The 144179-nt window shown below is 37.3% G+C and overlaps 1 protein-coding gene across 2 annotated transcripts; it reads left to right on the top strand.

Annotated features, from left to right (window-relative positions):
- Positions 1-45968: 45968 nt before the first annotated feature.
- FIGN (fidgetin, microtubule severing factor) lies at positions 45969-142536 on the top strand (the record flags this gene model as incomplete). 2 transcript variants are annotated; one of them, XM_079710640.1, is made up of 2 exons in its annotated part: positions 45969-46047; positions 140282-142536. In XM_079710640.1, 2 exons carry the CDS (start codon positions 45996-45998, stop codon positions 142534-142536), a joined length of 2307 nt encoding a protein of 768 aa, XP_079566766.1. The 2 variants fall into 2 exon arrangements, with proteins under 2 accessions (XP_079566766.1, XP_079566765.1); XM_079710639.1 differs by lacking the exon at positions 45969-46047 and adding an exon at positions 139585-139687.
- Positions 142537-144179: the final 1643 nt, after the last annotated feature.

The raw sequence follows: 144179 nt of genomic DNA, 5'->3' as shown, positions 1-144179 counted from the left end.
ACCTTGTTAGCAATTATATACCAATGACTAAGCATTCTACACTTTAAAGGCAGTAGGGCCATGTGAAATTGACAGGACTAAAATAATTTTTCCTTTATTTTTATGTTTAGCCTGTAGAGCTTATAAGGAAAGTCAATAATGCAAATCAGGATGATGGTGGTCTTTCGGGCCATAAAAAAATTAATTAAATTTGTCCACATCAAGAAAAACTCTAAGACACCCAAAACAAGGTAAGGACTTTGGATGGATTAAAAGTAATCCTATCAGTTTATGGAAGGGACATAATCAAATCTTCAGGTAGATTCACTGGGAGGACTTCCAGGGAAGGAGCTGGGAAGAGGAATAAACTTGGGAATGCACCTTCGTATTCTCCCACACCTTTCCCCACTTTATCTTCTCCACCATTCCAGACCTGATCCAAAACTGGCTCTTGAGTAGAATGAGGACCAAAGATTTGATTTAGGAATTGGAGAGAGATTTCAATTACCAGTGTATCTCCATTTGAGTGTAGTTACCGACATGAACAAAGGTATTAAAACAGAAAGGTAAGAATTAGGCACATCAAAGAAATACGGACTATAATAATCCATGATGATTACCCTTCTAAATTAAGATTAATTCTTTTTTTTAAAATTTATTTATTTTATTTTTTTGGCTGTGTTGGGTCTTCGTTGCTGTGCGGGCTTTCTCTAGTTGCGGTGAGCGGGGGCTACTCTTCATTGCAGTGCACGGGCTTCTCACTGTGGTAGCTTCTCTTGTTGTGGAGCACAGGCTCCAGGCGCGCGGGCTTCAGTAGTTGTGGCGCACGGGCTTAGTTGCTCCGCGGCATGTGGGATCTTCCCGGTCCAGGGACTGAACTCGTGTCCCCTGCATTGGCAGGGGGATTCTCAACCACTACGTCACCAGGGATGTCCCAAGATTAATTCTACATTATTAAAATCAAAACCTAGGATCTCTGGTTTGGTTTTGTTTGTTTGTTTTCAAGGAAAGCTGAGTTTCCAAAAAGGTTATATGGTCATGGTTGCTTTTAAGCCAATGAAACAAACATAATCAGCTCCAATTTTGGTTTCCTTTCTTAGCTGTAAATATGTTTAGGATAAGGAATAGAATGTATGTACATAAATAGGTTATAAATATATCTTAAGTTAACGTGAAGGAGAGCGTGCTTGGAACATAGCATAACACTGAAGTTTATAAAGTAGAATTCCCTATCACGTTAATAGGTTGTGTTGTTAAGATTATATGAGTGCTATCAACCAAAATTGTCAGAATTCTATGTTTTATTCCTTAAGAGAATTAACTTTTATTCACGTTCCAAAGTCCAGTGATTCAGCATTTTTCAGATAGGAGGCCTTGGGCACACTGAGCACTTTGTCGTTGATCCACATCCCCCATGGCAGCCCAGGGATACAGAGAAAGAGACAGCATGTCAGAGATGGGGGCAGCACTTCCACCTTAAAGGGGTCTGAACACACGACATCTGGACGCCAGGATTTCCATGGCAGGAATTCTGCAGCTGCAGCCTGGGGTCACCTTGGTACCCTGTTCTGTACCTCATCCACAGGTAAAAATCAGGGTTTCCTTTTGTAACCTCTAACAGGCGACTTCTTTAAGAAGGGTGAGAACTTATTCTTTCTCTCCCCCCTTTCCACTTTCTCTCCCATTCTACACACATATGCACACACACACACACACACACACACAGAGCAAAGAAGAATAACCCCCCAAAGTCCAATGGTTTAAAAGAAAAATAGATTAAACAGCAAGTACCTCCCAGTTTTAAACGGTCCCACTATTTTAATGATTGACTAGGCATTGCTGGCATATAATTTTCTAGAGCAGCAGAACCAAATACTGTAATCGTTTAATACTAGATCCTACTTGACTTGGATGCTATTTGTCCCCATGAAAGTATCACCAGTGACACCTTTCTTGGCCAGTTTCCGCGAAAGCACCAAGCCCTTAATGAGCATTTATTATTTATTTGACCTTCAGAAGTCTCAGGGTACGTGCACAGTTATAAAGTCATATGCATAAAACCATCTCTGCAATAAATTAAAATTAAACTAACCATGGCAGCAGTATTCCAGGGGCATAGCTTTACTTACTGTGTAGGCCAGGTGGAAGCGATGAGCTCTGCTCCATGTCCTGAAGGTCAGGAGAACTGGATTCTGTCAAACAAGGAAAGCCAGAAAACCGCAGAGTCCAACAGGAATCGCCCTCCAGCCCGTGGCCTGGCAGGAGCAGAATCTAAGCAAGGGGCACCATCTAGTCTGTTTGGGAAGCATCAGGCTCAATCCAAGCATATTAATGTGGGGCTACAGGAGACTTTCAGTGAAGTGCCTCCATCCCCACCAGTTTACCTGTTCTATAACACAGGACAGCCTTCTCCAGGGGTATCTCTACTCCACATACAAGATGTTTTCAGTGGAGCATATCAAAGATGACATTTTCATCATTTGAACATTCTGACAGTGAAGAGCCTAAGATATGCCTTCCCCCACTTAATCAAGGGCTGCTTCTGGGAAGAAAGAAAATGCCTTCCAAGACAAATGGAAAAGCTGAGAAATTAATTGAATGAGCTTTCTGTCATGTATGCACTACTACGTGTGTAATTTAATACTGAAACCAGAGCCATATTACATATAGTTGGATGGTCAAGTGGTCAATTGCAAGGTTAACTTTTCTATGAAAAATAGCCACAAACCTCCTCTTTTGAATCTCAGAGGGAATTCAGGAGCTGCCTCTCCCTACCTTACTTTGAGCTTCCGTTGCCTGCAGGTGAATGGTAATGGGGCCAACAGGATAAGCCAGAAGTAGTTGACTTGCTGAAACACACAGAAATGCCCATTAGTGTGACAGAGAGAGTCATTAAAGCTCTCCATGTAAGACAGCTGATAGAAAAATAGCACAAACTTCTGAAAACTGTTTTCCCAGTGTTATGCTTTTATTGACCATACTAGTGCTCAACTAAGTCAATTTAAGAAGAGACAAGGGAGCCTTCCCTACTTAAGGTATTATTTTAAGCTGGTGCTACAGAGCTATACATTTGGGTTTCTTATCCAGTACAGCAAATGTACCAGTATTTTAAAAAACTACAAGGCTTTTGTCTTTTTTTTGTTTTAACACAAGCATAACAGCACTATGTAATACTTATACCTCCACTGCTGTTAATGTTTCCATTTCAGTAGGTTAGAGTAGTCAGTTAAACAGGCCTGAACTTCTAAGACAAACACAAAGATGGAACTTAATTATCCTGTACAGTTATTCCCTTTTTCTTCTTCCCCTCCTCCAAAATTGTCTAAATACCACACTTCTTAAAATTTCCTTCCAGTGATCAATTCATAATCATCTAGCTCACAAAAGCAAATGCAGAACTATCCAAAGCAGTCTGTGAAGGTAAAGCCTTGGAGAAAGACCATTTGCTGGAGACTTTATTTCCCTGATTTTTTAGGATGAAAAACCAAAAATATCATGCACAGTCACAATACAGTGCAATACAATACATTAATTTTGGAATAACCCTTCATAGTGTCTTGCCCTTCAGAATTAGCAAATTAATACATAAATTAAGAGCAGTTGGAACACCAAGTAAAAAGACACATGCCTTAATTTTTAAAAGCCAGCAAAGCCAAAGTAGTAACAATAGCTATAAAAAGTGGCTACTCATTTTGAGGGTGCCAGAGGTCCTCATTAGTACCTGCAGTCTAGCCCTCCCACTGCATACCCCTTCAGTAAGCTTAGACTCCTCACATCCCCTCCCCCCACACCTGCTCAGCGCCCCATTCTCCATCTTTGCTCGTACACTCTCCATGGAGTGGCAAGCGGGACTTGCACCCTTTCCAACCACCCTGAGCGTCCATTATCTCTACCGTTGCTTTGGCACCTGATTATATTTAGCATTTTAGTATATACTGACTCTCAGCTTTTTTCTTAAGTCACAAGCATGTAAGGAAAAGGGCACTGCATATGGAAATCTCTCTGGTTGAGGGCATGGAATATCAAATCAGACAGCAGAACACTCGAACTTCTTCTCTGCCATTGCCAGCAGGGTGACCCATAAAATGGGGATAGTGGTAGTACTGACCTTGCTGGGTCATTAAATGAGACAATGCATGCAAATCACTTAGCACTAGGCTGTTGCTTAATAAGGATTAGAGCAATTGTAGTGGTGGTAACAATCTAAGCCACTGAAGGTATTATTGTTACAATTATGGGAGACTGGGGCCTGAATCTACTACTAATTTGTGTGACATAAGTATTCAATCTTTCTGAGCCCCAGGCTCTTCATCTGTAAATTGAGAGAATGGGACTAGACGGGCCTACGTTTTTTAAACCTCCAACTCTGTCATTGATTATATATAATCTCATTGAAAGCAAGATTTGTAGCATATTCTTTTGCAATCACCTTAGCACCTAGTACATCACATATATGTGGTACATTATGTAAATGAACTAAAAAAATAGTACCACAATTTTAAATATACATATATACGTGTGTGTATCTGTTTGCATACCCCATATATGTCTGCATGTGTAAGAAACCTTCATCTGTGGAGCATGGAGAACTGTGCATATGCAGAAATTTCCCCAAGGTGTGGTAAATTAAGAGCTATTTGCATCAGAAGGTAACCAAGAAGATTAATCCTCTGGAAAGCTAGCATTCCCTTAGATAAATCAATGTGGTTTGAGGTACCCTACGATGCCCTGGAGCTCCCTGCCCTTAGGAGTGAATAAGAAACTGCCCTACACTCTCTGACTGGGTTCCAATTGACAGGAGCCTGGGAGCCAGCCTGCTCTGGGCCTCAGGACTCGGAAGACCCTGGTGCCATCATAGACTGATGGATCTTGCTCACATTGGTCTCTTCGGCTGTCTAATGGTTTTGATACTCAGAAAGGCAATAGATTTTGGAATGATTCCTGGTGGTTTTGGAGCCCACCAGGAGAGTAGCCTCTTGGAGTGTTATTCTTGTAAGTTATAAATTCCTGGCCATTTTATTTTAATTAATATCTTTGTATTAATCTCAATTTCTTACCAAAACCATTTTTAAAGCAGTGTGGGAAAGTCTGAGAAGAGCATAGACAGTTATTTATTATCAAGCTGTTTGTGTTGTTATTGCCAAGAACATTTGCCTGAAAACAAGCTCTTGGTCGCTTGTGAGTGGTTGGCTCTTGCTGTTTCTGCAGTAGCTGAAGTCATTGTTCTCTATGACATCACAACCCTCCCTACAGCAAAGGAACTTAATCTCAGAGACAGAAGAAGCAGTGAGTTTGATGAACTCCTAAGAGAGAAAGATTATATTTTCATGTTTTGTAATGAAAAAAGATAACAAATGCAATAACTCTCCCAGAAATGATATACATTTATTAATTTGAAATTTAACCAAAGTGAACTTAGCATTTTATACACTTGGCCCTACTTGCTACACACACATCTGTACTGTGTTGTTACTTTTTCTCCACTTCTAGATGTGATACTTCATATGTTTAAAGAAAGTTATTTTGTCTTTATTACTTTATATGATATAAAGTCTTTAAAAAAGGAAAGCAATTCCAAAAATTTTATACATTGTGGCTGATTATATGATAATGACTAAATATGTTACCAAATGTGAAAAAGCTACAAAAAACCAGATTTGGCTATTTGGTAAGCTCAGATATTAATATTGTGGTTCTAATGGTACATAAGAATATTTATCTGAGAGAACTGCCAAAACATATGAAAAACCTAGATATGCAAAAATTAAAATGATTATATGTGAAAGCAGAGAGTTTCTGCATCAGTGAATAAACTAAATTAAAGTATTGGCATCATAATTCAGAAGGCACTCCTACTAATTGGACTATAAGTGAAAAAAATTCAGATTTTCAGTTATTCATATTCTCTAGAATAGATGCTTATAATGGGTTCCAGTTACTTCCAATAGTTTAATTAAGTGCCATATTGAGACATTTTGTTTTCATTCATTTCAACATTCATTCCAAAAGCTTTTTCTAGCATCATTCACTTCCACATTCATTCCAAGAGCATTTCTCTAACATCTACAGATAATATAAATGAAAGTTATTTCCCTTGAGAAACTCGAGAGACAAGTTTAGACTTGAGGGAAGCCAAAACACACAAATACACAAATGATGACTAGTATGCATAAGTAAGCACATGACTGTACATGTTAACAATAACCAATATTTATTGGTTGATTGCAATGTGCCAGGCACTGTGCCAGAAGCAAAGCAGCAAGTTATTTTGTTTCATTCTCACAACTCTATAAGATTGTTACTGAGAGTTTCTACAGTTTACATGGACTAAAATGTTAAATGTCTTACCCAAGGTTAATCCAAGTGTTGGGATTCAAACCCAGTTCATTGACCTCAAAGCCCTTAACCTTGAGCACTCTGCAGGGAAAATGGTTTAGCATTGGGAAAAGCCTGGGATTTAGGGTCAGAAGATGTCAAGTCCACTCTGTGCCACTCACCAAACTATGAGATCTTAGACAAATCACTTAACTCCCTTGAGTCTCCAGTTCTTTTTTAAATAGAATGGGGTAGATGAAGAGGCTTTGTAAGCCCTAAAACACTCTGCAAACATCAACTGCTAATATTTTCATTCCAACCTGAATATATATAGTGAAGGAATACCGTGTACTATATTATACTAATAAAAAGAGACTTCTTAAAAAAAGATGTTTCATTTTGGAGTCATAAAAAATTACTAGATAGGGACTGATGGAGAAGTGTCAGAGTTCATTTACTGCTTAGAACAGTACAGCTCAATTCTCATGGTCTACATGGAAATACACTACTCAATATTTACAATTAAATTAAATTACAGTACTAAGTCTACATACACTTACGCTATTCTGATCACTAGCACTGACCCACCAATTGAGACACTTTGAAATAACAAGAATTTGTTATTAGAGCAGTTAGAAACATATCGGTAATAGTTATGCCAATATGTAGCTCATATCAGAACAGCTAAATGGGAGGGCCTGAGACTCATAGAGAGAAGCACATGCTCCCCACCCTCTGATTTCCAGTTTTCTAGCATTTCATAAGCAGTCTGACACATACAAAGCCCATTGCTCAGATTGTGCAAATGAATTGGGCATATTTAAATTTTTTTATTATTTTTGTTATTATTGTTATGTTTCCTTAGGGTAACTCTTAGTGATAAAAAGACAATGTGTCGAGCCAGACAGTAAATTGATGTGTGATGTTGGTTTCATTGAAACCATCCTCTACTAGTATAGTTCTAATCTGATTTATTTTTATTCCTGTCATAATAATACTTTAAAAATATTAATCAGTGCTGTTTTACTTTAAGCATATTTAAAATTTTCCTAAACTTAAGAAGTTAACATTAATTCAATAATTAATATCATTTTTATTCTCCAATCGAATTAGTTCCCTAAAAGGGGAGCGGTATTGTTTCAATACAAAATTCAACCTATTACCCACGTGAATGTATTTTTCTCCAAATATTGTTGAAAAATTTTTAAAGAAAGATAATGAATTGAAGAAATAATTTCATTGGAACATAATCACCATTTGGATTCCCTTGTCTCAGATTAGCCAGTGGTAGTTTATCAGCTGAATACTTACTCATAAAAATACAGATTTTTTCCCCCACTTTTGTCTGCCTCACATATGAGCACTGCATAAAGCTGAAACAAACCAACATAGACTTAAACTGGTACATGAAATAAAGATGAGAAAAATCTTAGGAAAACAATTAGCAATATAAGATTCTGATTCAAGTGTTTTTTTTTTTAAGTATGTGCCAACTTCTCAGGCTTATTAGTCACATATTGGGCTTTACCTTGAGATGAGCCACACCTGTAAGAAGAAATCACTTTTTCATATTATGTCACAATCACAGAGCTCTGTGGGGGAGGCCCTCATTGTATATTTCATCTCCTCTTCCTCATTCAACAAGCATAAAACTGGCTCACTGGCAATAAAAAAGGGGAAGAATCCAGTCTCAGTAATAACCAAAGCATTTTCTGAACAGCAGCTGGGAGCCCAGTGCCAAATTCTCTCAACTTCACAGATTGTAGAGCTTGGTGGAGGCAGGATTTTTATGCTTTCTATTATTTAACATCTATGATCCAAGTTGTGCAATGATGCCATTCTCATCCACGTTCATACACTGAGTAAATTATATTGCACACAAAAAATGTAAAATTAGTCTCGGATTGCTACTTTTTCTTTTTCATGTGTTTGTTTTTTAACTTTATTTGAATATAAGTCAAATGGAACAATGGCAGAAATCTTTTGGGCACGGAGGTCCAAAACCAATGTAAGCAAATCTATGGTCAATGGCCCCTGACCTGCAGAGGGAGCCATTCTGAATAATTCACGCTCAGATTTTCAATTTGGGGCCCAAGTGATCTGGATCAGTGGTCTTTAATGCCTTAAATCACCAGAAAATTTCTCACCTCTTCCCTGTTCTTGGGCAGCATAAATGTGGTCTACAAATTGCCCTGCTGCTTGTCTGCCCAGTGAAGAGCTCATGATGATGTAGCCCTTTCCAAGTTGGGAAAATTTTTTTTCGCCAAAATAGAGCTCATTATTAACCTCTCCTCAGCAACTCAGTAACAACTTCTGATACCCAAATTTAATCTTGACATTCTCTTCCTCAGAACTGCAATCAGCGGGCTACTAACAGGTGCAAAAAAAAAAAAAAAAAAAAAAAAAGCTCACAACTCTCATTTGAATGATACTGTACAATTCACAGAGCACTTTCTTAAAAAGTGTCGTATTTCACTTGCACAGTAACTCTGTGAGGTTCATATACAAATACCTAACACTATGTAATTTGTTGCCTCAATTCACATCTTATAAATGATAAAACTTAGGTTCAGAGAGGTTATAATTTATTTGTGGTCAACAAAGCCCATGGTATTTCTCCTCTGTCTTGCCACCTGAGACATGGCTCTTGGTGTTTCTTAGAACAAATTCCCAGCAATTAAATACGACATTTTGATAGTGATACAATAAGAGGTACAGGATCTATACCTGCCATTGTCTACCATTGGCATGTTACAGTACTATTATCTGACCAGCCCCTGAGCATGCTAAGTGTTCTCTCCAAGTGTGTTTCAAGCTCTAAAGCTGCATTTAAAATATCATAGATTTCTAGACACTAATACTCAAAAATGACACACAGCCCAGGTTTCTGGCATTTTTATGTCCATCTGCTAGCATGGCATGGTGCCCATTCACAAGGTAATAAGACAATTTCAGGAGGACACAGATGCCAAGCATATCAGGGTTTAGAGTGATAACCTGCAAAATGAAGCAAGCAACTCTTTCTACAATGAGGAGATCCTCCTGAGTCAGAGCACCAAATTATACCTCTGCATCTATTCCATTAGGTGAGATCACATTCATTGACATAGAGTAGATCACACAGTGGAGACTACTGTTACTGGTTCAAAACCTTGACTCATTTCTGTTTGTAGGTTATGAAGAATTAAGGTACAGTCCTAGAGAATAATATCCTGCCACCTTCAGCTCAGCTCAAAGACAGACGCCTGCCATGGAAAGAATGAGCATTGGATGGAAATTCCCACATGCATTTTCCAATGTCAGGAAGCTCTATCCCTTTGTTTACTTGTGACCAATCAAATCACTAGTAGCTCGTGGCTTAGCCCAGCAAGAAGGTTCAAGTGTTAGAATGGGATTCCATTCTCTGTAGATGTAGGTACATTCTTTTATTCACCCATCTGCCTGAGAATATAATGATGAGGAAAATATGGTAAACACAAGTTCCAGCAAGCATCCTGTCACTAGATCTTTTTACATGGAACCTCACTAAAGGTACATGATTCAGTCATTGGCCCTTCTCAGTATGTTATTTGTATATATATTTGAGGTGAAGAATTGTTTAAAGAGCAAGAGGTGTAGGTGAGGGGAAAGAAGAAAAACAGCAGAAGAAACTAGAAGGAAAAAAAATTGACAATATAAATCTGTTAATAACTATCCTACAACTTTAATTCCTATGCCCGATTCTATAGTAGTTCTAAAGCAAACATAATTTTGATATTACAAAGAAATACGTGAATTTGCTTAAATATCCTGTAGTTCTTGAAAACTACATAGCTCTTTGTCTCTCCTTTCTGTATTTATATTTACAAAATATATATCCTGAAAAACTATATGGCTATATATGTATATACACACACACATACATACATACATATATGTGCATATATATATGTATATTCATAAGTAAATGTGCATATGCAGATATATTGTTAGAAACTACATAGACATAGATACGTATCAATATGTACAGACACACACACACACACACACACACACACATTAAAAATCAGATTCCAGGGCTTCCCTGGTGGCACAGTGGTTGAGAGTCTGCCTGCTGATGCAGGGGACACAGGTTCGTGCCCCGGTCCGGGAGGATCCCACATGCCGTGGAGCGGCTGGGCCCGTGAGCCATGGCCACTGAGCCTGCGTGTCCGGAGCCTGTGCTCCGCAATGGGAGAGGCCACAACAGTGAGAGGCCTGTGTACTGAAAAAAAAAAAAAAAAAATCAGATTCCACACTATAGTGGGGTCATCTGAATGGTATATAGTAGGTAGTTACTTTTATATAAGATATTTTCTCTTTCCTCAGTTTAAAGAGGATGAAATTAAGTGTAAGATGTTTCATGATAAAGTATTAAAGAAATACTTGGGTGTGAATATGTGTAAGTATACGTGCTTAATAGCATCAGTGTGTTTAACAGAATGTGATAATCCTCATGGTAAACTGAATTTAGTTACATTTCTGAACAATTTTTTTATCGGTTTAGTATTTATTCAGCAGATATGTATTGAATACCTACAGTGTTCACAGATAGGTTTCCATTCTCAAGGAATAATAGCTATAATTACAGCAATACAAACTTGCTTTTATTTCAAATAATTAAATTTTTAATTATTTATTCAAGAGATTTTAATGAGTAACTACTGTGTGTTAGGAATTGTTTGGGGCTCTGATCACATCATAAAAAATAATATCTGTTCTTAAAGTGTTTGACCTGTGAGGTAAGAAAGAGACTACAAAAGATACTAACATACTGTGTTTATTGGCAATACAGATCTTCCTTGACTTATGATGGGGATACATTCCGATAAACCCATCATAAAATGAAAATATCATAAGTCGAAAATGCATTTAAATACATCTAACCTACCAAACATCATAGCTTAACCTGGCCAACCTTACACATGCTCAGAACACTGACATTAGCCTACAGTTGGGCAAAATAATCTAACACAAAGCTTATTTTATAATAAAGTGTTGAATATCTCATGTAATTTATTGAATACTATACTGAAAGTGAAAAACAGAATGATTGTATGGGTACAAAACACTTGTAAGTGTTCCATTGTTTACCCTCAGGAGCTCACTGCTGCTAACCAGCATCACAAGAGAGGATCCTACCACATATCACTAGCCGGGAAATAGATCAAAAATCACAATTCGAAGTATCATTTCTAGTGAATGCCTATCACTGTCCCACCATCCTAAAGTCAAAAAATTTTACATTGAACCATCGTAAGTCAGAGACAGTCTGTATAATGGAGTATAAAACATAAAAGAGACAACTACTTCAGATTTGGTGATTTGGGAAGACTTCATGGGGTAAATGATGTCTAATCTGTTTATGTGGAGGACTACTGATATTTAGCCAGAACTGTGTGTGAGTATGATGTGTGCATAGGCATAAACAAGGGTTACCTCTGAGAAGACTGAAGATCATTAAATAGGGGATCTCCATCTCCACCAGCCATGTAATCCATGTCTAGCTAAGTATGAAGGATAAAAAGATGTAGGTATCAAAACAGTTAATAATAAGTATATATCATTTTAAATCCAGTTATTAAATGCCCTGATAAAAGATATAATGGTGAAAATAAAAAGATATAATGGTAGGGCCAATATGTCTCTTCACAGTGGTCCCATGCATTTTATAGCTCTGTGCACAGTGGTGGTGTTTATGAAACAAGGGACAAAAAGACCTTGAGAAGAGATTAAGAGAAGAGCCGCTAAAACAAGAAAGAACCCATAAAGAAGGAAAGGCTTAGCTTTTGAGGTGCCTTGAGGTGTTGCTGGGTGTAAGAATGTGGAGGATCCTTCCATACTCAAAAAGGGCAAAAGGAATCAATAAGTTTCAGGAAGGAGGGACCGTTTTCTGCTAGCAGCTAATTCTCTCTCCATCGTCTACATATCTATCTATCAATATATCTATACAGAAAAGACGGAAGGGAGGAAGGAAGTTGATAGAGGAAGGAAGGAAGGGAAAATAGATTGAGTGTAAGTGGATTCAAGCTCCTTGGAACTTTATAAGTGTTTCTAACTTGAAGGTGACGGTGGTCTAGAGCTACGCCACAAGGAAGAAGTCCTCAAATTTAAGTATGTTAAAGAATCATCACAGGGGCATGTTAAAAGTAGATTCCATGATTCTCCCCAAAAGATTCTGATTTGGCTGGTCTAGAATAGGATCCAATAACCTCCCCTAGATGAATCTAATCAGGGGGTTGAGACCATACTTTGAGAAATGTTGCCTTTAGGAATATTACATTTCCCTTCTAGTCTTATGATTTATCTGCAGATGGAGATTTAGTCCTACAGTTCTACATTTGTTTTGGTGGAAAAGTAGAAATGCCTACTTTTCTAAAGGACATTACATTTACCAAAGATCTTAGAAACTCACTTTGAATTTGTGTATGTATATTGTAATACATTATGTAAACATATATAATTCTGTTTCAATTTTAACCTCAGACCTGAATGAATTCCACATTGCATATCTGTATTTTCTGGAAAGGATAACTGTGATTTAAGGGAAAAAGTCAGTTATAGGAAGAGAAAAAGGGAAAGATGTAGAAGAGGGAACAGAAAAGCTATCTATGAAGAAGTCACTCTCAATGTGTATCATTTTTAGTTTAGCAAAAGAAAGAAGTGAAAACTTAATTACTAAAAATTTCACATATTTTGAATCATGAACATTTCTCAAACAAATGAAAGAAAATGGGCATTAAAACATAGAAACACATTTGGCCTGACTTATTGTCCCCTCACCCCCATCAACTTAATAAGCAGTTGACATTTCAGAAAAAATGTAGTGGAGAACTACCGGTTTAACTGAACAATGAACAAGAAGAACTCCACTGCACAGTGTTTCAGCTCTGCTTTACAGCATGAGTGGGTAACTTCAAATCTAATTAGGATGGGAAATTTTGCCTCAACGAGTCTGAAAAGTATTGAGCAATTTCCTTGCAGTCATGACACTGATTCTGGGTGTGTACACACTTCAGTGATGTTCGGCAAGGCACAGGGGTGTAAAACACCACTGAGAGTGAGCAGGACAAGAGCTAGATGTAATAAAAATTGCAAAGACTTGGAATAACTGGGTGTAAGTGATAGCTCTGCCATTCACTGGATTTCTGCCCTTGGTGCAAGTTATTAATCCTCTTTGGGACTCAGTTTTCTTACCTAAAAATAGGGATGAAAAGAACTCCTTCCCCAAAATGAAATAAGTTAGGTAAAAAGCTTACCTCGGGGACTTCCCTGGTGGCGCAGTGGTTAAGAATCCGCCTACCAATGCAGGGGACACGGGTTCGATCCCTGGTCCAGGAAGATGCCACATGCCACATGCCGTGGAGCAACTAAGCCCATGCGCCACAACTACTGAAGCCGGTGTGCCTAGAGCCCATGCTCCGCCACAAGAGAAGCCGCTGCAATGAGAAGCCCGCGCACTGCAACTAAGAGTAGTCCCCGCTCGCCGCAACTAGAGGGAGACCCTGCTGTGCACAGCAATGAAGACCCAAAGCAGCCAAAAATAAATTTATCAATAAATAAAGCCTACCTCGGTGTATGACCCACAGCAAATTCAAGTTAGCTCATCCATAGATTACTTTTACAATGTTGAAGATACAGCCAAATAATCAGCAGAAAATGGAAAAAACATAATGGAGATGTTTGTTATGTTCAGTACTGCTTGTAACTGAAATATCAATTGGTTCTAAATGCCATGCTGGCAAAATATGTGGGAGCAATTAATACTTGGCTATTTTTCTGAGGGGATTGAGATGTTTCTCTCTAAAGATTTCACTCTAGCAAGCTAATAATGGTGGGTTAATACGATCGTATTTTGAGATATTAACTGATCTTTCTTACCCTGGACATCCTCCACATTACCCTTCCCGCACAATTCATCATCTTCCCAGTGAGGGATTATACAGATAAGGAAGAAATAAGAGTCGAAATCTCAGCTTTGAGTTCCAAGCATAGAGACAAATAATCTTGAAAAAGAAAGAAAAGACAAAGGATTCTGAGAGAGAACTTCTTGAAAATTACAAATAAAAAGCCTTATGGATGTAAGGGAAGAGAGTTTCTACCCAAAATAGCAGAGTTGGAAAGGTTAAAATATGAAGTAAAAATTTATTTTTCCAATAGAAAAAAAGGTCAAAAACTTCATCTGGATTGAAACAAGGGGAAGAGATGGATGAGGACAGAGGTGGAAGGGGAGGGATTTGGTCATTCAGGGAGAGCAGACTAATAGGGCTGAGCTATAGGTATGGGGTTCTTGCTGGTCGCTCCCCATTCTCCCTTCTCAGAACAGTTTGTGCTAATTATGGTGTCCCTGTGGAATAGGAACAATGAGTGAGTAAGATATCTACAGGATTAGGTCTGAGGACAGACTCTCAGAAGGCAGGCACCAAGCACGGTATGGGAAAATATTCAAAGAACCTTTAAGAGGGATGCAGAAAAGCTGAGAGGATTTCAGTGGACAAGAGGAAACATGCTTTGGAAGCTGACCAGATGCCACTCGGATCGTACAAGCTGAAGACCACATGATAAGACCACAGGTACCGACTACAGATGTATCCGAGAAAGGTTGAAGCACCAAGACTGAGAATGAAGTAAACCTCAGGGAAGACAGGGTGTGGACCACAGCCTCCATGTCAAAAACAGGTCCTAGAATGCCCTTCACAAGAAGGAAAAGATGGAGAGCAGAGGAAGATTCCTGAATTAACTGAGTGCATCTCCAAGAGACTAAGAAAAATTGAAAAGGCTGAGATTATCTTGAACTAGCAAGGTGACTAGTTTGCACAGGAATCATAAAGTTCCATTGGTTCCTTATAGAGTTTTTGTCTATATTTGTTGTTCTCTAATACTACAGCCACTGTGACACACAACCAACACCAACCTTGTGGAATATTGTTACCATAAAAGTAGATTTAGCGCATGTGTAATTATAGAAATAGAAAAGAATTAAGACTATTACAGGGAAAAATGGAAAGGGAAGGAAGGAAAGTTGCTATCGCTATGGTAGCAGACGCACAAATGGCCTTCATTACACAGCATCTGACATGAACATGCTGCTCAATTGTTTAGCTTTAAAAAGTATAATTATAGTCATTAAAAGAATGGTTTTTATTTTTGAAACAATATAGGTAGGTATTTCTTAAAGTTGAAGTCATGCTTCTATACACTTTAAATTATTCAGTGTTTATACTCTTCCCTCCCCCGCCTCCAGCCACTTCCTTCCCCCCTTCCTCCTTCTGGGAGGTAAACATTGACAGTGATCCTATAGAAGATTATTTCAAGTGAAAGCTGTCATTCTTTTTGTCACTGTCAATGCAATGAAATGATATTTTATAAGTTTAACTTCACTCTCTCTACTTTGTCATCACAGGCAAAAGTTGTGTTTCTTCAAAATCCTCAGATTCAGTAATGGACCTTGTTAATGCCCCAGTGCTTGACTTCTTTTCTGGTGCAACAATGTCTATCCCAAATCTTTTCTGTTGCATTTTTTAATTCCCTCTTATCTCCGAGGTTCTAAGAATGGCTAGTTGGACTCTCAGGGAGTGCCTTAATTTTACCTCTTTGCTGTTTCTTCTCTAGGTGGGCTTAACTCCATTCATTCATTCAATCATTCAACAGTTGAGTGTCTCCTATGTGCCAGACCACAGACTTTTTTATTTTAAATTCTTTAAGAAAGTTAATATTTGAATGCTTTCATTCATTTTACTATTATATTTAGCTAATCAGCATCTCTATTATTTGCTTAAGTTGGAAAACATGTAAATGTTTTAATTCATGTTCATAATAATAGTGTCCACATCCCAGGCTCCTGATCACTTCTGAAATCATGGCTGCTTACCTGTGCTATAAGCCATTGAAACTTAGGAAAAGTAGGTTCTTAAAATAAAGATATGAATTAGATCATAAAAATCTGATTCAGAACCATACCACTGGGCTAGAAAATATGGCAAGTAAATTAGACTCTATTTGTTGTTCATATACAGGTTGTAATGTGCAAACACTTCAGTTGTGCAATGCAACAACTCCAGGGGGCACCATTCACAGCAATCATGGTAAAAATGGGATTCCTTGTATTATAAAGAATGGTGGACTTGCACAGCCATTCTACAAACTCTGCCACAGCGACCCCTTCTGTTTCTTCTTTCTTGAGGAGAGAACTTCACATTTGTTTCTGTGTTTATCAATAGTTGACCCCTTCCTCAGCACAGGAACCGATTTATGATTAATTTAAGCCAGTCCCAGTGGTCTCACTCCCCTGTCAGTCATGGTTTAAGTAAAGAAATGTGACCCAATAATGGTACGAGTAAATCCCCTGATGGCTTCTGAAAGGGTTTTTCTTAGAAATTAAAAGAGACATGTAGAATAACAGTCCTCTTCTTCTATTGGATGTAGTCTAGTCTCTAGTGACATCTGAAGCTGTAGTCCTGTAATGTAGAGGAAATATCACTATCAAGACAGTAGAGTAGACACCCAAGAACTTCCCTACCCACAAATTTCTATTGAGAGATAATAAATTGCTTAGTACTTAAGCTACTGTTAGTTGTTCCTTCTTTTATTTGCAGCCAAAAGCATCCTTAATGAAATTATGAATTTGGCTACTCCACTCATCAATGTGGAAAAGGTGGAATAGAAAGGCTCTGTAACTTCTTGTAGTTAGTGACCAGGAAGTATAAAAACCCAGCTTTCTGATAATCCCACCCATCTCATAGGGGACTGCAAGTCAATGACTCTGAAATTAGCAAAGACATAGTTAACATTCAGTGTTCACCAGATATTGTGGGGGAGTGGAGAGACTTAGTAAATAAATCAACTTTATTGGGGTTTTTTTGTTTGTTTATTTTATTGTTTTTTGGGTTTCTTTTTTGTTTTGTTTTTTATTGTTGATTGATTGGCTGTGGTAGTTGGGAGACCAGAATATAGTCTGGTCTCATGTACCGTATTTGATTCACATAATATCCCAACCTGCATCCAAGGGTTTATTCTTTCCACATCCATAACTAACATCCTGTTTACTTATGGTTCTCTCCACCCTCTCTTCACCCAGATAGTTGAAAATCCAATTGTTCTTTAAGTATGACACCTCTTTAGAAAACAGAGGACAATATTCATACATATTCATGGTAAGTATTAAACTACAGCCCAGATTTCTCCTATGCAATACAGCCCAAACTTGCCATTTTTGGAAACTGTAATAATAACAGCAGTGACAACCACATTGGAAGCAGACATTTTAGATAGCAATCAGTTTATATTTAAAGATGCCTTCATCTGATTACCTGTATACCTATGCTAAGGGGAAAGAATGACTAAGGTTGCAGTCCGTTTCTATGATTTACATGATTTGAGAGCCATTCTTCATATCTTTTGTCCCCTAATAGAAGCGAGTACCAAAAGGGGGGGGCTTTTGAGTTTTAATGCCCTAGTCAACAGGCACATCAGGTCACTTGATAATGGTTGGCCTGGCAGGGGTCCAAGGCAGGGGATACTTTGTAGGTATCTGTATGTCCTCACTCCATTGATGACCGTGAAGTATGGTGGAGCATTTGTGTATCAGCAAGAAGAAGAGGGAGAAGAGAAGTATGGAAAAAAAGGGAAGGTGAATGAAAATTACTGTCTGGGAAAAAACACAGTATTTAGTGTCCTCAGAAGAATTTTATTTTTCTTCTTTTGAATTAAAAAAAACGCACATGGCTTGTGGCCTTAAGGAGAGAAGCACAGGAACAAGGCTGCTTTTGTACTCTATTAAGGTTGAGATTAAAGTCCCTACTGATAAACTGAACATTCTTTAAAAGTGACCAGAAGCAAACAGTGTCTGTTTGCTGCTACTTTATTACAAAGACACCACTGAGAATAGCTAAGAATATACTATTTGATCTTTAACAGGTTGACCAAATGATTGCAGTTGGCTCCAGTACATGAGATGCTTTCTGCAAATTATTGTTTCTGGTTATAAACCTTTATAATATCTCAGAATGAATTATGTATGTATTTCATGTTTTCTTTTCTGTTATCAGCCTTGATGTTCTCATTTCAAGTTTCACCCTAGCCTCCTAATAATGCAATATTGAGGCCATTCAGACACTAATTATGCCTCCGTGGCTTTTTTGAAATGACTAAATCAGCATCAGTTCTATAATTATCATTAGCAAGTTTGTATCAGTAGCTCACATCACTTGAAAAGCTCAACGTAAATGATTTGTGAATGTACTCATCTAATACATCGAACAGTCTCTATAGATAAACACAGGTGCATGCATATTGCTTTATGCAAAGTAGAAAGTCTGTACATGTATATTGTATGAAATATATTTTCAATGCAATATTAAAACATTATTTCCATAGCTTGAAATATTAAGCTACGCAGAGACATCCGAGATACCTGTGCTTTCAAAGCTCAGTTGGGATGAGCAGTGTAAGGAAACAGAAAACTATTACTCATACTTAAGGCTAGATCTGATGTCTTCCTCATTTTCCAAATGTTCAAATAGGAATCTGGCAAAGATGATTGACAGGAAGAAGTATCCAAATGCAATTCCTCTGTATTTTCATTGTTTCTGTTCTTGAATTATTGATATTGCCAGTAGTCATTTGCCATGAAAACAAATCAAGTATGTATGGTAAGCACTTCCTTGAAAGCAACACTTTTATTTTATTTAAATGTTTATAGTATGCCATTTTTATAATTTAACAAAATGGCAAACTGATGGGGAAAATAACTACAGCAAAATAAAAGTGCAGTGTAAATTAATTCTGTGGCTAAATACACAAATGCTGTGTGGAAACATATTATGGGGTGGGGAGTGGGCAGCAAACACCAGCTACTGAGGGAAGCTGAGGAGATTTCTTTGTATCACTTAAATGGGAAAGACTCACCTCAAACAGGAAAACCTGATAAGAATTTCTGAATTTGGGGCTCTTTAGGAATAGTGGAACATACATCAAAAACTAAGCCATTGTACTTCCCAGTGACGATCTTTTTTTTTTTTTTTTTTTCCCATACCACCTAATACTAGTTCCTTGTTTTGTACAAAAAAAACTTGTGCCAGGCTGTAGTATTTTATGACCTACATTATTACCCTCTGGGTAGTGAAATGATGGTGCCAAACTAATTATTGCTTTGTCTAATTTTAAATCCAGGTCTATGGAGATTAACAGCTTGCACATTAATTCAAAGCACCAACAGCCCACCTAACCTCATGCCGTTTTAAATGAATTAAAAATCCTGTTTAGGAAACTTTAATATACTTTAAATGAAGGAAATGTGCATCTATACTTTTATACGGTATATAAAAACCAAACTCACTTTGCTTATTTTGATTGCTCACACATACTCCAGGGAGGAACTTTTCTTATCTTCAGGCATTACTTCCCTTGAAAATGAAATACCTGCTAAGCTAAAAGCACAGGCTGAGTGGAACTAATTGTAAAGTGGCAGTGGTGGCGGTGGGTAGGGGGAGGTGAAATAATGAGAAGAAAGACCATGTTCAGGTTGAGGAAGGAAAACATTCCGTTCCAATGTATTGTACCTTTTTATATCTTTGACATTAAATGAATGCCTTTAAACACACTGACATTTTGTTATATTACAAAATGAACGTGTAGTATTGAGCAATCAAGACAGATAGACCATCTATAAAAAAGGCAAGGAATCATTTCACCAAACCCTACAAGAAGGATTGACAGTTTGAGGGACCAGAAAATGATAGACCATTGCAGTAACTTCCCAGCCGGTCTCCCCATTTCCAGTTCTATTAGCTACATCTTCTTAAAGCAGGTCTCAGACCTCATAAATCTCTGGCTTCAAAACCTTCCAGAGCTTCCTATTACCTACCTACTGAAATGCAAACCTCTCATCCAAGGACAGAATGAAGTTCCTCCATAATGCATCCCCCATTCTCATTCCCATCCTTTTTCCCCCTTTGTGCCTGTGTACAGCAAAGGCTCAACCAAACTAGATTATATGTTGTTTCCTGCAAAGGCCCCAATAGTTTCCTTCCCCACTGCCTTTGTGAATCCCTATTTCCTCTACTTGCCAACTCATTAATTTCCTCAATTAAACATTTAATCACTAAATGTTTATTGTCGCTATTTTAAGCACTGGGGGGGGGGGGGGAAACAAAAGCAAAACCAAAAACAAAACAAAGATGGAAGTTACAATGATTGCCTGCCCTCCAGAAGCTTACAATCTAACAGAGGGCTCAAACACAAAGATACTTTTTAAATGATGTGATAATGCAGAGAGAGAGAGAGATACAGAGTCTGAAAAGAGCCCAGGGGAAAGATACTGAAGTGCCCCTAGGAAGGCTGGGAAGTCTCCTTGGAGGAGATAGGTGCTGAGAGTCTGCAGGGAGTTAGCTCACAGAAGAGGAGGGCAAACCAGGTTGCACAATGAAAAACAAGGCACAAAGGGAACTGACGACATGGTATATGCAAACTACAAGCGGTTTGTTGTATTGGAAAATAAAGATTAAGACTACAAAGTCCAGGAAAAGTGCCCTCTCCTTCATGAAAGAACCCGTATCTTCTGGACAGAACCTCTTTATGAGTCACTTATTAATGTAGTTCAACATTCACTTTGAACTATATTTATCTGTGCACATCCATAAAATGTTAATGTCAGTTTTCTTTTAAATCCTCTGCAAGTTTTAGTGCAATACTTTTAACCACAGTAAGTGTTCAGTATGTGCTTCCTAAATGAAACAGAGTCATGCAAAATCAGGCAGAGGTTGCAGCAAATATACAAAGTACCACCATTTAAAGAGTGAATGAAAAAATATTATCCTCAGGTTACTAGAAGAAGACACTTGCAAAACCAAGAAAATATCTCTGGTGAACCTATCACAGGATTTTCCGGTTGTCTCTCCACTGTAGGGTTAGATCATGGAGGAGATATATGGACCACTCTATACTATTTGACAGTACCTGTATTCAAGTGTAATTCTAACAAATTGAGTAATTTCACAAAAATGAGGTCAAGGTCTTCACTAGTTTTTTTTTTTTTTTTTTTTTTTTTTTTTGAGGAGGTGGGATAGTGCATAAGAACTTCTCAGTAGTCTTAATTGAAGTGCAAATGAAAATCCTTAAACTGCAATTTTATGGAAACATTAAAAAGTTATTGTGCCAGTAATTTGCATTATTGTAAGACTAACTTCAGATTTTGTGAGCAATATGAAAAAATTATGTAGGTCTAGTAAACAGCTCTAAGTCTTGGAATGTTTTTTGAAACAGTAGTTTGGAGGAAGATATAACTGGTTTAATGTTTTATTAAAATAGTTAGCCCTTGACTTTGAAACTAAAAAGCAGTTTTAAAAGTTAAATTGAATTGTGTTGAGCATTTCTTAATAAACCAAACATTATAGAAACTTGTTTTTCTCTGTAAAGCATCTTGTCACCCTCATCTCCCTCATCTTCTCTACACTGTCTAACCTCATCTTTTCCTTTCTCTTTCCTCTCCCGTCACATAGGTAAAGCACATCTTTGTGTTTACCCTGGGTCAAATTATCCTTAGTCCAGTGCAGGCAAACACATGGTCATCTGCAAAATCCCATTCAGTATCACCTTGCTTATTTCCCTACCCTTCACTTTGATTGTTGTTTATATGTGTAGTGAGAATACGAACAGGAAAAAGTAAAAGAATTTTTCCCTCTGAATTAGCTTGAGAGGAACACACACACACACAAACACACACACACACACTCCTGAAGGAAAAAAGGATACTTACGTTTATTTTTCTTTTGATTTTCTTGAAAAGCCCAAGTCAGAATATACTGTGTATTAGAAATTCATTATATATATCCTCTCTACATTAAAAAAGTAAAAGAGATAAGCAATGTATGTAATGCAGTGGGAAAAAATTAGCACAGTTTTTCACTGAATTAACTGTTTCCTTGACTAGTCAAGCAGCTTTCTTTAAAGACAATTTTTTGTTTTCATGGCATCACAAGAAAAGTTTTGTAACATATGTTATAGAGGTAGGTATCAGTTACGACCAAAAACATTTCTTCTGAATAAAACTTTAAAAAATATAGATAGAATATAGCGACTATTAAAATGTTACTTAATCGTATTACAACCTTACAAATAGTTTCATTAAGACAACAAAAACTAAACGTTGTATTAATTTTGCAAACAAAGAATGAATCTTTTCGAAAAACAAAGTTTCATATTCCTCTGCAAAATGTAATTGAAGAAAAACAAGCTTTATACATACCTAAAAAGAAAGAAAGAAAGAAAGCTAGAAATAGTGGGATGACAAACTCCACTGTGGATTTTATTAGTCGTGCAAATCCCATAATATTTTATTATATAAGCCTTTTTTTCCTGGGAGTATATGTAATTTTGGACACTTTGGAAACTCTGTGTAAATACAAGCAGTGCTCTTTTGAATAGATTCCCATTCTTTGATTCCAATTAATTATGTTCATTTGTATGTTGAACAATGGATTTTATAATCTGTATTTCAAATGAATGTATAAGAGAATTGAAAAAAGTACTACTTATCTATTAATAAACTTCTGGGAACCACACTTTTCCTGCCCCTTTTTAAAAGTAAGGCTTATTTTGTTGTAAATATTGAAAATGAATTTCTTTAAGTCGATCATCAAAATACATTGTTTTTTACTCAAGTGGTCGTTCCATTATTTCTATTTTATTCAGTATTTTGGTTTATATGAGGAACTGTAAATTCAGTACTAGGAATTTAGTGTTAAAGGTTGATGAGCTTTGAACTTTTTTTTTTTAACAAACAAGGACAGAGCAGTTTTGCTTGAATTGCACAGAGGACTTCTCATCAGCTTTCTCCACGTGGGCAATAACTGAAATTATAAATTCTTCACAGTTGTTGTTGTTTAATTCATCTGTACTCAATCCAACAGTGACCCATAGATACTTTCCTACACTTATTCCTTTGTGGTGAAATCCAATGGGCAACTTCTCATAATATCATTTTCAAAGCTATCTTGTAAAATATAACTAAAGGGGTTTCAGTGTTCTCTGTTAGATCAGAATAAAGTTCTTCTGTTGTATTTTGAAGCCTGTTTTTTTTTTAAAACACAGAAAGGTCAAATCTATTCCAAATAGAGATTTCATTCCCTAGAAATATTTAGTAAGATTTTGAATCACCTTTTCTCATCTTTTAAATTCTGTCATCTACTTAGATTTAACTAAAATCATTTTTCTTTCTCTTGTGTTAGCTAAATGCATCCATTCAATAGCTGTCCGTAAGGTAAGAAAATCACAGAAGGAGAATGAAATTAATTTTGCAGTATATAGTTGGTATATTTTAAAAGCTGCATTTCATCATCTGGAGAGCTGTAATTTAGTCTATTAAATCTATAGCTGAGAAGCGGGGGGAAATGTGAATACCGTTCGTTATGAGGAGGGTCAGCCCTAAACAAGTATATTTTCAGTTCCAGCCTTCACAGATAACATTTTCAGCTTGATGGGCTCCTGGTCCAATATTTAATTTGTCTCTTTCATTCTTAGCTTATTTGAAATATAGAGGACCGGATGTCCACCAGGCCAGAGTATAAACTTACCATTTATCTATTAAAGTCCTATTTAATGTAAACGAAGAGAAATTATTACCTCACTCACTCTCTTTCTCATTACAATTTCCAAAGAACTTTGCCGGGCACATTATCTCGTAGACTTCATGATCAAATGTTATTGTTTTGCTTTATTATCTCAGTTGGATGGTTGGCTAGTCTAGAATGAAATAGGTTGAAGGCAATACTCGCAGCCTAGAAGTCTGAATGAGGTTCCCATTCAAATGATTCTGGTTGTTTGGGGGTGGGGCGGGGTGATTAGTAAACCAACTGAGCTTACACTGCATAGTAAGCGTCTGGATGCAGCACATTTACATCTAACAAGAGACCCCAGAAAACGTGTGCGTGTTTCTTAAACCTTATGTTCCGAACAAAAGGCTATCTCAGCAACAGACAATCAGCACTGCACCGCTCCCTGGGATGCAGCAACACACTCAACTGCACATTTCATTCTTCTTCAGCTCCCAGCGCCACAAAGCCCCTACTCTCTTCCCACTCCTGGGTCCCTAGATTGTTCCATAGAAGGGGGTTGGGAAAGCAGAAGCCTAACGTCTGTGCCTGCGCACCAGCCGCCCGCACCAGGGGCCCCCGGGCGCTGCTTTCCCCTGCCCGAGCCGCCTGGGGGAGGTAGGGAGGGGAGCCAGAGAGCAGAAGAGTGGACCGCACACCTAGCCACTCCGGATTTTATTGATTCACAGGGCAGCGGGGGAGGGGAGCTGGGTTAATTCGGATTCCCGCCCCCCCGGCCCCGAAGTTGCCTCCTCTTGGCAGATAAAGTCATTTTCTGGCTGGTGCTGGGGGCCCAGGGGAGAGTGCGGGCGAGGTCCCGGCTCTCGGGGCCAGATCCCGTCCTGTGCGCGAGTCTTGGGGGTGGGGAAGGCTGAACCGGCCGCAGCTGTCGAGAGGGCCTGGAGCGGGCGGGGAGGGGCGGCGTGCCGGAGAGCCCTTTAAGGCGGGTTAGGAGCGCCAGGGCCGGCCGGTCACGCGTGGGAAAGAAAGGCCCCTTCCCTCCCGAGGCGTCGCTCCCCTTTCCCCAGGTTGGGCCGCCTGAGAGTGCGGGCCGGCAGAGCTCCCGGTCCCCGCGCTTGTAATCATGACCTCGGGGCCCCCTCCGGGCCGCGTGAGCGCGTTGGCGAGGCTGGGCGGCCGCCGCGGCCCGGGCCGTGTAACATGACCCGAGCGGCCGGCCGGCCGGCGCGGCGCGGCCATTGAGCCCTCCCTGCCCATGAATCTCTGGCGCGTCTCTAGCTCGCTCGCCGCTCGCCTCCCGCCTCCTTTCTCCCCCTCCAGCTCCACGGGCTCCGTGCGCCTCTCCCTCTCCCTCCCGGTCCTGCCGCTGCCCGTCTCTCTCCACTGCCCGCCTCTCGCCACTGCCTCCCGTCTTCTCTCCCTCACGGCAGCCTCCGTCTCTTTCTCCCTCTCTCCTTTGAAAACTGATCTTTGGCTCTTAGTGTGAAAGTGATTTGAATTTGGCTCGGCGGCGCTCTGCGCCTGCGCCCAGCCTCTGGCATGCTGGCTCCTTCCAAGCAGCTGTTTTGGGTTTGAAATTCCAACATGGCAGAGGCTGCAGTCCGTCTTCCCTTCAAAAACTTGGAATGATTTCAAATCATAGGCACCTTCACTTAACCCTAGCTTCCATTCATCAGCAAACACATCGGATCGATGCTACGCTAACCTATCGGGTTTTCGCTCCGCGCGTTCAGGTAAGAGGAGCTTCGTAGTTTTCCACCAGCTGTTTAAATTTGTTTTTGTTTTTGTTTGTTTAATTTTTAAAGAATATAAATAAATCCAAGACCGTAATGAAAAGAGATCTTCGAGTTGTGCCGTAAACATTAAATTTAATTTGCACTCGTTTCTATTCTGTACGCCAACCTGCTGTCTAATTTCTCTGTACAAAGTAGCCCCGAAACATTATAATGCATATTTTTGCTGCTTAATCATTGTAACAATAGTGTGGGATTAAGAGTTCGCGATTTCAAGAATCTCGTTTTCCGCTATATTGGACTTATTTATTACTATCTTTTTTACTTCAAAGATAAAAAATAAGAAAGCGGAGCCATAGGGTGGGGCTAGGACTTTCTTCGGGAACTAACTTCTAAGTAAATAAGAAGTGTAAATAAGAATCTTGCACACACAAAAAGTTGAGGTTAAATTACAATCTCGTGGCTGGAGGAACGTGAATATGTCAGAAGATCGGTTGCAGAAAAATGTAAGCACATCATCTTGGAGGGGGTACAGCGTGGTGGGCGTATTGTTGGCAAGGAACGGGAGAGAAAGATGTATAATTTAATGGTATATACAATCCACTGATCCTATTACCGTCCTCCCCGGAGCTCTTGTTAGTTTCAATGGGAGTGAGTGAAATTGACATGGACTTGCATTCCTGGTCATGTGCTTTTTTTCCTTTCTTTCTTCTCCTGTGATCTGAGATCCCCTTTTTGTTGATGTTGCTTTCCCCCTTAATTATATGCATGTAGGTTAAATGAATACCTGACGAAAGGGCCCACGTTTCAAGGCAGTGACATTTGATAGCTGAGAGGAAAAGTGGCTTTAATGAAAAGCAACCTTTGGAATTCCTGCTTGTGAGAAATCCAATTCAGCTTTTTGTGCTGCCAGCAAGAAATGATCAGTAGCACCAGTGTTTATGGTATGTCAGTTTTGGAATTTACTTCCTTTGCATCTAAATAGGAAAGACAAATTAAATAGCATGATAAAACCACTGAAGACTCTGCTTGGGAAGGAGCTGCTCATGATATATAATTCCTTTTAAAATATATATATGTATAATGTATATTTTAATCTGTCAAAATGCTTGTTTGCTTTTGCTATCGCTTGTTTGTATATTTCAGTTTTGATTAATAGATTGCTGGAGTCCACCTTTATCGGTTTTAGCTGTAATCCCAAAGTTGCATGTTACTAGTAATGCACTATATAACCGCTGAAGTCAAATGGTATGTAAATTAGTTAAACTCAGTGTGCAGTTTTTTTGGGGAGGGGGCTGGGTGGAGAGGGGAGAGGGCGGGAGTGCGGGGAAAGACTGCTTACTAATGAAAGTGTATGTATATATGTACACACAGAGAAGTGGATGAAATTTTTTTTTCTCAATCTATTAATGCAATTTGACTCTCTGCTCTCTCAATGATTGCACTTTGTGGAGTAATCACTTCTTCTGAGTGTGTTTTTTTTGGGGGGGTGGGTGGGTGAGTGAAGGGATATCTTTTACATGAAAATAAAAAAAATGTATTTTGATTGCTTAAAGTCCTGAATGCCTTTTAAGGAACAGTGGTAGGGTTTTGTTTTGTTTTTTTCCTTGCCATTCACTTGTCTGCCTGTCAGCGCTTTTTACTTTTAACCTGTGACAGAATTAAATAAGCAGGCACTGAAATTGACTTTGTTTGAAATCTCTCTTTCCTCTTTCTTTACAAAAAAAAAAAAAAAAAGAGGTCAGATAAATGGAGTGAGAGGGGGTTTTCAATAGCTCTTGTGACCGTGTGTACACTTTGTGATATTCAATTAAGACTAGGAGGAAGCAACAACAAAAAGATGTTAAAAAGTATTTTGCATAACCAAAGGATATGTGTCCACTTTAAAAAATTTTTTGTTTTTGTTTTTGTTACATATACCCCACCACCATGCATTCACCCTGAAAAGAGAGAAAGGAGGAAAGGGAGAATATGAAAGAAAGAAATAGCAGTGGGGATAGCTGCCAGGGGTCTGTAATGTGGCCGTGGTTACTGCTCTCTCATAACACAAATGTGAATACAAGGAAAGGGACTATAAGAGCCGATGCGCGACAGACACTTCTGGTTGGACTCTGGTGACTGTTGAGCTAAACACACACCGCTCTTACATGATAGGAAGGATTTGATTGAATTTTGCATTTGGAACTTGTTGACTTTGAAGCGATCAATAAGAAGACTGTTTATTTTAGATGCACATAATTTGCCCTGAGAAATGTTTTAAGGAGGAGAGAGCACAGCTTTTTTCCCCCGGAGCTGTTGGAGCGAATGGGATTGCCAGATGGGCGATTTCCCTCTGTGATGTTAAAGCTGTAATATATATTCAGAGCAGATTGGGCTGCTGCCTGTGATGAGGAGGATATTACATTTATAAATTTTAAATCGGAGCTCGGACAATGTGCTGAGAACAGAAATTGGATGGTTTGACTGTTCACCGTATTGATACTTAAATGTGATTTCTGGGTAGTAGTAATAGTAATTATTGCAGTAATATGTAAAAAACACGTTGGGGTAGGCAATCATATAATTCACGACATTTAACAGCAGATTTAAGTGTATAAATTACCCCCCCCAGTCTCTGCTTACTATTAAATAATAGTCACATAATTTATTTCCCTCTGTGTTTAAATGCCCAGTTGTGCAAGTGATATTCATTCAGGAAGCTTGTTTTTATACACTAGAATTCTGCAGAGGCAAAGTTTATATATAATCTATAAAGTAGACACTTGTGCATATGTATAGAGTGGCATAAGTGGCTCCTGTTTTGTAATTCTGTTACTCTGATTATTTTTAGATTTTGTTTGTCTCAAATGTGTGGCCTATAGGAACCAGAGCTACAAACCTAAAAGGCTGGAAAGTGGACAAGGGTTCACACTCTGGCAGCTCTGCTGTTGCAAATTAAAAGTGTGTTGTGGTCAGGAAATGAAAGCTACAATGTCTCTTTTGAACAAGTCGTTTATCAAGAGAAACATCTATCAGGGACTGCCTTGTCACATTGATCCTCTAAAAGTTAGGTCTGAGGTGGAAGCTGCTTTGATGTTTTTGATCCTAAATTTAATACAACGGGAAAAAAAAGCAAGGATATTTTGACCAGAATAGATTTAAAAAAATGTTTCCTGGGACCAACAAGATCTATTTATTAGTATTGTACTTACTATGTGTGAAGTTTTTTGGACCTAACAGTTGAAAGGCTTAAGAGGAAACCCCAGCCTTTATAAATTGACAGTTGTTCAAATACATATTTATAGTACATTCAGTTATGGCCGGATTCTTGGTTCACATGGACATTTTGAAAATGATTGTTTTAAAGGGAAAATTATTTTGAAACAGTGTTTTAGAACAATATACAGAGAATCAGAGTTTTCATTCACTCAGATTGTAGAGTGCCTCTCTTCTCTTCGTGTTGCCTTTTAGTCCTGTATTTCTGTTTCGCATCTTCATTACATGTGTGACATAATAGCTTTTAGTGGGGGAAGAAACATTTTTTCCTATGAAAACCATTTCCCAAAACATGCTTGCTCACATCATCTTTATTGTTTATTAACTGTGTGTGTGGATCATTATTAATATAAACTATAGGAACTCACAAGTCTTTCAGAATTTCAGCTTAAAAATTTAGGTAGGTAGCAGATTAAATATGCCATGTATTCTTAAATACTGAATATGTTGCATGCATTATTCGAATTTTAAATTGTATTATTAAGAAAATGACCAACTTAAAAATTTTTTTTTTTTCGTGAAAGCAGTTAAAAGCAGCTTGTTTCATTTTGGGAGGCAAAGCTAGGCGAGAGGTGTTCCTTCTTTGAAATAGAGTTTTTGGATACTTGTCTTTTACTGCTGGTGGCTACTTGCTATTTCTCATGGGTCTATCAACAACTAGGCTGATGGATCACAAAGAGTGTGGTGGGAGTTTTGGGAAGTATAATACTTGCTAATTAATCATGTCTGAAATGAAAGAATCATAGCAGGGTAATAAAGTCTCATTGTTGTTTTCCTGGAAGAGGGTAAGACTTCTGTTTGGAAGCTGTATGTGTGAGTTGACTTTCTTTTTTCTTCTCCTAAAAAGACAGTTTATAGGGTCACTTTAGAATTATTTCAGGAACCATCTTTTTTGAAAATGGAATATTTTTCTTTTTCCTGACTGCACCAAATCAGTGAAATTCTTAAAAATGTCTCTGAGTGAAAACATAGAGTTTTTTCCTCAGTTATATTAAAGACTCCTGCGGTTGAGTTTCCAGTACTTTTTTTTTTTTTTTTTTTACCATAAATAGAAAATCTTTCTATTGTTTTTATTCATGTCAGGCAGGAACTTTGGAGGCTGGTACTTCTGATAGGCATACAAGAGAGCAAAATTTTTGTTAATTACTTTTAGCTAGTACAAGAGTGTGACCAGAGGGGAGAAAGCGAGTAGTACTTCCAAGAATCTAGAGACCATCTGTATTATAACTTGACGTTTCTAAGGTAGTTTAAAATATTAGCCACCTGAAAAAAAAAAAACAGATGAGCAGTATCATTATAGGTAAATTCTTTTTTTCCTGAGTTTTGGCATGTCACCTTTTAGAATTTAATATTTTGCTTAGTTTACGCATGGGGACAGATCCTGAAAGTTTAAGTGTCTGCAACATTTTTCAGAATTTTCATCTCAAGGTGAAGACGGCTATGCTAATAATTCCCTGTTTTGGGCTGTGAGTGTTTGGATGCCTTGAATGATTACCTAATTAAGTAATCAGTTTTAATGGTCCAAAATCAGCAGAATTGCTAGGTGTATTTGAAACAATTGCAGGCTTTTATGTTTTGTACTTTCTAGTTTGTTCTTAGAACCTTGGTTTGATAGAAATGTTTGCTGTTTTGCTTTTGATATTCTTGAGCACAAATTTCATGTACCTCTTTTGTAAAGTACATTTATTTTTGTAGAGCTAATAATTTTAATTACCAGGAATTTAAATCGATTTATAAATTTTTGATTGGGAGAAATTGTTCTGCAGACATTTGTGTGAAATACTGACGTATGCTACTGATCGATAAGACATGATTAATCAGCATATCTGCTTTTTAATCTTTGGTCACTGATAAACTAGAATAAACAAGTGGCACAGAAAACAATGCAGTTTTTTTCTTTCAATTAAAAAAATGCAATATAAATGTCTCTTTGGAGATATACAAGAGTTAATGTTTTAAAATCAATTGAACTTAGATATTCTTTTGGGGTACTACTTGGAAGACTTCAAGTCCAAAAATTATTCCATCTTTCACTTAACTCTTTCTCTTTCTGTCTCACACACATAACAGATTATAGCTAATTTTTTAAAAAATCTATTAAAATGAAAGACTTTTTTTTTTTTAAGACTGCAAATAAATGCCTGTTTAGCAAGTGCTTTTCATGGTTGAATTTTGTAATTTTCTTCCTTTTTTTCCTCCTAAACTTGAACTTTTATCAGCTTTTTCATTTAACTTATGGTAGAAATTTCAAGCCTAGCTGCTTTGAAACATGATTGCTGATTACTGATCCTTTTGATATTTTTGATGTTATCATTTAAATGGCAGTTGTACTTGAGGGATGCTTACTGCAAGAAATGCAGATAGTGGAAATAAAAGGTAGGCAAGAATATGATAAAAATAAATTGTACTGATAAGTTGGAAGCAAATCAAAAGCAGGTGGGTATGCAAAGTTTCCTCAGGGCAGCAGCACAGCTGCCAACTCAGGAGCTCTGCCTCAGCACAGCACAGGAGTGCGCCGTACCTGTTGACGACAGTCTTAGTTAGGAGACTGAGGAGGCAGAAGAGATAGGTGATCAGAAACCGTCCAGACATGAGATATCGTATGGCAGTTTCTGTTAATAATATTTACATACGTTATGCAACAAATCTGCTTGTTGTCTTGTTACTTGAATATTGACACTGTGCTTAACATTGCATATGGTGGGCTGGGCTTTCAGAGTATATTAGAAGCAGTGAATTCAAAGGAGAATTTCAATGCAGAAGTATTTACGTTGAGTATATGTATAAATGGATATGTTTGCTTATATTTGAGCTACTATGACTTTCACAAAGCATTGACAGCATTACTGCTTGCAATCATTTTTGAAACTGATACATCTTGAAAGTAGAAATGCATGATTTATCACATGAAGGCCCAAGGTTAAACTTTTTTTACCCTGCAACCTGGTTTCAGTATTTATACTTTTAAGCTGGGAAATCTTTTTTAGAAAGTATTTTTAAAGTAAGATTGGAAAGTTTGCTTCTTGTTAGATTTTGTTCTTATTTTCATATGAGTAAGTGATATATAACTTACAAAAAGCATTTTCTTACTGTAGAAAACGTAATGTAAAATACTTATAAAATTTATGTTTTCTTTTCCCCAATATCTTAACATTGAGAATACCTTTACCCAGTTCCTTGCTTATGAGTTTTTATTTCGGCTGGTAATTTATACATTTATTCCATTCCACTTGTGGATATATTGCAGGCAAGAGAACAGAAACTGAATTTTACTTTACTCATCAAAAAAAACCCCACAAAAACACACACCTCCCCCCCATCTAATGTTTGCCTTATGTCAATTGGATGCTTTTTAAGCAACTGACAGTTGATTAAATGCCATATACTTGTGACAGTAAACTCATCTGAGAATGAGTGACCTCTACTTTCATGCTTTGGTTTTAGGAAATATTATTCATGGAAACAGTAACATTCAAAATAATAATTTTAAAGTAGTATAATGTACAGCCATGGGTTTCTAGATGTTGCTGTAAACTTTTTACAATTCTTCTGATTTACGATCCTTACCGTCAGCATACATTGTCACCTTCACCTAGGGCTGGCTACATAATTTCTGGGCTTGGTGCAAAATTAAAATGTGGGGCACCTTGTTCAAAAATTGTTAAGAGTTCAAGACAGCAAGAGCAGAAGATTAAACCAAGTGCAGGGCCCTTCTCTGTGGGAGACCTATGGGTCTGTCCAGGTCACAGGGCAATGAAGCAGGCCCTGCCTTCATTACCCACAAACCTTGTGGAAGTCACTGGGTTTCCTACGTGGAGACTGACCAGTCCACAGTGATTCCACGTGCCTCTGCCTAAAGAGATGCTAGTGGTTGTTGAGTAAGAGCCTCAGTGAGAAAATTGGACCATTAGGTATCTTCTGCTCTTTCTATATGTGAACTGGTGACTGAAATCTTTGCCTTTATCTTACGTTGCCTTTTGCCTAATGTGCTCCCATATATCACCTGAATTTTTGTGCAGATATTCTTAAAAGCAACTCTGTTTTGTAATTGTTTGCAGGCAGGTACATACTTAAATATGTGTTCCCCAGGCACAGAACGATTAGGGTGGGAGGATTTTAGTAAGATTTGAAATAGGAGCCTGAGAGTTTCTCTGTTGCTTGGTACCGCTATGCCACCTAAGTTTCAAGCACAAGTGAAATAAGTATTTTTAATGTAGAATCTTAAGTTATCTAAAAATATAGAAAATTCTGACCATTGAGAAATAAAAGCACAACTCATTGAGTCAGGGAAGATGGTCAAACACAAAAATAATTACCTTGTTATAGTAGCAGCGATATTGATATTTTGACATTAGGAAGTGGTATTGTAGCTGTATAAACATGTGGTGACAGCTGTGTTAAAGATGGAAAGTAACTCTTGCAGTAACATTAACTTTGCAGGATGTTATATTCAAACGGTGAACTTCGTTCCTGAACTTACACCAGAACAATCCCCTTCCCCCTGAAAAATGTAGTCACCATCTGTGACTCCTTTCCGCCTTGGTTTGAACAGCCTACTTGATGGGTGGATAAAACGTTTACATTGTTGCTTCCCGAGATACTTCTCAATGAGATCAAGCTTCATATTCAGATCCCTAAAACTAAATTTTGAAGTCAAGCGGCTTTTTCAGATACGATGGAATGTCCAGCAAGTAATGGATCTGAGTGCACTTGAAGTTGCACCATTTATTTTCAAAAGATATTTCCCACATCAGATGACTCTGCCAGGAAGAACAATATCAAAGAGCTCAGAAAAGTAACTATTCTTTTATGTAATCCAAGACTGATGGAGGGGAGGGAGCTTTAAAGATATTTCTGAAGAAAGAGAAAAACCTAACTTATTTTGAATGCCTCGTTAGTCTTGGTGGAGAGAAATCCTATATATGAGACCTAAGAAGAAAAATCTTTGCCCTGTGTAATAACAAGGCATTGCTCTCTCAGTTGACATGTACTTTAATGAAAGGATTGGAAATAACTATTACAACAGTGTCCCATTTAATTATAAATTCACCCCACAGTTTAGAAACCTTTTGCATTAAAGACATTGTAAATTTGAATTTTTTAAGAGGTAGTTAGCCACAATGCATATGTGTAAATATTCTATGTTGTATAACCTATCTACAAATTCTAGTAGTATAATTTAATTTGGGAACCGTCGTTTCCCACCTTACTTCTATCCTTTAGTATGTTGTGTTTTCATATTAGTTGTTCAGCTTTAAAAAAGATTAAACTAGGAATCTGGGTAAATACGTGGCAATATTAGTGCATCCTTGTGCCCCAAAGAACTGTTTATTTCCCTTTTATTCACTTCTTCTCCCTTTCCATTTCAAATTGAAGTTAAGATTATAAACTCTTTCTCTTAGATCATATACCTGAATGATGCTAAATTATAAATCTTAATTAGGTATGATTCACTGATTTTAATCTTACAAGATAATTATTCTGAGTAGGATAAAAGGTTCCTTTAGGATTGAAGGCATTTTCATTACAATACCCATTTAAGATCAAACAAATACCATAAAATAAACAGAGTCCTATTAGTCTTTTAAGCTTAACAGTTAATACTTTTGGATTTAAATATGTGAAGAAATAAGGATATGAATAGGACAGTCTTACTGTTTGCACACTTTAAGTGCTTGTGATAAATTTTACTGCCAGGAATTACATGGATCTAAAAGAGTCTTTTAAGTAAAAATTACAGTTTTGATTATCTAAATGGAAGATGCTCTTGTGCACGTGCACAGATACATTTCTTTGTGAAGGTATTGATGTCAGGGACGCTTTTGGTATTTCTTTATGAGTAATTAGGTTAACAGGGTTAGTTAGAAAATGTGTCCTTTCCTGGAAAATGAAAAATTACATTCAAGCAGAAGCAACAGAGTAGAACATAATCATGACTTTAAGTACTTAAAAAGATATTTTATGAGTCATTTTTAAAGAATAATACTCAATATGTAACTTGTTAAGAATAATAGCCATTTTTACTTTTTAAAGCACATCTGTATTAAAAGTGGCTTTCCTTTCATGAGTCACAAATCTGGAGTCAATTTTCGACCCCACTTACAAAAAATATGGGTCTAATCGCCACCCCCTCTTACCATGGTGTTCCACTCCAATCGTGTTGGTATGAAGTTCTTTAAACAGAGATCTTCGCTTGCATTATTCAGAAAATTAAGCAACATTTTTGAGGGGAATACTGATATGACCGAAATGTAGACACTGGGACCCTGCCTGGCCTGAGTCCTTGTCTGACAAACGAGAAGGACCTTTATAAGCCTACAGCACTTGTTCTTTCTATGGGAAGATTTTAAATGTACTAAGAATTGAACAGCACTTGTTCCTTCTATGGGAAGATTTTAAATGTACTAAGAATATGTGTTCCCTAATTGGAAAAATATGTTTTATGTAATTCTAAGAGTACCAATCAACTAATCAACTAATTTACTTATGGATGGTAAGATAGTAGGACTAAATAATCTTATTCAGAAATAGGTATTTAGACTGAGTAGTAGTATCTTTCTAGAAAGAGAAAAAATCTGTACGTATGCAAAATCCTTTTTGGGATTTTTTGTTTTCTTTTCTTTCTTTCTTTCTTTCTTTTTTTCTTTTTTTACTGTGAGTGAAATCTCTATCAATAATGTTTAAGCTGTAAAAGTATTAGGAAAAAATCTAATATTGGAAGTTCTTTATTATGCTATGTTCTTTTAATAAGTCCTCAATGAGTGCATACAATGCACTAATACTTGTTTTGTTTGTTTTTTGATTTGTGTCTTGTTTTATTTTGTTGTGGCATCAAATAAAAAGACCTTACGGGAAACTATTTTGTATTGTTTATTTTTAAAAATACTCAGAATAGTACAACCTGTGGTATAGGTTTGTTTATAATGATGAGCAAAAATCCCCAATTTTACCCCAATATAATTCCGTTTCCTTGAAATCTACACTACTATATCAAAATGCCACTACTACTAAGTAACAATCTAGGAGGTGTTGCTGGTGTATAATTGTAATGCACATGTGTACCTAAATACATATTTTTAAAATATTTATCTATAAATTCTAATAGCCAACTTTGCAGGTGTCCTTGCGCTTGGGGCCAGTGGGGGAATGGTTTTCTATCTGTTTTGCTGTTTGCAAACTCACCAGAAACCTTGCTGTCTCATCCATCTTCCTGCTCCTGGAATTCATTCTTACCCATACCTGTGTACTGTTTTGAGGGGCTGAGATTTTTTTCTCTTTTTTTTTTCTTTCTAGTATTTATCTGTAGGGCTGTTTATTACTTGATCAGCTGGAAAATCAAATTTCACTTGAGCCACTGGAATATGATATTTAGATCATGAGGAGGTAGCTTGAATTAATTAAGAGGTTATTGGGCTGTGTACTAGGAGGAAAGTGTAGCAGCGTTTTTTGGCATGGACAGAGGGTGAAAGACCACTTGTAGGAATGAGGAAATAGCTAAAGGCAAAAAAATTAGGGATGTTGTTAAGGAAACTAAGGGTAAGGGCTGTTTTCGTGTAGCTGTTGCTAAAAATGAGGTTGGCAATTTAAAAAACTCAAATCCTAATATAATTATGTGAGAAAACCTCATTTGTTAGGAATTAGTGACTAGTGCATATTAATTAGCACACAGCACTATCTAAACAAATTATATTCTTCTTTTTTAAAATGGAAAGTTCTATACCAAATATTGGATGTATGGGATTTGTGATAACCGAAATTAAAAGAACTATACCCCCTTTTCTTCCTTATAATTTGAAAAAAGTGTAAAAAGTATACATGCCTTTAAAGATGATTCATATTACTCTTAGACTCTTTCTTCTCCCTCACATACTCAATTTGGTTATGTCTCAAATGAAGTTATGGAAGAACATCTACTGAGGATTAGGATATATCTTTATTAAGACTTCTTTTTGGGAAATAATGAATTTATTGCCATTATAGAAGTCAAATCATTAAAGTAGACAGATATATGATTTAACTTGATTTGAGCATAGTTTGATGATAAATTCTGTATCTACCCTGTAAATGCTAGCTGTACGTTAATGACCAAAACCAAACCAAACCAAACAAAATTTGTCAAAGCCCCACCTCAGACCAGTTAGATGGAAGTTTTGGGGGATGACCAATTTTTTTTTTCTTTTTCTACCCCAGTGATTCTAATGTAAAGTTAGGATTGAGAATCACTTCGCTGAACCAAAAATTTATACATTTCATGAACTCTTACATTTTTTGCTTTAAGTTTTAATTTTAAAAACTTCATTCTTCCTGGTTTGAAGTCACAAAAATAGAGACATCTATTTAGAATTGAATGTACTCATGATATGTACTAGAGATAGTTCACTATCTGGCTAAAGTTCAACAACAATCTATGAAGAATTTTAGGAACATTGCCACCATGCTGGTAAGAGTACCTCAGGAAAGTGACAATGGTGACAGCAGCAGACGCCAACAGTCTATCATATTTGTGACCTTAAGTAAGTCCTTCAGCCTCTTTGAACCTCAAAGGAGGGTTCATCCAATGACTCTTAAGATTTTTTTTCCAGTTCTATATAATTCATGATTGCTTGGTCATTGACTAGTGAGCTTGAGTCACTTGGACCCTTGCTGGTGGCCAATGGCTGAGTGATTTTTTGTTTCTCTTTAAGAAACTCCAGAAATTGTCTCGGAAATAATGAAGGGAGCTCAAGGACCATTTATCACTTTGTTAAGCCCTTCAGGAGGGATGGTAACCATTCATTAAATATGCTTACTAATTGGTTACAAGCAAATGTGTCAGCAATTCTAATACCTTGAGAGTTGATGAGTATTAGTTAGCCAGTGCTTTCTCCCTGTAAGAGATATAAATAGACTGACAAGCAGATTAACTTAAGCACTAATGGATTTAGGGACTTCAGATCTCTTTTAAAATATGTCAAAATTATAGATCAGTATGAAAGTTGGATGTTTATCAAACTGGAAGCAACTCCATCTTTTTTTAATTTTATCCCTAACTAATCTTTGTTCGTCTTCTTTTTACCGCCTGGAATGCTCTTCTCCACCTGTCGAAAACCTACCAGGACTTTGACATCTAGCTCAAATGTTGCATCATCTATGAAAACTTCCTGAGCCACCCTAATGAGGATCCATTTCAATGTCTGCTTGATATTCCTTAATCACTTAAAAAATCTCCTTTCAATCATTTGTCATCATTTTTCTTCCTCTATAGATTGCTGGGCATTTGTGTTGCTCGTTTATGAAACTGTAAACTCCTGAGAGCAGACTACATCTGATTCATTTTTTATTTTTAATCTCCTCAACATGTGTATACAGAGCAGGACCTATAATAGGTGTTCAATAAATGTTTGGTGAAATGAATTGATAGAAATGTAGGAGACTGTCACTTGGTTCATCTTTTATTAATCTTACTTAAAAAAAACTGGAAGGTGCTTTTAAAAGTACTTAAAGAACAGATATATTAAAATTGTGTATTTCGTTAAAAAATGAAATTTCTGGGCTTCCCTGGTAGCTCAGTGGTTGAGAGTCCGCCTGTCGATGCAGGGGACGCGGGTTCGTGCCCCGGTCCGGGAAGATCCCACATGCTGCGGAGCAGCTGGGCCCGTGAGCCATGGCCGCTGAGCCTGCGCGTCTGGAACCTGTGCTCCACAGCGGGAGAGGCCGCAACAGTGAGAGGCCCGCGTACCGCAAAAAAAAAAAAAAAAAGGAAATTTCTGTATTCTTTAATTACTAAAGGAAGACTTTACAATCTTCTTACATTTCTGAAAGAATAGTTATATAATTATATACCTAAGAAAGGGCTTACAGTCATTTATTCTATTTTCTCCTATATCTCTGGGTAGGAGAGCATTTAAACTATTTTATAAAAACAGAACATTATAATGATATCTTTAACAAAACTCTGTAACCTATTTTGATTACAGGCAGTAACACATGGCTTCAAATCACTATGTTTTACATATTTAAATATTTTTTCCTTTTGTTTTTGCAGTTACAAAAATTCGAGGGTATAGAATCATAAAACATTAGATGTGGAGACTTCCAACTTCTTGACAACATAGGGTTGATTGACACTTGGTTATTCAGCCTTCGGTTGAACATGGGAAATCAGCATATCCAAAGGCATTTCTTTGTATTTTGTCCTTTCTCTGATAAACAGGCCGTGTGCAAATATGTGCCTGGTGGTACTCAAAACATTTCCTTGGGAACATGATGGCACTTAGGGTGATAAGAAGTAAGATGGATGCAAACTAGCTGATCTACAGTTGATATGATAACTTTCATTGACTCTGTAGTTTGTTAATGTCTTTGGTTAACACTTTAATTGACATACTTTTGTTTCGTATTTAATGTCTGACACTATTCATTTATTTTGTACTGAGTACTGGGCAGTAAACAATTTAGTTGGGGTTACACCCAGTGACCCCGTCTTCTAGTGGTTCAAATGCATCACCCGCTCAGTTTGTGTGTTTGTGGAAGGGTCAGTTTCTTTCTTAAACCTGTCACTAATGTTACAGCATATAGCATTACAAAATTTTCTAAGGGAAATTTAGTTTGAGCAAATGTTGAAATTGTAATGTGTTAGTGAACAGTATTTTACAAAGTTTCTATTTTATATTTGTGTATTTGAACCTAAAGATAGATGTACTAGAGAAAAGCACTTGTTCACATTGCTTCATGAAAGAACTCAGAAAAAACAAAGGCTCTATTGTCATTCTTCTAAAAACACAATTTTACTAAGGAAACCTATAACCTTTACTGAAAGCTCACTGGTTTTCTTCCAATTTGGTCTCTTCCATCTGAAAAGTTCTAGATGCTATCTTACTACTTCATATTGAAATCTATGTTGATCTCATATACTCCATGTAGAAGAAAATATCTGCAATGCTGATTGTTGAACCTGAATTATTACAAAGATACACTGTTAAGTGAGCCACAGTGGACAAATGTTGTTTGGTCAGTTGAGTGAAAACACTGCATCTTCAGCAAAGAGCTTCAGTACTAAAGAACTATAGTTCATTAGAGGTAGAATAATAAAGATTGTGAAGCAATAGGTTAAAAGTAGCAAGAGCATTTTTGCAGTTTGACTGCAACAATCTATTTAGTTCCTTTGTTAAATTAGCTTTTCTGGTTTTCTGGAAACCAGAACTCTTCAAGCAAGTTAAAATTGCTTAACTATAAGTTGAAATCCATGAGATTGAGAGTAACGACTATGAATTGTAAAGCCATTATAATGGTGGCTTGCCAACAACCAAACTAAATCAAGGGAGGATTTAAAAGACATAGGTTTAAAATTCTACCTGATTATAATCAGGAAGTTGGGGGGGGGGGTTAAAGTAAATAAATAAAAATATCCATGCAGATTCCTCACACCTAAAATATCAGCCATTTTTCCTTTAGTTCTCTCGTAGAAAAAGATAGGGTGATTCCCCAGAGAGGGTAGTAATGTAAGTTGGTGGTCACTAAAGATGAGCCATGGTTAAAAGTCAGTGGTCAATAGTTTATTTTATTGCTGTTCTTTTTTTTCTCTTGCCTTCATAAGCATAGCTGACAGCTGTCAGTCATTGAATTTTTTGTTAGGTCTAGACATGGCAATTCTTGAAGAATATGAAGCTATAATTGTCCTCTTGGATTAAAATCCGAAATAAAACAAAATTATTTCAAGTGAATACAGCTGTGTGTGTGTGTGTGTGTGAGTGTGTGTGTGTATGCATTCAGAAGAGAAACCTATGAAGCAGCTGACAGCGTCGATAGCTCTTTCATTCTGAATGGGCCAGTTAGCAGCTCCATACAGACACCATCTAAGTGAGCCAATTTAAATCTCTCCAAATTCTTAACTAAGTGGCCCAGGTCTATCTGGAAGTGGTACTTATTTGTCCCTTAGGTGATAGATTTGGCATGATATTCAGTTGAAGACTCAGTAAACAAGATTTATGAGGAATTAGTTAAAATTGAAATTGAAAATGGATATTGAGGTATAGTTCACCCTAAAATGGCTTGGATATATTTGTCAGATGTGCATGAAGAGGATTTTTTAAATGGATTCTTTGGATTAGAATAAAAACTAATCACAAATTAAGCCACTTAAAATTTGCTTGCCTGATATGATTGTTTTCTTTGACTGACCACGCCTTCTTTTAGCACTCCCACCTTTGTCCAGGGTTCAGTTTCGTGTCATGCACATGTCCTTGAAGAAATGCAACATCTTTCACAAGATTTTGTACGAGTGAAATCAGATACCAGTTTTTATTGCAGAACCGAGGCTACAAATGTTTCTCTTTAAAGACATTTTTAATAGAAACAGTAAGGTATAAATCATTTAAGCAATTACCTGGACATTGTGGAAATGGGGCTTGGCTTGTTCTGTAGCCCCAGATGTTTCCAGATTCTAGTAATAACCCAGCCCAGATATTTACAGCTTAATTTTCTGTGCATGTGCACTTGTCCACAAATGGCTCCTATTTCCCATGTTTCTGTTGGACAACTGGGCCACTTAGAGGTAAGGAAAGTGATCTCAGCGTGGGTGATGACAAACATTAATGGTTATAATAAGTTGCTTCTAGAAACTTTGATCACTTAAAAAAATAGGCTAATTCTTAGAGGATTTTATACTAAGAAATAAATTATTAAATGGCATTTTCCTTTATGGATGAGGGTGGGGGAAATAACGTCTGCCCATTCGTCCAAATTATATTTAGCCTCGATCTACTATGTGATAAAAGTAATTTTTTAAAATGTGTCTTCTGGCACTGGTTGGGTTATCATGCAGGCTGCTAGTTTTCTTTGCATCACTGCTCCACAGTTTCTCTTGTTCTTACTAGAAACTAAACAAATGGAAAATAATGATTGGTAACCATCTGCTGTGCAGAAATTTCACATATAGCAGTTAACTCTATTTTATAAAACAAGACCAAATGAGTGAATTATACTGTTGCCAGTAAATAGCAACATGCAGTAGAGCGTTCCTTTGGACAAAGCAAGAGCATAGGGAGCCAGCATTTATTATGGGAAGTCAGTTGGGTGGGCTGTGGGGCTGAATGTGGCCCGGGTGTTTATATGTGTATGTGTGTGTATGTGTGTCTGTGTGTGTACTGCATGTGTGAAGAGAATGGTGGTTTCCTCTCCACCTGTTCCTTGTGTCTCCATTCTCACCCCCAGGTTTCCAATCAGGTAACTCGAAATAATGTAGATGCAAATAAATCAGTTCAGTCACATCTTCCTCTATCTTTTTATTTGCTTAAAAAAGAAAGTCAGAATCCATAAAGCCATACAGAATAAAGATTTGTAAAAGTATGTAGGCTTCAGATCAGAATCATGTTTTTTCCTAAGCTGTACGTATTATAATGAATAGAGACTAGCCAATTTAGCTTTAAATCATTCTCTGGCCTTATCCCCTGCCTAAAGAATACTGGAAATTAGATTGAGTATATGTCCAAAGGATATTGACAGGCAATGATTATTCATATAGTTGCTACTGAAGTGTGCATGCTATACTGAGGGAAGACATATAATGAAATAGACAGAAGTAAGTGGTTACAAAGAATTTATTCAAATGGACCAGGTAAGGTCTGATTTTATAGTTGTCCATATAATCAATCAGTCTCTTTCTCTCCCCCTCTCTATATCTATAAAATCTGTTTAGTCCATCAATGTACTTAGACATTCAAAACATACATGTTCTCTCTAACTTTCACTTATTTGATACTAGGATTTTGCCATACAGCAAGAAAAGTTGTTTAAAATGGGCAGTATATTGAGTTCAAAGGACCCATACAGTTCATAAATTCTCTGGTGTCTACTGGATTTTTCATCAGGGAGACTTCCAATAAAAATGATCTATTTTAGAAATAATATTGTTTAGTAGGTTGAAATGTGGTGTAATAAAATTAGACCTTCAGTCTTCTAAAGTTACTACTTAGATGGCACCCTTGGGATGGTAAAATGGCTGTATAAGCAGATGAATCAGACAGTTCCACTGATGGGTACATTTGTCAGTCTCTGTTACAGATATAATATATTCTTATATCTGTAATCCTGACACTGTTACATCCAAATGAAATCAACATGAGGTTGTCATCTTTAAGCAAATATGTTAAGTGTTGTCTTTTGTGCTTTGGATTTGAAAGAAAGGGGCCCAGGGGAGGCCGCATCATGCAAATGGAACAAATCCCATTTCTTCTGAGCTGTGCTGTTTTCCCCTCCATGGCAGCTGGCTGTGTTATCTTTGTGTGTTTCTCTGAGCGCTGACAATTCTTTCAGTGATCTAAGTTAGGGCACATTAGAAAGTGGAAGCAGCTGTCTGTCGCTATACTGAGAGACGTGTTTGCTCTACTGCAAAGATGAAGGACCATGAATCCTTGACACACTCTCCCCCCGCCCCCCCTGTACTTTCCACCATGATCAACATTCAGACGCACAGATTGTCTGCTTGGACAGTTTTTTGTTCTGACTGACAGCATCTGGCATAGACAAATTTAAAAATACATAGCATGCCATGCTTGGAATTAGAACATCCCTTCTTTATTAATCTTCTCATTTAAACCATTCATTTACATTTCAAGAAAGGTTACAGCTTGATATGGTTGAAACGTTGATTTTTAAATGAATAACCTTCTAATGAAATGTCTTGAATGAGTACCAAGCAGCTAGTGTTCATTAAAAATTACACCCGATTAACACAGCCTTGAAAGCCTGAGAGGAAAGGGATTTCTTATTGTTTTAATCCACAGTGCAATCCGGTGTTTACCTTTCTGGCACAAAGCGAATAGAAATGATGCCTGTACTCGCAACACTTCTGCATTGAACACAACTATGATATCACCCTTAAGCTGACAGAACACTTGGCCTTGTTTAATCAGCTTTCTTTTCCTCAGAAAACCCCCAGAGTGTTAAAAAAAAATTTAAACGTCACCAAAATATGCCTTGTTCAGATCCTCTCTCTCTCCATGTCCCACCCTCTCCCCACCCCAAAATACTATGTCTCTATGCCCAAATCAGAAAAGAAAAAGGCTGATATATTTTCAGATGGAAAAGTGGTAGAAAACGCTTTTAGATTAAACATTTCCTCTGACCCCAGGATGGTGGATACACATTTGTTTGTCTGCATTACTTTAGTAATAAAACATAACAGTGCAAAAATTGCTGTTTCTCTGCCTCACGTAACTCCCCCATACATACTCACATTTCTTATCCATTTTCAATTCCACAGCCAACCTTAGCAACATGCTTGTCTAGCATTTATGTAAAAATAATATGAAAAGTGGCCATATCAGTCACTCTGTGGACTTTGAGCCCAGAGGACGGGGGTGGGATGGGGGGAAAGGAATCCTCCTTTTATCCTACATTTTAGACTTTTCATATCACTGCAGATTTCAGCTATAACTACTCAACCGCAAGTGTGGCTGCAATAGTTCTAAGGGGTGTATGGAGGGAGGGGTGGTACAGAATTATATTTATATATATTTTAGAAAGGAACTGTTCAGGTGCTAGGTAGTAAATATGTAAAGAAAGCACACTGGTTAACTTGGAAAAATAGGCTTCAGAGAGAAGTTCAATTAACAGTTGTAGGCAGAAGAGGTGATGTATTTCTTCAGCATGTGTAAGAGGTCATTTGCTTTAGGATAAATTTTGACGAATTTGAGAGAAATAGATGCTGAAATAAAAATGAAAACAGATTACAGCTTCGTATCAAAGGCACTTTTACATTCTTGAATATAAGAAGGGAAAATGACACGTTTTTATTCCATGGATTATATATTATTTTAAAATTTTTCTATTTTGTGTTTTGTGAACTTATTTCATTTAAACTGTTCATCTAAACAAAATAAATCTTGGAAGTTAATGTTATCTTTGAATCTGGAATCAGTTTATTGCTTCACCCCTCAACCCAGACCTGGGCTCTAGAAATTTAGGGTAGACACTTTTTGGTTGCTGTTTTTCTGTTTTCTTTCTTTTTCTTTTCTTTCTTTTTTTCTTTTCTTTTTTTTTTTCAAGAAGCTAATGGCAAGGAATCAAATCAGAGTAGATCTGGTTCCAGCATTTTGATTGCCAGTTAATATTTTATAATCAACACTTTAAATATAAATTACTTTGTTTGTTATTTTCCATTTTGATTTTTTTTAATGACCAGGTTTTAAAGGTGGTACCATTGTGCATCTGTAAGCAAACTGGGAACGGGTTAGAGTACACAATTCCCTCGTGTAAAAAGCCAGGTTTAGCAGTAATGCTTTTAATCTGGACTTGTAGGGGATTCAGAAGCATCCATAGATCTGCTCCAGTAATTATCATACCCCAAGTGGCACTGGAAGAGACATTTGCCTAAAAACTTGATGTCTTCATTACGCTGTTTACATTTTAATTAGAAACATGAAAATTACTGATTCATACAGACAACTGTAGTTTAAGTGGTTTCGTTCACCATCCAATAAATATAAAAAAAAAAAAACACCACAGTTGGCATAAATAGTTTACTAGGAATCATTCATGGGAATAATGTGTTGGCACTATAACCTGCTTAAAATATGTTTTTATTTTACCAGAGGTAGAATTTGCATATAAATTAGAGAATGGCATTTTAAGTTGACAGTCATTTATGCAGAATACCACCCACATGCAAATATATATATGGGTGGGTGTGTATATTTTCTGTGAGTTTATAGAGTTTTACAGTATTGTGGATGTGCACGTGTACACGTCAGCCTAGTCGATCAGTTTTTAAAATACACATCCTCTTTTAAAATCCACTCAGAAATGCTGTGGGTGTTCTAAATATGCCCATCCACAAACACAGCTTTTATCTGTTGGGCAATGGCAACTTTGCATTCAGGAAAAATGTTTATTTCTTGTATGCATATGTCTCAAAAAGGAGTTGCTGTTGCATTGGCTCCTTCCTTCCCTCTTTCCTCTCTTTTCCATTCTCCCATAACTTTTGCATGTAGCTGTCAATGCTGCTGCCCTAAAGTCGCTCCCACTCAGAGCGGCTGGACTGAAGCAGGGTGGCTGTCAGAGTCCATTCCTGAGTCAGCAGCACGCCCATTGCCTGAATCTTGCGACAGTCACTCATCCAGTTTTCCCCTCCCCAGGGGATAAGCGTCCTCCTCATCAGTGAGGAGGAATGACCCTTCTGTCTGGCACGCTCAGAATCCCGAATCTCCCCACTTCGGTGTGTGAGTTCAAATCCCCTCGTCCTGGAGGCAGGGCTGGGACTCCAGCTAATGACTCCAAGATACAGAGAGGGTCAGCGCACTGGCGAGCTGGCATACTGAGGCATCGTGCGAGCTGAGTTGTACGTTTTCCCCATAATTGTAGACTCCTCTCCATCCCCTCCCCTCCCCTTCCAAACCCTTTACTATTGATCAATATTATGCAAAAACAAACCAGGAAGAGCCACAGCCATTAAAAGCCATTTTTCTTTTCCTCATCTTTGTTAGAAAGTTATTGACCGTGGCCGAAGGAGGCTCTGTTATTGTTTTTTGTTTATTGTTTTTTGGTTGAACAGAAGCAGACAGTAAGTGAACATTTACATTATCTCACTGTAAAGCTCACATTTTAGGCCCATGTTTATTTTACATTTTAGGCCTATGGGCTATAGGTAAAAATGAATTTAAAAAATATTACATAGGAGGAAGAGAAAACACATAGGTTTTCTACTTGAAATGTTAGAGCAGTCATTGTTTTAAACTTCTGAACGTGAATGTGTTACATAGATACTCCTGCTAACTGCATGATGTGATTTCTGGGAATTCAAGGGAGTAAGACGAATTCTCACGAGGTGGCTTCAGATGATAGATTTTGTGCTTCATTTCTGCATCTTTTGGTGTGTGTTTTTTAAAGTTCTAGGGGGTTGCCAAAGTTTTGAGATGCTAATCAGGTGTTTTGTGTAGTCCACAAAATTTTAGATTTTAATGAAAAGTCACTAGGATCATTTTCACAGTCAATGAGGTAATTGGTCCAGGTAATCAGACCGGGACTTTTAAAAACAGTTATTAGTGCTTTGCATTTACCAGGCAGAGTCCCCAAGCACATCAGTTAGGGGAATAGTGAATTCACGGGCATATGTTCATTGGTTTGCTTTGCAGTGCCTCTGTTTTATGGGGGCGGGGGCAGGCAGGGCACTTATTAGGTCTCTGTATTTCCTAGATGCGATTAGACACAACAGTCGACGTCTGTAAGGACAGAAACATGTTGCTTCCTTGTACACATGGCAAAATTCAAATAGTTCTGTGCTGTTTGGTAAATCCTGTCTGCTTTATGCAGTGTGGCCCGAAGCAGTTGTGTGGTGAGGGAATGCTGGCTGCTGGCCAGCCATTGACTATGAGATCCTGGGTACCTGAGAGCTTATCAGTTCTTTTGCTCTGTAAAAAGAAAAAAGTGATGAAAATGTTGGTAAACTGCCATGAAGGTTTAAGGCTGCTGGAACAAGGAGCCGTGTAATCAGATTGGAAAATGGAGCTCGAGATTCTCTGCATGGAGAGCAGCCGTCTGTGGACCCCGTGAGCTGCTGTGCGAGTGCCCGAGCTGACCACTTTGTTAGCAAATCAGCTTGTTTGCTGCAGCAGCAGGGTGGAAAAGACCAGAGCTGGTGATGGTATGTAACGGAGGGAGAGCTCTTGCATGGCACAATCTAATCAGCTTGCAATTAGCTTGGGCTCTACAGTCACCTTAATTTTCTTCTTTCCCCCCCCCTTTGTGTTAATACCATGCACTTTAAACAATTAAGTAAGGGAAGTAATCCTTCAAGCAAATCAAAGCCATCCTTTAATTTTATCACCCTGCTGAAAAAGTATCAGGTGGTCCACTGGTCTTCATCAGATGCTGGAAATTCTCCGGCTCACTGTAGCATAGAGAGGGGCTTTAACCAACTGATTTTTAAGATGATCTTTCACATATCTTGGCAAAAGGGGGCAGAAAACGGTGCATCATTTAAACTAGCATTAAAGTTAAAATTAATGTGGGGGGGGATTACAAATACCTTTTGGTTTATATACAGTACTGAATCTATTTTATATTTTTAATAACCAGAGTCAGGCTCTGGGTGTGTGTGTGTGTGTATGTGTGTGTGTGTATGAAAGAGAGAGATCTGTATGTATATATCTCGTCTATAAAATCCTTTATGCTGCTGTTTATTTAGGCGTTTCTGTACAGCACCTTTCTGAAGGCTCTGATGACACAGCCACTTGTACTGATAATTTCACTATTTCACCTTTAGCAAACTTGATTCACTAAGGTTTAAAAGAACAAGGATATCATTGCCGATCATATGTGTTACTTGTTAATCCTTTAAAATAAAATTCAGATCATGTGGGGGAGAGGTGAGAAGAGCAAAGCATAGGTTTGCAAAATCGGCGTAATAGTTTTATATAGTACTTAATTCAAGGACAGCGACTTCTGAGATACTGCTTAAAAAAGACCTATTTATCTAAATAAAATAAATCATCTAATAACATTACTTAAGCTACCTTATATCAATTTTCCTCTTCCAGAAAGCTTCTGTAAAATATTATCCATGATATGATAGGTTTTATTAAGAGTTTGTCGTGAGGTGGAAAATGGGAGTTATTTCATGAATGTTTCCTTTAGAAAGCAGCATAGAGAATGATGATTAGAATTTGCTTTTAATGGTTATTAAAGAATTAATTAGAGTATTTTAAGTGATATTGCTCCAAAATAGTAAATTCCTTTCTGGGGGTTATTTGTGTTAATAAAAATGAACATAGTCATAATATTGTTGATATTGGATTACATTAGTATCATATTTGAATTCTCTCCATGTTGTCAACATACAAATTTATTTGCCTTTATTAAATGACTCAATACTACTAACAAACTCTCTGTCTTATTTTTTTCCTTCCGCAAAAAAATGTAGCAATTTATAACCAATCATTTGGATTCAGGATTTTTTTTAAAATTTAACACACGATTCAAAAAGGTTAACTGTTCATGTACTAATGCTGTGTGAAAGATATCATGACTTCTGTTTTGCTCTACTTATTTGATTATATGTCTTTTGTTTTTGGAGGAATGAATTCAGTTTGATAGAAAGTGAGAATAGTTACTATAAAGTGCATTTAAAATTAGGTAAGCTTCTAAGTTTGCCTCGGGGTTTTGCTGGTGTTGCATCAACGTGTTCTTTTTGTGTGTGTTTTGAACGCTTTTTTGTCTTTAATTTAAAAACTGGATTAAAAGAAACATACATCATCTACACACATCTTATGCTGCAAAGATTCACTTTATATTCTTTTAGAGGACAAACTCCATTAGATATGCACTTACTGTACGTTGGATTGTAAATCTTAGAATTTAATGGTAATTCAGTGAGCAGTTATTGCTTCAGTGGCCTTTTTTCTTTCTTTTTTGTCCCATCTCACTTGTGAAATAGGGTTACCCTTTACAAGTGTCACATCCATAGATTCATCTTTTGTACTTTGTAGTTGTTCCTGGTACATCATTCTTAAGTTAAAAAAAAAAAAAGGCAAAGCGATGATGGAGGAACCATGCGGTGGGTGGGGAGTGTGTGTGTGTATATGTATGGAGGGTGTGCGTAGAATGAGGGGTATCATACCTATGCCACAGAGACAGACAGACAGACAGAGAGACCCAGAAAAATACAGGAACTCTAGCACCAGAATAAGCAGGACCGTTAGCATCAGTCTCACAGATTAATCTCTTTTTCTAAATATGCATTTCCTCTAACCTCATTCTCAATCTAATGTTCAGTTTTCCAAAACAGATGGCATTCTGCACTTGAATTCCTGGAAGTAGAAATGGTATCTGATTGGTACAAGTCTCTGCCTTGCTTACACTGTTAATATTCTTATCCTTTTTGGACCCTGAAATACTTTTTTGGTAGAAACAATATATACATTCATAAAGAAATTATAAAGGGATTCTCCTTTTGAAGATAATGAGTTCTTTTCAGGAACTGCAGGTTACATGGCCCACAAATGAGCTCTAAGTGGGGGGATTTAAAGTCCTGCTACAGCATTTAATTTCTTGAGGAAAGGAGTTCAGTTCAAGGTTAGCCTGTTATTGTGGCACTGGCAACTACTTCTCACGTCCCCGTTCTTCTGCCAGCAGTTCTGCACAAAAGGCAGTCATTTTTATTTAATACACAGGGAGGTATTAATCACTGCAGTATTTTCTTGCAAAAATTTATCTTATCATATTCATTGTTTCACTACCCATGACAATAATAGGTGTTTAATTACTCAGTAAGAGGCGTTTATAGATTCCATTTTTCCTGTGAGCTGGACAAATGGTATTGATTTTGTACTTTGATGCAACACGAAACTGTATGAAACACAATTAGAATTCCAAGGCTGGTAAAATGTACATTTGTTATGGTAACTGGACTTGCTTTGAGAATCGGCAAGTATCTTCTAATCCAGGCGATGCCTTTGGTATAGAAAGGATATTTAATTTTATTGCTGCTCTGTGGTTAAAACAGAATGCTCTTTTTTCCTCATGTGTGTGTGTGTGCACACGTGCACACACACAAGTGTGTAGATTTTAGTTTTAGTGAAGCAATAAAGAGTTTGTATGAAACAAAAAGGTTTGAAATGGATGGTTCTTTGTAGTCAGACAAACCATAGTGTACAGGTGAACACTGACTCTGTGTAATCTTGTAATTATGTCTCTTTAGCTAATGCTATAGGTCTTTATTTTACCAGTAAATAAGTTATTACCTGGGGTGGGGGTGGGAACCGTACAAGATGAAATGGCACCTTCATCTCATGCTGGATTCTGGTTTACTTCCTTTTAAGGTGATGAGGAAGACCTCCAAATCCCTGTTGTGTCATAAGTTAAACATTGGGTTTTGTTAAAATTGGCACTAAATAAAACCTTTCATTTAGCTGACACTATTATGTCACAGACAGGCAGCATGAGATCTTGCACAGAACTAAACTCAATTCTGTTCTACAGCAGTAGTGCAAGTCTGCCTGGGTTTTGCTTTACCTTGCTTTTCACAAACACATTTCCACCTGCATTTGGTACATCTAAAACCATAATTTGAGAGGACTCTCTTGTTGGTCAGTGCATTAATTGCCTATGATTTTCAGCTCCATGCAGATTTATTTCCTGTAGAGGAAGGTCATTTAGCCTTACCAAAATAAAAAGCAAAATAAACCAAGGACAGTCCAGAGGTTGCTTAATCTTCATATTTTTCACTAATGGGTAGCTTGTATCCTTGCTAAATCTTACTTTATATTTCTTTCTAAATCTTACTTTATATTTCTTTCTAAGGACCATAGACCTCCAAGCTGGAATTTCACAGTTTTGGAGAATTGTATGGATGACTTTTATTCTTAAGAAATGGAGATTGCTCATTGACACAATTGCTTTCTGCGTCAGGAGGGTATTTTATTTGTCAGAACTCTAATGATTACTACTGTAACATTAACTGATCTCACTACACTGGCACAGAATTTTAAAAATTTGTGTAGCAGACACACAACTTTAGGGAAGATTTTACAAATACTTATCATTTGCTTCATAGTACAGAAACAGTTGCAGTCAATTGTGTATTAGTTTTAATCGAACATTCCTTATTCGGTTAATATTTGTATTGTTATTTTCCTTATGGGCTGTCATATGACATATGTTAACATTTGTAAAGCAGTGAGAAAATAAATATAAATAACAGTTTACATCTGGCTAGTGTATTTCTTTTTTTTTTTTTTTTTTCTTTTCCTCCTGGAGCTTCCAAGAGTGAGAGAAAAAATAAATTGATTGGCCTGACCATTTTAAAACACCATTCTATTTTTTGCTCATAGATATGAGAAGAAAGCCAACTTTCATTCCAGGAGCATGTGTTCTATGTTTATTTTGCTTTATTGGGGCTGGGCACATACTGGCAAGAGGGGGCTTCTCGGGTAGTGGAATCTGAGGTCTGTAATGTCCTGTGCAGATAGATCCTTGATCACGTAGCAAATCGCTTCTTGGGCTCAACAGCTCAGTGGGGAATGCTGTAATTTGTAACATGGGATCAAGCTTTGGAGGGAATAAAAATAATAGTAATAATTTCCAAACCTTTGGCCTTTCTCCTATTAAAACTAAGGTCCTCTTGATTCTCTGACTTGGGTCCTAGGTGCCTAGTGATTTGTTTGTATCCTTTCCAAATGAACTGTTTTGTGTTTTATATTTCTCCTTAGACAAATCATTCAATTATTGAATAATGTGAGTGTAGTTTCAATTAAGTGAAAGGTGATCACATGTAATTAGCTAGTTGCAAAGTGGATTACATAAAGAATTGGTATGGAAGCTGTTTATGGCTAAATACTACTTTTTAGGAATGTTTTCATTGCAAAGAGGAGTGCGTTGTTGCTAAGGAGTGTCTGGATTTGGATTTGGGCTGCACAGCTCACTTTACTGCAAGGTGGATGTGTTCCTTCTCTGTATTTGCCAAGGGCCAAGTTATGTGGTGCCAATGGAAATTTGGCTGTATGAGGAAGCCGAGTCCTCAGTATGGCACCCTGATTGTATGAAGATTTACACACAAGCATACATATACAGAACAGCCATCTCCATTTTCACAGTCCTTTTTCTCAAACATGTTTTTCACTACTGTTTAGAGCCTTCTCACTCATATTTAAGGTAAGGTAGGAGCCTGGGTCTGATGATCTTTTGATTATTTCTAGCTGTAAGGTTTCTGATTCCATAATGTGTCATGGAAATCATTCATACATATAAAAATATCTGATCTGCTTTATTTTCAAGATGACAATAGCAAAAATGATACCAAAAATGGCTGTAACAGGTTTTATCTCTTATTAGCAAGAAGCTCAGTCTCTCCTAGTGGGGGAAAGCTAGGCACACAAAACAAATGCATTTTCTTAAAGCTTTATTTATGCTGGCACTTAACAGTATCAGTCACACCTGTCCTGAATCAATTGACCAAGTACTTGACCAGACAAGCCAGTCATTTCAACTCGAGGATCAATTGGAGAGACTTGTATAGGGAATATCTTGGAATCTTCAGGAGAAATCTATTTTGAGAACTTTACATTTGTCATCTTGTCCCATAGAAACTTTCTATATCCCTGTGAACAATAAATATAGTCAATGTGCAGCCATTGCTTTTTAAGTGTTCATATCGTAGGTAACTTCTGAATCCTTTTAGCTTTTTTCCTTTGGGGCAATGTAGTCTTCTGTTTGTGGAAGCATTCATTGTCTCCAGTGTGTTAATACATCTACATTCTTTTACTTTTTCTGCCCTTGCACAACTCGCCCCCCATCCCTCCAAACCTCAACACTGCCCACTCTTCGCTACAGTCAGGCAGCGTCCTCCTAACCTCACTTTTAGCTGTTTGAATAAAAAATCGATAAGGCTATTAAAGCCATTTGGAACTTTTTAAAAAAGAGAAATAATATTTTAATTACTCGTGACATGCCAGTTTGAAGCCCATATCCTCCTTTATGACAGTTCAGTGTAGAAACTACATTGCTTCATTTCAGTAACTTTATTACCGTTTGGCTCAGAGATTGCTATTTCGCCTTGGCCACAGATTTCATCAGTTGCCCGGTTCACCTTTGTCCACACTATACTTGTGAAATGACCTCGTCCGTTAGTGCTTGTCAATAGTAAATTGCTATATTCTGCACCTAGAAACACACCAAATGACTACAACTCTTTATTGAATAACTGAGTTTGTACTTAATTTTTTTAAATTAAAACTTAACTGGCATCGTCTTAATTACTGCTTAATATCAGTTAATTAAGGCACTGGTTAGGGTCGGCTATCACAGACATTATTCTTATTTGTAGTAGGAATGGTGAGCACAGGGAAGTGTGTGGGTGTCTATATGATAAGTGTGTTTTCTTTGGTGTTTCCCCCACCCCCTAATTTTCTAACTCATCTATCAAAATAACAGGGTAAAGTACTCAAGGTTCAATTATTCTGATGACATCATATTAATTTTCTTTTCAAGAATTCTCAGGGACTACGTCATGTCTTCACAGAAGCTCTTTTTAAATGCTCAGAAATCTGTGCTGTTATAATATACAAAAAAAAAAAAAATAGGATTCAATATCAAAATGTGGCCCTTTTTTCCTAAAATAATTTTTAAAAGAATCAAATATATTTTTCTTTTAAATAAATGACAACAATGTATTGGGGAATACTCAAATTTATGATTATATCAAGACTAGATATAACTCTGTTGAATATCTAATTTTCTTAACCATAAACATATACTTTACTTCCCTATAATATTTACATGTAAAGAGAAAAAAATGTTCACTGCTCACCTCTTTTCACAAATGGTTGGGCTCTTTTATCTCCTTAGGAAAGCTTCTGCCATAAATAGGTCACTTTTAAGTTGCCTGAAAATTAAGTTAAAATAAAAGAGCAGTATTCTTGGAAATCTCATTTTTATGAAATTTACAGTGATATCCAAATATTACTGTTATTTTCCAAATATTGTTTGACATGTACTTAGTTGTGACTGAATAATTCCACAAAGATTTTTTTAATCTACTAAAAACACTTAAATTCCGGATTCTATCTTGTCTGGGTTTTTAATCTTCTTTGTTTTTGTTTTGTTTCTCTATTTTTGAAATAAGCTGGTATCAGACAGTTTCCCCACTAAAATAAAATGAGGTATAAATTGTTGAAGATAGTACTTCTGACAGATAACCATGGTAAGCCTGGTTGTTTTCATAATATTCTTAATGACCTGAAATAAAAATGATTGAAATTTAATTCCTAAATAGAAATTAAGAATAATTGTATAATAATTGCATCATTGAGTTGATATTAAGCAATGAAGACAGGAAAGAAACATTAAGATTTCTCCTTCCAAATGCAACTGATGTGAGGCTACCATTGCTGTGACATTCAGGAATATGAAAGTTTTCATTAGTTTGTTTATACCTTTGGGCTTATTTGCTGTGTATATATATATATATATATATATATATATACTATATGTAGTGTATATATATATATATATATATACTATATGTAGTGTATATATATATATATATATATATATATATATATATAGTTTAAAATGAGATTAGTGTTCTAGAAAAAAACTTAATAAAAACCTGTTTGAAAATAAAATTTTGTCAGATTTTCAGCCACAAAGATTTCCTCAGTGATGCACAGTAACTAATATTTCAACACAGCTTTTCTTCAAAGGCCATGATTTTTAGGTTGCATGTAGCTCAGGACAGAATTCTATCAAATCAAAAATATATGCAATCTAAATGCAGTTTGTTGGGAAGATATGCAGAGAGTAGTACTGTGAATTTTTAAATAGTGTATTTTAGGTTCGCCTTACAAAAAGAAAAATAGCATAGTCTAAACCTGAAATAAATACAAACATTTTTCATCTGTTAGAATCATCCTGTTTAGGTTTGTTTTACTACATGGTACTTAAATTTCCCAGTAAGTGCAACAGTCACATTTAATGCACAATCTTTGAATAGATTGTTTGTGCCTATTCATAATGTCACAGTTTAAATAATTAAGCCACCACCTTTTACATCTTTGGTTTTACCTTGTTGAATGTTTGGGGCAAAAGTTCAAGGAATTTATTTTCATGTACATGATCAGTAACTGCTATTAAACAAAATCTAGTTCTTTAAAAAAGAACTCATTTAGAAATAATAATGGGTAGAAATCACCAAAGTGGACAATTAAATGAATTATGGGTTCAAATTTACTGATAGATAAGTTAAACATTAGAGCCATGAAGTGTAAAGTTTGTGTAGCATTTAACAAGCCTTGGAAGAGCATTAAAAGTAGCTTATGTGTAATATGTAATACTAATAGAGCTTCACAGAGCCCCAGAGGAAGCTGCAAATGTAATTCAGCATGCCTTAGGCTGTCCGAGATGTTGAGATTATGTTCCATGAAGACCAAAATAAGGTTTCAACAAGGTTTTCCTGCAAGCATGTAAATTCTCCAGATGAGGAGAAACGAAAATATATTTAAAATTCCGGCAGCTTAAAAATGCACACATTTATAAGTGTGATGAAAATAGATTTAAAGTTTTTATTTTCTCTGTAGTGGTTGGCATATCTTAACTGGATTTTATGTTAAACCAGTTATGTTAAAAACATGTACAGAGCACCCCTATTTTGTCACTGTATTAATGGAAAAAAGGTTGAGGAGATAAAGAAGAGAAAAAGGAACCATTACAATAAAAGATTTTGAGTGCTGCTTGAGAGTTGTGGGAAGCAATCTTGCATCATAACTGTTAGGATTGACCAAAAAAATAATAATAACAAAAGCCAAAAAATCAAAAGAGTTTATTATACAGTGTTCTTTTCTTTTTTAGAAGTGCCCCATATTGTCAGCTTATATATTTATACACATACACATATACACACAGTGGGCTGTAATTAAAACTTTAAGAATTGAGTTCTACCGTTATCTGGTAGTTCGGGAGGTGAAAACACTGCTTCTCTGGATCTCAGTGTTATTCTTTCTAAAATGGATAACTTGCATCGAAAGATTTCTAAATACTCTTCCAGCTCAAAACCACTATGAGGACCTAAGTTTCATTTTATGAAGTTCCATTTGAAAATTTTTAGGAACGTGGAAGCTGATTGTGCTGCTCAATTTTTCCTAGTGGATATCACCTGTGCAGCAGAGTGTTGAACAGTATGTTATTTCTTAGCTTCTGGGAGAGTGGTTCCCACACTGAGGGCTGCAGACCTCTGAGGAGTCTTGAATTTATTGCAAAAGTTTCTCAAATTCACATGTGCACCACACATACGATTGTCACACGTATGTTCTAGTTTTTTTTTTGATGTGGTGTCTTGTGATTAGAATAAAAACATATATCTGTTCAGACGTGTCACAACGGTGTCGCAGAATTCACTGTAGTTCTTAGTCATTATTTTCTCCATCAATGGATGCTAAAAGGTAAAATCAATATCTTGAATCTATGAGGTTTTTTTTTTAATGTTAAAAAGCGTAGAAACCAGTAATTTGAGATGAACATGTACTCACTGGGAGTACATTAATTGCATATAATGTGAACTATTAAGCATTACCCTGGAAGTTGTGCCATTAATATTTTTTCCAAGGGCTTTGGCATATTTTATTCCATTTGAACACCTAGTTAGGGTTATGGCTCCATTTCCTGTCAGAGTACTTGAAATATTCCATTAGCTTACTGTTAGCAGTTGTCTTATGAATTCCTCCTAATGGTGAATAATGACTGCCATTTGTTGAGTGTTTACTAGGCATCCTATATGTGTGTGTGTGTGAGTGTGTGTATGTATATATAGTATGTGAATATTTTTTCCATTTCATAGGTTATAAGGCAAAAAGATTTTGTCCAACTCCTCATATCCATTGGCAGAGATGGGACTCATAGTTGCCCTTTGCAACGTCATTAAAGCCCACACAGTGCCTGTGGCAGAAATTAATTTCAGATTTAGCTTAATGGCACATACAGACCCCACAAGGAAATGCCTGACAATACAGTCCACATTCTGAAGCACTGGTGTCATCATCATGACAGAATTGCCTCTTTTGTGCCTCAGTTTACCCAACTTTGAAGTAGAGAAACATTTTATCATTTATTTTTACTTTTCTTGCTAGGATAATGTGTGAATTAATTAATGCTTATAAAGAAGTGATTTGATGAGGGGAAAACTCTATCTAAATGCTAAGTATTATTTATTATTCATGTAAGCATATTACTGTACCCTTCAATCACCTTTTTTTGGATGTTTCAAATGGGCAATTACTGTCTCTTTGTGTAAGGCTTTTAAAATTTTTAATTTAAATTAAAAGTTAATCTGATTTAGGAAAACTGCCAGCTGGAAAGGAACACAGATTTTTTTTTTTTTCCCTTCCTTTCCAAACAAAACAGCAATTCAGAATAGACCCTTTTAATATAGTAATGTGGGTAGGCTTTTCTGGGCTAGTGGTATTAGGAAGGAGGGCTAATTAGTGATGGCTGCTTTGTAAGGCTGGTAATCTATGTGTTAGGATTAAAGCTGATAATAGATCTGATTAGGTGGAATTAACTGATATTTAGAAGGATGGAGATTCCTTTGTTTATGAAATCTCCAGTTTGGGGGTACAATGTATAGCTGAAGTGGCTGAATCTCTGAAATCTAGTTAATATGGTTTTTCCACAATACAGGGCCCAAATATGACTAGGGTCAGGAAGCAATGAAGGTCATTTGAGCTCAAGAAGACCTTTAGTTCTTAAGACCTTATACTAAGGATGCTTACAAATAGTGAAAATCAGAGTTCAAAGATCAGAAATGTCAAGTATCCTTTAAATGGGGAAGACATATTTACCTCAGCTCTTCAGTTAATATCTAGCAATCCTTGATGGGAAAATCCTTCTATAACTCTCTCCATCACATGTCTGTTGACTCAAAAGTAACTGGTTTTCATTTTAAGATAGAAAGTAAAGATCATACCATAAAAAAAAAATCACTGTTTCCTTAAATTCTCCCCACACACAAATTTGCATATTCAACTTTCCTTTTAAAATAACCCATTTTAAGTATTCCCTAGCACTATTAAATTTTAAGGAAGTATGCTTAGAAATCACATTATTCCCTTGCACAGTTTCAGTTGCCCAGCAGTATCATTAAATCCTCTGGAGTGATTCCAGTCCCATAAAAATTAGGGACCCCTTTACATTGTTTCCATCTTCAAATGGAAATCTTTTTGCAAGTTAGTAATTGAAGTATTTAACCTCTCTCTCCCTCCATTTATTAGTAAACTCTTTTTTCTTTATTTTTTTCAATTACAAAAAAACTGCAAAAGCCAATCAAGCATTTATTTTGATAAACCTCTTGTAACAGTCTCAGCTAAATTCTGCAAATACAAAACAAAAAACAAACAAAAAAAACCCTAAATTATCACCCTGAGCAGATTTTGCGGAGACCTTGCTCAACCTGTTCAGGGATAATTATGCCGAGCTTTTAGTAGGGGGCAAAGGAAAACATAAAATTAAGGCATGAAAGAAAGTCTACCTATTTTGAGAAAATACTGGGATAATTGGTACTCCTTTTATTACCATTTTATTATAGAAAGATATTGTCTTGCCATGAAATATCAGTTTATACAGCAATGAAATAGTACCATGTGAGGGTAGAGAGAATTTCTGTGTTAGATGGATTGATTTAAAATGTAATAAAAATAGCAAATTGCTAAACAGTAAATTGCTAAATAGTCAAATTAGAGTTCATTATTTAAATGACTTCTTTGTTTTTTCTTTTTAATCATATGATGTTCATAATTGCTTTGTTGTTGACAAGTACATTATAGGGGCCTTTTTTCTTGTTTTCTTGGTTTTTTTTTTTTTTTCATTTTTTCTTTCAGGGTAGCCTTTGGTTTGGAGCTATGACCATAAACTTTTTTTGAAAAATGGAAACATTAGGAATGGTAGCATCACATGCAAGGGCCTAGAAGGAGAAGACAGTAGACAGAGTCACAATGTTATAAAAGGTGGTGATCTAAAATGTGACCCTGATAATGGTTATGTGGTCCTTTGGAAATTTACCTCTTTGGTATGTGAAGGTGACACTGAAGAGTATGTCTGAACAGAATGTTGTGTGATCTGTAGCTCTTTGTATATTGATTATCAGGGGTATATCCTGGTTTAGTAGGTCCTGAAGCTTACACACATGGGGCCCTGTTTTGAGAATAATAGTACAAACTAAAAATATAAAACTAGGTTCAGGTGTTGGAAGGGGCCGGTGCTAATGAGGATCCCTTAAACTTTAGCTTCATTAAGCATCATGGTGGACCTGCCTCTTCTGATTCCATATGTGATACCTGAGAATGGGTATTTGAAGTCTTCATTTTGACCAGATTTGTTAGATTTGTTTTGATAGGTATTCATGCCTGAGAGGACAGGATTGGTTCTATTTTTAGAAATGTTAATAAGCACTACTCGGACTTCCCTGGTGGCGCAGTGGTTGAGAGTCCACCTGCCGATGCAGGGGACACGGGTTCGTACCCCAGTCCGGGAGGATCCCACATGCCGCGGAGCGGTTGGGCCCATGAGCCATGGCCGCTGAGCCTGCACGTCCGGAGCCTGTGCTCCGCAACGGGAGAGGCCACAACAGTGAGAGGCCCGCGTACCGCAAAAAAAAAAAAAAAAAAAAAAAAAAAAAAAAGCACTACTCTCTGTATTTCTGGCACTAATGTTAAATATTACACAGATTGGGGGTGAGGTTACAAAATTTGAATGACTCAGTTCCAACAATTTAAAAATTGTATGCCCCTGTTGAGACACTGAGCTTACACCTGAAGGTGCTAAACTCTGATTAAATATTGAATTGCGTGGAACTCGTATTAAAGAAGTCACCCAGGCAGGAAAGAGCAGAGTAGGCTAAAACTGTTCACATTAGTAAAAATAATTAAGGCAGGGAAATGTTGGTTTGTGCTGAGCGAATCTAGTGGGAACTGAAAAGTATCCATAAAGGAGGTGACCTTCATCTGGCTGTCTTCATTTCCTCAGTGTCACAGCCCCAAAGGGGCTTCCCACATGCCTCTTCTTGATCTGCTTGGGAGCCTGCCGGCCAGAGCTTCTAGTACCTAGAATGGCTTCTCTTGTAGCACTTTGGTTTCCAGGGAATCATCAGCAAGTGCTCCTGATTTGTCAGTATTTTCACACTTGTAGCATCTAGTTGGACCAGGCATTCATCTTTGGTAGTCGTTTGGTGTGTGTGTGCTCTCTTGTGTCTGGATTATGCTTTGCATCAGCACATATTTATTGAGTAACTGTAGGGTATACCAATACGTTAAAGATGATAATAATACCATCTTACCTTTGGATAGCTGCTTACAATTTATAAAATATTTTTGTGTCCATTCTCTTGTTCCTCACAATTCTAAGAGGTAGGCAGAGTAAATGCTATAATTCACATTTTACAAAAGACAAAGCCAAGGTTAGGGGACTTGCTCTGGGTCATACAATTAAGTGGCAGAATGAGGACTTTAGCCCTGAGATACTGACTCAATAGAGATTTTTTTTTAAACATGCACACAAAGCTTGCAATTTATTGGAGAGATGAGAAATGTAAAAAAAAAGTTCTTCTTAGATGCATATACATCTATATATAGATATATATTCTGCTAGTAACTATACTATAAGAAAGTGTTAAGAAAGTGTCTAAATAAAACACCCATTGAAGAGTTGTGTATCTAGTGAGTGTTTCACAAATAGGAATTAGTTGTGCTATATATGGTATACATATACACACACATATACATATACACACACACTGAGCGCCTAGAGAGTGCAGGGTACTGTATTAGAGACTATATTAATTGATGATCATTGCTGTATGTGGTTTGGGGCCATACTTTCGTGGGAAGACAGAGCTATCTGCAGAAAAGCTATCAGCGGTTTTAGATACTCTACTTCTCTGCTTTCGAAAAATGCCATCCCAGACTCAGAAGCATTCCTTATCCTCAAATGGAACGTCTTCACATACCACGCTGTTCCGTTTCCCTCTTCCATTTGCTTCCATTGCTTGTAACCTTGGCTGAACTCTTCCCTTTCTGCCTTCTCTATAAATCTGCTAGTCACCACTTCCACAATATAGCCTATTTATGACATTGCTGCAACCCAGTCTCTGAATTCTGGATTTCATCTTCTCTCATCCGGGCTGATGTGTTCTGAAACTAGAGCTTTTTCCAGACTCTGAGTTCTCTCACTGTGGCCACTCCGCCGCCAACTCTGCTTCTTGTTATCCTATTAAACTATATTTCAGAACTCTGCCCCAGCGTCCCCTTCCTCCTTTCTCTTCTTCAAGTGAAACTGCTCAAGACTTCATTATTCACATGCTTCCAAATCTGCACCTTTAACAGTAGTATTCGCAATGACTCGAACAGCCTCCCTTTTTTGTCAGGTAGGAAAGTCTGCCTCTCTGATGTCCATTTGGTGCAGTTATTTCCTCAGCATATTTTGCTTTGAAAAGAACAAAAAGGATTCCCCTAATTTACAATTAAAAACAATACCAGCTGCTTATTAGGTGCATGTCTTTTTAAAAATGAGAATATAAGGAATGATGGCACCCCTATGTTTTAGAATCGGTTTCAAATCCCTATGGTCTGGTTTTAAAGTCCATATATAACCCACATTGAACCCAGTGTCTTGTTTTTTTTTTTTTCTTCTACAACTCCTATTTTCGCTCTTTTTTCCCCCTTTAATTTCATACAGCCAAGGGCTAATACCTAAAAATAGCATGTTCCTAAGAGTAGATGAACTCACCCTACACACTTGAAAATTCAGTATATATAAACCAACTTAAAAAATATATCTTTATTGAATATGTTACAATATTGCTTCTGTTTTATGTTTTGGTTTTTTGGCCACGAGGCATGTGGGATCTTAGTTCCCCGACCAGGGATCGAACCCTCACCCCCTGCATTGGAAGGCGAAATCTTAGCCACTGGACCACCAGGGAAGTCCCTAAACTAACTTTTAAGTGGATGACAGAGCATAGTTATTTTACAAATGGTTCATGAATTATATAAAAAAAATTTTTTCATACAGTCTCCTGAGTATCAGGTATCTCTAGTGTACTAATATTATCTGATTTACTAAAAATGTTTATGTACAGCTATTTGGCACAAGATGTTCTATTCAGAAATGTGCCGCAGACTATGTTAAGGTTCCTTCCTTAAACTAATATAAAAACTTTAATTGATTCTTAATTCAATTTCTCCATGAATAGGATTTTCTTAAATCCCTGTTCTTAGGAAGAGGTACTGTTAGAAAGAAATAATGAAATTTTGCTTCATTGTTTTTGCTTTGTGTTTTTTTTTAAGTGTTCTAAATGTAAACCATATGTAAAACAATATTAGAAACAACATTTGTGTGAACACATAATGACTCCAATACACTCAGAATACCCTACATTTGAGAAAGCACTAATTTAAAAGTATATTGTTTTGTTTGCTTGACAATTTTTGAGGTTTAGATCACATATTTCTAAAGGTGAATTAGATAGCTGTGTGGTTCTGAATGTGTACATGGTTGGCATGTCATTTTTTTTTTTAGAAAAATCTGTATCAAATGGCATCTTGGGTTTTTTATGGTTTTAAAAGGCTATCCTGGTTTTTAAAAGTTCATTTTACTTTTATAAAACTGAAAATACCTGACAAAACCAATTCTTCATATTTGCTTTGTCCTGTCCTAACAACTAACTTTTCTTTTTCCTTCTTTCTTGATTTGTGCTTTGTAAAATTTGTGTTCACAAAGGTCTTTCATTTAGCCATTTCCCAATGCATAACTATTGTTAAATTCTGTAGATGGTGCTTTAACTCATTTATTCCTGAAGGGCTCTTTGTGGCAAGTTTAGGTACATTCCTGCTAGAGGCAGGGGACTGACGGCCTGACCTCTGGAGTGCTTTCTCCTCCCTAGGGCTCCAGAAAAACTCTCCATTACTTTGTCAACATCAGGCTGCCTCTACTACAGAGACAAAAACGAACCAAAATTCCTTCAGTGTGTTTTGCTTCTTCTCTGATAAAACAAGAAAATTTTATGTGCAAGGCTCCTTCTTCAAAAGCATCCTTCTCGCTGACAGGAACTTAAAATACCTAACATTATTTTAACTACACAGTACTGGCAGGCTTATGTGAATGTTTGGCATGTTCCAAAATTTGTCCGCAAGTGATTGAAAGGTAGAATGCAGGATCACACAGAAATAGTGGTTCTCTTTGTGGTCAGGGTTCCTGTCCATTCTACAGGAGTTTTGTTTGTTTACCTGTATTATGGTATGAAGAGACTTTACCATCTATCATAAATTATGTGCATTCAGAGTTTCAAATTAGCAATTAGCAAGCAGGGAATGTGGCCTCCTTCCACTGTGTAGCTCGGGTAACAGGAGGGGAGACTCTGACTGGCTCTGTCCTTGGTGGGGTGAGGGCTGGAAATAAGGCCTGCATTGTCTCAGCTTCAAGGCCTCCCTATCCTGGGGCAGGGATTCTGAAAGTGGAGTCAGGGGAGTGGGAGTGGCGCCAGCAAGGGGGATGTGGAAAAACGGGGATGGAGGGAGGGTTAGGTAATGAGCACAGGCTGTCCATGCCTTCTATCTTTCTTCGTTCCCTAGTTTGCCATCCTCTTGCAATCCCATTCTTTCTCAATAATTTATTGAAAAGGTTCGGGATGAGCTGTTAGGGGACCTCCCAGGGAAGACGGAGAGAGGGCAAGAATAACATTAATCCTAACCAAAACCCCTATATGTTGGGGGAATGAACAGATCCCTTTTATAGAACTTGAAAATGAGCCTCCAGGAGGTTAAATAAGCTGCTTACAGTTTCACAGCGAGTAAGGGGTGAGGCAGGATTCAAAAGCATGTCTTTCTCATTCCAAAGCTTATGTTCTCTCAGGCATACGAAAGGGCTTTACACAATGAGCAGGAAGGGAGTGCCCTTTTCCATCCATCTCCCTTATTCTTTATCTCTTCTAAAGAAGGTGGGAGGGAAATGGAGTGACAATGAGATAGAGAGATTGTGGGGGAGAGGTAGGGAAAAATACCAACAATAATACTACTTACGAAGCCTATATGATTTGCTCGATACAATTTTAAGTGCTTTACTTATGCTAGTTTGTATAAAATTACCTCAACTCTGTGAGGTTCAGCAATTGTTGTTGGCTCCATTTTGCGTATAGGAACACTAAGGCTTGGGGAAAGGAACTTGACCGCGATGCCACGACTCGTGTTCGGTACAGCCATCCTCACCACCCAGCTACAGGAGATTTCAAAGCCTGTGTTCTGGTGCTGCCCTCTTCATACCCTTCCCTTGTCCCCTATCTCTGCCAACCCAGACTAGAAGATGACTGGGGACAGGAGGGGTGAGTGCTCAAGAGGAAGGTTTGTGTGTTTGTGTTTTAAAAGGCAGCACGCTCTCTTTATTCCCTGTTTAATATTTTCTATCTTTTTCCCTCCTGCTAAAATCCAGACATCTTGACTTCCCTCTGAGAGGACCACCATGGCTGGACTCTGGGTGGGAAGTCCACCCAGTGCCTGGAGGTTCTTTGTGTATGAGAATTATGTCTGTGGTCGGGGCGGGGGAGGCTGGCCCATTACTAGCAATCCTAATATTTTTGAGATACAAGCATAAACAGAGATGGAATCAATCTGTCATGAACAGGACCTAGATAAAGGATGGGTGAAGGTAATTAGAAAGCTGGGATTATAAAGTAATGGGTCTGGTTTTCCTCTGTACTTTGTGAAATCTAGCTCATTACTTAATAAGCACATCTCATAGGGTGACACAAAGGGACTTGGGAGGATAGACTCCAGCGACATGGGCATTAGATATTAATAAACAAACCAATGAGATCTTAAATAGTTTTACATTTGAGTCTCACAGTTTAAGATTCTTAAGATGTTTAAATAAATCATCCTTTGCTGATTCTAAGTTGAATGAATCCAAACGCTTGCAGTATGATTTGCCTGGAATTCATTCGACAATAAAAGCTACCTTCTTGTCAGTTACAAAATTAAGTATTCCCTGGCTTGTATGATGCTCTTTTTAAAGCATATCAGTGGTCAGATAGCTTCTATCCACGTACTCACGCTTCCTAGCTATTTGTGAGTATCTTCTGTGTCCCCAGTTCCGTGCCGCAAGCCGTTGGGAAATAGTTTCCCTGCTCATTGGTCCTGGACTGGTTTGTGGGGGAGACAGACAAGTACATGATTATGACACAAAATATGCTTAGTGCTGTACTGGGGAATCATAGGGCTTAAGCAGAAGCCCTAAGGTTGGTTACAGGTGCCATGATTTACCTTGCATCTTGAGGAATTTTCTTAATCTTCTCTATCTAGTTCTTTATCTCTAAAATAGAGTAATAACAATTTCTCATGGGGTTATTAGATGAGTTAAATGGCGCTGTGTATGTGAACACTTCTGGCACTCTCTCTGACACACGGCAGATACTCAGTAAATTACTGAATCTCAACCAAGTGCTCTGGGAGCATGAAGAGGAGGCAGGTCACTACTTGGATAATTTGAGCAATATCTCAACAAGAAATTGCCATTAAAGGTGGGCCTTCAGTGATCGGTAAGAGATTGCCAGGTGGGGAAAAAGACAGAAAAAGGGAGCTAAGTTACAAGCCATTTATTTGTTTTCTCATCTATTTCAAGGGGTAATCAGGAAATACTCCGAGGTTCAGAAATACCTCACCAAATTTCATGCAGATTTTGTTGAAATATAAGATTGTGGCATACTACTTAACATCTGTTCTTATTAAGAAATTGTTCCTGCTAAGGAAACTGCTATTATCATTAACTGTCTTCATTTTAGAAGACTGCTTCTTTTGATATCTTCCTTTGACTTGATTCATGTTAATACGAATCTAAATGTGCTAAGCATCATGCTGGGCGGGAAAAGGTTTCTGTCCTTGAGGAACTTGTAGTCTCTCGGATATAGAGTAGATGTGTGAACAAGTAGCTTACAATATGAGCTGGTAAGTGCCATCTTTATGGTGACCGCCCCTCCTGGTTTGCATGGGATGGCAACAGTTTATACCCGTTGTCCTGTTATAATTCCTAATCATCTATCATTCTCAAATGTGTCCTGGTTGAGCAACAAATCGTATGGTCACATGAGTTAAAATATGCATGTGTATAAGATATTTTGCATGTACATTGAAGGACGTGTGACAGACTCTAAGGAGTCGAGGAAGACTTTCTCAGAAACGGTGAATTTTGAGCAGGGTAAGATGCTGAGGGCATTGCTACTCAGAGGAGGTAGTTGGAGGGGAGAAAGAAGCATATTTTGCATAAGCTAGGGATGCAGGAAGGCATTAGGTATTCAAGAGACAATGGCAAACAAAAAGTTCCTTGTGGCTGGAGCATTGTGGGGTGTGAGGTTAAGTAGTAGGGACAATTTTTAGGAGAGTAGGGGAGAATGAAACCAGATTTTAATCATTAAGGGATGAATGAAAGTTGAGGAAGTTGACATGTTAAATATAGACACCTTTTTAAGGAATTTGGCAGTAAAGAGAAAGAGTGACTAAGGTGGTAGTTTGAGATGAAAGATAGCACTGGGTCATTGTTAAAATTGGCGGTGAAAGTCAGAAGGGAGGGGGAGAAAAGCACAAAAGAGAAAGGGCTAAGTGAGGGCATGAGATCCCAAAGGAGGTGAGAAAAATGCAGTCTGGTGCCCAAGAGAAAGGGCTAGCCTGTGAAATGGGCTGTGTCATCTCGGCCAAATGGTTTTACTTTTCTGGACCTTAATTTCTTCAAATCTAAAGTGAGGGATTAAAGTGAAGCTTCTACGTTCCTGTCTAATTATGGTTCTGCATTTTATCAAAATGTTAGGCTAAACCAGTTACTTTCATTCCCTGCACCCCAACCTGCCTCATCCTGTGAAAGAGAGGGTTCCACAGTCAGATTAAAGTCTGGGTTACAGTTAAACAGATTTCTTTACAATAGGACATCTCAGAGCCTCTAGAATGCTAATGTGTATTAAGAATCTTAAAGTGGGAGTTATAATATACAACAATCCTCAAACTGATTTAACTATGTAATCTAGCATTCCATGGAGCATACTGTGGGAAACATTATCTAAGCATTTACTCTCCCAAGTAATTTACAAAAAATTTTATCCCAAGTTAACATGGGCTTAATGGCCATTGTCCCTTGTGAGCATGGATGTTTGCTTGGAAATGATGTATTTCCTTCCAATATTAGAAGAAGAAGAAAAGAAGAAAAAACCGCTGGGCATATAGAAAATTAGCAGAAATAAAACATGCAGCCCTGTCTAGGCATCATTGCTTTGAGATGGTGGCAGAGAGCTGGACCCTCAAGCTCTTCCCTTGGATAAGCTGAAAAGAAAGCAGTATTGGCTTACAAAGCTCTTATAAGGAAGGCCAAGAAGACAGGCGCTGTGTTACCTGCATGATTTCAAAAGTTCCAAAACCGCTAAGGAAAGTAATTATGGAGTAATGTGCCTTAGTTTGCTTATATGGTATTTAGTTCATTGTAGTTAAAATATCATCTAACATCTTTATTTCTTATCACTTCAGATACATTGTAATATGATATTTAGTATACCGTTTAAAAAAGAAAAGTACTTACTGGCAATATTGGGCCTCCCAATAAAATAAAATAAAATAAAATAAAACAAAATAATGTTTTCTTTTTAATAGTATCTCCTAGTATGGATGTGTTCTTTTTCAATTCTTTTCTTTAACTTGAACAGTTGTTTCATATTTATGTGTTGTATCTGTAGGGTTTCTTTATTGACATAACCCCTCTGATTTTGGTTGCTTTAGACTGTGATCATCATAAGCAAGCAAACTTTTTCCCTGCTAAAGGGCACATGCAGTTTCCACAGATAGGCCTTTTTATTGATTCATTCACCAGTCTTTTTACTGAGCACCTGCTATGTGCTAATCAGCACAGTGCTAGGTGCTGGAGAAAGAGAGAATGGGACACACTCTCTGGCCTGCCTTTTCGTGTTTTCATTTTTCTTGCTCTTGGTGATTCTTCCTCAGGATTCAACCCCTTCCTTTTCTTCTGGTCTCCTTGGCCACCCTCACTCCACTGAACATATAGTCACAGACAGACAGACAGACACACTCACAGTGTCACACACTGACACTCCTGATTAGATAAAGGGACTGTGCCAGCTGTGGAATCTGCTTCGAGCTGAGACAAAGTCAGTGGGATTTGCTTTCACTTGGAAACTGGAGGCGTGGTTTCAGCTGGTTTGTGGCCAGTTCGCAGAGCTCTGGTTTACTCTGCCCTGTTGATTTGAGTTGCCTTCGGTTTCCTTAAGTGAAAATGGATCATGGAAGAAGCTGAAACTTCGGTTAAAGGAAGTACTGAGGGGCTTGGCTGCCTCCTTTTAGAACTGGAGTTCTTTCAGGGACAGGGCTATTGAGTAGACGTTCAGTGGGATGTTGCACTTCTTTTACTTTTTCTTCACAGATTCTTAAGTTGTGTTTGTCTTCTTGTCTCCCTCACTCTCTTTGGTACAAAGGTCGTAGGTTTCATTTGATCACATTTTGGTTCTCTGTCATACTAGGCTGGGTCACCTTGCTCCACATAGCTATTTAGAATTTGCTCATTTGTTTTCTTTTTTTCTTTTCTTCTTAACATGTCCACTGTTAAAAGTTAATGGTCTCTCCTTTTATTTCCACAGATTAGATGTCAGAGGACACAACATTAATTGAAGTCTGTCTCCTCTATTACCTTTCAGGAATAGACTTTCAAACCCCTTTTGGAATGACAATCTTCAGTGGAAAGACATGTAGAGTAGATTGGCTTTTTTTTTTTAACTTCTTTTCGTAATTCGTTCATTGCTTTGTATTTGGGCTGTTTCATTTAACTGAAGAGGTGTTATTAGTCTCCTTGGCAGGTGTAAACATAGATTATATTTAAGAATATGAGGTGCTTCTAGCTCCTTAGAAGAAAATACATTGGATATCATATTGCTATGTATTGTTGAGCTTGTTTCTAACACCACACTTAAGAGCACAGCTATAAATAATTTTGCCTTATGAAAGGCACCAACATCTCCTACTGGTACTTCTAATTAATCTCTTGGATGTGTCTAGAAAGACCAGCCCTATGCCTGCCTTTGCTCCTTATTGAATCAATTCTCATGTGATAATCTTTTTATTTGAACAAGTAACTGACAATATAAAATCCTCCTTTTTAAACACGGTAGAACTAAATGCTAAAAAAATTCAATTTATATCTTTTTAATTAAAATTTTATTTTTCATAAATTTCTGTAATAATGCAAAACAACATTTTATTTTTGTGAAACATAGCCTTGTTAAGACAGTAATGTTAGAATAGTCTTCCCTAGGTATAACAAAACAAATGCTTAGGATGAATTTGAGTGAATGTTTAAAGTTTTTGAACAAGAGCTCACTTCTGGGTCTTCACTCACTTTGTGGAGAGAATCCTTGGAAACAAATGTAAAAGCCTTTGATTTGTCTTTTCCTTGTACAGAACACTGTGTTCTTTATGTAATTGGAAATTCCTCTGGCCCTGGTTGTAGTACATATTTCCTTCTTTCCTTATTCTGCAACTCCCACTCTGTTTTTGTTTGTTTTTAATTGTTCCCAAAAGGGGTTAATTTTCTCCTCAGTTCTTGAAAAGAAAAGAAGAGTTGATTGTCACTAACCTAACTTAGTGTAGGTAAAATGAAGTATTTTGGTAACCAAATGAAATCTGGCTAGATTGAACAACTTCATAACCACTCATTAAAGGCTGCCGCTCCCTGACTTACTGGTGTTAAGTTACTCCTGGATTAACTAATATGCTGTACTATATTCCAGGCATACTAAAGTCACTGTTTAAAATAGGTCACATCATGTAGCAAAGTAAGACCGTGTCCACACTTATAAACCAGGGACAGCAAACTCAGATGCTTCCTAGGACCAGATTGGTTAGAAATGAATGAAGGAGGACAGGATAGCAAGCTCATTCCTTCTTTGTCACCACTGAGCACTGGCAGATTGCTGACTTGGGAAAATAAAGGCACAGCGTTGCCAGATTTTTTTTCCCTTTCTCTTCTGTTTTTCCTTGATATACCAGATATTCTATTTTATGTAGATTTCATCAATTTTTAAAAATTATTAGATTTTACAGACACTGTAGAGTCTGCATTTTGTACATGGTCTGTCAGTTTGTGACCTCTAGAAACCCCATCAATTTGAAAGATAAATTTAGTGTTATATTAAAAACAAAGTGCATAGTATTCCTAATTCTGTGGTCTGTGGTCAATGGTCAGTGGTGCACTTCTTTGAGAAAAAGTTTATTTGTGAGTTCCATGGTCCTGACTCTAAGCAAAAGACTGAAAGCCAGTTTGGGTTGATAATTCACCCAGAAGCATGTTGGAAAGTGTCAGGAGTTGTTAGTCAATTCCTAATATTGTCTAATGAAATCTTCAGTCTTAGTCTGGACTGAGTCCACAGTTTTAAAAATCATAGATTAGGGTAAGACCTATTAAGAACTCAAAAGAATTTTAACTTTTGTCACCTATTTCAATAACTTTAAAATTTATAAAATTACATTTTTTTGGTACAAATCTATCTTTGTAACAAACAATATTCTTTTTGTTCTTCCTTCTTTAGAATGTAAAGCAACTAAATACATACAAAATGATCTTTTATATATTCAAAACTCTTGAACCAGACTTCAATTTTTACTTCACTTTTTTCTGTATTTTTTCCCTAGAAAGAACTGGTATTACTAATAATCATACCAAACACCAAAGAATTATATAACTGCTTTATTATATTTTATATATTATATATATTTATCCAGATTAGATATGCTTTTTAAAAATGGTTCCATTCCAAATCAGGATTAGTTTTTGGTTCTTCTCAGGCTCTACAGCTGTGTTATCCATTTGTTTCTGTTGCTAGAGATTGCTGTTCCACTGTATTTTTTCCTTTTGAAAATGTATAATCTTATCTCAGTCCTTTATTTTCAAATTTATGTCCATGATATAACCTTTTGTTTTGAATTCCAATTATGTCCATTCCTGAGTCAGCCACACCAGCTATCCCCAATGTGATGTCATCTTTGAAATTAAGTATCATGTGTTCTTTCTTTATTGAAGGCAGTTAGCTGGAGTGTTTAAGAAATACTGGCCTCATCCTTGGGGAGCACTGCAGTAGGCTTCCTTGACATTGAATCATTGGTAGCTGTTCTTTCATAGGCCCAATTTGGCCATCTGATTTATGTGCTATGTATCTTAACAACTGAGGGGTAGTAACATACTGGAGAAAAAGTGCATGTATTTTAATGTCTGGGCCATCCAAACTGAGGACACCTTAAGCTGCCAGATTGAAATTATTTGTGATTTTGGACTTATTTTATAGAACCAAATACAATTATTCTAGTTACACTTGTGGTTTTAGAAAGTATTTCCTTCTTATTGGGATTCTCAAATGCAAAATATAACCCTGTAGCATATTATGTGGGTTTGTGACACTCCCGTGGGGCCTTTGGGCTCATAAACCAGCGAATGGATTATATAATGCTGCATAAATGCTGTATTTTTCATCTGATGGACATAATCTTGATCTTATATTTTTATGTTACCTAACTGCTTTAGAATACGACTTTTGAAGCAATCCATCAAAATGGAAATTGCTTCTAAAACATATAGCAATAAATATTGGTCAAGGCTCTGTGTAATTCAGAGTGACTCAGTACTTGAACAACAGTTGAGTGAAATTCTCTGTTGTTTTTAAAAAAAGGTTGATCATTTCCATTTTATGGTATTGTTTGATCCCTTTCTATATTAGTTAACCATATATATATTTCCCTTCTTTTAGTAAAAATTTTTTTCTGATTGAGAGTGAATCAAGCATAAAAACAGGCATAGATAGAATGAAAATCCATAATATTGAGAATTTATATGGTATGGAAATTTAAACTGTATATGAGATCAAGACACATATGTGGGACTCATAAAACCAGATATGAAGGGATGAACATCAAGTTGAGTTTGCTGAACAAAACTAGAGCTTTGTCTCTGCCATGTTACGTTTGAAAGGCTAAGAGTTCTTTCTAGCATCTCATAATCTTACTGTTGTTATCACTCATTTGATAGGCTGCTTGCTTTCTCTGCTTCTCTCTTCACCAATAATTGTTAGACGTACTTGTCCTTTTCTGAAAACATGAACAGGAATTTCCTAATATTTGCTATCCTGTTTGGTCGAATATAAGAAGATTCTAGAGCTGTCAGCTCTGGCTGTAGGTTCTCCTTCCTCTCAACCCACTTTATCTTATCCTGGCTGAACAGTCAGGTGAATGCTACCTTCACCATGTCTACCTCTTTGTCAGAAGCCTTCTGAAACTCCCAACTTTCACTGCACTAAGTCTGAATTCCCCCTTACTTCTAAGGCTACAATAACATTGTCTCACCTTCCATTCTAAGCAGGGTTTTTAAAAATAACCTTCTCCTAGACATATTATGTACACATTTCTCCATTTTTACCTTTGTTCATGCGTTCCAAATCCTCATCATTCTCTATAGCCAGTATCAAGGGTCTTCTTATATATAACTGTTACTAAGCTCTGACCTCTTTCAATTCTAATTTTTTTTACCACTTTATCTATAACATTCAATTTAGTTCTCAGTTATATTTTTGTTTGCTATTTTACAACCTGAATGCCAGACCTAGGACCATGTCTTTTATTACCAAGTTCCCACGTGTTATGCACACAGTGGTATCATTGGACACTTCATTGGTGATTGATCTCCTGGCTCTTTCACATGAAGTGTCTTTTATAAGCAGGTGTGGGCATAAAGACATGGGCTTTTAGAATGCTTTTTACTTCAGTGAGAGTGAATACTATTAAATATATAAATATCCTCTCTCTAAAGTGGAGGTGTATGCTCAAGTATTTTCTGACACATTTCATTAATGAAGACTGATATATGAGAAATCCTTAGGGATTTCTTAAACATTTATTTTATAACATATAATAGGTACATTATGCAGTTTTCACTAAGTGGGTTAATACCTGACTTTCTAAACCATTTGTGCACTAACTCATAACTTACCCATCTGGGATCATGTCTCTTTGTGGTCTTTTGGTTAGGCATGTTGGTCTTCCTGACGGAAGATTTGTAAGGACTCCCTAGCCTTGATTTAACTCTACATGTTACTATTCACTTTTTATTTCTACTTTGAAAACAGGACTACTGCTAAACACAGATCATGAAAAACTAGTTATCATGTAATAGAATAAAGACTTAATATACTGCTAAATTTTAAGTTTGCATTGTTAGTCTCAGTGCAAAACATCTTGTTCCCTAGGTAGACAGGTACTTAATCAAATGGTAAGTGGAAAAAAGTGTAAGCTAATTGCTTTTGTGACTAGATTCTCTATTCTTGACTCTCTTTCTCAAAGAGTAGTGCTTTGATGGGAAGTCAGTTGACCACTCTCAGTTACCTCATTTTGGAGTGAAGTCTAGCACTCTGAAAAGGAAAAGATAAATTATTCTTTGGGGAGCAATACAGTTTACCAAGCTGTGTATGAGGCTGGGGGGGGGGGGGGGTGTCAGGTGACCTGACTGTGTACAAATTGTTGTGAAAGCCAAGTGTCAATTGACAGTGTGTTCTGCTCTCTAAACCAGCGCTTAAAGACTAGTGGTTTGGCTTGCAGTTACCATTCCTACCCAACTGGTCTAACAGAAGACGGTTTTTGTTTGTCTGGCTAGCTTAGCCTGACACTGGTTTAAAATGTTTAGATACTGCCCCTTCAATATTATATCTAGAGAATCTAGGGTGGGCTTCGAGGGCAGGGAAGAGGGGTTAGGGAACCTCTGACATAGTTTCATCGTTCTGAATATACCATTCTCTTTATTTTCTCTTCTAAACTTTCCAAATGCTTCAGAGAATCATGACTTAAATCTTGCCTATCATTTTGGTAATATCCTTATTCTTAACCAAAAGAGCTCTCTGGGAGCATCTAGCTCTGTGTGTGTGACACAATGTCACAAACATCATGATATGAAATTTGTAACTGTTAAGTAATGACTGATGATTTTAAATTATAATAAAATTTCCAAACCTTATTCAACAAATACAAATCCGTATTCTGCCTCTCAAAACACATTTGTCCTTCCTGCTTAGGAAGTACTTTATGTCCCATGCCACCTTCTTCCTTCTTCTGATTATCTTTAGTGTTGGCAACACTTATCCCTTAAAAAAATATATGTATATATATGTATATATATATATATATATACATATATATATATATATATATATATACACACACATATATATATATGATTTGGCAAAATAGCTACATGTCACTTGGAGCCAAGGCTAGTAAATAAAGCTGAGAACTGATCAAATGAAATGGATAATATTTGGCTTTAAAAGAGTTGTAACTATAGGGCTTCCTTGGTGGCGCAGTGCTTGAGAGTCCGCCTGCCGATGCAGGGGACACGGGTTCGTGTCCTGGTCCGGGAGGATCCCACATGCCGCGGAGCGGCTGGGCCCGTGAGCCATGGGCGCTGAGCCTGTGCGTCCGGAGCCTGTGCTCTGCAACGGGAGAGGCCACAAAAGTGAGAGGCCCGCGTACCGCAAAAAAAAAAAAAAAAAAAAAGAGTTGTAACTATAAAATAAGCCTGATTTTCTTGTATAGTTCAAAACTAGAAATATATATGTAATGTTGTAGTGTATATAAGGCAGCATCACCCACATTTCTCACTGCTTTTCAGTTCCAAACTCCACTTTACGTACCAACGGAACTTCAGGTGTGTTGTATTGCTCATCAAAGTACCACTTTTAGAAGATTGTACTTGAAGGGTTTTTTAATAGCTCTACAAAGACTGCTCTGCCATGCCACAGAAAAGCTTTTCCCTGTGTTAAGTGTACATTTAATCAACATTATGGCAATTATAGCTCTTCTAGAAGTCCTTCACCCTCTGTTTTGTGGCAGGAACTTTGTCTAGGATAAAACTGCCATGAGTAGAGGTAATTTGAAATTCATCCTTCTTCTATTTATGTCAGGATAAGTTAGGAGGGGGGCATGGATACCCCCCCTTTTTTTTTCTTGGTAATTGAGGGAATTAGACTTGAAATCTATTCTGAACTTCAAAGATAAATTGTTAGAATCTCCACCACTTAAAAATGTTGTGACACTATTTCTCAGTCATTGCTTTTGCACTGTTTTAATAATCTCGTTGGACATACCAATTGAGAAGTTGTTATGAGGCTTACTGCCAAATTGAAGAAGTCCAAACTCGATGACTCTCTCAAAATAATTTTGCGTCCTTGATAAATATTTTAGATGTGATTTTTTTTCTATAAAACTGCTTAAAGAGGAAATATTGTCTTTATATGTTTTCATGATGCTCTTCACTTGGTAGTTTATACTGTGTCTTTAACGCAGTTCTGCAAACCCACTGCGGCAGAGTGATGTTTTCCTTCAATAGTTTCAATGAATACCCAGACTGTCAGGGAGCATATCCTGCTTTGGCTTCCCAGTTATCTGTTCAGTAGCACTGTATTTCATGTCTTAGGAAAAACTATTTGAAGAGCTCAGATATACAAATTACTCTTTCACCTACTTCAGATAATGATACTGTTGGATCATTAGTATTGACCTAGAAGAAATGCAGGCTCAGCCTTCCTATTGATCAGTCTTGATGGCTGTGAAAGCTAACACCACTTTCATCTGAAATCATAGGTCCCTATCGAGGAAGGTAGTAGTTTCTCTGAACTCTACATGGATCATGTCTCTTTCGAACTCATGGTTTAAGTCCTGAAGTGCCTATATGCCAAACCTGGATTTTATCTAGAGGATGTTGTCAAAGAAAGTAAATGATCTTGAAAAACTTCTGCTGTTTTAAACTTTTTTTTTTTTTTGCGGTATGCGGGCCTCTCACTGCTGTGGCCTCTCCCGTTGCGGAGCACAGGCTCTGGATGCGCAGGCTCATGGCTCATGGGCCCAGCCGCTCCGCGGCATGTGGGATCCTCCCAGACCAGGGCACGAACCCATGTCCCCTGCATCGGCAGGCGGACTCTCAACCACTACACCACCAGGGAAGCCCTGTTTTAAATTTTTAATGAAACTGGGAAAACTTGGCTTGGAAATAGGAAGAAATACTTCAGGGAAGATATGGTAATAGTTTTTCCTTATTTGAAGAGTTGTTTGCCATATAGAAACTAGTAGACAGGTTCTGCATGCATCAGAAGAGGGTGGAACAAAGAGTATAAATTAGCTTGGAAAATGATATTTCTGATTCTGAACTAAAAGACTAACAAATCTGTTAAAACAGAATATAGCAATGAGAGAGTCAATTCCCATACCTGGTTAAGAACATGAAAGTGTGTTAGGTGCTTTGGGGATAGGAAATATGACTCTTAGACTCTTACATGGACCCAACCCTCAAGAAGCTTATAGTACAATAATGAAAATAAGCATATTTGTAACTATAACAAAGTAGAAAATAATGTTTTTATTATATTGTACTGATAAAGTCCTGTGGGACATAGATACTAAGTCCTCATCACTTTTGAGTAGATGAACCATCAGTCTCTCCCTCTTAGTGCCTGTATCAGTGGTGTGCACCTGGTAACTGGACTGTTTGCTTGAGAGAAGCTATAGAGGACCGATCTAGGAAAGGAAAGACATGAGATTTAATGGGTTAAATTCTGCCACTGGGACTCGGGCATGTTACTAACTTCTGGGCCTCCACTTCCTCATCTAGAAAAAGAAAACTATAGTATCTCTCATGATTTAATAATAGAACTATTGTTAGGATCCATCTGGATAATGTTTGTAGAAGGGTTTTTTAAAAACTCAAAAAGGCTATGCAAATATTAGGGATTGCTATGACATAAAATTTCATTTATCTTGCCTTACTATGTTTAGGCAAATTAAATGCTGAACTGTGTTGACTTTTAGTAATACCCTTATAGAGACTAAATAGTATTTCAAGATAAGAATGCCTGAATAATATGCTGTTTATAGGTCTCTGCATTCTGTTTGTGTGTGTGGGTGTGTGTGTGCATGTGTATGTACATGTATGTTAAAGAAAGACAATTTTTGGATAGCCATCATTGTGATCTTGTAACAACCATCTGTTGCAAAGGAAAACTCAAGTGATAGCATTTACACACATACTAACAGACCCACACACATTTCTTGTTAGTGGAAATATTTTTCATTGATTTTTAACATTGGAGAAACATAGACTGGTGTCCTTGGAAATACCATAGAGATGTGTTGACAGGATAATATAGGGGAAAAAGTGCTATTACATATAACTCTGTAGTTATATGGTTAGTATTTAACATTAGACAAAGACAATGGAAAAAAGTCAACTTTAATAAAAAATAATTAGCTGGACCATAAAAATAGCAGTAGATAGTTCATTAAAGCATATTCTCCAGGCCTTCCATAACTCTCTGTCCTTCTAATTCAGTGGTTCTCAACCTTGGCTGAGTAGTAGAATTACCTGGGGAGCTTTAGAATCCCCAATGGCCAGACTGCACCCCTAACCAATTAATTCAGAATCTCTAGGGGTGAGAACCAGTTATCAGTATTTTTTAAAGCTCCCCAGGAAATTCCAGTGTGCACCAAGTTTGAGATCCATGTCCCCATATCTGTCCGTAGTACCATATTGGATTTATAAACTGGAATGCTATTTTTGACTCTTTCTTTGTCTCCTTCATCCTTATTTAATCTTACCAAGTTCTGCAGATTCTCCCTTAGCTGTATTGGTTTGACCCTTACCATCCCCAGTAATGCTAGCCTAGCCAAGGCCTTTATAGCTTAATATCTAGTTTTCTTCATCCAGTCCCTCCTAAATGGCATTACCAGACACTTTCAAACAAGTCTTTCAAACAATTTAGTCATTTTACTTAAGACCCTATACTGCTTTGGCATCCTGAAATCCAGGATCCTTTCTAACCAAACTTTATTTAAACAATTAATTATCTGATTGCTTATATTTCCTATTGTAACACTTTACAATTGGGAGGGAATTGAAGGATTAGGAAGATGAGTTATAAAACTATTTTCCCTTGTAATCCTGGGATTCTGCAGAGGAGCCTTGGGGCAGGCACCGGGGAGGGAGAAGGAGAGGGAGGTGCTGAACAAGAGGCATACCTGGGTTCACTTTTCCCCCAACCACAGCTCTTAATGCAACTAGAGCAGGTCCATTCTGGTTCCTTAATATATTTGAGTTAGGCTTAAGATTTCATTAGAACCAAAAAGAGTTTCACTGCTAAAAGAAAAAAATAAAAACAACACTGAAAACCGTGAAGGCTGATCCTCTCATTTCACATGACAGGAAACTAAGGCTCAGAGAGGTAAAGTGACTCAACCAAAGTCATATAGCTGAAATCTACCCTTTGTTCTGACTAGCGTGATCTCTCCACTCTCTCTGAAAAATAAGACACGTCATCATACTAGTTCTTGACACAGGGCCTTATATGTACAGGTGTTTGGCAAATACTTGTTGAATGAACACTTGAATGAATGCTATTTTGCACTTCTCCGTTTCTGTTCATGCTGTTACCATAAGCACACCTTTTTGTTTAATCTCCCTTTCACATGTAAAAGCAATCCTTCAAGGTGTATCTCCTACTTCTGCCTCAAAGTCTTTCCCTACACCCATGATTTGTAAAAGTAACTTATAAGGTTATATTTTAGCCTTTTCTTTAATACTGTCTTGTTCTCTAATTATTTTCTTGCTGTGTCTCCTCTTCTCCATAACAAGAAGGTACCTATGTACCTTGAAGTACAGATCCTTGCCACATACGCTGTTCTGTTTCCTCCAGCATAGTCAAAGCTTAATACATACTTGTTGGGTTGGATTGCTGGATTGTCCTGAAGCGATACCCTAGTCTTTATGCCCCTACTAATAGTAATTAAAACCCACTAGAATCAAATATCCCAAAATATGAAGTTTGAATTTTTACTCAGTATCAGAAATGCCCTTTTTCTTAAGGAATAGAACAAATGGAATTTTTATATCCACAAAATGCCTTTCCCATTAAATTAAACTCACATTCTTTTCATTTTGACCTCTCTCTCTTGTGTTTTGGGTTTTTTGTTTGGTTTTTTTTTTTCTTTTAGCAAAAGATTGCAACAGGAAAAGAAAGAAGATTAAATAATTTGTTGTCTGCCAGAATTATTTTCCTGAGGTCTCTAAGTACTCACAGTCTTGGTCACTTAGCAGACTAGCCCCTAAAAGCAAGGCCAAACTGTAGCTTTATGGGAAAAAAATTGGGAAATGTCCAATCCAGTGTAAGCCAACTCACAGTTGCCTTCCTTGTTCAAAGCCACATTGGCTGGATCAGCTGGAATTTTCTTTTGAAGAAAAGAGTGTTCCTGGATTGGTTTCAGGCCCTTTTCATCACAGGAGTCATTCTAGCATTCTCCACAGAGTTCTTTATAAGCCAGTAAGAAAAGTGATTCTATCATTTTCCCTGTAAAAGTATTCAAATGTATGATGTGTCCCTTACAAATTTACTTTGATGACCTTCCCACTAAATGTCCATCTTCTTCCTTAGAACACTGCAGTCTATCCAGTAACATTCCATGACAAGCAGCTCAAGCATTTAGAATTCTTGGTATTATTTGCTTTAATATAGTATTCTTTTCATTCATTCACTGACATTCATGCACTAGTTTATTCAGTAACTATTTATTGACCCCCTCAGAGAAGCAACAAAATACTTAAGAAAATGGACTTCCCTGTGAGCTCTTGAACTTCATCGATATTTGAGCATAGGCACATTGCTTACCTTCTCCAGATCTCAATTTTATAATCTGTAAAGTGATCATAATAACAGCACTATTGCATCAGGTGATTGTGAGGAATACATAATTCCTATGAGTACCTTAGCATAGTGCCTGGCACCAGGTATGTATTCAAATATTGTGTTATTCTTATGGCACATAAAAGTTCTCTACTAGGCAGCCTGCTAAGGATACCAGAACCAATAAGGCATGTTTCTTGCTGCTAGGGAGCTCAAAATCTAGTGGGGGAGACATCTAGGTAGGTATAGTGTTACTATATAAAATAACAAGTACCATAATTGAGGTATATGCAATGGACTGTGGGAGCCAAAAGAGGGTACCTCTTAATCTGGGGACGGGGGAGTTGGGGAAAGCACAGAGAGGTGATGGTTTAATCTGAATTTGAAGAACACATAGGCAGTTGCTAAGTGACAAGGTATAAGGTGAAATGAGAATGCGTAGCACGGAAGCCCATGCAAAGGCACGGAAGCATGAGAGCAAATTACGTAATCTCGGAAGAGCAAGTCTGTTCCATGCTTGGCAGTGTGCGGGACGATGGGAGATGAGATTGGGCTTGTGGTGGTGTCAGCCTGTTCCCTTGACTGTTCTTCCAGACTTGTTACCTGTTGCTAAGGAGAATTGAAACCACCCCACAATGGGAGTCCAGAGGTAGTTGGCTGCAGTGAAGAAGTGAGGCCTTGTACTTGGTGTGTGGTGCCATTACCACAACTACAAAATGTAGATAGCAAAAACCTCAAAAGAGGATGGAAAGACTGGGTAGAGGGACAAAAGGTATTAAACAGTATGTGGAAGGAGACTCTTGTACCTTGATTTTGGAGACGTACTACACAATTTAATAGGTACACTCACTACTGCCTTATTTTTATGCCCATAGAGTCCATACTTGGTCTCAGAAGTCAGACCATTTTAGAAGAGTGCTCTTGGCACTTTAGGAACTAATTCCCTTTGGTGAAACTTGCTTTCAATGAAACAAAGAGGCCATGTAGTGTAGTGGAATCATTCTACACTTTAGACTTAGGATACCTAGGACCTGGAATTGATTCTTCTGCTGACAAACGTTCCTAAGTATTGGGCCTCAGATTTCTCTTGTGTCAAATGAATGGCATATTACCAGACAATGTAGAAGTTGATTTCAGTTCTTAAGCTCTGTCATTCAAAGTTTCTAAAATATAAGTTGTTTTTAAAAAAATGGCATGTTGGAACTTTTAGTGAATGCAGAAATTGAGACAGATAATGCAGGACAAATACTATCTTTTTGTTAAGGACAAGTTCTGAGAAACTGAAGCAAAGAGGCATTTTAAGAGGGGTGGGGAAATAGCCTTAAATTATGTTCAGTAAAAGCAAGGAACCAAGGAAAACTGAGGCTTTAAACCACCTTGCTCCTCATATACACACACCCAGTAAGTAACAAGGAAATGTTGGTTTAAAAAGATAAAACAAAACTATTATAAGAAGGTAGAAAGTTAGACTATTATCAGGAAGGGAGTAGGTTAGACTAAAGCTGGTATATTTTAAAAAGTGGGATCCACAAGTTAGCTCAAACAGTATACATTCTAAGATGCTTTTATAGCTCTCTCTTTATCCAAGAGCCAGTAACCCATTTTGTAAATTATACGGAGATCACAGGGTGGGTGACACTGTATGTAAGAATTTGAAAGCCATTCCTCCCTCCTTCCATTAAAATATATTCTCTTTGTCATGTATATGCCATGAGATACTGTGTTTATAAATACACGAAGTTTTATGAAAGCTCACTGTTTAACTTCAATGTATAAGAATATACTAACACAGTTATTGAATTGTTATTTGCAGTGGTATAGAATAACACAAATCACTAAGTAACCTAGACTAGTTTTTTTTTTTTTTTTTTTTTTTGCGGTACGCGGGCCTCTCACCGTTGTGGCCTCTCCCGTTGCGGAGCACAGGCTCCGGACGCCCAGGCTCAGCGGCCATGGCTCACGGGCCCAGCCGCTCCGCGGCACATGGGATCCTCCCAGACCGGGGCACGAACCCGTATCCCCTGCATCAGCAGGCGGACTCTCAACCACTGCGCCACCAGGGAGGCCCCTAGACTAGTTTTTGAAGAACAAATTATTCCAGACAAATTCAATTTCCTTTCATGGTAAAAATGACAGGCCATGTATTATATGTAGGGGTAGATGGTGAGTTGGGATAAAATAGTACAGTATCTTCAATCTCAGATGATGTCATCAATGAACTGGACATAAAATTCTTTATTGTTGGGTTGATTTTTACCCACTAGGGAGTAGCCAGCATCCTTGTGTAGTTAGCCATGATTTACTTGCATTTAGGAAAGTATACCAAGGACATCTTCCACGGTCCATGGTGACTGGGGTTATTCGTAAAGATCTCTGTCAAGGTATGCTCACCAGGCTTTTGGGTGAAGTACTCTCTCTTTGATCTTGAAATTATTTTTAGACTTATTTGCTCAGCTATTGGCACTCAGTCATAAATTTGCCCCACCACAGTGATTCTAATTAATCATCAGTTAACAAGAAAGTGTGAAAAGCTCTCACAGCCTAGAGGAGCTTAAGAAGACATGAAAACTAAAAGCAATACGGTATTCTGAATGTGATTCTGGGACAGAAAAGGAACATTGGGTAAAAACTAAAGAAACCAGAATAAAATATGTACTTTAGCTGATTATATTGTATCAATATTGGTTCACTGATTGTGACAAGTCTATCATACTAAACTAATGTAAGATACTAACAATATAAGAAACTAGGTGTGGGGTATACAGGAACTCTGTACTATGTTTGCAACTTTTCTCTAAATCTAAAATATTCTAAAAAAGTCAGCCAATCCTCCCTCCCTCTGCCCCTCACACAAACCTTATTCAGTACATGTTGCATCTTATTTTGGCTTTACATATCTAGAAAAATGAGAAGTACAGAAAAGAACAGGAAAAGTAAAAGAAGATGAGGGAAGATAAAATGTCTAAGTCAGTTAAACGTACCTGGTGTAACAAAGAGAACAGCATGTGGGGATTCTGAAAATTGTTTCCAATTTTATGAAAGGTATTCACAAATATGTCACTGAATAGAAGACAAAAGGAAACAGACTTGAATTATAGAGAGAATTTAATTTAGAAAAATAATTTTTTAAAACAAAAGGTTGATTTAATATCAAAATAGCTTGATAAAAGTAAAAGCAAATGTGGGAAACTTTTTTAAAAGAAAAGGATTATCTCCAATGTTCTATACAGTAGCCACTGGTCACATGTGGCTATTTAAATACAACTAGTAAAATAAAATAAACATTCAGTTTCTCATTTGCTCTAGCCATATTTCACATGCTCAGTAGACATATGTTGCTAGTGGTTACCATATTGGACACTTCCATTTACACATACAGTATGATTTAAGGGAGGCAGGAATGGAGAGGGAAGTGAGAAAATCAGGATTCCAGTTTGGTGCTTAATAGCTGCATTCATCCATTCATTGCATACAATATCAAGTACCTCCTATGTTCTGGACAATAATAATGAGAATGTTATTAATAATATATTAATATATAAAACATTAGCTACGTAAGGAGGCACTATTTGATCATAGTACTTGTATTACTTCATTTAATTATCCAACAGTTTATAAGATAGATACTATCATTATCCCTACTTTAACAGGTGAAGAAACTGAGACTCAGATATGGTAAAACAACTTTTTTGATGGTTACCCACCAAGTAATTGCTAGCACTAGGCACTTGTGCTGCAAGCCAGGTCTGTCTGACTCCAGACTCCAAGTCCTTACTTGCCGTGCTATATGGTCACTACACTACACCATGCAGGGCCATGAAGTTACAATGAAGAAAAATGAACACCATCCCTGCCCCAGAGAGCATGTAGTTTTAACCTATCTGAGCCTCAGTTTCCTCTTGCAGGCTGGGATAAGTTAATGGCACAGTGTGGCTTCGTTACTAGATCTTTTATAAATCCCAGGCAATTAAATGCAGGCTTTAATGAAACTAGTACATGTAATTGCCAATGTAATTTTTGAACATCTCCTCTCCTTGGGAAAGGCATAGTAATCTTGGAGAGTTCACTGAACTTGAGCTCATGCACTGGAATCTTTGGGAAAGGCATCATCTAGGATAAGATGAAGACAAAAAAAATGAACTATGTTTATATTCTTGGCTTAAAAATTCCCCTTGTCCAGAGGAGAATCAGCTGTCAGATTCAACTTAGAACAGGAAACAGTAGAAATGAAGTCTGTTTCTATAGCTCTCTCCCCTTGGGGACCCAGTGTCTCACAACAAGTATGTTTCTATTTGAAGATATCCTTAAGTGAATCCCATATCCCAAGGTAGATGTTTATTTATACTTTCCAGATCCAGTTCCATGGCTCCACATTTAGGGCAAGTTAATTCAAACACTGCCTACCTACATCTCTCCTAAATAAGGGACTTCTTTTTATTTTGAATAATCTTTCCTCATTATGAGCTACTTAGTTCCTGCCCTCCCACACATATTTATATTTCCTAAGCAGAAATTCTAAGCAGTTATGTGTTGGCATTAAAAATACATCAATAATGTAAAGTGTAACTTCGTGGTCCCCTATTGTACTTCGTTATATATTTTTCCTCTTTGGAAAGATACAGGAATCACAGTTTATAGAAATTAAGGTAGAATGAATCTCATATCCAAGGAAATGTGCCAAGTGAGAGAGGGTAAAACAGCTTATAAAACAAGTTACAGTTTCCTCAAAATATGTGGTTGATGCAAATAAGATACTGAACTGAGGGGTCTGTACCCAAGAGACAAGCTGTATAATTATTTGACTCTGAGTAACGGATGAGTTTAAACTCAACTGTACACATCATCATTGCTCTTTGTCATTGTTACTGTTTTTGTTGTTTCGTTATGCTGGCAGAAGCATGGAAGCCAAACAATGACTACAGCACTTTGTTTTTCACATAGAGGATTTCTGCTTGGATTTCCATGAGGTCATATATGGATGCTTCTTCAGTAAATCAATCCAAATATTTGTGAAGCACCTACTGTGTGTAAGACACTTACTAAATCCGTGTAGGAGCTTAATTAGAGGAGACATAGGATATACACTTCAAAATATAACTAAGGCATTCAAGCCTTTCTTACAGATTCTTAGTAGCGGGCACTTCATCCTATAAACGTGCGTCCCAAGCTCCTCCTTTAGTATCTTAGCTTTCTCTTTTTCATAGATATGAAAAATTTCCATAATAAATCTTGGTAAGCAGATTAAGAATTCCCCTCTTTAACAAAACTAATCATGTAGAATTTTTTTAAAATGTTACATTAGAACCATTGAAATAACTTCAGTTATCTCATTGTTAAATATTTTCTTAATTCTACATTATGACTGAAGAGTCATAATGAAGGGAAAAAAAGGAGAGAGGGAGATAGCTCTGACCTGGGAACAAACCCAATAGATTGTTAAGGAACTTCAAAGTAAAACAATTATCTCTGTAACACGGATGATTTGGAATCTCTTTGTTAGCTATTTATGACAGATGTGTAATACTTTGACATTAATTTAGACACTGGCATTTCTAGAGTCTTGCCATATTGCCAGGATATTTCTGTCTCAGTAATATATTGATTATATTATTGTAATGAGTTGACCAATGACTCACAGAGTTATGAAGAAATTATACTAAATTTATCTGAGAGAAGTAATGATGAAAACTTTGGAACTATTATATGCATGTTTGACATCGTCATATTAACACTCACCTATTGTGTGACTTGACATCAGCCTATGCTTTTTTTTTTTTGCGGTACACGGGCCTCTCACTGTTGTGGCCTCTGCTGTTGCGGAGCACAGGCTCCAGACGCGCAGGCTCAGCGGCCATGGCTCACGGGCCCAGCCGCTCCGCGGCATGTGGGATCTTCCCGGACCGGGGCACGAACCCGCATTCCCTGCATCGGCAGGCAGACTCTCAACCACTGCGCCACCAGGGAAGCCCCAGCCTATGCTTTTTAATGTGAATCAGAAGCTGTGAGTAATTCTTTGATGTTATTATAGTACTTACCACATTGATTGGTGCTTAAAATACAGTAAAAATCCTCTCCAGTTATTAAGAAAACTACAGGAAAAATTAGATACATGAAATTTTGATTTTGGTTGCTGTCCTGAAAATGTTCATGGGTGCTCAGTTTTAAAAACTTCATCAGTTACCTTTCAGTTGCGGATACATTGACCCTGATACGTAGACAGGTGAGAGGTAACTGTATATGGCTGTAAATTACCAATCTGTTCTTAAATCAAGAGGCAAACAGTGGGGCAGTTTGTCAGGAGGTAGTTCAGACTGCACATACTGCCGACACTAAATGCTTGTTTGGGATGTATTTTCATGGTCATAAGTTCCTTTTTGGCATGTTTTGTTCGTTATTGTCTGTAGCATGTAACACATCTGATAGCACTACCCTGTATCTTACTTGACACCTCCAAAATGCATGATCCCTTCAACCACTTTAAATGGTTAGTACGCTATGGAGGTTGATTCCCTTTTGTATGCCTTTTTTGTTTTTTTTGTTTTTTTTCAGTCTCCTATTCATAAACCCCCCACCTGTGCTACACATGGAATATTTGCCAGTTGCTAAGGTGTAGAAAAATGGATGATGGCAGTTTACATGCCACGCCTTCACTCACAGAGAAGGGGCACATTACATCTCCAGGCGATCACAAGCTGGTGCAATATCCTGTGAAATACTGTTTGCCAAGTCATGCCAGCTGGGTAGATAATGTGAGTCATCATGTGATCTAGCAGTTCCTTTTCCAGTCTGATCTTTTTTTTTTTGCTGTACGTGGGCCTCTCACTGTTGTGGCCTCTCCCATTGCGGAGCACAGGCTCCGGACGCGCAGGCTCAACGGCCATGGCTCACGGGCCCAACCGCTCCGCGGCATGTGGGATCTTCCCAGACCGGGGCACGAACCCGTGTCCCCTGCATCGGCAGGCGGACTCTCAACCACTGCGCCACCAGGGAAGCCCTCCAGTCTGATCTTGATGTTACAGTTGGTTAAGTATTACTGATGAACTAATCATGTTCCTAAAATAAACCAATAGCATTCCTTCTCCAAAAAATAAACTGTACTACAGATTACAGTCTTGTCATAAAGGCCAAAAGTCTTTTCTCTTTTCCAAACTCGTTTTACTGTACTGTGCATATATATCAGGTGTTTAGTGTATTTTGAAGAAGATATCAGTTACTGAACATGCTTCATTCATAAAAGATAAGCATTCATGGTGGCATTGTTATTCTATATACCTACCACGAACTTGAATTAGGTAGTTATTTTGTACAACTAAGGAACTTGTTTTTATGGGTTTTGTTTTTGTTTTGTTTGCTTCTAAACAATCAAGACCTATTTTAAAAAGCCATCTTACTCTTATTCTAACCTAAAGTTGCCAGCCGACATTATGTGCTATAGTATTAACACTGCATCATTTTAATATTTGAAATAATGCTTTGTGGCAGCTAAAATTTAAAAGGGATCACATTTATTTTAAGATCATTATAAAATTATTGTAGTGCACCCAAGCAGATCACTCTAGTTTTGCTAAAGCCAGGCTTTTCTGTCCATCAGAATTACCTTTTGGCACCTTTTTTTCTATCTAATAAAAGAACATAAGTCTTGTGGTCATAATTACTTAGATATTCCATTAATGTACAAACTGTTTGAACATCCTTTGCTCCCTATAAGAGTAGGTATCAATACTTCCTTCAACAAACACTAGAAGGTTATGAGTGGGAATTTAAGTTTTCTTTTCTTTTTTTTTTTTTGCGGGGGGGTGGTGGTACGTGGGCCTGTCACTGCTGTGGCCTCTCCCGTTGCGGAGCACAGGCTCCGGACACGCAGGCTCAGCGGCCACGGCTCACGGGCCCAGCCACTCACGCGGCATGTGGGATCTTCCCGGACCGGGGCACGAACCCGTGTCCCCTGCGTCGGCAGGCGGACTCTCAACCACTGCGCCACCAGGGAAGCCCTTTAAGTTTTCTTTTATTAAATCATACATGTCTGTGTTGTAAGGATAACCATTTTTAATCATAGAAGTCTTCAGCAATTAGAAGGGAACATTTTTGTCACTAGGGAGGTAGAGGCTAATACCTTGATGTACATTAGTTTTGTTTCTTTGAGAGTCTGCTCAGCAGATTATAACTTGTGAAATCTTTGTCATCTCTTTGGAAGAAAGCCTCAAGAATAACTTGAAATGTAGAATCCATACAAGGAAGTAGTCTTATTCAGCCTTGCTATGACCGACAGTTTGATTGTAGAATGTGCCATTTCATTGTATCTTCAATCTACAAATTTTAAAATGCATTTTCTTTTTCAACCCATGAATATACTATAACAATTAGAGATTCATTCACACAATAATTGCCCTTATGTCTTAGTTTCTAAAAGCAGAAGTGAATGTTTAGTTCTTATTAGGTGTATGGATTTATAAGAGAATGTATCCCAAAATGTGAGAAAAATGACAATCATATTTCAAGTGTTTTTTGACCAACTGTTTTTTCAGTTTAGAAAAGGAGTGGTTAAATTGATTAGTACAACAGATGCCTTTCCTTTCCTTTAAATATGTGATAGGAGGTTTGTTAACTATGCTGCTAGAGAATTCTTCCTGAAGTCAATCCTAAATCTCATCTACGTTTTACCCAGTTTTAAGCCTTGCTTTAACTAGAAATAGAAAAAATATGTTTTTTTCTAATCACTGTGTAATATTGATTTATGGTTTCTTATGAAGAGCTGGGATTCTACTCGAATAAGGTTTCATTCCTATCTCTACTCTTAGAGTGTTCATCTAGCTAACCAGTGTCCTTGGGTATTGCTAATTAAACATTTACCTTACTTGACCTTTCAGCAAAGTTCAACAAAGTTGACCACTGCCTCCTTTTTCATATACTTTCTTCTTACGGTTGACCATGATCTCCTGGTTTTCTCCTTAGCTTAGTAGTATAGCCTTCTCATTATCCTTTACTGGTTCTTCTTCTTTTTGAACTCTACATGTTAGAGTGTCTCCCAGGGCTTGGCCCTTCTTTTTCACCTACACACTCTCTATACATGATTTCATCCTGCCTCATGGTGTCTTTAAATACCATCTTCAGGGGAGCTAATGGCTCCCAAGTATTTTTCTCTGGTCACGATGCCCTTGAAAGCACCAGATTTCTGAATCTAACTGCCTACTGGACATCTCCACTTAGATGTCCTGTAGGCATCTACTAACTGAAGAAGACAAATGGGTAACTTTTGTCTCCCCAAATTTGCACCTCTCCCAGGCTTTGTATCAGAGTATATAGCACTGTTTACTTGGTTGCTAAAACTAAAACCCTCTGAGCTATCCTCTTTTTTTTTTGCGGTATGCGGGCCTCTCACTGTTGTAGCCTCTCCCGTTGCGGAGCACAGGCTCCGGATGCGCAGTCTCAGCGGCCATGGCTCATGGGCCCAGCCACTCCGTGGCATGTGGGATCTTCCCGGACCAGGGCACGAACTCATGTCCCCCGCATTGGCAGGCGGACTCTCAACCACTGTGCCACTAGGGAAGCCCCTGAGCTCTCCTTGATTACACTCTTTCCCTCGGTTTGAGCTGCTGCTAATCATCAGAACAATAGCTGTTCTCTTGGCAAAGCATATGAGGCAGTTCTTGTCATTTGGGGTTAGAAGAAGCCTTTCCCGACCATGAGAACCAGTGTGGATACTTGGTCATTTTCCATTGTATCGTATCAGTTTAATTCTCTGAATACCTCTTATCTCTATCAGATGTTTTTCTTTTTTGTTCATTTAACTTGCTTATTTTTCTATTTTCTTTGTTATTTGTGGAGGTTATTTTGTTGTTGTTGTTTCTTTCTCAGAACTCTGTGAGACATTTAGTAAAATAGTCGTTGAATAAATGAATGTTTGCTTGTTTGTTCATTCATTCATAGTCATAAACACATACTGAGCACCGTTCATGTTCCAGGCACTGTGCATGTTCCAGGCACTGTGCTAAGGATACAGAGTTGATTAAAATGCAGTTCTTGCCTTCAAGGGTTTTACATTTTAGTGGGGCAGAGAGCCACACAAATAAACAATTACAGTACAGTGTGAAGAATGCAACAGCAGAAGCCTGTCCAAGGTACAGAAGCAGCTTATAACAAGATGTGGTTAACCCTAAAGGAGGATATGGAGTTGGAGGGATCCCAGTGGAAGGAGGATTTCTATGAGTTTTTAAAAATGAATGGGACTTTTAAGTAAACAACAGGAAAAGAATAGGGATTTCCAGACTGAGATGCTAGCATATGCCAAGGCACAGTGGTATGCAGTAACTGGGAAATATGTGCCAGTGTCTGTTCTTGCTAAAACATGGAATGTAATTGGAGAATGAAGGGAGTCGAGCTGGAAAGGCAGCCATAGGCAGAAAGGGCCTGGTTTTTCCTACTAAGAAGCTTAGACTTCATCCTGTAGGTAAACTAATGAATTTCAACCATTTTTAAGCAGGTAATAAATATGTTTACATTTTAATTTTAGAAAGATATATATTTTTTAAGCAATGGTATGGGGGAGGGATTTAGAGGCAAGGAGACTAGTTAGGAGGGCAGAGGTGAGACAAGAAATAAAGGCCTGAATGATGCAAACATGTTAGGGATGAAGCAAAGAATACAGAAATGGAGAAAGAAGTCAGAGGTGAATGCAGAGTGGTTCAGAGTGGGAATGAAGGAGAGGGGATGAAGCCAGGGTTTCTATCTCTGGATACTAGGCCTCTGGGGTGACACTAACCAAAAAGAGGGTACAGAAAGGAAAACAGGTTCATATGAGAATACTACTTTTTTGATAAATACAGTATATATTGAGTGATTTATATATTAGAAAGAGAGACAGAGAGAGTGTGTGTGTCACTGTGCTTGGTACTCTTTTTTTTTCTTTTAAGGAATTTAGATTTAGACTTCCTAAATTGGAGAATTTACAGAAAACCCTCTGCTGTGTAAAAAATGATCAGAATTTGTTTTCAAACCCCAAAGTCTAGAATTTTGCCAGTAGCTAACTGTGTGATTGTGGCATTTCTCTGTGCTTTTTTTTTTTTTTTTGTGGTACGCGGGCCTCTCACTGTTGTGGCCTCTCCCGTTGTGGAGCACAGGCTCCGGACGCGCAGGCTCAGTGGCCATGGCTCATGGGCCTAGCCGCTCCGCAGCATGTGGGACCTTCCCGGATCGGGGCACGAACCCGTGTCCCCTGCATCGGCAGGCGGACTCTCAACCACTGCGCCACCAGGGAAGCCCACTCTGTGCTTTTTTATTTGTGTTGGAATAAGCATCGGAACCTAGAACTCCTAACTTCTAGTACACCATCTTGACCTACCTCTCAACATAACGATTCACATTATCCCCAATTCTGACTCTCCTGTGGTCCTGAAAACCCATATAACTTTGGGCAGTTGGAGGAGACAGCTCCTCCTTTGCTGACTTGTCTCTTCAATGCATAACTCTGTTGGGCATAGGGTTATGCTGTGGAAGGGGGAAGAGAGAAAACCAGTGCCCTCTATCTCTGGTCCTTTGGAGGATTCAGCACAAGATAATGTAGCGCTTGGTGACTTGGGATTTGCTTGAGAGAGACTCTGCCCTTTACTCCTTCCTGTGTTCACATTCTTTCTACTACACTCAAGTTTCAAAACCAGACCCAGATGTAGTAATGTGTGATTGTAAAGGAAGAGGGTCAACTTCAGTTCTGACATATATTTGCACATCCTGGGGTTTTAAACAAATAATATGAGTGTTCATTGCTGATTCATGTTTTCCTTTTGGTCCCTAGATCCTTTTCTCCTGCAGTCACGTGGCCTGCACCATGGTGGCTCTCATCATATAATGCATTCTGGGTTCTCCTAAATCCTAAAGCACTTTGTAAAAATAAAACCATAGGTCTCATTTTTCTGATGAAGAGAGCAAGGCATACAGAGGTTTTACAAAGTGATACAACAAATAAAGGGGGAAAAAGAATCCAGGATCATTTTTTTTTTCACTCTCCATTAAATGATACTCTCTCATGCTTTTCTGTTGTCAAAAGCCCTCTCTACATTCTGTATTGTTAGGTCATCATCTCCTATAGTTTGCACAATATGGTGTATTATGGATTGCTCACAAAGCAGCAGATATGAATTCTTTATAATGGATTTATTCTTTTCAATTTTTTGTCATCTTTGGGCTTAATAGAAATAGTTCAGCATGTTATATTGTGTGATCTTTTCCTAAATAGATAAAAGATTTCTGTGTTTTGAAGGAAACATTTATATTGGTTAATTTGCTGCATTGCCTGCAGGAATGTTAGTCTGTAGGTGGAAAACAACTGTTTCCTGACAAGATTTTCTTTAACTCTGCTAGAAACTCTTATTTTCACAGTAAAATAAAGAGAAGGAATCCATAAACAATTAAAGAACGATATCTTGAGGAATGTTTACCATCCCGCAGACAGAACATCTAAGAATGTGTCACAAAGATGTCTTTTCTTACATGAAGAAAGGCTTTTTCTTAATTCCCTTCCCAGCTTGTAAACCATGACACCACGGATGGAGTGAGCACGCAAACATGAACTAGACATTTTCTCCCTGGATAGAAAGTTCCCTGCCTGCTCTTTGGAAAGCAACTAGTCTAACTATAATAGAAAAAGAGTATGTGCTTTCCTTAAAGAAGTTAAACGCCACTGTCCACAATGTGCAAAAGACTGTGAAATTGAAAGTGTGTCCCAGGAGTGGATAAAAAAATAATAATACGTGGCAACTCAAAAACAGACCACTGGCAAATAATCAATTATCTTCTGAATTACTATACAAAACTACAGTTCATTTTGCTGGCCCATTGGGGAAACAGCTCCTACACAGGAGGCAGTCAGTTTAGACTAGGGAGTTATTTTCAATTTTACTTCCAGGGTACCTTCCTGTAAACATCCACTGTCCGGCATACTGGTGTGACGCAATGTTAAAGCTCACATGATTGGTTTGCAGAACTAACCATGAAATAGCAAACTCATTCAAAAAGAAATCTGTTGCCTGTTTCATCTTTGTGGTTTTAGTGTTGACTCACATAGCTTAATTTTTAAACCTGGGGTAACAGTTAAACTTTCCTAAAGATTAAAGATACGTTAAGTAGAATTTTGCTGGGGTAGCACTATTTAGTGAACTCGAGTTGAATCTGTTTGGTCTACAGATAGATTTAGAGCTGGTTTAAGCATAGGAAACAGGAAAAGGAATGATGTTTTACTACTGGCTACTCATATAGATAAAAATGGGTAGAAATTTAGACTGTTTTGGAAGGACAGCTATGATGAATAAATAGGGGGGAAAGTGCTAATGGCTTGCTGGCTGGGGTTTTGTGTCAGTGAAAATTTAAGTGAACCATAAAATGTACATATTGGAGTTTAATAAATGATACACATTTCTGATAACTTTCCAGAAATGCAGGCCCATAGAAATGTAGAAAATTATCCAGCATCTCTCTAACTGAAGAAGAGTATCATAGATGAAGCAGCGTTGGAAACCAGCTGAAGGAAAGACTGTAAAGGAAGGAAATATTGCAACAGAGAAATCTTCACTTCTCATTCCTTTTTTAAATGGGGAGGAAAATTTACTCAAAATCTTACCAGAGTTTAAGTCCCCCTAATACAGAGTGCAAGGGATCCATTAATTTAGTCATAAGACCCACTCCTCTCCCCCAGGTAGTCAGCCCTGATTACACCCAGCCTGTCCCCTACTATACACAGACCCACATGCACATGCGTATAATTACACCCATTTATGGATGAGGACATAGATGCTAATTGCCCACAGACAGACAACTAATAAATAGCATTACTGGGGTTTATCAAATCATGTTTAGTCATTAAAGTGTCTTTGTTTCAACTCCTAAGTCACTTTGTCTATAGGCCAAAGAGTAAACTCTTTTTTTTTTTCTGACATTTAAAATTCAGAATAGTTCTTCAACAGCTTGCTAACTTACTCTGTCATAACATACTTAGTCTTCATCTGTTCTCCAGCCATTCTTAAAAATTTTTTTCATATGTAGTTAATACATACTCATAGTTTAAAAAGAAGAAAAAATTCAAACAGTATCAATACAAAGGAGTATATAGTAAAAATAAGTCTAATTCTTCCCTGCGCTGGGGTATCCCACCTCAGGGGTACCCATCTTCCCAGTATTGTCCCAAATCAAAGATCCTTTGTATACGCAAATGTTTACGTATATATCCTCCCCCGCTTTTCCGGTTTACATAGATGGTAACACACCATCCACAGTTTTGCTTGTTGCTCTTTCTTACTCCAGCTATTAGCAAAATCTCAGTCAGGTCTGATTAGTCCACCGAAGGTGAAATTACTTGCTGTGTTGTAATATAAGAGGCTGTATGAAATGAAGTCTTTGACTTGGCTCTTTCTCAACTTGTAGAGGATAGAATATTCTCTCTTTGTATCTTGCAGGCATTATTAATTGATATGTTGTCAGCATTTCCATAAATTTCTATGCTGTAGTGATTTTTCTCATTGAAATGCACGCTGTGACAATTCAGCATATTTCTCCACCTATTGGAGCAGATACGATCAGTGAGAAGAGAGTGAAGCAACTTTTTTTTTTTTTGATCTTGGGGTATTCTTATTTATTTATTTATTTATTTATGGCTGTGTTGGGTCTTCGTTTCTGTGCGAGGGCTTTCTCTAGTTGTGGCAAGCGGGGGCCACTCTTCATCGCGGTGCGCGGGCCTCTCACTGTCGTGGCCTCTTGTTGCCGAGCACAGGCTCCAGACGCGCAGGCTCAGCAGTTGTGGCTCACAGGCCTAGTTGCTCCGTGGCATGTGGGATCCTCCCAGGCCAGGGCTCGAACCCGTGTTCCCTGCATTAGCAGGCAGACTCTCAACCACTGTGCCACCAGGGAAGCCCGAAGCAACTCCTACTAGGTGCAATTCTTTCATGCCTAAATTACATTATGCTGCATTGAATACTATTATGAAAGTTTGGGATTGTATAGCACTACACAACCATTTAGGCTACCCAGAGGCCTTGAGAAAACTGACAAATCTCGAAAGAGGGAGTTGACTCTTTTTATACGATAAGATCAAAACCATGACAAGTTATTTTCCCCTTAATCCATTTTTAAAAATGTATTACAATATTCAGCCTCCTTTATTGGTAATTTTCTTGCTCATTTAATACATCAGCAGTTGCATTTATGAGTTCTGAAGCTTATTTTTTATATTGGCATTTAGATAACATGACTAAAATTGGGTTTTATCACTGTGCACAGTTGTTAGACATACCAGGTGTTTCAGTGACAATCTCTGCTAATTTAGGAAAAGGAAAAAAAAAAAGATTCATCTGAGTTTTGTCCCCCAACAAATAATAACAATCTGATTACCATTGTAAGAAATGCTTATAAAAGAGCCTATTCTTTTCACTTTCTCAGAAGCCAGTTGATTTCTCCCCCTTCATAAAGTGACCAAAATATTTCAGGCCAATTGAGATGATGCTCTGGGATTAACTCAAGAAATGGATTTTCATTAGATTAGCTTTAGAATTTCATTCAGTATCTGGGGATAGTCTAGGTACATTCCTGCACTCCTTGAGGGATCTATCTGCCCAGGAGTTTCTGGATCACATTTTCCAATTCAGAAGAATATGTAGTTTGATTTTGCACATGGAAATGCATTTGGTAATGCATTTAAAGAATACTTTGGGTATTACTGAGAACAGAATTTCCTAGTAATGTAGGTTGGCAATTGGGGTTAGTACACTAGTTCATCTCAAATTATTGAACAAGTAATAGCTATGACAATAGAGCAGTGTACATTCCAAATTTCTTCTGGGGGCATTTCCCCAAAATATTTTTTCTTGCTTTGTTCCATTTTGATTTTCATCTTGTTTCTCATTTTGTTTCTAAAAAGTAATTTGGGTTTTTAAACAAATCTGTTGGACTTATCATGCCTTCTTTAGATTTATTTATTTTTTTTATTTTTATTTTTTTTACATAATTACTGTAGAATTTCTGGGTATTTAGCAGGCAAAGAATACATTTATGGTTCCCTTAGAGGGTTGGGTATAGGGAAAGATTCATTTGTGCATACAGGTGATATGGTTGCTTTTATTCTTTTCTGGCTATGAAACCATGTGTTAGGTACAGGGAGTGGTTGGATGAATGTTCAAGAACACTCACAGCATAATGTAATTTAGGCATGAAAGAATTGATGCACCTAGTAAGAGTTGCTTCACTCTCTTCTCACTGATGGCATACAAGAATAAGTGAGGGAAGGAGGCGATGCTTCCCAAGAAGGGCTGCTTGTATGTGCTCCCTCCTCAGTGTGCCCACTGCAGATCCTGGACTGCCACAGCCTGGGTCCTAGCCCTCAGTCCCCTTCTACACAGGCCAACATCCCACAAATGCTGCTGTGAGATGCCTAGAGGGTTCCTCTACTTTTTAAGGAACCACTTAGCTACCACAAGCATGGGCTCCCTAAGACTATCCAGTAATATCTATTCCCCCAAGGACAAATTATTCCTCCCAAGAAAGAAAATATCAGGATTTTTTATTAAAACAGCAACAAAAAGGTCTGACGATGACTGCTTTCTAGTCCTTTTCTCCTCTTTCCCTTTAGTAGCTCCTACTGTTTGTTTTCTCTCAGGGACTCCCTGGAATAGGCAGATACTGTTGTTATTCCCAGCTTGTAAGTTTATATTAAACCTGGGAAAGTAAGCTCTAACTACAGTTTTCACTTCATTCATTTTTCAGCTACCAAACACAAAATTAACATATATATCTAAAAGTTTCAGAATCTTAAATTGAATACATTGTGCACTGTACCTTCTATTACATACTTCTGAGGTCTTTTCATTGAAGTATGAATAATTCTATTTTTTACACTATTTGGCAGGACATACTAAAAATATGTAATAAGGGATTCTACCTCCCTCTTACCACCAGTCTGGCAAAGCGAAAGAACTTGTTGCTGGTTACATATAGGCTTCTTTTTTTTTTTTTTTTTTTTTTTTTTTTCGCGGTACGCGGGCCTCTCACTGTTGTGGCCTTTCCCGTTGCGGAGCACAGGCTCTGGACGCGCAGGCTCAGCAGCCGTGGCTCACGGGCCCAGCCGCTCCGCGGCATGTGGGATCTTCCCGAACAGGGGCACGAACCCGTATCCCCTGCATCGGCAGGTGGACTCTCAACCACTGCGCCACCAGGGAAGCCCTAGGCTTCTCTTAATTACGCTAGTCTTCTAATTTGTATTAAGTGACCACTCTAGAATTCCTCTTGAATTTTCAGCTTCACTCAGGCAACTTTGGGCGAACCCCAGACTAACACACATGCACACACACACACGTGCAGACGTACACTCATCTGTCTGACATCCTGATCTTTGACATACGCCAACATTCTGCAAGGATATACCTCTTAAGGCACATTTTATGCACTTTATGCCCAAATGTTGCATTGGAATTTATCGATGTTTATGTCTCTGGGTTAGTCATGTACCGTTACAGAACCTATTTTATCATCCCTGCTGATTAAATTTGTTGAGAGTGCGGAGGCTTCCTAAAGCAGAGTTCTATGGTGGCTTCAAATTAAGCTGAATAAAAATCAGTGAGGATTAGGGGAAGGTGCACTTGACATCAAAATAGCATTATATTTAATGTCCTTATTGGAAATATTATTTCTCTTTTGGAACTTTTCCTCCCTTTATCATCATAAGGAATGAGATACGCCTTGGCACTATTTGTGATTTTTTTTTTTTTTTTTCCTCCTGGAGTGGAGTCTGGTAGAGCCAGATTCTTTGGATGGACAAAAGAAAAGTACAGGTTTCTTACTGTTTGCTTTCATTCAGTTGGACTTTTAAAGATGACCTTCTTTCTGTTTTCCATTTACAGTGTATACCTGCTTATCCATATACCTTCAGAGCAATAAAAGAGTGGATATTGAAAAGTATCTGTAGTAGCCAACAGCTGGAATCATGCCGGGCAACTTTACAATTTAAATTCTTCCTAAAGGTAGATGAGATAGATGAGGCCAACTTTCCTTTTGACTCAGCAGGCAAGTTTTACTATGATAAGAGTATTGCTATTTTAAAAAGCAGCTCTTGAACAATCTAACTCCAGAAAGCATTCCCATCCTGTGAAATAGTACAGAGGCGCCTGCTTCCTTATTGATGAAATAGTGGAAAATAATGCCTGTTAGAAGCAATTTTAATCATTTGATAGTTCAGCTTCTGACTCCTCAGTAGATTTCTAACCCAACCGCTCATGCCAGATCCAGTGTCCCAGTTTTTCTGATTTAGCAGGTGGAGGCAATCTAATCTTCTCAGGTTTAGCACATAACAGAAATTTGACTTGATGAGCCCCTCTAGGAGTGGGGCCTGACTTGGTTGGCTACAACTAGGGGCTGGAATAGTTCTAATAAGCACAAGTTTATTTAGCCTTTCAAGTTTTATGCTTTTATGGGATACCTTCCTTTTTTTCTTACTGCTTCATTATAACCATATAAATTTCATTTCTAGTAAGTTCTGATTTGGGGTGACATGTCACCGTGCTTGTCTTAAAGCTTCTGGATATTTAGAACTCTTGATATCCAATAAACAGTATAAGGTGATCATTATCAGCATCAACAAAATATTTATTCAGCTCCCAAATTATCTCTGGATATCTCTAGGGAAGAGTCAGCAACCAGGGGGTAATATTCATTCATTCATTAATAATCTTACAGATTTATTTATTTTTTACATAAATAATCTTGGGGAGATTTAATATTTTGTTGTTAACACTTTTTATGTATCTGATTATTTGCAAAAGGAAAGCTACTTATTCCAAATCTGAGTCATTTGATTTAAAAGTGTTCTTAATCTAATTTGACATTGTTGAAAGTATTGTTATAAAAAGCTACTGAAGAAGCAATGAAAGCTTATCTAGCTCAGGTCACTTATTCTGTAAGTACCTCCAGGATCTTAGTAAGACCCAAAATTTCTCTGCTGTCTGGGGTGTTTAGAGACGGAGTTACCTTTGCAAATGTAGATCTCTCTCTCTCTCTCTCTCTCTCTCTGTGTGTGTGTGTGTGTGTGTTTGTGTATTGTAGTGTTTATTTCATTATAGGAGACATTATAAACATTAGAGCTTAAACCACATTTTTCTCTCTGAGAAACGAAGCTATATGTGGGAGAAAGATAACATCAGCCTCAAGAGTCTGGAATATATGCTGATTTTTCAATACAGTATATCAAAATGGATTCATCAATCATGAATTATAAAAAATGTGATTACCTTTTCAGTGAGGAGGATGTGATTGGGTACAAAAGCTGCTGGTACAATTTGATGATAGAAACTAGGAAACTAGGAACTAGGAACATCAAACTAGTATGATGTTTCCATACTGTGTATATCGTATTTCCAGTGTCAACTGAGAAACTATCATGGGCTATAAAACTATTGCCATCTTTTTCGGTCACATTTCTTACCACATTATCTAATAATTAATTGTGATCTTGTCTCCAGCACTGGACTATGAGGTCCTTAAAATTATCTTACTTCTTTGTCTCTGGAACCTGGCAAAGATTGGTGCTTAATATATATAAGGTTTGTTAAATAAATGTCAAGGAGCCATTTGGGCTACCAACTGTATCCAAGTCATGGCTTGTCAAGTGTTGGCTACTTCATCTTGAAAGAAGGTCATGGCCTGAGATACCATATTTCCTAGTTGAAAAGCAGTTCTTAGAGAAGAATAAAAATCTCTTGAGTATGTACTGTGCAAACATATACCTTGTTTTAACAGAGGGTATGTTTTAGCATAAAGTCTTATGATAGCAGAGCTGATAATCTCACATTAGAAGTCCCTGGTTCAACTTCTCATCTCAGGCTGGAATGTCCTCTACAGTTTGTCAGTCTTCTGCTAGAACTCTCCTCCTATGTGAATTAATAAAATATCCCCACATCTTTCTTTTTTCTTCACATTTTTAAGTAAATGATTAACTGTGAGGGCCTGAGAAAAATAACTAGGCCTAGAGACTAGCACGTAATGTACATTTATTCTCTTGCCTTTCCCCTTCCTCTTAACAAAGCAATTCTAATCCATTTTATGCTGATGCACTTGGTGCTTAAAAGTTAAATACAATACTGAGTTATACCCTAATTCTTATTACTAAGCTTGAAAGTGGGTCAAAGTCCCAACTACCCTAAAGAAATAATTACCTAGAGTCCAGCATTAGCGCTTTTGAGGATGAGTTAACACCTGATTAGTATGTCACCATCTTCATCAATAACCTATCTTTTCTTAACCTGATTGGTGCTAAGTACTGTGCCAAAATTAAAGCCAAATAACATGAGGCTCTTGTCTATAAACAATTATAATTTAATAGGCACTTTTCATCATTCCAATATGCTCTCCATCCAAATACAGATGAATTACAGTATATTAAATATTGCACAACATCCTGTTCAGGATGCAGTAATACGACCTCTATGATAGTTATAGAAATGGAATGAAATCAATGATAGGAAGTGGAATAAAAAAATAGTTAATGAAATTATATGGCAAAGCTCCTCATTTTCCACCTTTCTTCCAGTCTTCAAGATTATTCGTACGTCAAGACTTTCACCTATTCAAAATGAGACCTATGGACACCATAGCTTTCAAATTCTTCATATATTCATATTAGGTCTTGGCTCCAGTTTAGCAAGACGTTTCTATAACTTAAGTCCACAGCCATATACTGTTTAGATAACATTAAACATAGACCTTAAACACATCCTGCTGCCTTTCTATTACTTTCAGAACTAAGGAAAAAGAAAAAAGTGTCCATAAAAATGTTTCTAAAATACATAGTAATAAAACTTCTTAAAAAGAAAATTTCTGTTGTACAAAATCTATTTTGCATTTTGCACTGATTTCCATCTTATAGAGATTCATTGGTGAGGGGGAGGAACTGCTCCGAATAGACTAAGATCACATAAATATTTTTGAATTGCATACTTAAAATAGATTACTTTCTGATATAAAACATTAGCAATGATATTTTTAAAAATACTAATGCTTTAAGCTAATCAAGAAATCACAAAATAAACAAGCCATAATTTGGTTCTGGAAAAATTGATAGTGTTATTGTCATACAATTTTATCCATAAAACCAGCAGAAAAATATGAAGTTTTAAATAAAGCTAAATATTGCCTTCAATTTTTGAAAAACCAAAATACTGTTGTTGTTGTTTTTTAAATTTTAGTTTGTTGTTTTTTTTAAACTTTTCCCCATTGTTAAAGTCTATTCATTCTCTGGTAACAACCTTATAATATATTTTAATAGAAGGAAATAATGCATAAAGCTCTAGGACTAGACTTAATGTCTAGCAAGGCTGAGGACTGTGCCTGTTTTTTATTTACCATTGCATTCCTAGTGCTAGCACAGGGCCTGGAATATGATATAAATAATTAATATTTATTGAGTGCTTATTCTGTACTAGAAATTGTCTAAGCATATTACATATAGTAGCTTGTTGAATCTTCACATCAATTCTTTGAAGTGAGTTCCACTTTAGAGATGAGAAAATTGAGGCCAAGATTGGTGGATTATATTGCCAGTAAGTAGTAGAGTTAAAATTCAAACTCTGGAAATCTTGCTCCAAACCTCGTCTCTTAATTACTATTATGCTATACTACTGTATTAGACAAAGTTTAAGTGTTGAATGAATAAAAGAGTGGGAGTGACTAAACACAAAAATCTTTTTCTTTTTTTTTTTATTTTTAACATCTTTATTAGAGTAGAATTGCTTTAGAATGGTGTGTCAGTTTCTGCTTTATAACAAAGTGAATCAGCTATACATATACATATATCCCCATATCTCCTCTCTCTTGCTTCTCCCTCCCACCCTCCCTATCCCATCCCTCTAGGTGGTCACGAGCACCGAGCTGATCTCCCTGTGCTATGCGGCTGCTTCCCACTAGCTATCTATTTTACGTTTGGTAGTGTATATATGTCCGTGCCACTCTCTCACTTTGTCCCAGCTTACCCTTCCCCCTCCCCATATCCTCAAGTCCATTCTCTGGTAGGTCTGCATCTTTATTCCCATCTTGCCCCTAGGTTCTTCTGACCATTTTCTTTTTTTTTTTTAGATTCCATATATATGTGTTAGCATACGGTAGACTTACTTCACTCTGTATGACAGTTTCTAGGTCCATCCATCTCACTACAAATAACTCAGTTTCATTCTTTTTTATGGCTGAGTAATATTCCATTGTATATTTGTGCCACATCTTCTTTATCCATTCATCTGTTGATGGACACTTAGGTTGCTTCCATGTCCTGGCTACTGTAAATAGAGCTGCAATGAACATTTTGGTACATGACTCTTTTTGAATTATGGTTTTCTCAGGGTATATGCCCAGTAGTGGGATTGCTGGGTTGTATGGTAGTTCTATTTTTAGATTTTTAAGGAACCTCCATACTCTTCTCCATAATGGCTGTATCAATTTACATTCCCACCAACAGTGCAAGAGGGTACCCTTTTCTCCACACCCTCTCCAGCATTTATTGTTTGTAGATTTTTTGATGATGGCCATTCTGACCGGTGTGAGATGATATTTCATTGTAGTTTTGATTTGCATTTCTCTAATGATTAATGTTGTTGAGCGTCCTTTCATGTGTTTGTTGGCAATCTGTATATCTTCTTTGGAGAAATGTCTATTTTAAGTCTTCTGCCCATTTTTGGATTGGGTTGTTTTTTTTGTTTGTTTGTTTGTTTTTTTTTGTGTGGTACGCAGGGCTCTCACTGCTGTGGCCTCTCCCGTTGTGGAGCACAGGCTCCGGACGCGCAGGCTCAGTGGCCATGGCTCACGGGCCCAGCCGCTCCGCGGCATGTGGGATCTTCCCAGACCGGGGCACAAACCCGTGTCCCCTGCATCGGCAGGCGGACTCTCAACCACTGCGCCACCAGGAAAGCCCGGGTTGTTTTGTTTTTTTGATATTGAGCTGCATGCATTGCTTGTATGTTTTGGAGATGAATCATTTGTCAGTTGCTTCATTACTCTACCTTTTTCTGTTAGTGTTCATCACCTCAAGGTTTTCAAAAGAAAGTATGATAGCACATGACACATATATTTAAAGCAAGGTGGGTATGTGTATGTTTGAGAGGGCATGTAGGAAGATATGCAGCTTGAGTGAATTTAGGTCTTTGTGAGCTCTTCAAGGTCATTTATTTATATAATTTTCCAATATTCATTAAGCTTACAATGAGCTAAGTACTGTTTTTCAAGAACACCTTTCAAATTAATATATATGAGTTACATATGAGAGACCAATAAAAAGAGCAGGCCTTAGCAAGAAGGAAAAAGAATTGGTCAAAATATTTAGGTCTGAGGCAAAATCAATTAGTATTCCTTGCGCTATAGTAATTGGTCAATTCCTACCTGCACTAAGTATGTGTTTTGTTAAAGTCATTCATTTCCTCCAACTTCTAGTTTTCTTAACTTATAGGACAAGAAAGACAATTAGAATTGAGTTTGTTTGGGAACCAGTGAAAATTACTCAGCAAATATAAAACATTTTGAGAAATTATGGATGATAGGGTCATGAAGTTCAAAGAGTGTTTGTGAGGCCTAAGAGATAGGAGTGGGAATAATTCATACTTTTCTTCTTAAACAAGCCAAAGTACATAAACTTCTTTAGCAGAACATCTGCTAACTAACCTAAGCAAGAATTTTACCTGTTTAATGTTTAAATTGAGATATTATATTATTGCCTAAATTTGGATGAATATATTTGCTCAAAGTAATTTCAGAATAGACAATTTATCAGTTTATCTAATTTTTTGGTAAAATATATTAAAACAATGTAGAAAAATCCTATCCCTAATTACTAATTTCCTAGGCTAATTTTTAACATTTTTATTGGTGAAAGTGTGTGTGACCGTGTGTGTGTTAGTTAATGGATCTTTTCCTGTCACCTTCCCCTCTTTTGTGGAATTCTCTTCTCTGAATTGCCTGACACTAAGTGATATAAATTTCTAAATATAGGCAGAAAAGCTGTTATTTTTTATTTAGCTTTTACTGTGTAATGGAATTTGTGACAAGATTATTTGCTACAATGTTATTTTGTATCTTGATTAGTGTTCTTTGTAAAGGACCCTGAGATATGTGTACAAAAGGCTCAATATGAGCAGTGAATGGAGGGGCAGATGACCTTCATTCAAACATAGTCATGTAGTCATTACCAAAGTTTTAAGCAATTTGAACTGCCTACTGGAGGTATGACAACAGTAATTGTGGATGTCTTTAAACGATAGCTATACACATTTTGATCAGTGAATAACCTAAGTTCACTTTGAAAGAAGCAACTATAAGTAGGTATAAATTTTGCTTGAATTAAGTCCTTTAAAATTGGCATTTTAGAAATTTCTTGGATAACCCTAAACTGCTGAATGTCTTAACACTAAAAATAACATGGTCCAGTGTTGTATATCGTAAGTATGTTTGCCTGTGATGTAATGACTTGCTATCAAGTCTTTTATCTCCTAATTAGAATGAATTGAGCCTAGAGGCGCTGCCAGTATTGTAGCTGTTTGAGTCCATGGTGGCCACCAGCAGAGTATCAACAATGTAAACTTTCTCTAGTAAAGGTTAGCTCTCATTTTTGGAAGCATTATATTTCTTATTGCATACAGAACATAAAAATTGGCAAAAATATTTAAGATCCCTTGCCAGGCAACCCCTCAACTCTGTCACCCCTCCTTAACCACAATGCATCTCCCAAATCACTGATTTTCAAAAGCATTTGAACAGTAGAACTTTTTGTTTTCAAACCAAGTCAAACTCAGAACCCCAAACTATAAAATGGTTAAAAGCAATGAAAGAATAGCTTTAGGTTTTTAGCATTTGACAGAAAATACTTAATTGCAGCATCTGTAAAACATCTTTTGTTGGATTGGTGCAGACCCCTGGGTTTCCACTGAGTCCAATTTGAAAATCACCAGGCTGTCCACAGGGCTTAGAGCTCTTTAGAGCAGAAACTATTCCTTTAGTTCTTGTACAAAGTCACAGTGTTGCAAGGAATTCAGCAGCTAACTAAAAACTTCCTCATCTAGAATTTACTTATCCAGCTACCGTAAACATCAAACTTTACGTTAGAAGGTACATGCATTTTGTTTATAGGAACCTGCAAGCTCTCATCTTCTCTTTTCACAAATATCATATAAGCTTGGTTGTCCACTTTTTCTGTGTCTACAAGAGACAGCCTAACACCAAGAGAAAAACAGAAAATATTTGAAAACCAGAAAGAGGAACTAAAACTTATCGTGGCATTTTGGGATCATTTTAATATAGAATCAAATAATCCTACATGTCTCCAAGTATATATTATATTACAGCACATTGCAGTTGCAATATAGGTATCAGTAATAATGATGCTTAGTCATTAAAACAGGTTAAATAATGGTGGGTGTATTTCTATTTTTAAAAGTATGGATATGCTTCGGAAAGGTTTTCATCACAAATTATTAAATGTCAAGCCTCTCTCTGTGTGTCAGTCTTCTCCCTTCTTCCCTCCCTACCCCTTCACAGACTATAGGGTGCAATGAAATGAGTACATTGAGGCTGTGAAAGAAAATCTGTGTTCAACCTCTGGCTCTTCCACTTTTTAGCTCCATGACCTTGGGCAATAACGTTGCTCAAACTCTCTTTGTCAGTGTAGTGATGAGGTTTAATGAGATGAGTTATGGGCAAATTAGTTAGTACTTAATAAATGTTTTTCTTTCATGCTCAACAGGGATAAGCTCCAGTTACTTACACTTTATCATCTTCTGAATTTCATCTTGTAAACTCACTATTCATGCCATCCCCCACTTAGCTTCAGTTTTATCTATTGCTGCTTAATGAATCACTCAAAAACTTAGTAGCTTACAACAGTAACAGTTTTATTATTTCTCATGGTTATGTGGGTTGACTGGGTGCAGATGAGCAATCCTTCCAGGTGCCGTTGGCTAGGGCTGCAGTCATGGCAGGACTCATGTGCTAGAATGGCCAGTATGGTCACTCAGATGTCTGGTACCTTGGTACTAGGGGCTGCAGGGAGGCTAAGAAGCTCAGCTGGGACACTGAACAGCTGGGCCTCTCTCTGCCTTAGTCTCAGGGCCCCTCCCTTTAGGTATGGCCCCTCCATGCGGCCTCTCCATGGGGCCTCTTCAACAGGGTGGCAGACTTCTTACATAAAAGATCAGGCCTCCAAGAGTGTAAAAGCTGATGACAGAACTAGCTTGGTGCTGCTTCTGCTGCATTCTACTGGGGACAGGGAAGCAGGGTGTGACTCAACTCACTGTGGGCAGGGACTAAAGAAAGGCTGGGAAGTGTCGTTCCTTGGAGGCCATTTTGGAAACTAGCCTACCACAGCATTGGTTTTCTAATTCTTAATCCCTGACTTGCCCCCACGACCCAGGCAGTGATGTACTTCAGCAGTAGAGGAGAGTCCTTTTTATAATTCTGCTTTAATTTGGAAGCAGAGAACACTGGAAATTTTATATGTATCAACATATGAGAGGGACTTCCCTGGCAGTCCAGTGGTTGGGACTTCGCCTTCCAATGCGGGGGGTGCGGGTTCGATCCCTGGTTGGGGAGCTAAGATCCCACATGCCTCGTGGCCAAAAAACCGAAACATAAAATAGAAGCAGTATTGTGACAAAGTCAATAAACTTTAAAAAAAAAATGAGATGATTGCCTTTGGTCTAGTTTTAAAACACTGTTTGTTTTAATGTTGATGAATAGAGCAGCCCATTAAGAATACACTTGAATTAAATGCGGTATATTTTATATAGGGTTTGCTTAAAAAAAAAGCCTACCAATTTGGTGTTATCACTAAATCACACCAAACACCAATGAATTTAGTTTTAAATTAAGCCATGGTTCTTTTAAAATGAAATTCACTTTCTCACATCATATTTATAACTAGAGTTCCATACTAAAAGTGGCTGGAGCAAAAATGGGAAATATTTTGCAGTTAAACTCAAAACAAAAAATGTGTAAGGTGTGGGAGCACTGAAGATTGATTACTGTTAGTTTTCTAAATTATTTACTTTGTCCAGATTATTCAGGTAATTTTTGATGTACAGAAAAAGTGTGTATGCCTTTAGTCTTTCCACACACTTACAAAGCAGTGGCTCAATATTTCTGAGTGAGGGATCTCTGAGAATCAGATCCACCCTCTTTCTAGAAAATGCACCCATGCTCTAAATTTTGCATACAATATCAAGGGTTTACAGATACAATCAGATGCTTCCATGAATCCCAAGTCAAGAACCCCATGCTGTAGAGGTCATTAAATCCCTAATGACAGGAAAAAGATGTATTTCTCTTGATATTTTTATTTTCCAAGGCAGAACTTCGCTAATGGTTTAAAAACAGAACTGCCTCTTTCAACCATTTAGACAATAGCCATTGCTTTGATTCTATCAAGATGATTCCACCCATTCCATTCTAACCATCCTACTTGGAGGTAAGAGTTGGGGTGGGGCTTGAGGCCAAAGTCAAAGAGCAACAACCAAAAACAAAATTAAAGAGTTGTATTATAATTCACCTCTGCTTTTGTGTGGAGCCTTCCTTAAGGTTCGTGGAAAGAGCAGGGCGCTTTGGGTTTCAGTACTGGATTTGAGGTACAACTCAGACAAGTACTGGTTCTTTGACCTTGGGCAAGTTATTTAAGCCCTCACTGTCTCTTCCTTTCTGCCTGCCTGTGCCTGTGCCTGTGTGCGTGTGCCTGTGCTTGTGTCTCTGTGTGTCTGTCTGCCACTTTCTCTGGCTTCTGCACTCACTCATCTCTCTTTCACATTTTCTTGTCTCCTACCTCTGTCTCTCAGGCTCCCACATGCCTTCTCTCTCTCTCTTAGTCTCTCTGCATGTCTTTCTTCCATTTTGTCCCTCTTTTTACATATCTACATATATAGGTACATATACATCTGACATAAAAATATTTCTGTGTACCTCACAGAGAGCTGGTGACAATCAGAGATGATTCAAATGCTTTTGAAGTACTCTATGACTTTTACAGTTTAAATTTATCTAAATGGCTGTTCTTGTTTTATAAGATTTGTTACTGAAAAATAATCAGCTTATAGTGGAAAAACACAGAACTGGGAGTCAGGGGCCTCAGGTTCTAGTGTTGCTCATTCACTAACTTGCTGTGTGACCTGAGAGCAGGCTGTAAACCTCCTGGAGTCTATGTTTCTTCAGGAATGGCAAGCAATGGTTACACTAGGTGAGTTAGGGGACCCTTTTCAAGCTCTGTTTTTCTTTCTATTTTTATCTCTAATTTAGTGGACTGGGGAGGGGTGAGGTTTTCCTTACTTTGGTCATATTATGATACAATTCTTAGATGCTTTGATGCCAGTAGATTAAATATGCCTAATTAATGTCATAGATGAACCCTCCCTGCCTCTACAGCTGGTCTCATGGGACAGTTACCTGAGAGAACTAGACACCTCACACTGTTTATTTTTCACAGCCATCAAAATAACAGCTTTAAAAAGCATTTGCAGATTACATTCCTCTGGGGCAAACTTTCCTGATGTTTGTACTTCGTTTTAATTGTGGAAGGAAGACTTCTCTGTTTGACTAATCTATCTGATATACTGAATTCACCCAAAACAGAGGGGGCCTTTGTTCCAGCACTTTGGCAAATTGGCTCACGCCATTTTGTAACCTTTAGTGCTTTTAGGTTGTTAAGTTGGAATGCTTTCTGTGTTCTTATTGCTAGGTTGGTGTTGTCTGGGACGCTGTATCTATACCAAAAGGAAACTGGGCTCCCGTAATTGTGGCAATGTTTACTTCTTTCCATCAGTGTATCTGCTCTCTTTTCTGAAGTAATCACTATAATTACACTTCTTCAATGAGTTTCATTCTATTGTGTCACCCGGCCTATCTGCTAAACATCACTGTGTTTTTCTTATCTGACTGCGCTTAAATGGGGAAAGTGAGATGTGTTGGCAAGCCACCTTCAATCAAATTAATGTGAGATCAATGTATTGTCAACAGAGATGGTGGTGGGCCCTATTTATCCTGTTCCAATAGGATGGTACATAAACTGACTTTATGTTTAAAACGAAATGTTTATGTGGCTGAGAGATACATATATATGCTAATCCTTAAAGAACAGTATTAAAATTTATTTTCTCACTACTTTCACTTTAATGTCATTTCATTGAAACATGCTATAGCTATATATTTGTAAAAAAAAGAAAAAGAAATGAAGTAAAGTCTTCAGATTTATCATTGTAAAATTTTGGACATACCGGGAGGAATGTGACTCCTTTGACTTGAAAAGTAAAATGTTGGTTATCAACCCCTAATTTATTTTTGGCCTATTATCTCAGTGAATGTTTTCAATGAAATGTACAAACTCTCAAACATTTTACAGTTTAGAGTCTCTCTCATAAGAGTTTAATAACATAGCAACAATGACTTGTGACTCTAAAATACACATTACAACACTTAAGTAAATTTAGTTTTAGTTAACAAAAAAGGAGATACAGTAGAACAAAGGTATTTCATTATATAGTAGCCCTATATTGAGTTAGTCCTCTAATACAGTTGAAGATTTTTGAGCAGATTCATTCAACTAATATTGCTCCTGATTTGACAGAACAGTAAAAATTCAATAACCAGAAAAAGAAACTTTTCTTTTCCAAAAGCCATATATTCCAAATTACATATTTATTTTAATATTCTTATGAACAGAAGTGATGAAAATAATTTTCATCCTTAATTTGTACTGGAAATTGCTACATGATGGTGATCAATTTAAATATGCAAATACAGTCCATGCTCTGGATTTACTAATGGCTTATTCTTACAGTTGGAAGTCTGTAGGATCACCTCACATGTATGAGGAACTTTTGTCTCCCAATTTACAGAAATTGGATAATGACTAACCTGGATATATACTTTCTATTAAGTAGCTGTTGAGCACTGGGTCCCATCCCATGTGTCTTTTAGGCATATATAGTTATAACTCAGACTTCATATATCATGCAAACAGTGCTTTTAGTGTGCACAAGTGTAATGCTTTTTGTGAGGTACTTATCATTTTGTAGACTCACCTGCAAATATAGCCATTGCACTTAAAATGCTATTTCTATGAGAAGATATTCCTGACCTACCAAATAGACCCTTGAAAGACAAAACCATTCTTAACTTTTAGGCTGCTGACATCACAGTGGTATAAAATTTTCATTTTCTTTTTGAAACAATACCTGAAGTTAAGTATAAAATGCAGAAATGTCCCATTAAATTCCTAAATGAAATACATACATCATATTTGCATTAAGGAAATACACTGTAACTATAAATGCTTCCCTTGGACGTATGGTCAGCTTTTCCCCAGAAGTGACTGTGGAGTCACTCCAAAAGATTACATTCACATTATCTCTTAGGTTTTTTTTTTTTTTTTTTTTTGCGGTACCTGGGCCTCTCACTGCTGTGGCCTCTCCCGTTGCGGAGCACAGGCTCCGGACGCGCAGGCTCAGCAGCCATAGCTCACGGGCCCAGCTGCTCCACGGCATGTGGGATCTTCCCAGACCGGGCCACGAACCCATGTCCCCTGCATCGGCAGGTGGACTCGCAACCACTGCGTCACCAGGGAAGCCCTATCTATCTCTTAGTTTTTTAACCTTTAAGAACATAGTAAATGGAGAAAAAAATTAACCTATAAAGATTTTAAAACAATTTCTCCCTCCAAAGCCAAGATTATATAAATGAGTTTTGTATCTCAAGACCTTCTCATAGTTGTGGATTACCAGATACAGGGGCAGTAACCAGGCTGAAGATTAATTAATGATTAACCAATGATTGTGTTAATAACTATACTGATACATTTCATGTTGCTGACAATTTGCATTCAATTTCAAAGTTTATTGTACCATATATGGTGACTAGTGTTGTAGTAATAGATTGGTTCTTTGGCTTTGCTTATTTACTTCCTTGTATAGTTAGTTACAACTGTTTTTTCTGAGTCTGAGTTATTCTCAGATGTTCATTTGCTTTTAGAACCTTTACTCCAGCTTTATTATTTAAAGTAGACTCATCAAAGGAGACTAGTTAGGAAAGAGTTACAGTTAGAGGCCCTGTTTTCTTGTAAGTACAACCAGATTTACCTTGGGAGCCATTGTTTCTAGAGCAAGAACATGTGCCGTTTCCCAGGAAGGGAAATGTCTTAGACAATAAGGACCTGCCCCCACAGGGATGTGGGAAAGTAAGAATAAGGTAGGGGGTGCAACAGCTCAGTTTCAAGGATTCAAAGGACCCTCTGCTCACCATGATTAAGCCTAGTATCACCATGGCTTGGGAGTGAGAATGTGGGAGGAGAAGTATAGGATCCTCCCCAGGAAGTATAATACCAAATTCCCTTCTCCCCATCTCATTTGCTACGTTACTTCCGGCAATTCCACTTCATTTGGCATATCCTGACACTGTGGGTGTATTCTATATATTGTTTGCATATTTTCCTTTGCACGCTACTGCCTAGTACACAAAATGGAGGATGTTCTCCCTATTCTGCTCAGATGTAGAGTGTTCTTGGTTGCTAATGCTAGGACCCTTCCCGAATGGGAAACCAAATTCATTTCCTACCACTCTTATACCACATTCCTCATGATCTAGGCACACTTCTCTTCTTTCCCTGAACACACACCATATCCTTTCATACCTGCAAAGCCTTCGCATATAGTATTCCATCTATCTGGAATGCCATTCCAGTTTTCCATCCTACAAGATTCAGATTTATTTATTCATCTGACATATAATTAAGCAGGACCCACCATGGGTCAAGAACTGTGTTAGCTGTTGGTGATATAAAGGTGAATTATATTCAGTACTTGCCTCTGAGAACTTAGAGTTCTGGTAGATATATAGCCAACTCTATCAAGTGTTATTAGGTGTTCCTTCATCTGAGTATCCACAGTGTTTTGTAGGTTGTAGGTTGTCTTAGATAAGGCATACAATACACTCTCCTACTTTCCCATTTTTTCAGTTCCTAAAGTTAGTTTCTTAGCATAACATTTTAGAGATAAAGAAGGCCTTAGGGGTAATCTAAGCTAACTCCATTAATAGATGAGGAGACAAATGATCAAGTGCTAAGTGAACACAACTAATTATTAGAGCTGAGACTAATTACCCAGCCTTCTTTACTCCTAAGTCTAAAATTGTTGTCACTGTCCCACAGGGTTTACAGTATTTCTGGAAGCTTTGGGATCTGTTGGATCACTAAGGTGCCAGTCATTAGCATTAACCTAAGCTAACAGTGTGGGAAACTATAACATAATGGCTGGAGGGTAAATATACTTTGAGAAAATAAGTTTCAATGGGTAGTTTACATGCTAGGCATTAGGGCTCAGTCATTCCCAAGTGACCTGGGCCAGAATAGTCTATAGTGACAGAAAAAGAATATTTCATTCACTTAAAGTGACGACTAAATGAATCTATCAGGTTAGGTTAATACATGATTATACCATAACAGATTAATAATGCAGTTTTGACAGACAAGTGTTCTTTTTTACTGAAAAGCATCATAATGCATAAACATGAATTCTGTTGGCAATCTTTGGAGCCTGAATGGTCTAAAGAACATAGACTCTATAAACACAAGGACCTCAGACTTATTTATGAGATTTTAAGTGAAAAATGAATAATAAGCTCATCCCTAATCGTTACCAACATGAGTCATATTATAATTCTAAGAATATTTTGTATCCATTGAAACCGATTTATTTTTTGAGGGCACCACCCGTGACTTGCAGCCGTTTCCATTGTATTTTCCTTTTCCTCATCAGATTTCCAACTCCTTTGCCTCTGGAGGACTATCCTGAAACTATGATTATGTTCCAGTATGTGGATTTTTTATTTTCTAAAAAGGTGCAAGTCAGCCAGGGTTGTATAATGGAAAGCCCTCTAGATTGTGAAGATGTCTAGGTTCTAATCCTGGCTCGGCTGCTCCTGAGCCACAAGAACTCTGGGCCTCAGCCCACTCAACTGTAAGATGAAAGGGCTGAAGTAGTGGCCTACAGAGTCCTTTCAAGCTGTGTGATTCAGTGATATGAAATTGGAGCTTTGGCTGTTAATTTTTCCATTGATTTCTGAGACTCTCCTTTAGGAATCCCTGACTCTGAAATAAGTCAAATACAAAAATCAGAATGTTTAAGTTACTGTATATATTCTCTTTAAATAACGTTAAACTGCACAATCCTAACTTTTCAAAATGTAACTTGAGGGAAATCCACTGCCAGAGAACTCTTAACATGCATTGTATAGCAGCTACAACAGCCTATTGCCACCATTATTAACATATACTATAGTTTGTGAACTTCATTGGCAAGTGCTCCAAGTTTCGGGAAGCCCTCTGGGTAAATCCCTGCTTAGCAGGTTTAATGTGAAGAGTTGGTGTCATCCTAATCAGCTGCCTCTGACAGAATAAACATGGTTCCGTCTGTGCTGTCCCTCCCTGGCTGGCTGTGGGTTTCCGGCCCACTGAGCACTTGATGCCAAACAGTCTGTTAAGGGACAAGGAAGAGACTCTGGGCATCCCTGGTATTTATCACTATTTAGGAGACTTGAGGTTCAAAGCATCAGGACTGATAGATACCAGTTTTATTCTAAATACTTGCTCAAGTACAGGTTGAGGAGTTTTCTCTTGTTTTTTTGTCTTTAACGTAAGGTGACACTCCCATTCTGCTTAGGTATATCTGTTAATCCTGTCTTTTGTGTAATTAAATATAGTTCAGAGACCTAGCATTAGATCAAAAGAGTTGGGTTTGTTTTTTTTTTCAAGCTCAGTAGGTCTTGATTTACTAACGAACCCCAGTATGGAAGGGAGATGTTCCTGACATAAGAAACTCCCATTTCCAGAGAAATGAATTAAATTGCTTTTTAAGTAGAGACCTTTAAAAGTATAAAAGATACTTAAAGTCAGGTATTACAAATGATTATTTGTTTCCTAGCAGAAATGTATAAATAAAAATTGAAATCTAAATGTAGAAATATATGTGTAGACACAAATAACCATATACATGTATATATATTGAATATATATATATATATATATATGTGTGTGTGTATGTGTGTGTGTATACTGTATATTTATAGGAAGTATGGTGGCAGGGGGTGGCAGGGTAGAGGGTGTGCTGGTGAAAGAAAATGATGAATAATCAATGGAGATCGGGACTTCCCTGGTGGTCTGGTGGTTAAGACTTCAACTTCCAATGCAGGGGGTGTGGGTTCGATCCCTGGTCAGGGAACTAAGATCCCACATGCCTCACAGCCGAAAGACTAAAACATAAAAACAGAAACAATATTGTAACAAATCCAATAGATTTAAAAAATGGTCCACGTCAAAAAAAAAAAATCTTAAAAAAAAAAATCAATGGGGATTTTCATGAAATTGATTAGGAATAGACTGTATCTTCTAATGCTTGCACTCTTGTTACATAGCCATTAAAGTGTTCCTTAGTTCAATCTTGTGAAATTTTCCAGTTCAATATTTTCTGTATCTGTTTTAACTTGATTAAACATTAATTTTTTCATAATTAAGAACAGTTCACTGTTTTATAATGATGTGCTAATTCTACAACAGATGAAAATTTTCTCCAAGAACTTTTTATTTTAAAAGTGAATGTAGGGCTTCCCTGGTGGCGCAGTGGTTGAGAGTCTGCCTGCCGATGCAGAGGACATGGGTTCGTGCCCTGGTCCAGGAAGATAGGAAGATCCCACATGCCGTGGAGCGGCTGGGCCCGTGAGCCCTGGCCGCTGAGCCTGCGCGTCTGGAGCCTGTGCTCTGCAACGGGAGAGGTCACAACAGTGAGAGGCCCGCGTACAAAAAAAAAAAAAAAAAAAAAGTGAATGTAAAGCTATGAAATTTAGAACAGACAACTTTTATTAGTTGAAAACTAATTGATTTTGTACTTAAAAAATACATAAAAAGTATAAAATACTTTTGGATTTTTTGTTGGTGTTGCTGTTGTTCATTGTATTACTGTTTCCTATTAGTTTTCAATGTATCTGCGCTCACTCTCCACTGACAAGAATAATGGAATTTTCAGGGCTCTCTTGAAAATATACATTGAAACATGTTCTGTTAAAGGAAATATATCTGAGGAGCTATATCCATGATTTGAGTGGACTGTTGGCTTCAGAGCACTCTAGGAAGTATTTATGGTGGCAACTGAGCCTGAATTTTTTTTCCTTGTAAAGATGTAAGGGAATATGTATATGTTTGCCATGTGTAACCTATACTACTTATACTCATTTACTGCCTTTAAAGTAATCTGCACAACAGAGACTGTAATTATAGATTGCAACATATGCATCAGGGAAGTAGTCTTACTTGAAAATTTTAAAATTTTCTCTGGAACCTGTCAAGGAGAACATTGAAATGATCAAATAAAAGTCCTTTTTCTTAAGTATGAAAAATTTTAAGCTGTAGAAAAAAGTTTTGAGAGCTAAGCCAGTTATAAGAAATGATGCGAAATCATATTTTGGGGATATAAAGCAATTCCTAGTTAGTCCCTATAAGTTTTTTCAGGTCAAGAGCATTGAAAAATAAGCGTATTGTATCTTTCACCTTGAATATGATTATTATTTCTTTTTGTGACAAATTCTATTTGGCTATTTTGAGTAACAAGCAAAAGATGTTAATTTTAAATAAGGATCCATAAAAATTCCCTACTTATAGGGATCTGTAAAATATCAGTTTTGCTTACTGGAGGGATGTAATGCTGTTTAATATACTTTTCTCTTTGCAATTAAATTAGATATTTTTTTAGGGGAGAAAAACTCATAAAGGAAACAGCCTTGGAGATGTAATATGCTCTAGCATATTTAAATAATTAGACTTCTGTCTCATTGAAATGTATGTGCTCTAGGTTTGATAGTGATAAAAGCATGAATATTAGTATGATTAGGAAATTACAGCATGTCACAGCATAATTGATTGATTGATAGCTGGATGAAAACTAACCATAAAGCATGTGAAAATAAATGCGTGTTCTGCAGTTACTCAAGCAGAATTTTTGCATCTACCCAGTTGCAGGATTAGTAACTTAAAATGCTCATCTTCCAAACAAAATGGAATTGATATTTCTTCCTTTTGCTTGTGTCTGTGTATGTTCTCATTATAATACTGGCAGGGCAAAGAATAAGAGCATTCTAAGTGCTTAGTGCTCAATTCGGTATTTGATTGTTCCTCAAGACCTGTCAAAGGGACACCACATTACTAATTGACTCTATGAGCAATTAGTGTTTTGGAATTTACCTTTGAGAGGCCCAAGTTTTAAATGCAAAGCCCCACTAACACTAGAGTTAATACACTTTTACTTGTCTCTGGAGAATTGAATTTCCCAAACATTTAAATTTTCATTAATTTTTAAAAAGCATTTTGTCTTTTTTTTCTGCTTGTATTTTTACTTTCTCATCCTCTGTCTTGATCTTTTAAAGATTCCTGTTCACACAAGTCTTCAGCGACACTCACACTAGCATAGAAGGGCTGGAGAAGCGAGGCCACTGCAGGATTCCCTGTTCAAAGCTGAACCGATATTCACCATTGACGTATCCATTCATCTGTGCAGGGTCATTGGAAATCCTCTCTCTCTAGTTTTTCCTTCCCTTCAGGGAGCAATGCTTAAAAGAGCAAACCCCTGGTGTGAAGAGATAGGAGAATTCTCAGCACGGCCAATGGTGCCAGGAATCGAATTAAAGTTGTCCATTTGCAGATGACTGTCTGTTGGAGCTCTCAGCACACAGAGGCACTGTGCTTTCTGTTGATGCTTTGTTTACTTGAAATTCTGTCAGTACCACTTCAATTTATTTTTTTTTAATGGCAAAAGTCATATCATGCCAAAAATATGCCAGGAGGGTAAAAACACTAAAATATGTGTTGCTCTGTAGTTATAGCATTTTATTGGATTCCCAAGGCTTGCTCAAGGAAAAATAAAAATTTTAAAGCTTTGCAAGAAAGAATTATTGTGACCACACACAAACGCACAAAAAGTTAAATAATTACTGAATTCACTCCTTTTTTAAGAAGTTCAAAACTTGTCATTTATTCTGCAATTACTGACATTCCCAGATCTATTTTGGCATACATCACATTTTGATATGACTGAACCTACAATTTTGTCTATTTTCACATGCATTATCTCTTCTAAGTGAGAGGTGCTAAGAAGACATGAGTTGCCATTAAATCTGTATTTGCCAGAAGTCAGCACTGAAGATGTTTTCTGCAGTTAGATTTCCTTTGTTATCATAGGTGATATTACTGTGGTTTAATTTATTGGGCAAAGTTAAAAACTGTCAGAATTAGATTTGTGAGGAAAGATTTTAAAACCCCAGGAAGAATATAACCTGTTCAGGAGATGAAAGTTGAGAATACATGGCCTCTCCAAATCCCAGAGAACCAAAAAGCATGTTGCAACAATTGTCAGATTTGACTTTGTTAATTGCTACTGGTTGATTATGTTTCTCCTTTCACTTTAATTTCTCCCTGTTTTATTTGAAAATAGTGAAGAGTGCCTGGCATAAAGTAGGCCCTCAATACTGTTTATTATTAGAATGAATAAAGGATGTTTAGTATTTCATTTTAATTTATAATTAAGAATTATTTATTTTGCTTTATTTTTCATAGTACCTATTTTTAAAAATCTGTTCCATAGTTTACTTGGCAAATTCTATTTAATGTTATAGTTTATTTTCCCTCAGAAGCAAGTTTTACCTACATCCCTAGGATTGCATTTGGAATAATGTGAGAAATACACTTACCCTAAACATCTATATCTACCAAAATGTCTACTGGATGCAAGTCTCGTTGTGCAGTAGCTTGTTTGTTCCACCTTCATTATAATATCACCCTTGGAAAGCAGGAATACGTATTTTGAAAAGTAGTCTTGTTGCAAACAGTTTAATCTAAGTAAGTGACCTTACACAAAAGAGGAAGTGTGCAATAACAGCCAAGCTTGTAAAAAAGGTGTATTCTAAAGCAACCCAGAACTGATCCTAACATATCAACCACCATGAAGAGACTATGTTGTCACTACAAGAGCAAGCTACTGATTTTATAAGTACCTATCACTCCCTTTAGATTTACTGGAAAACTGTTATAGTATGACTCTTCTCAAAAATGGCAATCCCTTCCGCGAGAAAAAGAACGCCTCTCCCCCCTCCTTCCATTTATTTATCTTTTTTTCCTTTTTTTAAGGTATGCTAAGGAGCAGCTCCCACTGATGCAATTAGGCCATTCTTTTTCTTTAGTGATATAGACCTTTCTTAGAAATGTCATATCTGGTTATCCTCTATAAAACAACCCATCAAAGTTACTGTGGTGCAACCTTACATCTTAAATATCAGTCTGTGCCCTCTTAACCATTAGTATCAAATATTGTTTAGACCAGTCATGACATAAACTCTGTTAATAGAGTTTTACAAATAGATTGTAAATGATGTAAATTTAACTATAAGAAACTTAAAATCATATTTGTAATGCTTGTTTCTGATATTTGTTTGCCCATACAAAGTGTTTAAACAGAATATTTAAACATATGGATTAAGTATTTTGTGGTGATCTTTTTGCATGAGAGTCTTATTCAGTAGCACCCATAGTATATTCTAATGAGGTCTTGTTTTATTTGTTAGATTTTGTGAGGGCTGCATTAATGAATATTATAATTATCAATTGCATTTGATATTAATGATACACATAATAGGTACTAATAGAAAATATCTGTTATTCTGATTTTATAAAAGAGTAACAAGTACTATTTAGGTAGATAGTGTCTTCTCTGTGTTTCATAAGAATCTAGGAAGGCAAGTTTTATCTAATTTGACATTTTTGCTTATTTTCTTCTTATTATTTATTGAGTACTTACTCTGTGCAATGTATAGTGAGAGGTACTGGGAACATAAGATGAATAAGACAGTCTGAGCCTGGAGAAAGAAACTAACACATAAACAATTTTGGTACAAGAGATTAAGTGCCATAATTGGGTGAATGATTCTTTAAATTCTAGGAATTTACCATAGATGAGTTAAACACTCTCTGCTTAAGTTCCCAAAATATTTTTTTGCAGGACTATGTGTAACTAGTAATCATACATCACTCTAATCACAGAACACTATTTCAATATAACAGTCATACTCACTTATCAAAAATAATTTTGTTGGAGATATGTATTATTGCATCAGTGTTATAAATTCATAAGATTTTGATACACACACACGATAAGTACTGAAAACAGAATAAAAAGATAACTGACCTCAAGGACATCATAGTCGGTAACAAAGCCAAAAAGACACAATGTAGTTGGCCCAGGATGGAAAGGATGCTGTGGGACCGGGAAGGGCATTACAGGCAGAAAGAGCAGCATGTACAAGGATATAAGGTATGAGAGAGGCTAGGATGCTTCCTCAAAGTTAGTAGTATGTACAACATGCTCTCAACAATATTAAGAACTAGAAATACACAGAAAATTTCAAAGTAAATATTAAAGTATTCAAAGGAAGATAAAAACTTTAAATGAAAAATTACTTTAATGGAGGTCATTGCTACATGATTATAGATGATGATCACTTTGTATTTATGTTTCTGTGTTTTCTATAATTTAAAATAATAAGCTTGTGTTTTAAAATCAGGGAAACAAGTTTTTCTTTCTTTTTTTTTAAAGTAAGCCCAAAATACATACATATATACATACAAAATAAGAACTGGAGGAAAAACACATAGGAAATCTAAGAGACCCTGCTGAAAAGGGATGAGGCTGACCTAAAGCAACAGCATGGGAATGAAGAAGGAATAGATGTTAGTGTTTAGGAGATGAATTGAGAAAACTTTGTCATTGATTGAATGTAGGATAAGAGAAGAGCTAGAAAACCTGGAGAGTGATCAGTGAATTTTCTTTGCGTGTGCTGAGAACTTAACTCTAGCTGTCCGGAAAAAATTATTTGTAATAAAAGTAACATAGTAAGTTATTGGCAGGGCCAGAAAATGAATTTAAATCTCCTAATCATAAATGAGTAGGGGAAGGGTTAGAGGGTGTTTCATATTATGCTTCTGAAATCTACTTACCTGTAACTTCCCTTCAAAATTTCTCTTTAGTTCTGTCTCCTAGAACATCAAAGAACTCCTTCTGGCAGTGACAGTTCCTGGACAGTAACATAATGTACTAGCTGCTTTCCTCCCATTGTCTCATTTAATTCTCAAACTTTCAATGAAATTATTATTATCCCTCAAATTCAAAGTTGGGAATACTAAGACTTAGGAAGGCTAAGTAGTTTGCTTAAGGACGACTCATGCCTAGAAACATGAAACGTAGGGATTCAGATCTGGGACAATTTGAATATATGCCCAAATTCAAATCCACCATGGTCAGACTATGACAATATTGACATTTGAACAGAGTTGATCACTGAAAATTAAAGGTCCTTATTACTGTAAATGATGATCTTTCGAAGGTAGTTGTTGGTAAGAAGACTAAATAAAATATTGTGAACAGCTATGAAAAAAGATTTTGGTTATATATGTAAAATAAAGACTGGATTCCTATTTTGTTCTTTGAACACATGTTCTTTCAAATGCAAGTATTACATGCTGTAGCAAACTCTACATTATTAAGTTTCTTCCAAGGGACCTTGTACTATTTTCTACATTCAATAATGTATATAGGAATTGATGGATTCTCACCTAAAATGTTTGTGTTTTTTTGTTTTGGTTTTGGTTTTTTTTTAATGGGTAGAAGTTAGTAAGAGGTCCAGAAAGTACAGGGAAGACTAGAATCATACTTTTTGATTATACTTCCTTCCTCTCAGGGTTGAGTACCCATGAAAATGGATACAGACAAGCCCTAGTTTGGAGACTAAGATGAACTTGTTCAAGAGTTCTGAATGGTGAAGGTAGAAGGGCTATTTTTTATATGGGAAAATATCTTGCTCACTGTTGGCTAGTAGGCAGTATCAAAGCCAGTGTGTGGTAAATATAGAAGATTTTAGTAAAAAGAAGTGGATAACAAAACTATTACAATAAGAATATTAAACTTAAATTCTGGCTCCAATTTCTGCCAGTTATTAGCTATGTAATAGTAATTTCATCCATTATGTCAATTGGCATTTATAGCAATTGTGTGTGGTTGACCAGTGAGGAATCTTAAATTCAGAGACTGGTCTTCAGACCAAGATAATAGTGATAATGACTAGGGAACTAGTATTAAAATGTATGTCTTTTGGCTCCTTATATAGTATCTTCTATTGCAAAGAGCAAAGTAAAACATAAACAATGTTTCTTTTAACTTTTCAGACCACTGAATTATTTATACAAGTCACTGCAACCATCTTTTGACCCAGGCAAGAAGGGTGCCATGTTTTAGCAAGTCCAGTCTTGCCTTCCTCCAGTACTTGACCCTATCATGAGGAATCCAAGGGGCCATGAGGATGTGCCCAGTTGGAACCCGTGCCCTCCTTTAAGACCATGTCCCAGGCACCTGAAATTCCCTGACTTTACTTCCTGGACCCATGCAGTGCTCTTCTCTAAGTCTGTCCTCTCACAAGATGAGGCCATGAGGCAGCTGGGTGGAGGTGGGAATGGCAGGGAATGGATGGAACATTCATCTACAGTATGCATATTAAGCCTCTTGATGATAGGGAACCACAAGTCAGCTTCTCATTCTGGAAGAGCTCTGATGACCCAGGAGACAGAAAATTCTAAATTTGAACTTAGCCTTCCAGGTGTTTTTGAAGATATAATTGTTAAGGTAGAAAGAAAAAGACATTTTATTTAACATTTTTTGTTCAGTTTATAACTTTCAAAATAATTTATTTATAGCTTTAAAACTTTTCAAATACCTTAAGTATTTAGACATATGGTATGAGTTACAGTCTGCATGAACTCCTTCTATACAGGTACAGATAAAGATATAGATACATATGTAGATATAGATGTATATCTATAGGTATAGATAGATACAGTACCTTCTTTGTGAGGATACTCTTCTTTGTGAGCACTGGACGTATAGCTATGAAAAAGACAGACAAGGTTTCTGCCCTACTCTAATGGCATGGATTCCTAGCCTCAGAGGTTAGTCTAGTAGGTAATACAGATGAAATAGAAAAATAAAATGCATATGAAAATGCAGTGTAAGTACGGGGTGATATGGAAAATGGTAGAGAGGAAAGGAAGGCAGTGATGTCTGGGAGGTCTTCCTAGATGAAGTAATAATATTATTTGGCCTACTGGCCATAGTTTGCTGAACCCTTGGTCTAGGGTTTTCCCCATATCCTTTAAAATCTCTTGCCTTAATTCTTCTTTGCCCCATGAACTGCTGTTCATGTTTATTAAGATGTTTATCAGTGATGATAATTATTTCATGCTTGCCATGTCATTTTCTCAGCACCCATTTCCTCCGTAACCCACTCACCATGGCTTCTGACTCCACCACTCTCTCACAGATCATCTCTAGCCTCCTAATTGCCTATGTTCTCTCCTATCCTACTTGACTTCTCTAATGCCTGTGCTACAAATAAGCACTCTGTCCTTGAAAACTCTTCCTCACTTGTCTTTTACAACAGCATATTCTCTCCCTCTATTTCTCTTTCTCCTCTATAAATGCCCTCCCAATCCCCATTGCCTACTCCTTAAATGCTGATTTAACTCATGAGTTCCATTCTCATCTCATTCTATACAACTTTCTCTCTGCTATGCCTTCCATTACCATAACGTCAATGATTCCCATTTGCTCATGATTCCTAAATACCCTTGTAGACCTCTGACTTCTCTCCCATCGAAAGATGGGAACTCCTTGTGGCCAACTTATTGGTTATACAAGCTAAAAACCTTGGAGAAGTTCTCCAAGGAGAGACCAAGTGCAACAACTTTGTGTCACATGATCCAGGTTGCAATTCTGGCTCTGGGGTGGCCTTGGGAAAATTCCTTAGATTCAAGCAACCTGTTTCATCTTATAAAAAAGGGAATTAATCCCTCACTAGGCTTTTGAAGGATTAAATGTAATATCCACTACAATCTCTTTATTAACTAGTTGACAGATATGTCACAAGTATTTCTATTTTTATGATGATATCCCCTTTCCTGTTCTTCATTCCTCCAACTGGTAAACTCATCCTTTTGACTGTACATCTGAAATCTTTCTCAGATATTTTTCTTCTTTTTGTTCAAGTTCAGGCCCGGCTTCTAGCCTTCCCTGCCCCACCCCCTCCACCCCCATTCTGGCCTATATATTGTTTAGAAATTTTTAAAAATTATTTATTTATTTATTTATTTATTTATGGCTCTGTTGGGTCTTAGTTGCAGCGCGTGGGCTCCAGAGCTCGCGGGCTCTCTAGTTGTGGCTTGCAGGCTCAGTAGTTGCAGCACATGGGCTTAGTTGCCCCACAGCATGTGGGATCTTAGTACCAGTGATTGAACCAGCATCCCCTGCATTGCAAGACAGATTCTTAACCACTGGACCACCAGGGAAGTCCCTATTCTGGCCTATATATTGTTATTATTGATATATTTCTAAAGAACAGATGAGGGCAGCACTTTATGTTGGCAGTAAGATAAAGTCCGAACATTCAAGTCCCTTTGCAAACTGAATTCAAGCTTCATCTTTACCTCCATCCCACCCTATACATAGACATACCTCCCTCCTGTCTTCTAACCATACCAAGCAACCCTGTTTCCCAAATGTGCCAGGTACACTTAGTTTCATCTGTAACTTTGACTGAGTCTTGTCACAGGCAGGAAAACTCACCTCTGTCTATTCTAACTGGTAAAATTCTATTCAGCTTTCAAGATATACCTCAACTCTTAACTCCTCTATATAGCCACCTTTCCCTACCAGATTCAGAACTAAATCTTTTCTTTGGTAAATCACCACTAAAGATAGACTTGTAAGTTCCATTGGGGCAGGGACCTCTATTTCCTAGCACTTAGGTCAGAAGCTCTCAAGTTGTAGTAGGCCCTCAGATGTTATTAGAGCATGAGTGCCATTATCATATTTTAAACAGTCTAGGCAACTAGTCCCATTTGTTTTTTCTAGTGACAACAGAAGTTATCAAGATTCAGAGATTCAAGGAAGATTGTTTTTAGGATTCCAGTTTTGAGATTTAATATACATTTTCTTTGTAACCTATTTTCTCATAATTGACAAACTACTTGAAAACAGAGAGAAAGGAAAGGAAAGGAAAAGAGAGAAAATAACTCACTGCCCCACATGCCAGGGTCAAAAAGAGGTTGGAGGGGGAGAAGGGATCTTGGAGTAAGTCTGAAAGAATTTAAGAAAGACGTTAAGTAAAAGAAACTGAATTTTTTTAAGGTTTCATTTTTGTTTGCTTGCTTGGCCGTTTCTTACATGGAAGAATATTTAAGTTTTATTAGCTCAGGAATATGGCAAATGATAAAACTGAGTAAGGCTCTAAGAATGATAATGCTATTACTAGGTACTGTGGCTCCTTGAAAAATTTAAGGATTAATGAGCCCTAATTCTCTTTAAAAACTATTTGCAAGCTTAAGTATATGACTTCTCTTCATGTTCGGACCAATGTCTAAATGGTATGGCCAATAGCTGAAGTTTGAAACCCACCTCCTCCAAAAAGTCTTAATAATACAAGCCTCCCCATTACCACTAGCATTTTATTATGCCTTATAACCCATATCTTGTATTTATGTGATAATATATATTTATGTGTTGTTTATTCTCTGCACTAAAATCTCATCTATGCATATGTCCATACTCCCTAGCTTGTTTTTCTCAAATTAGAAATTAAGACCAAGGCTAATTCTGCCAACCTTCTGTAACTCAAGGGTTAGATCTAGGTAAAATATCTATTAACTAAGTACTCAATTCCTAATTGAACTTCATAATTAAAACTGTATCTTCATCATCATGGAAAGTTATTTTGAAAGCTTACCAAGAGAATTACTCATATTACATCATTAATATTATTGCCATCATCACTATTATTTGACATTTTAGAGCCTCCTAGCTTTTGTAATAAATTCAGTGAACAAAGCATCCCCTCTTTTATAAAACATTCATAAATTCTATGATTCATAAATTAAGTTATTCAAGATTATGATAAGGCATTCCAAAGGCACTAAAAGGGACCCTCTCATAATTTTTGTTTTTTATCTGTGAGTCATTTAAGCATGTAAATATAGGTTTCTAGTAGTTTTATGCACTGGCTTTGTCTTTTGTTGTTCTGAATATGAATTCAGTCAAGACTTAAAGAAACTAGAAGATATTTTGATCTGAAAGCTGTAAGAATTCACAAGGGAATGAGTTGGTTTCTTCTCTACTTTGTAATGCAAAGAAATGCATTCCACAAAATCAGATGAAACAAGCCGTTAATTTGACAGTCTCAGTTCTCATAGCTATTGATTCAGAAAGCTGAAAACAGTTATGGAGGCTTATTGGCTCCAATTAGGAGTCGTGAAGCTTCAGCTTTGAAGAAATGAGAGTGTATTGGGAGAGGAATCATTCACTAACAGAATCCTCCTTAACATTTTATCATGAATGGGTATAAACTCTTGGTCTCCTGTTTTGTTTTGTTTTGTTTTGTTTTTTGGTACTTTTTCATTTATTGATTATCTTTATGGAATAGTCTCAGAATGTTTGTTTAGCAAACAAAACCATGTGAGACATTTCATGGTAACAAGCTCAAGAGCTTCCTTATAAGTCTTATTTAGATGTTCTCAAGAAATAATTTCAATCCCTTCTATATAATTTTATATACATGGAAATACCTCTGGATATACTCTATTGATAGAATAATCAATATAGATTCTATAGATATATACTTATTTTAGCACATGCACCATCTTGCATGGAAGTAACTCCTCTGCTTAGAGGTATGTAACTTTTTTTTGCCCTTATCAATAAGAAGACTAGCTAACTCTCATGACCACTTTTAGTGCATATAAATAATATATATTCACAATACTGTTCTTTAATGTTAAGATCTTAGTAAAGAGTGCTACAAAAAGGAAGACTCAGGAGGAAAATGGTATTCACATTTTTAAGAACAATATCTAATGAAGCAATATAGTGTTATTTATAGCTGCTATTAAGAAAGACCAACATTTCTTCAAATATTCCTTTCAGAATGTCCAGTTTTTTCCATGTTTTAACTTAGTGATAGAAATGCAATTTTTTCCTCTTAATGATCATAATACATTTGTATCTTGGGTAACTTTTCATATATAATCAAATGACAGGAAGACTTTTTTCTGAGGTGTGGGGGATGCTGATGAGGAAAGACTTGATAGATAACATCAATTATCAGTCATAAAGTCCTTGCTTATCATTTGTTAACAAATCCTCAGTTGAAAAACCTTTTGATCAGCTTGGCACTAGCCGAAAATTTGCTGTACAATGAATATAATCCAACTCTAATAGAAGATGACTGCATTTCCAAGTAGATTTAACATAGGAAAAAAGTAAGAATATTGTAATAAATCTAACATCTCAGAAACAATTCATGGAGCTTAATTATGACACTACTAAATGTGAAAATCTATTCAGTGCTAGGAACACTTTTCACATTACATTCACGCTAAAGATTGGCTGTTAAGAGCTCATTACTGGTATTTTTCTAAAGAGTGGTTTATTAAACACAGTTACCTAATAAGCATCTTCGGTGATGCAAATTGCTGAAAACAGTAATGAGTCTGATTAGACTTCATTTCAATTACGACAGCTTGTCTAGGAAAAAAAAAATTATATATATATATATTTTTTTTCTTCATGCTTCAGAATTTGGTTACAAGACACTACAGAGTTTAAAAAATAAAAAGCCACCTCTGTATTTCCTTTCCACAGTTCACTAATGAAGAGAGAATTGTCCAAGTCTCCATCCAATTTACACACTGGAAAACTGGATGGACAAAGTGGAGTCACAATCATGTTTGCTTAAAAACAGCAAAGGCTGCCTTGACTAATATGTCTAAATAAGGTCACCTTTAGTTTCTCTCTGCTTTGGTTTTTTGTGTTTTTTTGTTTTTTCCTTAGGAATACAAAGCTATAAATGAGGTGTAGACTTCAACATGATTCATCCCTATTTGGTTTGTGGAGGTTATTCCCCAGATTAATAGGCTCACCTTTCAATTATGTTTTATCCATGGATCTTCTACTTAAAATCATAAAAGTATAGAAAACAGTTGGACTATGCATGCTAATTATCTGACTGATTTTTTTAAAAAAATACATATATTGGGGGGAAAATAAAAGAAGCCAAGCTTTATGAATGTACACTAATATATCAGAAAGTGTAAAGGAATATTCATTAGGCACTAAACTTGATTTGATATTTTTAAAAAGTATGTTATTTAGCTGCATTTAACAGCTAACCTCCTATTAAATCATGCCTGAATATACTGCTCAAATTGAAAGAAAAAAATTGTTAATGTAAAAAGCCTTTAAGTGATTAAGCTGTCACTGCTGTCATTCGGGCACTCTAGTAACATTTTAATGCTTCTGAGAGCTTATGGCCAGGGATGCAATCCACTATTTTATGTTATATTTTCTGAAGAGATTATTTTTAAAGTATAATATCATTTGACACTGAACTGGATAAAATAATTCCTAAAGTAAAATATGAAATCAATGGCTGGATGTAGAAGCATTTAAAAAAAGGAGGGCACAATAAAACATCCTAACCTGAAAAACTTCACAAGTTAGCTAAGTGATCATGTAATGGCCATAAGACTGAAAGTCATGTATAAATGAAATTGTAGTATTCTTTGTAGGCATTTGGATACTTTCAAAAAGATTTACTTAAAAGGAGACCAGTTCCAGGTATGTCAGTTCAATGAGCAGGAATGTACTTTTAGACCTATGATTCATTAATTCTATGAATTTTTCTATTGTGTTTAAGGCGGGGGGGGGGGGAACCTTTTGTATAGAAAACACAAAAACAATTCTAAATGTATAATTGGGATTCTTTCCTAAGTAACTCAATTATCATATATTTTAATTATTTGCTTTTCAAGGATTTTCTAAACATTTCATCTCAAATGATCCTAGTAAAGTGTTTTTCTTTTTGAATGCAATTGAGAAAATGTGTCAATATATAATAATATTGTCATTAGTTTTCCTTTTTTGAAAAAATTTACATATGTAATCCAGACCTCCTTGAAAATGAGGTACTCAATGAAGGAAATGATGTTCATAGTATATTTGGAGGTCATAAATAAGACTTTTAAGTTTTATAAGTATGGAAACTTTTTGAGATATATGACTTGGTTCAAGCCACAAATAATAAATATATAGCTAAAGAAAACTTTAAGTAATGGAGGAGGAGGCTGAGAATCAGGCTGAAAGCCAGGCAGCTTATATTTGATTAAAGTATTATGTATATGTGCTAGTTAAATAACTTAGAATGTGCTTTGGACTCTGAGATTATAAATAATAAAGCAGATCACTTTTAGGATAAAGGTATTTTTAAAAATCTCTTTTCCTTCTCTCTGTCACCTTTCCCCATTTTCTCTATATCCTTTCCACAACTACAGACACAACACTTTCGTATACACATGTAAGCACCTAGATTTGATTTTTCTGTGTAACCTACCTGTACCACCTGCAGGGTTCTGGCTTTCCTGTTGTTTAGGGACTTGTGTAAATAGGATGCACACTGTTTGAAGAGGTAGCAGGAAGATTTGACTTATTTACTCTTTTAACATAAGCAACTAAAACTAGCAAATTTTAAATTACATTTCTATCTGCTAATTGAAAAATGTGACTGGAAAAAAATTTTCCTTTTCCTTAAAATTATTACCAAATACTGGAGCTTATCCATAACTGAGACCAATAAAATAGTTCATTATCATCAGTAAGAAGTATAAAATTGTAGAAAAGTTTTCACCATATAGAAGTAACATCCTTACAGCTTTGAATTCTATTGACAGTATTGAGAGTAACCTTGTGTTTCACTGCTATATTAGAGACAAAGTAAGCTGTGTTTATTCACAACAGAAGAGAGTTGGGTTGGAATTAAAGTAGAATTTATAAGCAAAAGAAAAGGCATCTGTATTTCATGTGGCAAATGCCACTGGATCAACCATTTTATTCAATTCAGCCAAAACCTGAACTTTTTTTTTTCTTTATGGCCTCATGTATTCTAACAGTAGATGAAACTATGCAGTTGAATATTGTCATAGAGAACACAATCAAGATGGAATCTAAAGAAACAATTTCTTTGCTTGTGGTCCCTCCTATTGTTAGCTCTCCCCAAGGATTACTTTTTTGGGCACCCCCTCCAGGACAGGAAATGCCACTTTCTTTGAGGATGCTGATAGCCTGTCTTCTGCTTTTGTCTCATTATGCAGCATTCTTTGTTTTTACAAATGGAAGAGCCAACAGCGCTAATGACTGGACTGTCATTCACATTGCACTTTAACAATGTTCTGTTTATCTGGAAATTAGAGCATCCTAATTATAGGTGATGCTCAGGTTTTTTTCACCAAACCATAGAATGTGGCCAGGTAGGGAGAATGGAAAGGTGAGGAAACTACGGTTGTTACTAAGAGCTCTTCACTTTTAATCCTTGACCATGTTGATTGTATTCTAAAGCAGTTTATCTTCATATGTTGTCTTATATGGGCGAAACAACACTAAACCTACCAAAACTCATTTCATACGTTGCTTTTTCCACTGCCTTCAGATCAAAGTTATTTTCTTCAGGCTGGACTAAATTATACACAGGTCCCAGGAGTGAAGGACACTGAATTAATGGACTATGTCACCCAGCCCTGACTATAGGATATTTTTATCAAAGTCCAAGGCACTATTTTGCTACTGCATTAAAAATTAATGCATGGATTGCCAAAAAGAGAAAAATGCATAAATAACCTAAACAAATTTTGTCTGGGCTTTACACACTTTAGAGTTACCTTAAGCAAAGAGTTTTTAAGGAGAATGGTTGGAGTTGTATACATATATGTAAATAATATTCTTACTCCTTTGTCTAATTATGTGAGAGAGACCTCCAATTTACATAAGCAGTCTTAATTATCTATTTTGTTTTATGTAAACTGTCTTTTTAGAGTAAGGTTTCAGAGGAACACAAAAAGAAGCTGAATGCAGATTCCATCTTACACAAGGTCGTGGGGCTTGGGGGAATTTGTTTATTGACCCATGTCAGCATGGGATGTTGGGCAAAAATGAATGTAGTTCACCTTAAATATAACTAAATTGAGCTTTGCATTTATATACTTGAAATAGAATAGATACACGCAAATAACTATTTACGAATAGCACTATGTACACATAATGATTAACATAACATTTTAGCAGTGTGACAGGGGACATTAACCACCCATGTCATAATTCAAGGTTGGTACCATGCCCAGTTTGTGTTAATTAAAAGTACAAATTCATTTTATATGGCACAAGAGTATCTTGAGAATCAATTGGAATGACCTCAGACTTTTAGGACGCTGGTAATGTTATCTCAGCAGAATCCTTTTTTAAAATAAAGATTCAAAACACATAGAAAATGCACAATACTTTTGGCATTTGGATTTCTCTTTCTGGATCAGTCATACAGGCTGGATACTATGAATCTAGCATGGTGCTCTCAGGTTGTGTTAACCCCATTTATCCCTGCACGCTACAGCTCACCTGTTATTTATACACATAAGAGGTTTGATACTGCAGAACAAGGGGAGTGCTCTGTTGTGACACAGAACATACGTATTCATTAGCCCTGGCGGTCCCTATGGACAGAAGTGGTGTGTCCTGATGATCTCTGTATGACAGAAAGAACTGGGGGGGAAGGGTAGATGGCCTTAATGGATTGAAAACGTATATGGAAAAAGGGAAGAGACAGAATGAGTAATGAAAGGCCACAAAGTAACAACTTTAAAGGTTAGCTACAAAGCACTATTTAAACTGATTAAAATTGTCTAAAATCATTCACAGAGGTAGAATAAACAAGATAACATTTGACTCAACATGGGAAGATCAGTCCTCTTACACACTAACCCTCAAATCGTTTCGCTTGCAATAGCTGGTAACACCTGACACTAAATACTAAGATTCAGACTATGAATTGTTTGTATATTTTAAATTGCATGTATATGCATAGTTGTGTATTCTGTTGAATTATGGTAGGATGTACACAGACTTTTGGACACTGATTTTTACTTGATTTAGATGATTATTCAAAAATTTGTATACATATGCTTTTGTAAAACTACCCCTTGCTTTAAAAAAGAAAACCCATAAATCTGAACTATAAACTATATGTATTTTATGTGAGTGTGATTATATGTTCACTTGAATACTTTGATTTGAGTATGGGAGATTTTAGGACCCCCCAGAGGAAAAAAAATAATTATTTGAATTATGATTATGATTTGTGGTTTGCTTTAAGTGATAGGCTCTCTTGATAATGGATTGAACATAAGCCTAGTGGCCTATAAGCGATATTTCTTTTATCAGTGTAATTTTCTTTGCATAACTGCTTATGCACTCATCCTCATAAATGCAAGTCATTCTCTTATATATGACTTGCATGTTAAAAATGATGACCTATGAGACCCATGCATACCAAGTTTCAACCTCATTATGAAATATTGGCAAAATAGAGATTTTTATACTTGGTCACGTTTTGATGAGTGAATATTTTGTTGCTGTGAATAAAATTTAATGCATTCTAGGGAAACTGATTCAGATCATAAGCTACCCACAAATTTAATTGAAGGACAGGTTATATACCGTTCTAGTCCAAGTCATGGTGCCCTGTAACACTGAATACTTGCTTTTAGAAGCTCAAAATGATGACATACAGAACAAGATCAGTTGCTTATCCACATACCATCTACCCAGCAACTTGCTATAAGAAATAAGAAGCATAACTTTGGAGTAACTTAACGTCTCAAAAGTTGTAGTACAGGTCATGATTGACTATTACGTATTAAATGAAGTCTTGGTTTGTGGAGTCAGAACCTATGGCATATTCAGGGAGCATATTAGGAATGGTGGAGAGTGACATGGAAAACCGCTAGAAAAAGTATCTAACAAATCAGAGCAAAGGGCGGAACGCTGAAACAGCAGCAATCTGGAAACCAGTTTTTTAAGGCAATAATTTCTCATTTTACACTGTTGTCCTAGTGATACTGAATCAACAAGGGAGATATCAAATATTTTTCCTGTGCTTTGAGTAACAGGGCAGGAATGACATAATAAATAGTATTTGGAAAAATTTTAATCTAAAGGCACTACTATTTTTTTAAATTTTAAAGCACTATACTTGCTAGTTTTCAGAAAAATGTACTTAAGTGAAAAAACTGGAGCTTGAAGCTTCAGAGTGAAGTCATAATTTTAATTGCATATGTGACCAGTAGATACCATAAAAATACCTGATGTTGTAATAGGGAGTGGGAACATCATGACAAAATGGAGAGGGCATGCCATGTCTAGAGGGGGCAACTGGACCTCAGATTCAGGCAACTGCTGCCAGGCAAGAATGAGGTCTAGTGTAAGATCATTCAACTTGTCTTGAAAAAGTGGGAAATATGGAACTACAGGTTCTTTTATATAAAATTGACTGATTTTTAAAACTCTGTGCTGGCCAAATGAAATATAGTTACAGGTTACATGCTGCCTGCAGGCTGTCAGGTGGCAATTTCTCTATGTTAGAAGGTGAGGTATTTAAACTATATTTACCAAGGACCATTTAGCCAGAAAAGCCTTTGTGATTGTTAAAAAGGATTGCTTTATGCAAATAACGTGGAATAGGGGGAGGGAGTAATTTGCTGCAAAATGTATTATAATTTGGATTCTTGAGGTGTGAAAGTGTGATTTAAAGAGAACAATCTTTGACAGTATTACTGTATAATTAGAATATCTTATTTTGAGACTGGGTTTTCAGATCATCCTTAACTGGTTTTAAACCTCTATTGTTTCTTAGCTATGGTCTCTACAATGTTGACTCACAAAAACCATTAAGAATAAATAGCATAAAACTGTTTTGAATTTTTGACAGCTTTTCGATTAAGGAGATCATGCTCTGTGTTTTGCTGAGTATGAAAGAATTTCTATACCTTTCTTATAACCAACATTCCCACTGGAAAATTTCCTTTTCAGGAGCTGTCCAGAGGTTGAAGAAAAAGTGATTTATAAATTCTAGGAGTGATTTTAGTTTTTTTCTGTCTAGTCAGTTTTGTTTTGTGTTTAATGCATCTCTGGCTTTTTCAAAATAAAAGCATAAGAAGAAATATTTGTGTAGCAGGTTACAGTTGGAAAATATTTTCACAAATATTACTGCTTTAGGTAACCTTAATAACAATCGAGTAAGGTATATGATACCATTATTGTCCATATTTTATGGCTGAAAAAAGTGAGTATGATATGCTTATGTGATTTCACCAGGATTAGAACAAATAAATGATGGCATGGATCAGGGCCAGTGGTCTGAACCTCAAGCTTGGGTTATTCACTCTTCAAACAAAATTCTAGGATCTTCTTTATGTTTTCTCCAGTCCCTTTCTATCCCAACAATCTAGTAATGCCTCCAAATAAAACACTGTGTTAGACAAAATAGTGCTCAACCCCACAGTATACCACGATAAGTGAAGTACTAAACCTGTAACTGAGGCTGTCTGGATTGGGGACTAGGTCATTTGAAAGTTCCCTTAATCTCTAAAATCAAAGAGTCTAAGGGAATTTAGAATGTGAAATTATAAAGAACACAGAAGCTAGAAAAGTTTCATTGTCTGGTAAGCAGATTCCCTTGATGTAATTTCTTAGCATTGAACCACAAGGCTTTACACACAGTGGGCCCTCAATTTGTTGACTAATTAAGATTAACAGTCTCTATATCATATTCAGCTTATACAGGACTTTTCATTTTGGTGTTCTGAAGATGGAACCTATTTAACTAGGTTAAGGAGAATATATAATTTCTGTGCTTCTTCCCCTCACTTTTCTCCTGATACTACTTTTAAATATGACATCACATTTTAGGCTAAGAATTATTGGGAAATGGACTAAGGAAGATTTCAGATCAAATAGATTAGAACAGGTAATACTAGATACTGCTGTGTTGGCCTCTTGGCTTATGAGGGTCGGTACACAAAAGGAGAATGCTGCTTAGTCTGCTGAAACATTTTGATTGGTCATCACTCCCCTTGAAGGATAAAGGTAAGTAGTTATTGTATAGGGCCAGTTTTCAGTATCAGGAAGTTTGTAGGCCCTCTCTCAGAAGACTCTTATTTTTTAGCCAATGAATTTGCTACTCTCTACTTGAAAGTTTGAATGTTCTATGTGTTAGTTTTGCCATTTCCTACCTAGGAGATGATGAATCTGTTGCATTATTAGGCTGAGGGGGCAGTAAGTAAACTATTATAATTACTTTATTGTATTTACCCCAGTAGTGATTTTTTCTAGAGAGAATCTTGGTAGATATGGTGTTCAATTAAAAAAAATTTTTTTTTTAATGATAATGAGAAGTTCAGAGGCACAGTAGCCCAAAGGAGTGTCATAGGTGTAGTGATGTCGTGCAGGCCTGTGTGAGCACTGTGCAGCTTTCCTAGAGCAAGCCGGCCATGCCTGCAGGTGTTTGCCTCAGGTCTCTGCCCTTAGGAAGTCTGAGAAAACCTACAAATGAAAGCAGAGTCCCTAACAGCCAGAATTACCCTATGGGAACCTTGTAGAAGAGAGCCGCTTTTATAGACCTCATGAACTTCTGAATAGCATACCTGTGTTGGGGTGGGGGGGTGCGGTAGTGAGTATCTTAGATTAATATTTCCATGAATGTGTGCTAAAAATCGATTCTAGAAGACCTAGTCTTTTATTCCCAATTTCCTTCTATTCTGAAAGTTGTTTTTATGTCCTTCATTTTTCTATATAACAGTGTCTTTATCATTTTGAAGCTGACAGAACTTTGAAGGATGCCACAGTTGTTTTGCTTCAAAATAGTTAAAGAGTTAAATGGAAGAAGTAGAGCAATGAGGCAGCAACTGTTTAGTAATTAAACCTAAGTTTAAAAATGGTCAGTAATGATAAGAATGAAAAAATGTCATCCAAGCTGTCGGGTTTCATGGGAAATATAGACTTGTTCATTTATATATACATAAGTTCATCCTATAACAATAAAATAAAATACTCAGGCTTTTTACTGTAATATGTCATCCTTGTGCACACTTATGTTAAAGTATCTTAAAAGCAGTTTTCTATTAAATTATATATTTTAAAAATAAACACATTGCATTGTGAAATTTGCCAGCTGTATTAAGAATTTTCTAATCCTTTCAAAAATGAAAATTGATGTTTTGGAACAATTCTTCAATTATCTTGAGGAACTATTTTTCTTTCTACTGTTTTCTGAATTTTTACTGTACCTAATATTTAAGCTGTTTCTAAACAGCAGTGGGAGTTATTGTTCTGGAGTCATGTTTCTAATAATGTTAAAATAGCATTGTTTCTGAGGTTTTTCTCTTCATGATCCAAAGAGAAACCATATAAGAACTGTTTTTAAAACCCATCTTATTATTTGGGTGCCAAGTTGAGTGACACGCATGTGCTGCTTCTTACAGATAACAGCAATGTAATCAAAGGGAGGATGATATTTTGTTCAAAGAACATTTGGGGGCTTCCCTGGTGGCGCAGTGGTTGCGAGTCCGCCTGCCAAGGCAGGGGACACGGGTTCGTGCCCTGGTCCGGGAAGATCCCACATGCCGCGGAGCGGCTGGGCCCGTGAGCCATGGCCACTGGGCCTGCGCGTCCGGAGGCTGTGCTCTGCAACGGGAGAGGCCACAACAGTGAGAGGCCCGCGTACCGCAAAAAAAAAAAAAAAAAAAAAAAAAAAGAACATTTGGCTCCACATTTTGCTTACATTTCACATCAGAAATATCACCACAAATAAATAGAATAATAATAACAATGTCAACAAGTTTAGTTCTACTTCCAATTAGTATTAAAATTCAAGAAAATGGTGAAAAAGCTCTTTGTCCTCCTAAGACCAGAACACTCTCCTGAACACGGGCTTCTTCAGTTCCTACTAATATTAGGAACTCGCTTATGGTTTAACTATTAATTTATACTTTCAAATACTATTAATGATTTTAAAGCACTGGATAAATACTCATGTTTCAGGGGATGTGAATAATTCTGTCCCCTTAAGGTTATTTAATGAAAGCTTAATCTTAACTTTTGCAGCCCTGCTTAGGTTGTTTTGTTGTTGTTGTTGTTGTTGTTTTTTGCAGTACGCGGGCCTCTCACCGTTGTGGCCTCTCCCGTTGCGGAGCACAGGCTCCGGACGCGCAGGCTCAGTGGCCATGGCTCACGGGCCCAGCCGCTCCGCGGCATGTGGGATCCTCCCGAACCGGGGCACGAACCCGCGTCCCCTGCATCGGCAGGCGGACTCCCAACCACTGTGCCACCAGGGGAGCCCCTAGGTTGTTATTTAGTGTGCATCAATAAATAAACTTTCAATTATCTTGGTAAGCATATCCAAAAACAGCATGAGAATCAAAAGGCAATGGTGTATCCAGTAATTGTTCCAAATAGATAACTTTTTAAAAATATAAATTTATTTGTTTGTTTGTTTTTGGCTGCGTTGGGTCTTCATTGCTGCCCGTGAGCTTTCTCTAGTTGCAGTGAGCAGGGCCTACTCTTCATTGTGGTGCACGGGCTTCTCATTGTGGTGGCTTCTCTTGTTGCAGTGTGTGGGCTCTAGGCGCGCAGGCTTCAGTAGTTGTGCACGTGGGCTCTAGAGCACAGGCTCAACAGTTGTGGTGCACAGACTTAGTTGCTCCGTGGCATGTGGGATCTTCCCGGACCAGAGCTCAAAACCGTGTCCCCTGTATTGGCAAATGGATTCTCAACCACTGCACCACCAGGGAAGCCCCAAATAGATAATTTTGATAGGATCTTTACTTAATTTCAGATGAAGCAGAAATCTTATGAAATTTAATTATTTTTGCTAGAGTTTATGCAGTTAAACTATGCATTTCTCTATGCAGTGAAAATGGCCAACCTATTTTATTTAAACTTTATTATATATTCCTGTCTTTTACAGTGATTATAACTTACTAAAATCATTTGTTGCATGTATTTTACAAATTAATTTACAAGGAAAATTTTAATCCAATAAAGGTGAAAGTTGCCCTTTATGGTTGTTTTTTTAAAATAATTACTCTAAAGCTAAAGCAGTTTCATTTTTTTTAAGGGGCAATTTTTTTTTTTAATCATGTTTGTTATGTATGTTTGTTAACTAATGCCAACAATGGCTTAGCTCAGCTAACTGAAAGGAAGCCAGACCCTTTTTTGTGGGGGGGGGGGGGGGGGAATGAGTGTGGTGTTGTGTTGTGTTTGTGGTAAATTCCACAGTCTGTGACTCCTAAATTATTTTCTGAGACCTTTTTTTTAAGACATTTATTCATGTTTCTTCTGTATCCATCTAAACAAATTCCTACTCATAGCATACGTGTTTTCTTATTTTCTCAACTCTGTATTTTGATAATCTTTTAAAGAAAAAAAAAATCCTAATAGAAATTCCCTGGAAATAATTTATAGGACTAATGAATCTGTAGGTCTTTTAGACAGTTCTACATTACAGTCACATTAATATTCTCTCCTTTTTATAAGGCTTGAAGTAAATCCCATGACACTAGAAGAATTTAGATACTGATTACTTGCAATTGGTTCCTGGTGATTTGCTCTTAATAATTTCCAGTTGAATTTAATGAAAGTATGATTCCTGAAATGCTGCTTCATTAAAATTGCATCTTTTCCCCTTTAAGTGTGGTCTCGGTCATTTCACCCATTTTGCGGTGTGTTTTTCTCCCCCTTAAAAAGTAATGATTGAGAAAGCAGAAACAATTAAGAATATCACTTTAGTTCTTCCTAGAAGGCCCCCCAGAGTTCCTCTGCATGAAATGATGCAAGCTGCACTTCATCAGGATTTTAGAATATTTTCTTTCCAACTGAAGAGATTATTTTTTTAAGTAGTTTTAAAAGAGAAACATGAAGATTTGGGGGGAGGTGAAGGAAAGGAAAATGAAGAATCTGTTGCATATACAAGAGAATAAGGTGTTTAGTATTTTTACTCAAAAAGATATATATATATATATATATATATGGAGCTTGATTAAGTTATACAGTGCAGCATTCAGAGTTAATTTAATTGAGATGGTGATTTGTCAATGAATATCTACATGGATCCTTTTTAAAAATCCAAATGCAAATGAGTACAACTGCAGTAAAATATATTTGCAAATGAATCCTGTTGCTTTATTCATTTATTATGTAATTACTGCAATCTTTCCCACCTTGTTTTCAGTATTTCTTAATCATTAAGTCAGAAGCATGACAGCAGTGCCGGCCCTGGCATGATTCTCTTTGACTGAAACCTTGTAAATTAACACAATTAGCACAGCATCATCCTGCTAATTAACTTCCAGTGTCTGGTGCAGTGGTTTTGCAAGCAAGGAAGAGGGAGTCAGAAGGGAATCAACATGCCATTCTGTTACCAAACTCTGTGATACGTTCAGTTTAGCTCAGTAAGTCAAAGCCGGCCATGTCAGGAGCCAAAGTCAGGCAATGAAGAGCTAAAGGGGTTGGAGGAGGAAAGCAGAGGCGGGTAGGAGCTGTCAAAATAGACTGCAGTAATTCAGAAGGGAGCTGATGCCACAGATGCTTCATTTAGACCAGAACTCCTTCTTATCAAGGAATCTCTGCCAGAGGGCACAAGAGAGTTTGCAAAATTCACTTACCATAATACAAAGGAGATTAAGGAGGCTTGCTTAATACAGCTGTATCGGAATAGGAAGTGTTCCAATCAAGCAGAGATTAGAATAGGACGAACCAGCATTGGGAAATAGAACAGGGTTCCAGTGCTCTTCTGTAACTAACTATATGTGAGTCCTCGAGGGTACATTACAAATCCCTTTGGGTACTGGTTCCCTAATGAGGGAAAAAAGGCAATGTCTAAGGTCTCTCTTTAAACTGTAAAATTCAAATGATTCTCTCATTCTGACTGCTTCATAATGAGAAAATATTTGCTACATAGTCACCTTGCTTCGGTTAGTAATCTAGCAGATGATAAAGTTACACATAGCATCTCATTTTCTAGTTGTACTCTTCGAGTTTATGCCACACACTGCTTTCCATAAATGTAAAGAGTTAGAATCCAGATTCTCTGTTCTTATCTTCCCTTTTACCTTCTTCCTTCCTCTCTATCTCCCCCTTTCACACACATATATATATATATATATATATATATATATATTTCCCCCCACCCCTCAGTACCTTGGAGGCTGTAAGGCAGAGGGAAAGATGATAAGAGAAGAAGGGAGAATGCTAGCTAGAAGACCGACAGACAAGTGATGCTTGTTTTTTTTTTTCAGAGTTTCAACAACAGGACTGAGAGGCAGAAAGGAGCCAGTTGTAATTCATACCGAGTTGTAGGCTTTGTGCGATGAAAGCGATGGAGCGCTGCCTGGGAGATTGCTTTGCTGCACTCCACGAAGCAGATTTGAAACTGTCGTGGACCACTTTAGATGAGAGTTGGATTATGGAATGACCTGCTATGTCTGTGTCATATTGTTCTGCGCAGGGAGCATTATACTGTGCTAACTAGGTGTTCAGTACCAAATAAGAGAGGTGTCCTAGATGTGATCTGTCAGCTGTGTCTCATTTTTATATTGGTTAAAATATAAAACAGAAACTGTGATGTGAAGAGACAGGATAGCTAGATATCGCACATGTTAATACTCTCACGTGCTAGATATTTTAAATGTATGCATATTTTATTGTAAGAAGCTGTGATTGAATTCTAATTTGACAGGAATGTGTGTGTACATACATATGTGTTTCTGTGTGTGTGTGTAGCAAGTAACTTGATAGGCTCAGCAGAAATAAATTTACTTATTACTTTAAAATGAAAGAAAATGTAGGTCTCCTACAGAGTTTTCATTTAAATTGTTTACTTTTTATACAGGGTATAAATTACTTTTATACAGGGTTGAAAGTTTTCATTTAAATTGTTTACTTTTTATACAGGGTTGAAATTCAGTCCCCTTTAAAGTATATGCATTGTAGAGACCATAACAGGTATTATAAACTGTGGAAATCCTTTATAATGTCACTGTCATTGGCGGAAAATAATAGGTAACAAAAGAAGTTGGGGGAAAAAGCTTTAACAGTTCTGATGAGTATCTAAGTAAATTAACTTTCCCCCCCCCCCCAAATCTTTAGGCTTGAAGATGCAGTGGACGCCGGAGCATGCCCAGTGGCCAGAACAGCACTTTGACATCACCTCCACCACTCGGTCTCCTGCCCACAAAGTTGAAGCTTACAGAGGTCATCTGCAGCGCACCTACCAGTATGCCTGGGCAAATGATGACATATCTGCTCTGACTGCATCCAACCTACTAAAAAAATATGCAGAGAAGTATTCTGGCATTTTGGAAGGCCCCGTGGACCGACCTGTACTCAGCAACTACTCCGATGCACCATCAGGACTAGTGAACGGTCGGAAAAATGAAAGCGAACCGTGGCAGCCTTCCTTGAATTCAGACGCTGTTTATCCCATGAACTGTGTTCCGGATGTTATCACTGCCAGCAAAGCTGGAGTCAGTTCAGCCCTCCCTCCAGCAGATGTCTCTGCAAGTATAGGGAGCTCTCCTGGGGTGGCCAGCAACCTGACAGAGCCTAGTTATTCAAGTAGTACCTGTGGAAGCCACACTGTACCTAGTCTTCATACAGGGCTCCCATCTCAGGAATATGCCCCAGGATACAACGGCTCATATTTGCATTCTACTTACAGCAGCCAGCCAGCACCTGCACTTCCTTCACCTCATCCTTCTCCCTTGCATAGCTCTGGGCTCCTACAGCCACCACCTCCTCCTCCGCCGCCACCAGCCCTGGTCCCAGGCTACAATGGGACTTCTAACCTCTCCACTTATAGCTATCCCTCTGCTAGCTATCCTCCTCACACTGCTGTGGGATCTGGGTACAGCCCTGGGGGTGCACCCCCTCCTCCTTCAGCATACCTGCCTTCAGGAATTCCTGCTCCCACCCCCCTGCCCCCCACCACTGTTCCTGGCTACACCTACCAGGGTCATGGTTTGACACCTATCGCACCCGCGGCTCTGACAAACAGTTCGGCAAGTTCTCTCAAAAGGAAAGCTTTCTATATGGCAGGGCAAGGAGACATGGACTCCAGTTATGGAAATTACAGCTATGGCCAACAGAGATCTACACAGAGTCCTATGTACAGAATGCCCGACAACAGCATTTCAAACTCAAATCGGGGGAATGGCTTTGACAGAAGTGCTGAAACATCATCCTTAGCATTTAAGCCAACGAAGCAGCTAATGTCCTCTGAACAGCAAAGGAAATTCAGCAGCCAGTCCAGTAGGGCTCTGACCCCTCCTTCCTACAGTACTGCTAAAAATTCATTGGGATCAAGATCCAGTGAATCCTTCGGGAAGTACACTTCACCAGTAATGAGTGAGCATGGGGATGAGCACAGGCAGCTCCTTTCTCATCCAATGCAAGGCCCTGGACTCCGTGCAGCTACCTCATCCAACCACTCTGTGGACGAGCAACTGAAGAATACTGACACGCACCTCATTGACCTGGTAACCAACGAGATTATCACCCAAGGACCGCCAGTGGACTGGAATGACATTGCTGGTCTCGACCTGGTAAAGGCTGTCATTAAAGAGGAGGTTTTATGGCCAGTGTTGAGGTCAGATGCATTCAGTGGACTGACGGCCTTACCTCGGAGCATCCTTTTATTTGGACCTCGGGGAACAGGCAAAACGTTATTGGGCAGATGCATAGCTAGTCAGCTGGGGGCCACATTTTTCAAAATTGCTGGTTCTGGACTTATCGCCAAGTGGTTAGGAGAAGCAGAGAAAATTATCCATGCCTCTTTCCTTGTGGCCAGGTGTCGCCAGCCCTCGGTGATTTTTGTCAGTGACATTGACATGCTTCTCTCCTCTCAAGTGAGTGAGGAACACAGTCCAGTCAGTCGGATGAGAACCGAATTTCTGATGCAGCTGGACACTGTACTAACTTCGGCTGAGGACCAAATCGTAGTAATTTGTGCCACCAGTAAACCAGAAGAAATAGATGAATCTCTTCGGAGGTACTTCATGAAACGACTTTTAATCCCACTTCCTGACAGCACAGCGAGGCACCAGATAATAGTACAACTGCTCTCACAGCACAATTACTGTCTCAATGACAAGGAGTTTGCACTGCTCGTCCAGCGCACAGAAGGCTTTTCTGGACTAGACGTGGCTCATTTGTGTCAGGAAGCAGCGGTGGGCCCTCTCCATGCCATGCCAGCCACAGACCTTTCAGCCATTATGCCCAGCCAGTTGAGACCCGTTACATATCAAGACTTTGAAAATGCTTTCTGCAAGATTCAGCCTAGCATATCTCAAAAAGATCTTGATATGTATGTTGAATGGAACAAAATGTTTGGTTGCAGTCAGTGATAACTTCTTTAAAAAAAAATGTAATGAATATTGGCACACACACATAAAACCTGCTACATAGGGTATAGAGCCCCTTTCCAGTAGTGTTTAAATTGCAAAGGGTACTGGGGAAGAAGACGATTAAGTTGCATCTTTAGAGTCAGGGTAGATTTGGAGGAAAAATGCATCCAATGAGAGCTTCTGATTTGAAAGCCCCAGATGACATAAAGCATCTGCTGATGCTCAGTTCGGTTCAAGCCAGACAACACTCACCAAGGAGCAAGGTGCAAGTGTGTTGATTTCAGAAGGACATGAACCTCGTGTGTTGATTCCATTCTGCTGTTCTCGAGATTTAGTTGCTGTCAAGTGCCTGGAGTGGTGCTTTATTTTTTGTTTGCCTCACAATTACATTGGTGGCATGTGCTAATATAAAGAGCTTTAACTTCAAACATTATTGGACTAAAGAGATGAATGGTTGTGTTTCGACAGAAAACCAGATTTTTGCCATTTTAAGAGCAACAGTATTCCTCAATCCTGTCTGTTCTGCAGTATTAAGCTAAGAACAGGTAAAACAGGGTAACGGTAATCTGGACCTTAATTTCTGCAGTTCATTTCTTTTAATGTTCTTGTCTGCAAAAACTCAGGAAAGTGATTGTGATTTGTACAGTACCTCAAAGGAATGTGTTGAAAGCACTATGTACTGCTGAGAGTAATGGGATAGGCTTCAATGTTACTTTATATTAAAATGTATGTTTACCTCAACAATTGGAAAATAGCAAGGAAAATTACTTTGAATGTATCCAGAAAAATACTGAGTGTGATACAACTGAATATTTACAACTTAAAGTAAACATGGAAGGATTTTTTTTTAAAGGTTCTTTCACTAATTATGGGGAATTGACCAGAGCAGAATAATTCTTTATATCAATACCTGCAAGAGTTCTTCGTACATTGCTCCTTGATAATGAAGTGAAAATGTTCTTAGAAGGTACACTGGTTAATGGAAAGCTACTTATTCAGTCTGTGTTAGTGTCTAGAACAGTCAGCCACAAGACCTGTTTAGGACCCTGAAAGTCACAGTACCTAAAAACTAGGACTGCCTTTTCCTGCAGAGCTGGTAATGGTGGTGGTGATTTGCAAGTTGTCTCTGAAACTGCTGGGAATGGTGTCATCCTATTCACTAATCTAGCTTATAGGCTTGCCGTGCTGTTTGACAGAATGCAGAAGATAGCAACCAAAACAAACAAGCAAACAAATAAATACAGAAAACAACCAACCTATATATCTGCAAAGAATATATCTACGTCCCCTCTCCTTCTTGACTCCTCTCTTGTCAGTGCAATTTTGTTTCTCATTTTGAAACCTTCTGGGCTGTAGTGCTCCCACATTCATTTCTACCTCAGTTTTGTTACATTTCTCTTGGAAAGTCAAATAGAAAATTGGAAGTACACACACACGCACAAATATAGCTTGCCAAACATGTTACTTTGTTTTCTTCTATCTTTTCCCATAAATCTAGTTTCCAAAAAACATCAGTCTCCATGCTCACTTCCACCTAAGTCCACCCTCACCCCAACAGCATATGTGGCATTTTTCTCAATTTCCCATTCCTCATCTGCTCCCCACCAAGTTGTTCTTTGTATCCTTTAATGCTTTATGTGCAA

This window comes from Hyperoodon ampullatus (assembly GCF_949752795.1).
Source record: "Hyperoodon ampullatus genome assembly, chromosome: 8".
Taxonomy (NCBI): Eukaryota; Metazoa; Chordata; class Mammalia; order Artiodactyla; family Ziphiidae; genus Hyperoodon; species Hyperoodon ampullatus.
The sequence above is the reverse complement of the archived record's forward strand: the minus strand, read 5'-3'. Positions and strand labels throughout refer to the sequence as shown.